The sequence below is a fragment of the Triturus cristatus genome, chromosome 8, assembly GCF_964204655.1.
Source record: "Triturus cristatus chromosome 8, aTriCri1.1, whole genome shotgun sequence".
Classification (NCBI taxonomy): domain Eukaryota; kingdom Metazoa; phylum Chordata; class Amphibia; order Caudata; family Salamandridae; genus Triturus; species Triturus cristatus.
The window spans coordinates 703,417,510-703,561,688 of NC_140591.1; positions in this window are offsets into that span (position 1 = coordinate 703,417,510).

A 144,179-nucleotide genomic window follows, 5' to 3' on the forward strand; every position below is an offset into this window, starting at 1 on the left:
TTTCTGCACCTCTCTTATTTCTTTTTGAACCCCTCTTGACTCTTCCTGCCCCCTCTTCCCTTTTTCTGCACAGTTCTTGCCTGTTTCTGCAACTCTCTTGCCTCTTTCTCCAGTTCTCTTGCCTCCTTCTGTACCTCTGTATCTTCTTTCTGCTGTTTTCTTGCCTCTGTATGCACCATGTTAGATTTGGGGGTCTCTAGTTGGCATAGGTAGGTACCTGTGACAAATAGGGACGTTTCGTCTCATATGGGTAAGGGGTACACTCCTAAAATGACCCCTGCTCACCCCCTTGGTAGCTCGGCACGAGCAGACAGGCTTATCTCAGAGGCAGTGTCTAAAGCATTTGTGAACACATACAGTAATCAAGTGACAACACTATATAGACTTATAACAAGACCACAAACAACACAAATCCACAATACTGTTACTTTAAAATGGTAGAAATTGGCTTAACACGCTTCTCGGAGATGCGGCGGCGTCTGCTGCAACGTCGATCCTCTTCTCCTGGCAATGCGAGGCACTTTGGTGGACCTGCGATGACTCAACAATACTTCTGCGACACGCTTCCGGTGATGCGGCGGTGTCTGCTGCGACATCGATCCTCTTCTCCGGAGATGCAAGGCACTTCGTGTTGTGAAGTGGCAGTGGCAGCGGCAGCTCGGAGACACACTTCCTGTTCTTGAGTTGCGCTTCCAGCTCCTTATGACACGCAAGTCCTCAAAAAGTCCAGCACAATTGCAGGCACTTCAAAATAACTCTTGGGGAGCTGGTGGGTGAAGTGTGTTGGCCCTGAGACTTCAGCAGGAGGCAAGCTCTTTTCCAAGCCCTTGGAGATCCTTCACAAGTTGAATAAAGTGCACACAAAGTCCTTTCTCCTTTCTTATGCAGTCAGGCAACCACTGCAGGCAAATCCCTCAAGCAGCACTTCAGCTTAGGGATAGTCTCTCCTCAGTTTCTTCCGGTTCCACTCCTCGGCAAAGGTTTCTTCTTGTTTCCCAAAGTGATCTAAAGTTCTGGGGTCTAGGTCACCTTTTTATGCACAGTTTCTCTTTGTTCTCTGAAGGCAGAGCGGACTTTGCCTAGTCCAAACCAGTTCTGGTCAGTCCTGGAGCACTTTGTTGACATGACTCCTTCTTTCCTTTCACAGTGCAGGGCACAGACATCAGACGCACCACAGGAGGTGGAGCCAGCATTGTGGAGGGAAAGCACAGCCTGATTCAGGTCCCAGGTGTAACTCCTCCTACCCATCTACATGGAGATCTCTCTATTCAGCCCTGTGCTGACACCCTGTCTCCAGGAATTCCCCAACCCCCTGGAATTCCCCAGTCCCTGTCACTCAAACTCCAGACAAGGAATACACAACCTAGCAGAGGCAGGCCTGGATGGTTAGACAAGAAAATACCTACTTTCTAAAAGTGGTATTTTCAAACACAGAATGTTAAAACCAACTCCACTAAAAGATGTAGTTTATCATTCTGAGTTCAGGCATACTAAACTCGAATTTCTACCATGTTCCCTGAGTCAGTTAGGATTATAAGATATAATAATCAAACTGCCCATTCTGGCCTATGGGGAACAGGTAGCCTTGCAATAGTTGTGAGAAGTTGGCCTGATATATGCTGTCCACTAGTTCTAGTGGGCACCTTGTATCAGTACAAACAACCCCTTATGGGTTATAAGTTAAAGACAACCTTTATTGAAAGCTATCCTAGTGGTAGCTATGGAGAGCAGCCTTCAGGCCAAGTCTTGAAGGAATGTAAAGCAGCTTGTTTTACCAGTCTATAATCTCATGAGTCACTAAATGAAAGATATCCACACCAGGTATATATATAAAATATATGTATGTATTACTAAACACACCCTCCTAGTCTCTTTATGAGACTAGAGGTCAAAACACATAAGTTATACTTTAATAATCACAGTAAAATAGCACAAATACATGTCAGGCCCTGGGGGCGAGCCAAACCATATACTAAAATAGTGGTATAAGAACCACGACTTAACTAGAAACATGCCTAGAGCCTGTAGAATTGCTGGGACCTAAAGGAACCACCCAAGGTAGTGACACAGGGGACCCACGAGGGCCGTGTGCAGTGTGTGAACACAGCAGTGAGCTCCCGTTAGCTTCTATGGGGAAAGTCGCGGTTAGATTTTTAAAGATTAGGGACACTTAGATATGAGTCAGGACCAAACCCTTTTGGACTTAGGAAGTTCTAGGGCTAGCACCCACGGGAGCACTGGAGTACTCGTGTTACCTCACCCAGGGAAGCCGGGTGCATAGGTGTCTTTTGGTGTTGGGTCGCGTTGTCGATTTCAATGGGAGCTGGCGAAGAAGTGCTGCTGCCGTGAAGATGCGAAGAGTCCGAAGAGATCCAAACCTGGATCGAAGATGAGAAGAACCTGAAAGCAGAGGGGGCAGAGTCTGGGTCACTTGCCAGTGACCAGAAAGGGGATGAGCAGATGCCCACCGGGGTCGGGTGATTTCAGATGAAGGCGGTGAAGCTTGACTCTTCAGCCACAAGGACCAGGAGGCGTCGAGGATGACCAGGAGCTGGATTCGAGATGTCCAATGAAGGTGGTCAAGTGCTGCAGTGTCGGTGCCCAGATTGGACACAACAATCCTTGGCAACAGCAACCCATGCAGAAACAAGAAAGATGCCTTGGTGCAGACCAGCAAGGTCTGGGGGACTCACCACTTCGATGGGAGTCAGGGCACATCTGAAGCAACCAGAAAAGCCCAAGGAAGTGCAAAGTTACCCACTCAGGGACCCACCAGTCAACGGACCAGGGATCGCGAAGGGACCTCAAGACGAAACACAAAATGGCAGCCCACAGGTCACTCGGAATGCCCAGGCCAACAATCTTTGGTGGATTCATTGCTCGAGGTAGGGGCTACAAGGCAGCCCAAGCACGACTTCAAGAGACGTCGAGAAGTCGATGCACTTGCAGAAATGCAGGGTGAACAGGAGTTCCGGTTCCACACTACTCACGAGGGTTGAAGGTCTCAGCTTTGCTGGGGACTTGGCTCAGCCTCTGAGATGTCTGAAAATCCTCTTCCTGGGCTGCAAATACTTCAGAGTCCGGCGGGAGCTTTGATGATGCAGACCAGCAAATTGCTTTGTTGGTGCCTGCCAAGCAGGGGAGTCACCCCTTGACCCCAAGGGAGATTTCTTCAGTCCTCTGGTCTTGAGCAGAGCGTCAAAGGTCCAGGATTCAGTGTCAGAGTTTCGTCCAGGGTAATCTAAAGTCCTAAGGACAGGGGTCCCATACTAATAATAAGGTAGGGGGTTGGACATACTCTGGGGACCCACCTATGAGAGGGTTCGGAAAGAGGGGTGGCTACACCCATTTCCCTTTCCAGTTTTGCGCCAGAGCGGGGGCTGGAAGCCCCTGAGCTGGTTTGAGCTGGACTATGCACAGGGACACCAAATGTGCCCCCAGTGCAGGACTTCAAAGCACTCAGTGAGTGCTCCCACCCAGCCTCAATACACACCAGCCTGTTTGGGAGGTGGTTACACCTCCCTGTGACAGGAAACCTATTATCCAGGCCTCCCCTGCCGGAGATTCGGTCAGCAGCAGGAGGCCAGACCCATGCCTGTGGCTGCAGTATCCATTTTGTGATGCCAAGGCTCCATTAGGTTTCTACCGGGTATACCAGTGCTGTCATGTTTCTCCCTCTAGAAGGGTGGGATCATACTCCCACACCAGTTACTGGTGTGGTGGTATGATTCCAAGGTGTTTGACACCAAATACGACATGTTTCCGTGCAGCCAGTCTAAAGTTAGCATTTACAGTTTGGTTATAATGCACTTAAGAGTATATGGTCAGGCTGCACTACAAACAGCATCAGAGAAGGGTCTCTGAACGCTGCAGAGGGGCTCTGTTCATGCAGGGGCACCCTCTCACATAAGAACCAAGCACTCTGCCTTCACGATTGATAAGGCCTGCCACAGGAGTGACTTATAGGTTTATATGTGGGTATATGGTGAGATATAGTGAACCTATATCTCAGTAAGGGGTGCATGCACCACCTTACCCAGGCTGCAGTAGCAGACCTGTGGTGTCATTTTGGGTGTCTTTCCAGGGGTGGCATAATACATGCTTCAGCCCCTGGTAGGCCTCTGGGGTACCTATGCCCTGGGTACATAGTATACCATATACTAGGGGCTTACAAGGGCACCTCAGATCCAATCTGAACCGTACCTAAGGTACATAGAATCATTTTAGAGAGGAAGCAGCTAGGCTGGGGGCCTGAACAGCAGGGTCCCAGCCAGACTAAAGTAAAAAAACAGTGAAACACCAGCAACAAGTGGGGATAAACATGTGAAACAGATCCTACTCTCCTACACAACCCCCCCAAATGCAGGGACATTAAACTAACCTTGACCAGTTGAGTCTTCATGTTCTTAATGGAAATATCTGGAGAGTCCATCTGCATTGGCATGGTTACTCCCAGGTCTATGTTCCACTGTATAGTCCATGCCCTGTAGGGAAATGGACCACCTAAGCAATATGGGATTCTCACCCTTCATCTGTTTTAGCCATAGGAGGGGCTTATGGTCTGTCTGAACAATGAAGTGAGTACAAAATAAGTATGGCCTCAACTTCTTCAGAGCCCAAACCACAGCAAAGGCCTCCCTCTCAATGGCTGACCAAGGTTTCTCTCTGAGGGTCAACCTTCTGCTTATGAAAGCTACTGGTTGATCCTGACCTTCATCATTCAACTGTGACAGTACAGCCCCTACCCCTAACTCAGATGCATCTGTTTGGACAATGAACTTTTGGAGTAGTCAGGACTTTGCAGAATGGGAGCAGTGCACATGGCCTGCTTCAGGTCATCAAATGCCTTTTGACAGCTAGCTGTCCACTGAACCTTTTTGGGCATTTTCTTAGCGGTTAAGTCTTTCAGGGGTGTCACTATTGATCCATACCCCTTGACAAACCTTTTATAGTACCCAGTCAGGCCTAAGAAGGCTCTCACCTGAGTCTGGGTAGTTGGAGCAATCCAGTCAATTATGGTCTGGATTTTGCTCTGCAATGGTTGAACCTGGCCTCCACCTACAAGGTGGCCCAGGTACACAACCTGACTCTGCCCTATCTGCCACTTAGTAGCCTTGATAGCTAGGCCTGCTTTTTGCAGGGCCTCCAAAACGTCCCACAGGTGGACCATGTGATCCTCCCAGGTGGAGCTAAAGACAGCAATATCATCTAGATATGCTTCACTATAGTCTTCCAGGCCTGTAAGGACTTGATTCACCAACCTTTGGAAAGTGGCAGGTGCATTCTTCAAATCAAAGGGCATTACCACAAATTGATAGTGCCCACTAGGGGTAGAAAATGCTGTCTTGGGCTTTGCATCATCAGCTAGTCTGATCTGCCAGTAGCCAGCTGTCAGGTCAAATGTGCTTAGAAACTTGGCTGAGGCCAAAGTATCTATTAGCTCATTTACCCTGGGGATGGGATGGGCATCAGTCCTAGTGACTGCATTGAGACCCCTGTAGTCTACACAAAACCTCATCTCTCTCTTGCCATCTTTGGTGTGAGGTTTAGGTACCAGGACTACTGGACTAGCCCAAGGGCGAACTGAGGGTTCAATAACTCCCAAATCCAACATCTTTTGGACTTCTGTCCCTATACAGTCCCTGACATGGTCAGGTTGCCTGTAGATCTTATTCTTCACAGGCAGACTGTCCCCAGTGTCCACTTCATGAGTGCACCAGTTGATCTGACTTGCACTCAGAGAAAACATATGTCTGAACTGGCTGAGAAGTTTTCTGCAGTCAGTTTGCTGCTGGGCAGTGAGGCTGCCTGCCAAGGCTACACCATCAACTGACCCATCATCAGGGTTCTGAGAAAGAAGGTCAGGGAGTGGGTCACTCTCTACTTCCTGTCCTTCATCAGTAGCCATGAGCAAGCCCATGTCTGCCCTGTCAACATATGGTTTTAGTCTGTTGACATGAAGTTCCCTGTGGGGACTCCTAGGGGTTCCAAGGTCTACCAAGTAAGTAACCTCCCCTTTCTGTTCAACAATTGTATGGGGGCCACTCCATTTGTCCTGGAGGGCTGCTGCGGCCACAGGCTCCAACACCCACACTTTCTGTCCTGGCTGGTAGACAGTCAGTACAGCCTTTTGGTCATGCCAGGTTTTTTGCAGTTCCTGGCTAGCCTCAAGGTTTTTGGTGGCCTTTTTCATATACTCAGCCATCCTGGAGCGGAGACCAAGTACATAATCCACTATGTCCTGTTTGGGGGGTTTGAGAGATAACTTCCATCCTTCCTTAACCAGACACAATGGACCCCTGACAGGGTGACCAAACAAAAGTTCAAAAGGGCTGTAACAAACCCCCTTTTGAGGCACCTCCCTGTATGCAAATAAAAGGCAGGTCAAGAGTATGTCCCATCTTCGCCTAATCTTTTCTGTGAGTCCTTCAATCATGCCCTTTAAGGTTTTGTTTAACCTTTCAACTAAACCATTGCATGGTGGTTGATAGGGTGTGGTGAACTTGTAGTTCACTCCACACTCCTTCCACATAGCAGTCAAGTAACTAGACATGAAGTTTGCTTCCCTGTCAGATACTACCTCCTTAGGAAAGCCTACTCTTGAGAACACACCCAAGAGAGCTCTTGCCACCACAGGTGCTGTAGTGGTCCTTAGGGGAAATGCTTCTGGGTACCTGGTGGCATGATCTACCACCACCAGTATGAATCTGTGCCCAGATGCTGTTTGAGGATCCATGGGACCAACAATGTCAATCCCAACCCTCTCAAAGGGAACCCCTACCACAGGTAGTGGTATCAGGGGGGCCTTTGTGGTTCCACCTGCCTTGCCACTGGCTTGGCAGGTCACACAGAAGTGACAAAACTCCTTAGTGTCTTCAGACATGTGGGGCCAGTGAAAGTGATGGACAATTCTGTCCCAAGTCTTGTTCTGGCCCAGGCGTCCTGCTAGGGGAATATCATGGGCTAGTGTCAATAGGAAGCCCCTAAACTTCAGAGGTATAACCAACCTCCTGGATGCACCAGGATTGGGGTCTCTACCCTCTGAATAAAGGAGTCCATCATCCCAATAAACGTTATGGGAGCCACTAACATTCCCAGCAGCCTCATCAGCAGCTTGCTTTCTGAGGGGATCAAGAGAGGGGCAGGTTTTCTGCTCCTGGCTCAGATCAGACCTGGAGGGGCTCCCTCTCCCCAAGAACTCAACCTGGTCAGGTTCAAGCTCCTCTGGGACAGTTCCTTCTTCAGGCTCAAGATCATCTCCCTGAGGAGACTGATCAATATGCTGAGTCAGATGGGAAGGCACTGCCTTAACCCTCCTGCTCCTCCTCTTGGGAGGCACCTGGCCCATTATTCCAGAATACAGGGCCTGTCGAGTTTTATACATTTTGGCCTGTGACCTAGTCACAGCAAAGACATGAGCAGGGATCCCTAACATTTCTACATGTGTCCTGAGCTCAACTTCAGCCCAAGCTGAAGTCTCTAGATCATTGCCAAACAAGTACTGTACTGGTAGGTCTGCACTTACCACAACCTTCTTAAGGCCAGTTACCCCTCCCCAGGAGAAGATAACAACTGCCAGAGAATGGTCTGTTCTGACATTGCTAGCATTGGTCACTTGGTACATTTCACCAAGTATAATCTGTCCAGGATCCACAAGATCTTTTGTCACCATGGTGACACTTGCTCCTGTGTCCCTGAATGCCCAAACCTCTACTCCATTTATTAAAGGCTGTTGTCTGTATTTGCCAAGATTACTGGGACTCACAAAGGGGGACATATCCATGCCCCATCACAGACAAGCACAGCCTGAGTTGGAACTCTGACTAGGCCAGAGTCCATCTCAGAACCCAGGGTCAACCCTACTACACCCTTATTCTGAACATTGCCACCACCTATTGTCGCTGTACTAGGGGGAACAGTTGCCTTAGGGGCAATGGTGGCTCGAGTAGATTATTTGGACTTGGTGCAGTCACTGGTCCAGTGAGTTTTCTGTTTACAGATTTTGCACCGAGGTTTCTTTTGGCCTTTTCCTTGTTAGACTGTGAATCTCCACCTGAAGAACCTTTTGGGGGGCCTTGTGAAGACTTCTGGTCTTTACCCTTCTCCCCACCCTTATCAGAGTTTTTAGGATCTTGCTTCTTGGGTTCACCATTTTGGTTCTGTACCTTCTGCCTCACCCTGGTTCTGACCCACTTGTCTGCCTTCTTTCCCAATTCTTGGGGAGAGGTCAGATCTGAGTCTACCAGGTACTGGTGCAACAGCCGATTTTGACAGTTATTAAGGATCTGCTCCCTCATAATCAAATTGTACAATCCCTGATAGTCATGCACTTTACTGCCAAGTAACCAACCTTTCAGAGCCTTAGTAGCACAATCTACAAAGTCTACCCAATCCTGAGTCTGTGCTTTTTGGGTATCCCTGAACTTTAACCTGTATTGTTCAGTGGTTAGGCCAAACCCATCAATTAAGGCACTCTTCAGACTGTTGTAATCATCTGACTCCTCCCCTCTAACAGTGAGGAGTGTATCTCTACCTTTGTCTGCAAAGGAGAGCCATAAGATTGCTGCCCACTGCTCCTGGGGGACCCTTTGTACTTTACAGAGCCCTTTCCAGTGCAGTTATACATTTGTGGACGTCATCCCCACTCTGGAAGGGAGGGACAATCTTATTCAGGTTCCTATGGTTATGAGACCTCTCCTATCTCTAGGGATGTTGCTGCCACCATGGGACTCTAGGCCCAACTTTTTTCTAGCTCTGTAGAGCTCTAGGGCCTCCTTATCTAGGGCTACCTGCTTTCTTCTGATTTCAAGCTTAGCTTCCTCATATTTGAGCAGTCTCTCCCTTCTCTCCTGAGAGGTTTCCCTCCTATGAAAGGAGATTGAGGTCCCTATAGATGAGTTAGAATGGTTAGACTCCACTGAGGGAGATCTTGACCTTCTTGGCCCACCACCAACTCTCCCAGGAGGGACAAAGAGGGGTCCATTTTGGTCCTCTCCATCACTGTCTAGGGGAACTGGATTTTCCAGGTCCAGATCATTGTTATCTGCCTGGCCAGCCTCAGAGATCAGGTCATGGGGAATTTCACCCCTAGGCCTTTCCTCAGGTGCTGTCCCACCCACTCTGCCTAGCCCTTCAGATCCTAAAGATCTGCTAAGGTCATCCAGCCTGAGTACCTCTATGAAATGCTGGGTGGTTGGACTTTTGCCTGTCCTCAGTTTCCTAGTTGTACATAATGCTCTCAGTTCCATGAATGGGAGTCTATCATACTGGGAATCTTGAAGCCCATTGGCTTCTGGCAAGGACCTACTGGTTCCTGGCCTTGAAGACATTACTAGTGTGGTGTATTGCACTTCCTACTCTAGCGTGGCCTACTAAACTCTCTTGAGTTGTAGAAAGGGTGTGCTATCCCTTAAAACACAACTCTAAGTTCAGTAGAACTTACTGTATTCTAAAGCTTGTATTATAAGTACCTAGGGTACCTTTAGTGGTTTTCAGTTAGTTAATCAATTGAGATTATCTGGTAAAACAATAGCAATCTGGAAACCCACACGCTGCACACCAATGTGAGAAGTTGGCCTGATATATGCTGTCCACTAATTCTAGTCGGCACCTTGTATCAGTCCAAACAACCCCTTATTGGCTATAGGTTAATGACAACCTTTATTGAAAGCTATCCTAGTGGTATCTATGGAGAGCAGCCTTCAGGCTAAGCCTTGAAGGAATGTAAAGCAGCTTGTTTTACCAGTCTATAATCTCTTGAGTCACTAAATGAAAGATATCCACACCAGTTATATATATAAAATATATGTATTTATTACTAAACACACCCTCCTAGTCTCTTTATGAGACTAGAGGTCAAAACACATAAGTTACACTTCCATAATCACAGTAAAATAGCACAAATACACGTCAGGGCCTAGGGGCGTGCCAAACCATATACTAAAATAGTGGTATAAGAACCACAACTTAACTAGACACAAGGCCTAGAGCCTGTAGAATCGCTGGGACCCCAAGAAACACCCCAAGGTAGTGACACAGGGGACCCACGGGGGCCGTGTGCAGTGTGTGAACACAGCCATGAGCTCCCGTTAGCTTCTATGGGGAAAGTCGCGGTTAGATTTTTAAAGATTAGGGACACTTAGAAATGAGTCAGGACCAAACCCTTTTGGACTTAGGAAGTTCTAGGGCTAGCACCCACGGGAGCACCGGAGTACTCGTGTTACCTCACCCAGGGAAGCTGGGTGCATAGGTGTCTTTTGGTGGCGGCGAAGAAGTGCTGCTGCCGTGAAGATGCGAAGTGTCAGAAGAGATCCAAGCCTGGATTGAAGATGAGAAGAACCTGAAAGCAGAGGGGACAGAGTCTGGGTCACTTGCCAGTGACCAGGAAGGCGATGAGCATATGCCCACCAATGTCGGGTGATTTCAGGTGAAGGAGGTGAAGCTTGACTCTTCAGCCACGATGACCAGGAGGCGTCGAGGATGACCAGGAGCTGGATTCGAGCTGCCCAATGAAGGATGTCGAGTGCTGCAGCATCGGTGCCCGGATTGGACACAACAAGCCTTGGCAACAGCAACCCACGCAGAAACAAGAAAGATGCTTCGGTGCAGACCAGCAAGATCTGGGGGACTCACCACTTGGATGGGAGTCAGGGCACAGCTGGAGCAACCAGGTAAGCCCAAGGAAATGCAAAGTTACCCCCTCAGGGACCCACGGACCAGGGATTGCGAAGGGACCTCGAGACGAAACACAAAATGGTGGCCCATGGGCCACTCGGAATGACCAGGCCAACAATCTTCAGGGGATTCAGTGCTCGAGGTAGTTTCTACAAGTCAGCCCAAGCACAACTTCAAGAGACGTCGAGAAGTCAATGTACTTGCAGAAATGCACGGTGACCAGGAGTTCCAGTTCCACGCTACTCACAAGGGCTGCGGGTCTCAGCTTTACTGGGGACTCGGATCGGCCTCTGAGATGTCTGAAAATCCTCTTCCTGAGCAGCAAATACTTCAGAGTCGGGTGGGAGCTTCGATGATGCAGACTGGCAAATTGCTTTGTTGGTCACTCCTTGACCCCAAGGGAGATTTCTTCAGTCCTCTGGTCTTGAGCAGAGCGTCGAAGGTCCAGGATTCAGTGTCAGAGTTTCGTCCAGGGTAATCTAAAGTCCTAAGGACAGGGGTCCCATACTTCTACTAAGGTAGGGGGTTGGACATACTCTGTGAACCCACCTATGGGAGGGTTTGGAAAGAGGGGTGGCTACACCCATTTCCTTTGTCCAGTTTTGCACTACAGCAGGGGCTGGGAGCCCCTGAACCGGTTTGAGTTGACTATGCACAATGACACCAAATGTGCCCCCAGTGCAGGACTTCAAAGCACTCAGTGAGTGCTCCCAACTAGCCCCAATACACATCAGCCTGTCTGGGAGGTGGTTACACCTCCCTGTGACATGAAACCTATTGTCCAGGTCTCCCCTGCCGGAGTTTCGGTCAGCAGCAGGAGGCCAGACCCGTGTCTGTGGCTGCAGTATCCATTTTGTGATGCCAGGGCTCTATTAAGTTTCTACCGGGTATACCAGTGCTGTTATGTCTCTCCCTCTAGAAGGGTGGGATCATACTCCCACACCAGCTACTGGTGTGGGGGTATGATTCCAGGGTGTTTGACACCAAACACAACATGTTTCCGTGCAGCCAGTCCAAAGTTAGCATTTACCGTTTGTTTATAATGCACTTAAGAGTATATGGTCAGGCTGCACTACCAACAGCATCAGAGAAGGGTCTCCGAACGCTGCAGAGGGGCTCTGCTCATGCAGGGGCACCCTCTCACATAGGAACCAAGCACTCTGCCTTCAGGATTGATAAGGCCTGCCATAGGAGTGACTTATAGGTGTATATGTGGGTATATGGTGAGATATAGTGAACCTATATCTCAGTAAGGGGTGCATGCACCACCTTACCCAGGCTGCAGTAGCAGACCTGTGGTGTCATTTTGGGTGGCTTTCCAGGGGTGGCATAATACATGCTTCAGCCCCTGGTAGGCCTCTGTGGTACCTATGCCCTGGGTACATAGTATACCATATACTAGGGGCTTACAAGGGCACCACAGTTCCAATCTGAACTGTACCTAAGGTACATAGAATAATTTTAGAGAGGAAGCAGCTAGGCTGGGGCCCTGAACAGCAGGGTCCCAGCCAGATTAAAGTCGAAAAATAGTGAAACACCAGCGAAAAGTGGGGGTAAACATGTGAAGCAGATCTTACTCTCCTACAATAGTGAAAAACAAAAATGGTTGTAATTCACTATTAGGACATGCCACACACACCAGGGCTTGTCCTACCTTATACTTAAAATGCACCCTGCCCTTGGGCCTACCATAGGGGTGTCTGATATGAAGAAAAGGGAAGGCTTAGGGACTGGCAAGTGGATGCACTTGCCCAGTCAACATGGCCGTACCAGACTGCACAGTCTCAGCAATGGCAGGCCTTAGACACACTTTTACAGGCTGCTTCTGCGGGTGGCACAACCAGTGCTGCAAGCCCACCAGCAGCATTTGGATTACCAGCCCTGGGCACTCCCGGTGCACTGTATTTGGGTCTGACAGGCAAACCAAACCAGCCAATCATGGAATCACTAATTCATACATCAATTTACAATAGGGAAAGCATATGCACTTTAGCACTAATCAGTAGTGGTAAAGTGCCCAGAGTCATAAAACAGCCAACAACAGGTCAGAAAAAATATAGAAGGAAGGCAAAAAGTTCAGGGATGACCCTGCAAAAAGGGCCAAGTCCAACACAACCCCCATCCAGACAAAATGCAGGGTAGACCAATCACTACCTTGATGGGCTCCCATGCTTTGGGAGATAGAACCTGGACCTGGCCCGCAACTGCAGGGGCAGACTCCAGTTCTACCCCAATCGGAACCTATTGAAATCCCTCTGTCCATACTGTCAGGGCCCACCAAGCTAACCCATGAGGAAACCTTCTCCTCACCTGTGGACACCACCTGTGCAGCACCTAACCTTAACTTGCTCACAGGTGTGTCCCAACAGATAGACAGCAAGCCACTGTGGCCACTAACAGTAGTCAGTGATGAGACCCAGGCCTTATGCCTCTCAGGTCTCTCAAACCTCTGTGGCGCCAGAGAGCGGGGGGCAGTAGCCCCAGGTGCTTGGCACCCTTTGTCCATTCTCCCTCCTGTCATGTCAAGTATGACATGCTGGCACTGACCCACAAGTCCCAGGCTTGTACCCGGCGGCTGAACAGGAGACTGGGGTGGGCTCTCCCACACTCGGTCCTCCTCTTCCTTGTTGGGGCTCTGTACCCTCCTACCTGGAGTGGTACCCCCTTCCAGAATTGCCAGGACACCTGTGGCAGGTGTCCTGCGCAATTCGCCCACCAGTTCAGGGGTTATATCCTGCAACTGGGCACCCAGGTCAGCGGGGACATCCCAAAGCTGGTCCTCCAATCTAGGGTCTAAACCCTCTAGTTGAACTGGGGTCAGAGGTGAGGACTCCCTCCCTCTGTACCCCCTTCCAGAATGCTGTACCCTCCCACCTGGAGTGGTACACCTATAAGACCAACCGGTCAGGACACTGTTTACAGTTGTCCCTGACTCCAGGTCAGACAACACCTGAACCTGGCTCTCAAACCTAGGGTCTAAACCCTCAGGCTGCACCGGGGTCAGAGGTGAGGACTCCCTCCCTCTGCACCCCCTTCCAGAGTGCTGTACCCTCCCATCTGGAGTGGTACCCTTAGAAGCTACATCGGTCAGGACACTGATTACAGTGCTCCCTCCCGCCAGGTCAGACAACACCTGAACCTGGCTCTCCAACCCAGGGACCATCCTATGCAGTTCAACACTCGCCCGGCGCACCAGGACTTCCTGGGGAGAATGCATGCCTCCCGAGGGTAACACATAACTCATGTGTTGTGTGATAGACTCCCTGGCACAGATCTCCCGGCCCCTGTCTATCTGACAGTACGCGAAGATCCCCAGGACAGAAGTGGTGTCACCATGGTCATTCACTGGGGACGCAGCCCTTCTGGCTGGCCCCTGACCCACTGGTTCTTCCACTGGGGGCTCTTCCCCCCTCTCACCCCTCAGTCTGGACTTCTGCACCCTCCTCTTAGGAGTGGCACTGCCAGACACCAGAATGGATGGAGGCCTGCTTACAGACACTCCCAGTTCACCAGACACTAGAGGATCCCGCACAACGAGCAGCCCCTCAGGACAGACTAGGTTCCCCACCTGGTGTTCCCTTAAAGAACCATCCAGGCACTGAGACTGAGGTTCGGGCACCTTGGAACATGCAGCCCCACACTCACCTCTTCTCCACTGAGACAGGATGTGAGTCCCTACACCCCTCCCACTACACTAGGACCTAGATGGGCACCTCTGCACCCCTTCCCCTACTCTGGGTTGTAAGATACCTGAACTACTCTTCTTGGGATCACTCCCCAATGCCTCTCCAGACCCTCGGGAATCCACCAAAAGGTCTGCCTCCAACGTGAGCTTCCTGCAGTCAGAGTCACTCTCCAACATGTGTTAGAAAAGCTCTGGAAAACAGGGACTTACAATATGCTCTCCCACAATTGGATCACACAGCCCCCTACAAGGCTTTACCAAACTATCCTTCACCTCACCATCCAGTGCCTTGCACCCATACTCCACACCACTCTCCTGAGATTGGCAAGACAGCATCTGACTGTCTCTGTCACTCAACCCACACTCTTCTGGGCGTTCTTCACACTCACACACAAGGACTTCAACAATGGGGGAAACCCTCTCCCTACACCTCTCATCTAGAGTCAGTAGAGTGTCCCTCCCACTACTAGGACTATGAACCCCTGTGCCAGTTCCCCAATCCATCCCAGGGACACTGCGTACCACTGGAGCTACCTCATATCCTTGAACCTCCTGGTGTAAATTAACCCCCTCCTTCAAGTCAGGTACCCCATCTCTGGGTGTGTGTACTACTCTCTTAGCACTAGATAACTCTATATTGCTGCCACCATCTGAGTTGGATTCCACCTCCAACTCAGCAAAGCTCACCCTCTGAGCTACACATATTTTTTGTTGCTGGGCTGAGACACTCATGGCCTCAAGCCTCTCGAGCTCTCACTCAAGCTCCCTCATTCTTAACTCATGCTCACCTGTATTCTCTTTTCCTCTAGGTCTAATTTCCTAATTTTCAATTCCAATTTCAACTGCCCATTTAACTTGAGCTTGGTCGCTCCATCTCATGCATCCTACTCTCTTCCCTGTTCTTCAACTCCTCTGGAGACAGGCCTTTGGCAGAAACACTGCTACCTATTGGGGAAGTTACTCTCCTCCCCTCTGGACCCACTGGCCCACCCAGCTGTTCCTCAGCATTCTCAACCTCTTCCTCATCGTCAGAGGTATTTTTAGCTGTGACCCAGTGCTCAGCGCCTTCTGGTACTCCTCCCTCTTGGAGAGACCGGTCATTGCAACTTTGAATTTCCTGCAAAAGTGCTTCAGCTGTCTGACAGTGTAGCATTCCAGTTTCTCCTCTTCCCAATCCAGATCAACAGATGCTATGGATGCTGATTTCTCCATGGTGGTTAAACTTGGCAGTCCTTTGCAAAAATAGAAAGTCCCAGAAAAACAATCTACCAAAAGTATGTGGTCGCGTTTAGGTCTGCACTCACTAGTAGTGTTCACCGATCACTCTACATGAGTCACAAATGCATGTCCAGAATCCTCACCGCTGACCACCAATGTTAGATTTGGGGGTCTCTAGTTGGCATAGGTAGGTACCTGTGACAAATAGGGGCCCTTGCATCTCGTCAGGGTAAGGGGGTACACTCCTAAAATAACCCCTGCTCACCCCCTTGGTAGCGTGGCACAAGCAGACAGGCTTATCTCAGAGGCAGTGTGTAAAGCATTTGTGAACACATACAGTAATCAAGTGACAACACTACTGATGGACACCACACCAGTTTTATATAAAAAATAAGTATTCTTTATATAAACTTATGACAAGACCACAAACGACACAAATCCACAATACTGTTACTTTAAAATGGTAGAATTTAGCTTAGTTCTCTTAAGATGGTAAATGCGACACTCAGAGTTCAATGTACCTTGAGATGCGACACGCAGGGCAACTAAAGTGTTGCAAGGACGGTGATGCGTTGAATATCCGGTGCAAAGAAACAAAGATGACGCTTTCTTCTTAATGCGACACGATTCCTGGTGATGCGGCGGCGTCTGCTGCGACATCGATCCTCTTCTCCGGCGATGCGAGATGCTTTACACGATGCGAGCCGCAACAGGCCCTGCAGCACGCTTCCCAGTGAAGCGGCGGCGTCTGCTGCGACGTCGATCCTCTTCTCCGGCGATGAGCCGCGACAGGCCCTGCGACACGCTTCTTGGAGATGCAGCGGCGTCGATCCTCTTCTGGCAACACGAGGCACTTCGTTGGACCTGCGATGACTCAACTATTCTTCTGCGACATGCTTCTCGGTGATGCGGCAGTGTCAGCTGCGACATCGATCCTCTTCTCCGGTGATGCGAGGCGCTTCGTGTTATGAAGCGGCAGCGGCAGTCCGGCGACACACTTCCGGTTCTGGAGTCGCGCTTCCAGCTCCTTGCGACACGCAAGTCCTCAAAAAGTCCAACACAACTGCAGGCACTTCAAAAGAAATCTTGGGAGCTGGTGGGTGAAGTCTGTTGGCTCTGAGACTTCAGCAGAAGGCAAGCTCTTTTCCAAGCCCTTGGAGATCCTTCACAAGTTGAATAAAGTGCACACAAAGTCCTTTCTCCTTTCTTTGGCAGTCAGGTAACCACTGCAGGACAATCCCCCAAGCAGCACTTCAGCTTAGGGATAGTCTCTCCTCAGTTTCTTCTGGTTCCACTCCTCAGCAAAGGTTTCTTCTTGTTTCCCAAAGTGATCTAAAGTTCTGGGGTCTGGGTCCCCTTTTTATACACAGTTTCTCTTTGTCCTCTGAAGGCAGAGAGGCCTTTGCGTAGTCCAAACCAGTTCTGGTCAGTCCTGGAGCACTTTGTTGACATGACTCCTTCTTTCCTTTCACAGTGCAGGGCAGAGACATCAGACAAACCACAGGAGGTGTAGCCAGCATTGTGGAGGGAAAGCACAGCCCTATTCAGGTCCCAGGTGCAACTCCTCCCACCCATCTACTTGGAGATCTCTCTATTCAGCCCAGTGCTGGCTCACCCTGTCTCTGGGAATTCCCCAGCCCCCTGGAATTCCCCAGTCCCTGTCACTCAAACTCCAGACAAGGAATACACAACCTATCAGAGGCAGGCCTGGATGGTTAGACAAGAAAATACCTACTTTCTAAAAGTAGTACTTTCAAACACAGATTGTTAAAACCAACTTCACTAAAAGATGTATTTTTTCATTCTGAATTTAGGCATACTAAACTCGAATTTCTACCATGTTCCCTGAGTCAGTTAGGATTATAAGATGTAATAATCAAACTGCCCATTCCAGCCAATGGGAAACAGGTAGCCTTGCAATAGTGAAAAACAAAAATGGCTGTAATTCAATACTAGGACATGCCACACACACCAGGGCTTGTCCTACCTTATACTTACAATGCACCCTGCCCTTGGGCCTACCATAGGGGTGTCTGATATGAAGAAAAGGGAAGGTTTAGGGACTGGCAAGTGGATGCACTTGCCCAGTCAGCATGGCAGTACCAGACTGCACATAGGCTCTGCAATGGCAGACCTTAAACACACTTTTACAGGCTGCTTTTGTGGGTGGCACAACCAGTGCTGCAAGCCCACCAGCAGCATTTGGATTACCAGCCCTGGGCATTCCCGGTGCACTGTACTAGGGTCTGACAGGTAAACCAAACAAGCCAATCATGGAATCACTAATTCATACATCAATTTACAAAAAGGAGAGCATATGCACTTTAGCACTGATCAGCAGTGGTAAAGTGCCCAGAGTCATAAAACAGCCAACAACAGGTCAGAAAAAATATAGGAGGAGGGCAAAAAGTTCAGAGATGACCCTGCAAAAAGGGCCAATTCTAACACACCCCTCTTGCCTGTTTCTCTATTTTACTTGCCTCTTTCTGCACCTCTCTTGCCTCTTTCTGCACCCCTCTTGCCTCTTTCTGCATATCATTTGCATCTTTCTGCACTTCTCTTGCTTTTTTCTGCATGTCTGTTGTTTCTATCTACAACACTCTTGTCTCTTTCATCACTTCTCCTGCTTCTTTCTACACCTCTGTTGCTTCTTTCAGCACTTCTCTTGCCTCTTTCTACACTTCTCCTGCTTCTTTCTGCACCTCTGTTGCTGCTTTCTGCACCTTACTTCCTTCTTTCTACATCCTGCATGCCTTTTTATGTAACCCTCTTCCCTATTTCTATACCTCTTCTACCTTTTTCTGCACCCCTGTTCCCGCTTTCTGTACCTCTCTTGCCAGTTTCTGCACCTCTCTTGCCTCTTTCTGTACTTCTCTTGCTTCTTTCTGCATTTCTGTTGCTTCTTTCTGCACTTCTCTTGCCTCTTTCTACATTCCTGTTGCTTCTTTCTGCTCTTCTTTTGCTTATTTCTGAACCTCTCTTGCTATTTTATGCACCTCTCTTGTTTCTTTCTGTAACTCTCTTGTCTCTATCATCACTTCTCTTGCTTCTTTCTGCACCAATGTTGCATCTTTCAGCACTTCTCTTGCCGCTTTCTGCAATCCTCTTGTCTCTTTTGCCTCCTCTGTTAGTTCTTTCTGCACTTCTCTTGCTTCTTTCTTTACCTCTCTTGCTTCCTTTTGCACTTCTCTTCCTGTTTCTGCACCCCTCTTGTCTGTTTCACCGCCTCTGTCTGCTCTTTCGGCACTTATCTTGCTTCTTTCTGTACCTCTCTTGCTTCTTTCTGCACTTCTCTTGCCTCTTTCTGCATCCCTCTTGCCTGTTTCTGTACCTCACTCACCTCTTTCTGCACCTCTGTTGCCTTTTTCTGCACCTCTGTTGCCTCTTTCTGTACCTCTCTTGACTCTTTCTGCATTTCTCATGCTTGTTTGCACCTCTCTAGTTTCTTCGTGGAACTCTCTTGTCTCTTTAATCACTTCTTTTGCTTCTTTCTGCTTCTCTGTTGCTTCTTTCTGCACCTCTGTTGCTTCTATCTGCACTTGGCTTGCCTCTTTATACATTTCTGTTCCTTCTTTCTCCACTTGCCTTGCCTCTTTCCGCACCTCTGTTGCTTCTTTCCGCACTTCTCTTGCCTCTTTCCGCAACCCTCTTGCCTGTTTCTGTACCTCTCTTGCCTCTTTTTGCACACCTGTTGCCCCTTTTTGCACCTCACATGCTTCTTTCTGCACCATTCCTACCTCTTTCTGCACACATCTTCATTCTTTCTGCACCTCTCTTGCTCTTTCATAAACCCTGTTCCATCTTTCTGCACCCCTCATGCCTGTTTCTGCACCTCTCTTGCCTCTTTCTATACTTCTCTTTCCTCTTTCTATATTTCTGTTGCTTCTTTCTGCACTTCTCTTGCCTCTTTCTGCAACCCTCTTGTTTCTTTTTGCACCTCTTGCTTCTTTCTGCACTGTTTTCACTCCTTTCTGCACCTCTCTTGCTTCTTTCTGCACCGATCTTGCCTCTTTCTGCACCCCTTCCCTTTTTCTGCACCTCTCTTGCCTTTTTCTGCACCTCAATTGTCTCTTTCTGCACCTCTGTTGCTTCTTTCTGTACTTCCTTTGCCTCTTTCGGTACCCCTCTTGTCATTTGTGTACTTCTGTTGGTTCTTTCTGCATTTCTCCTGCTCTTTCGGCACATATTTTGTTTCTTTCTTCACCCCTCTTGCCTCTTACTGTACCCCTCTTCCCTCTTTCTGTACCTCTCTTTCTTCTTTCTGCACCTCTCTTGCCTCATTCTGTACTTCTCTTGCCTATTTCTGCACCTCTGTTGCTTCTTTCTGCACTTCTCTAGCCTCTTTCTACATTTCTGTTCCTTCTTTCTGCACTTGCCTTGCCTCTTTCTGCACCTCTGTTGCTTCTTTCAGCACTTAATTTGTCTCTTTCTGCAACCCTCTTGCTTCTTTCTAGACCTCTAAAGGTTCGTTTTGCACTTCTCTTGCTTCTTTCCGTACCTCACTTGCTTCTTTCTGCACTTCTCTTGCCTCTTTCTGCCTGTTTCTGTACCTCACTCGCCTCTTTCTGCACCTAAGTTGTCTTTTTCTGCACCACTCATGCCTCTTTCTGTACCTCTCTTGCCTCGTTCTGCACTTCTCTTGCTTCTTTCTCCACCCCTGTTGCTTCTTTCAGCACATGTCTTGCCTCTTTCTGCACTTGTCTTGCCTGTTTCTGCACTTGTCTAGCCAGTTTCAGCACCTCTCTTGCCTCTTTCTGCACCCCTCTTGCCTCTGGCTGCACCCCTCTTCCCTCTTTAAACACCTCTCTTGCCTCTTTCCTGAACCCCTGTTACATCTTTCTGCACCTCTTATGCCTGTTTCTGCACCTCTCTTGCCTCTTTCTGCACTTCTCTTGCCTCTTTCCACATTTATGTTGCTTCTTTCTGCACTTCTCTTGCCTCTTTCTGCGTCCTTTTCTCTATTACTGTACCCTTGTTGCTTCTTTCTGCACCCCTCTTCCTTCTTTCTGTACCTCTCTTGCCTTTTTCTGTACCTCTCTTACCTCTTTCTGCAGTTCTCTTGCCTCTTTTTGCACCTCTGTTGCTTCTTTCTGCACTTCCGTTGCCTCTTTCTGTACCCCTCTTGTCTATTTGTATACCTCTGTAGGTCCTGTCTGTACTTCTCCTGCTTCTTTGGCACTTCTTTTGCTTTTTTCACCCCTCTTGCCTCTTACTATACCCCTCTTCCCTCTTTCTGCACCTCTCTTGTCTCTTTCTGCACCTCTGTTCCTTCATTCTGAACTTCTCTTGCCTCTTTCTATGCCATTCTTGCTTCTTTCTGCACCTCTGTTGCATCTTTCTGCACCTCTCATGCTCATTTATGCATCTTTCTGTACCTCTTTTGCCTCTTTCTGCACTTTTTTAGCCTCCTCCTGTATCTCTGTTGCTTCTTTCTGCACTTCTTTGCATTTTTCTGTATTTCTCTTGCCTCTTTCAGTACTCAAATGGGACTTGCAAGCTGTCAAGTTTAAAGGTCTGCGTGCTCTTGTGATTGAGGTATATGTCTACTTGTACATGTATTCTCACATGTATTATGCATCTGAATATGGTATCTCAAAAAGTGGGTAGCTTCTCCTATAGTTGGTCAAATCTTCTCAGTTCTGCTGTGTTATTCGGTTGCACAGGTAGACATTTCTTATCTATATAGGTGTTATAGAGCCCCTCAAATATACTATTGAATACCCATGACCCTGTATTTTGAGCAGAAAGAAATACATACACCTTCTTGTACCCACATTTACAGAGTATGCTTTTTGAAACATGTGTATTCAAGTATTTGTATGTTTAGTTTTATGTAACATGTCACTAGGTAAAAGCACAGACACATGCATGCATGCTGTCACAAACTTGGTGAGACTCACAACAGTGATATGGTTAGGATTGCTGTTTTACATTTGGTAGGCCTAAAATGAGTCTGTGCAAAGGTACTGTCGAAGCAGGCCTCTTCCTGCACCCCTGTTGCTTCTTTCTGCACTTCTCTTGCTTCTTTCTGCACCTTTCTTCCTCTTTCTGGACTTCAGTTGTCTCTTTCTGCATTTCTCTTGCTTCTTTCTGCACCTTTCAATCCTCTTTCTGCACCAATCTTGCCTCTTTCTGCAATTCTCTTGCTTCTTTCTATGCTTTTCTTTCTCTTTATGCACTTTCCCTACCTATATAGGCATAGTTAGAAATTAGCACTTACAAAACCTTAGAAATTCACTGAAAAAAGCAGAGGTTTCTGGGATGTTATAGTTAGTAATTAGCATTTAAAAACCTTAGAAAATCACTGAAAAAAACACAGGTTTCAGGGATGTTATAGCTAGGAATTAGCCTTTAAAGAACCTTAGATGCTCACTGAAAAAAACACAGGTTTCAGCTACATTATAGTTGACATTTCACTCGAACAAAAACCAGAGAAATTCAGCTGTTATAGTTAGCTGAGCTATCTATAACTCACGCCCTGCAATGTACTGCTGATGACGTCACATACTACATCACTCATGACATGGTCAGCAACATCACTCATGACATCACTGATTACATAATCCACGTAACATCTGTTGCACCTCCTCACACTCTAATATAACCTTTCATACACCCACTCTAAAATACAGACTGACATTTTCAAAAGCATAGACACACCAATATCAGTTAGTATATACCTACGTACTGGTTCATAGGTCTACACACATCCACTCACTCAACCATACAATCCCTCTTACACGCAGGCACTCATCAATAAAGCCACTGATATATGCACTCATACACCCATTCAGACACTCTCATACTGCCACTCAACCACAGAGTTATACACACACCTAGTCAGTCACCCAAATAATCAATCACACTCTCATTTACTCACCTATGCAGTTCTACACACACCACCTCACTTACTCATACAAATACTAACACATACTTACTCTCTTATACAATCACTGACACAAGCGCATACTCATCCATGCAGCCACCCTCACAATTACTCATTCTCACATATAGAAACATATATACTAAAACACTCACATATACTGCCTTTCACGTATGTAGTTACTCACACATATACCACTGAGATATCCATTCACTCACCAACATAGCCATACACACACTCACTCACTCATACAGCCCTTCGCAGATGCATTCATGAATCCATACATCCAGTGAATCACCCACTCACATGTCCATGCAGGGAACCACACACAACACAGACATTCAGGCACCCACACAGGTACTTAGACAACCAATCATTAACCCACATAGACACTCATGTAGCTACTCACCAACCCATGCAGCCTATTACACACCAACGGACAGACTGATACAGACATTCACACAGATTAGTAATTCACCCATGCATTCACTAGGACACGTTCAATCACTCACTTATACTGTCAATCAGTCATGCACCCAATAAATCATCCATTCAGACACTCATGCACCCACTCATTCTTCATTAAACCTTGGCGTATATATATATATATATATATATATATATATATATATATATATATATATATATATATATATATATATATATATATATATATATTACCTACTGGCGGTCGCCAGTAGGTAGTTATAGTTAGGACCACGTTTCCATAGGAAATCCGCAACATTCTATTTTGAATAACTTTGGCGCCGGTCGACGAATCCTCGCGAATTTTTCAAAATAGGTGGGGCGCTACGCTCCGCTCCTACCCTGAAAGTCTCGGGGGGATTCGTCAAGCGGGGGCTGAGATAAAAGGGGGGTCCCAAAACGCGTTTTTCCCATGCATTTTTCCATAGGACCTTTAGACACAGCTACAGCCCGAACGGCTGAACAGAATTACTTGAAATTTGGCAGAGAGGTAGTCCTCAGGTCAAGGAAGTGCCTTTTGTAGGTTTGGTGTAAATCTGTTCAGTAGATTCAGAGAAAATAGCCTTTAAATCAATATATATATCTGAGCCAGCTTACGGTGCGCTTACGGTGCGCTTACCGTACGCGTACGGTGGCGTGCGCGAGCGCGATTTTGATTGGCTGTTAGATCTTAGTAAACATTCGAATCGGTCGAAACCAGGAAGCAGCGGCCGCCATTTTCTCTCTCGCTCTCTGAGTTGGGCAGCAAAAACGATGCCAAAAAATGTCCAAAGAGGCAGTTTCTTGAGATCCTAACCACCCAGCATTGATATAGGGGTCCCCAAACAACCCCCAAGCCCCAAAAAAAAAATTTTTTTTTTTCGGAAAATCGTCGATTACGCTTACCGTACGCGTACGGTAAAAAATTTTTATAAAAAAAATTATCCACACCCTCCCCACCCCGTGTGCAAATGGTGCCCGAAGGGCACCATTTGTGCATGGCTTATTACAGGTAAGAAATAAACAAAGAATAAATTTCACAAAGATGCGCATAATATGTCCCCCATGTGCGCACGGTGCGCGAAGCGCATCGTGCGTACATGGCCCATCCCGCATAACGTGGGCACGCGGTGCGCGCAGCGCACCGCGTGACCACCGTGCGTGCACGGCACTAACTGCGTAAAGTGGGCGCGCGGAACGAACTGCGTTAACTGGGCGCGCACGCCACAAATGGCGTAAAGTAACGTAGCATTTAAAAAACCGTACAAATTCACTGAAAAAACCATAGGTTTCACACACGTTATAGTTAGGAATTAGCATTTAAAAAACCTTGCAAATTCACTGAAAAAACCATAGGTTTCACACATGTTATAGTTAGCTGGACATTTTATTGATAAAAAACCAATGAAATTCCCCCGTTATAGTTAGTGCAGGCAACTATAACTCACGCGACCGCAATCTTCTGCTGATGACATATGTGTCTTTATGAAAAAAAAATATTTGTAATATATGTATAGCTAAAATTTAATGGAAGAAGACATGGGCAAATAAGTGTCTAAATACAGTATTAGCATCAGCAGAGGATTGCGGTCGCGTGAGTTATAGTTGCCTGCACTAACTATAACGGGGGAATTTCATTGGTTTTTTATCAATAAAATGTCCAGCTAACTATAACATGTGTGAAACCTATGGTTTTTTCAGTGAATATATATTATAGTTAGGACTTATTTTCCATTGGAAAAGCGTTTTCTTTATGAACCTTCGCAAAATTTTCAAAACTAGTGGCCTGTTCCGGTCAACTTCAGTCTTGAAAATGTCGGGGTGATTCGCCAAGCGGGGGCCGAGAAAAAAGGGAGGTCCCAAAACTTGTTTTCTCCATGTTAATTTCCATAGGAAACTTTATACATGACTACAGTGCGAACTGCTGAACGGAATTACACCAAATTTGGCAAAAAGGTAGCCCTTAGTTTAGAAAGAGCCCTTTGTTTAAAATGGTGTAAATACGTTCAGTAGTTCCTGAGAAATTTGAAAAAGAAAAAGTTTCGATATCTAGGGACGCGGTGGAGTCGCGACCCCTCCCGAGCATGAGCTTCACTGTGATTGGCTGCCAACACTCCAAACCAGGAAGTGTTGGGAGCCATCTTGTGACTCGGTAGAACCGAGTCACAAGAAAACAGGGAAACAAAGGTGAAAAAGGAGAAAAGGGGCAGGGTAGAAACCCCCTGACCACCTAGGCCTGCTCAGGGGGGCCCAAAAAAGCATTTTTTTAAAATAAGTTTGGCAGAATTTGCGATGGGGTCGCGAATCCTGCTGAAATTATTTTTAAAAAATGAAGCACGGTCATCCCCGGGGCATCCTTTATAATGTGTGTGGGGGCCTCCAAGGCCCCCCATGTCCCGGGGACCGCCACCCCCCAGGGCTTCTCTAAAATATTTGTGGGGGCACACGGCCCCCCCACAGCCCCGGGGACCACCACCCCCAGGGCTTGTATTTTTTAAAATAAAATAAACCTGTGTGTGGGCTCGAGCCCCCCACATGCCCCGGTAAATGCCACCTCCCGGGGCTTTGCACTCGTAGGGAAGGGGGCCGTGTTGTTAAAGATTGCAGGAATCTGTTAGCGTGAGCTGAAAGCCATTTTGTACCTGGCAGCCATTTTAGTTAGCTTTCTTTTGCTTTCATTTGCTTTCTCCCTCTTCCAGAACCTCATTACTCCTCCTACTTGTTGACTGTGCATTTTCTGTATGACCATCTATGTGTGTAACTCTTCTCATATGTACTTGTCCCGACTTCTTTTGAGCCCCTGGGTGGGTATATAAGGCCCCTGTTCTCTGTACTCCTTAGAATGCCTCCTACAGTGACTTGAGGGTACTGTGTGATGCAATCTCCCTCATGTGAGGTTTAATAAATGCATTGTTTTTATATTACAACTTCTGTGCCAATCTCTAAATTGTTGGTTTAAAAGGACCAGGTGTATCAGTGAAATCCTTGAGAAGGCTTTGATTTCTTCAGCGCGGTCCACCTCCTGGAGCCCTTGGTGGCCCTGGGGTCCAACACCCCCCAGGGCCGGCTCCTGCAGTGTCCCAGGGTTCCCACCTCCGGGACACTGCTGTTTACTATGGCAGGGCGGGAGCACGGCTCCCACCCTGTCATAGAAAACTTGCTTTGGATTTTGGAAGCGAGAGCAGGTAACCTGCTCTCTCTTCCAAAATCCAAAGCAGGATTGCTTTTCCACACAGGGAGCTGCATGTCAGCAGCTCCCCATGTGGAAAATGCAATGCTGGCTCCCGCAGGAAGCGGGGAGCCGGCGGGACCGTGGGGGAATTGGGATCCCCCATGCTCCCCAACAGATAGGGCCGGCCCCTGGGTATGGGGTCCCTGGGGCCAGATGTGGTCTGGGGGGCCACAAGGCCCCCCTCATCTAAAACAAATAAAATAAAAGGCAGGGCAGTCCCGGAGGATGAGGTCCCCGGCGCTATTTTTGGCCCGAGGAGGGGGGCCACGCGGCCCTCTCCCAAAAATAAAAAAAATTATGGCCAGGCCCCGGGGGATGGGGTCCCCAGGGCCATAATGGCCTTAGAAGGGGGGCCACGCGGCCCCCACCAAATATAAAAATAAAAAATAAACATACTGGCCATCACCCGGGGAGCCCACCAGGTACCTCCAGTAAGTGCCACAGAGCTGCGTTGCAGAGAGGTATAAAAAGGGGCGTGGCCTTGGACCACCTCTCTGCAATGCAGCTCTGTGGCACTTACTGGAGGTACCTGGCGGGCTAGTTGGCCCCCAGGGACCCTCAGGATTCAAGGGAAATTAATCCCCTAACTTAAAACCTGCCAGGCGGCGCGTTTGCACAGTGGTGAAGGGAAGGGCTGGGCCTGATGTGACATGTGTGTACTTATCCAATTACTCCGCCAAAACCCAAGCACTTATAAATTCACCATGCACTCTCCTTCCAGTATTCTAATCATCCAGTCAGTACCCATGCACTCGTGCAATGACCCATGCACTAACTCAATCACTGCTACAATACCCTGAGCACTACCCATGCAGTCCAGCCATCAGCCTGTTACTACCCATGAACTCCTCCAACCACCCAGCAAGCACTATGTACTTATCCAACCACTCTGCCAAAACCCAAGCACTTATAAATTCAACATGCACTCTCCTTGCAGTACTCTAATCATCCAGTCACTACCCATGTACTCATGCAATGACCCAGGCACTAACTCATGGCAAATACAGAGGAGGTCATGCTAATCATAGGGGTACCCCAATGCATAGTGTTCCCTAGTGTATGTAGGTGTTTTCACTGTATTCTAAGTGTCTTTTAGCATAACACTGGCTCTAGGTCTGGTTAGTCAGAGTCAGTTACCACCAGTACCCGTCAGCAAAAAGTTGGGGGCACTGGAGGACTTTCTGCTCCTCTGTTGGTTCTTTCTGTACTTCTCTTGCTTCTTCCTGCACTTGTCTTCGTCATTCTGGACTTCTATTGTCTCTTTCTGCATTTGTCTTGCTTCTTTCTTTGCTTTTCTTCCCCTTTCTTCACATGTCCTACCTTTGTAGGCATAGTTAGAAATTAACATTTAGAAAACCTTTGATCTTCACTGAAAAAACCATAGGTTTCAGGGACGTTATAGTTAGAAATTAGCATTTAAAAAACCTTAGAAATTCACTGAAAAACCCACAGGTTTCAGAGACGTTATAGTTATTGGACATTTTACTCGTACAAAACCAGAGAAATTCGGCTGTTATAGTTAGTTCAGCTAACTATAACTCGCACCCCCGCAATGCACTGCTGATGTTGTCACATATTACATCATTCATGACATGGTCAGTGATATCACTGATGATGTCACTGATGACATCTCAAATTGCATCACTGATGACATTACTGAAGGAATGTGACTCACAGAGTTCCCGGGTTCTCGCTGCTTTGCTGACGTGTTCCGGCTGCCCCGGCTGTTTCTGGGGGCGTGGCCTGCTGGTGGCTGCGCGCGACGTGCTAGTGACAACCAGATGGTTGCGGCAGCGGTAGTGGTGAGAGTGCTGTTGCTGCCCTGAGGCCAGCGCCGTCCTGTTGGGTGGTGAGGTGAACTTTTGCCGGCTGTTTTTGGTACCGGTGCTTGGCGAACTTGGCGAACTTGTGGCGTCCTGCTGAGGTGAGGAGGTTGTCTTCGCCCGCTGCTTCTCTATTAAAGCCCCGCCTCTATTGTTGTACCACTGCCACTGCCTGTGACGTGTTCTGCTGGGTTGAGGAGGTCCTTTTTGCCTGCTGCTACTTTCTAGGTGCTCCACTGCCTGTGACATCCTATTGGGGTGAGTGGAACCCGGCCGCTCGCTGTCTCTGCATCCCTGCAATTGTGTTCGAGATCGACTCGAAACCTACTCACGCTACCGGCTGAACGTGTGATCAGCACCAAGCCAGCGCTCTGCTAAATCGGACGCTACTCGGCCCTCAATGCATGGCGGCGCCGATTCTGTCATTAAGGTTTTCCTAAAAGCAACCTTGACTTTTCACTTAGAACGCTCATTACAGAGGTTCTCAAACCACGTGGATTCCATTTTCGCTTCCTCATTTTACTTCCCCAAGCTCACTGAACCTCCACGCTCCCGATCCAGGTCAGTTTCATTCTGTGAGCACTCACTGCTTTGCGCTTTGCTTTTCCACTCCAGCAACCCTTGTGTGTGGCGACCTTGCTTTTGTGGACTGCACTTTCTGCACCCTTTCAGCCCGTCACCCTGCGCCATACCTCGTTGGACCTGCATCATCAGGGAAAAGTTCAGTGCATCGGACTGGAGGACTGCTAGTAGCAGGGCTGCGAGCGCTGCTGCAGGGGCTCCATTTCCCAGGAGTCCCTGCCTGGCCAGCTTGGCTCTGCTTGCGCCGCCCCCTGTGCACATTGAGCACACGGGAGGATCCCAGGCCAAGGACGGGACCGTCTGTGGCCGCCTGCGGTCATTTTATTTGGCCATTTTATTTGGCAAAATATTGGTAAAATAGTCGTAAGACATTATTGTAGATTTTGTGGGTGGTATTGAATAGGGAAGGTATTATATTTGTTAATTAGCTGTAAAGGGTAGGGTGGGTATGTTATGATGGCCTTACGCTCAGGGAAAACTAGAGTAGTTGCCATTAAAACAAACGCTGGGGTAGTGACGGGCACCATTGATGACTTTTTCACACGAACCACAAAAATCATAGAGAAAGACATAGCACTTGCAGAAAAACGCCTCTCACTAGATATTGTTACGGGGAAGCGATCCTCTTTAGGGACAATTAGAGCTGCTGTAACCCCAGCTGAACGTATTGAGTTGGCCCCCTTAATAATCGCAAGCCCGATTCCCTGTGCGCTAGACGCAGTGGTGGATGACCGTCTTGTGGATAATGCACCAAATTTAATTGCTTCTAGTCCGTCTTTGGATCTAGTAAGTTTTGTAACCAAATCACCTAATCTATCCTCAACCCCCAAACATGCTTCTCAACTACAAGAAGATTCAGAGCTAGATCTGGTAGAGCAGACTGAAACTAGTTCAGTAAGCCCTAAACAGGTGAGAAAGAAGGGAAGGGGGGGGTCAAAGAAAGGGCGGGAATGCTAGGAGAATGAGGGCAAATAGACGGGCAAAAAAGCATATGTCTCGGGCTCTTTCAGAGCCACCAACTGAAGATGGAAACCAGACTAACCTAGTGGATAATACAATAGTTTCCCAGACTCAAGAACCCTTAACTGAGGGCATTTTTCCAAAAATGGAAATATTAGTTAAATCCCTATTAATGCCTGTGGTTAACCGATTGAAGTTAATCATGGGAAAGTTAGATAAATTAGAGGACATCGCTAAAGGGAATATGTTGAAAATAGATTCATTGATTGAAAGTGGGAAGCAAAATAAGGGTATACTTGGGACTGTGAAACAAGCTCCTAACATCTCCAAAGCGGTAACCCCAGTACTTACTGCTATGCCGAATGCCTTGCCAGCTTTAAAATCTAAAGGCACAGCCCAGGGGTTAACTGTTGTACCAAACGTAACTCGGTTGGTCCCCGTAGAAAAATCTCCTATCTTGAAACAAGGGTTGACTACAACTCATACTGCCGCCCCAATGGGTACTCAGCACATTAAGAAGAAGTCATTGTGTGTAAACCTCCCTCCAGATTCAATTCCTTTTGTGGTTATTTTAACAGGGGTTCCTGAACTTGGTCCAAATGCTAAAGAATCTGATGGGGATTTAAAAAATAAGTGTTTTATACTGGCTCAGGAGAAATAGAAGGCTACCCCCAGGGACAAATACGGAGATTATAGGTGTAAGGAGAGTACATTGGATAGGGCATAGCACCAAGGATCTCGAGGGTGATTGTGTAATTGTTAACCTCAGAGATACTTGGGCTGTTAAATATATATGCAGGAAACCCAGATTTGGCCGCCTGGGGGATATCCAGTCTATTGATCTACACTATTTTTATCCTCATTCGAATAATGACCATCCCCATGGGCCAAAGACCCCTGCCTGGGGACCAGCGTTTGGGTCATATAGACCAGGGGGGGTACCTCATGCTGCTCATTTTCCACATTTCTTACCGTTAATGAACCGGTTTGAGCCACTCAAGGGCTTAGAGGGGGTGGATTGACTTCCTATGATGATTTCCACTCCTAGAGGGGTGGAGGATGATCATATAGACAATGTTAATGTTAACTTATTAAGTTTAGATAGGTTTGATCTGGTGAATGTTGTGACCCCTTGGGAAATGTCGGATAGAAACGTAATTATGCCTTTAAATGGGTTAATTGTTAAATTACTATCCAACAGTGAATATTTGTATGACGGTGAACAACCTAATAAGGGGTTTGTTGGCAAGTTAAACCTCAACTTCACTTTAGATCCACCAGGAGGGGAAAACCCAATTAATTGCAAAGGCATTGTGGTATCCTGCATTGAAGAAACTAGCCTTGTAAAGGAGACAATAACGAGTGAGTCTGATGTAATCAAACTGTCTGGAAAAGGGCAACAGGGTGGAGAGGGGATCCTGGCGATGGAAGATAATTTTCGCATGATATCCAGGAATGTAGCTGGTCTTTCCCGGAGATTGGATGACCCAGTTTGGCTGCAATATATCAAAACTTTTGATATGGTATGCTTCCAGGAGACCTGGAATACTGGAGATCCAACCCTGGATGGTTTTCAAATGTGGAATGTTCATGCAGAACCCTCACAAGCAGGGAGAGCAAAGGGGGGGCTTCTCACAGCTATCTCTGTAAAATGTAGCCAAATTCAGGTGGTTGGGCTGGTTGAATCTGTTTGGTACCAGTTACTTATGATTAGGGGCTTGTTTTCTGTTCCCTTACTTTTGATAAACTGGTATTATAACATATTTGACCAACATAACATTTTGGTTATAGAAAAATTACAGGAGGAAATTGTTGAGATAACAAATAAGGTTTTCCCCTTTTTATTGTATGGATGGGTGATTTTAATTGCTCATTGTGCAAATTTAGTGGCAATAAAGTTTGTGGCTTGGTGGATAGTAAAGACCAGCCCATGGCCCACTTTACCCATTCAAAGCAGGGGGATGCCTTGAATAGCATTATTATTAACAATGACCTATGTATTATGGAGATGTTGAGTTTTTCTGATCAGTTGGCCATCCCTACTTTCCATGGCTCAGGGGGTCGAGTAAGTACAATAGATTTTGTTATACTATCCATGGGTTATGCCCATTTTGTAAAGGATTTTAGTATCGTTGCCAACCCTGCCAGCGACCATAATCCTTTAATTGTGAACTTTTGCTCCCCCATTCGGAAAACCCCGCCAGCAGAACATGTGATAAAATATAATAAAAATAGGGGGGTTAGGGTTAGGTGGGATAAGGTAAATGTGGGGCAATTGGAGGCAGATATTTTTAAGGAAAATAAGATAGGGATTGAAATATGTTTAATGCCCATGTCTGATCCTTTCCTCATTATTGATAATTTTAAGGCTCTTTTGGGTAACATTGCTTCTCACCTGATAAAAACAATAGGTGGGGGCCAAAAAAGGGGCCTCAAATGGTTTGATGCAGAATGCTCTGCTGCCCAAACAAGCTTAACTAAGGCCTTACAACAAGTGCTGCTTGATAGAGATCTGGTTAGAGCGGCCAGGACGAAATATAAAGTTGCAATCAAGAAGCGGAAAAACGAATTAAAGACCAAGGCTTGGGAGGATCTTTTTAGAGCTGTGGAGTTGAGGGATACTAGCCTTTTTTGGAAGGTTATAAACCGACCTTTTTTAAAATCTGATGATAAGGAGGTAATACAAGTGCAAATAACTGAAGACTCCTGGGTAGTACACTATAGCAAAATCTTTAATCCAAGGGAGGTAAAATTATCTGATATGGTGGATGTTGGTAGTTTTAATAAGAAGACAGCCAAAGAGCTTAGTGCCTCACTGACTCTTGATGAGGTAAGGAGTGCTCTATGCAAGGGTTCCGCTTTAAAGGCCCCAGGGCCAGATGCAGTGCCCTTGGACTTCTTTAAATACAATTTGGATGTATGGGTGCCACTCATACTAAATGTATTTAGAGCAATAGTGGTTGGATTTATCCCAGCCTCTTGGAAAGATGCTTTAGTGGTTCCGATTTTTGAAAAGGGCAATAAATCGGACCCGTGCTGCTACAGGCCGATTTCACTATTAGATACGACCTGTAAATTTATGGGCAGGGTGATATTGGCACGTATTGAAACCTGGGCGGATACAGCTGGTCTCATTGTAGACTCCCAATATGGGTTTAGAAGGGGCAAGGGAACTACCGAACAGTGCCTAAACTTGGCGCTAATTATGGGCAAGTACATGGGTGCCAAGCATAGTTCCATCCACTTGGCATTCATGGACTTGTCTAGCGCCTTTGACACGGTATGTAGGGCCAAGTTGTGGCAGATGATGGAGACTATGGGATTTGAAGAGGCATTGGTGTCTCTGCTCCATAGACTACACACTGCTACTACAGTTAGTATTCGTTATGGCCCGGGTGGGGAAAAAACTAAACCCATCCATCGACTGAAGGTGTGCGCCAGGGATGTATCTTGGCTCCCTTTTTATTCCTGGTCTATACTAACGGGCTGGAAAGTTTTTTGCTGGACTCTGGTGCTGATTTTCCACAGGCCAATGGTAAAAGGTTACCAATGCTGTCATATGCAGATGACACGGTTTTAATGACACTGACTGCTAATGGCATGCAGCTTTGCTTGGATGCCTTTGAGAAGTTTATGGGGAGTTTAGACCTGAAAGTCAACTTTACTAAATCCTTCGCCATGACCTGCAGTTTGAAAAGTGTCAAAACACGTAGATACAGGGTGAGGGACTCTATTATATTGAAGGTTGTCAATTTTAATTATTTGGGCAATTTATTTAATAAGAAATTGAATTGGGATACTCTGATAATAGCTCGGGCCCAAAAACTTTGACAATCTGCTGAAGCCCTTTTTCGATTTGCCAACAAATTAGGACAAAAACCAGTACCTACCCTTATATCCTTATATAAAGCCAAGTGTGTCTCTGTTGCAACCTACGGTGCTGGAGTGTGGGGTTCTCATAATATTGGAAAGTTACAGGTTATGGAGAATACTTTTATTAAGCGTCTCCTAGCCGTTCCATCGGGAACCTCGAATAATTTCTGTCATGGGGAGGTGGGCATTGAGTATCTCAGCGACATCATACATGTGTCTCCCCTATTGTTATGGGCTAAAGTTTGGCAGTCTGAAGATTTAAAACTATCACAGGAAATTTTGCAGGACTGTCTTAAACTTGACCATTGTATGAAGATCCCTTGGCTCTTGTATGTTAGGGATACTTTTTATAAGATTGGGTTAAATAATATATTTGATAGCCCAGACCAGATTGGTAAGGTCTTTAAGCCCCTGATAAAAAATGCCTATCGTTATAACCTTGGTACCTTACATTCTAGCATGTATCAATTGTACCTGAGGGGTAAGCTGTCTTGCCCATTTTATTTATTTTATATTACTCAATCGCAATGGCGTTTCTATCTGACAAGGTTTCGCATTAGCACCTTACATTTTTTACTTGCATTTCCAAAGCAAGGGGGGTGGTTCAAGAGTTTGCCTCTGTGTCCTTGTAATAACAGAGTTTCGCAAAGCACCATCCATTGTATTTTATTCTGTGCACTGTATAAAGCTCCAAGAAATAGATTTCTTAAACCAGTCTTGGTATCTTCTGGTTCCAGTTTTTACAGAGAGGCTTATGAACATTTATTATCCTTGTCCACCCCAAGTATTTGTAATGCTGTATTGAGCCTTATTAGATCGGCCCTTGCCATTAGAAACCGTTACTGAAGTCAGCGAGTGATAATATTTTATAATGGATTTACCTGTCAAATGTTATTTTTAATGCACTGCTAAAAATTTTGGATTTTTTGGGCGTCTCTTTTAATATGTGTGTACTATTTTTATTATATGTGTATACTTTTATGATTCCTTTTTGGATTCGAAATAAAGTTATTTTGAATTGACTTGACTTGACTTGACAACACTGATGACATCTTCCACGTGATAATCTGATGCACTTCCTCATACCCTAATATAACCTTTGATACACCCACTCTAAAATACAGACTACCATTTTTGAAACCATAGACACACCAATACCAGTTAGTACATACCCACTCACTAATTCCTCGGTCTACACACACATCCACTCATTCACCCATACAGTCACTCATACATACAGTCAACCATCAATACGACATTATCATATGCACTCACATATCTATACAGACACTCACACACCGCCACTCATCCATAGAGTTACTCACACACCTAGTCAGTCATGCAAACAATCAATCACACTTCCATTTACTCACCTATACAGTTATACACACTCCACCTCACTTATTCAAACATATACTAACACATACTTACACTCTTATATAATAACTAGTACAAGCACACACTGATCCATACAGCCACTCTCACAATCACTCAGTCTCACATATAGTCATGTATACACTCCAACTCTCACATATAATGCCTTTCACATATGCAGTTATTCACACATGTACCACTGAGGCATCCATTCACTCACCAACACACCCATACACACACTCACCCACCAATACAGCCCTTCACAGATGCACTCTTTAACCCATACACCCAGTGAATCATCCACTCACACATCCATGCACACCCCCCACCCACCCACACAGACACTCAGGCACCCATACAGATACTCAGACAACCAATCAATAACACATATAGATCCTCATTAAGCTACTCACCAACCCATGCAACCGCTTACACAACAACTGACAAATTAAACTGTGTGAATGTTTGTATCACTTACAAACCCATGCATTCAGTAAGATACATTGAATCACTTAATTATACTGTCAGTCATGCACCTACTAAATCATCCATCCAGACACTTATACACCCATTCATTCTTCAATACACCTTGGCATATATATAAAATATATTTAAACTTTATAGAAACACACAGTCACTAGATGATGTTATCAATGATGTCATCAGTAATGTCATTTGAGATGTCATCAGTGACATCATCAGTGATGTCACTGACCATGTCATGAGTGATGTAATATGTGAAATCATCAGCAGTGCATTGTGGGGGCACGTGTTATAGTTAGCTCAGCTATAGCCACTCTCACATTCATGATTCATGACATGTTCCTTGACATAATTTATGACAGCACTGATGACATCTCAAATTACATCACTGATGAAATCACTTTTTTTGTAAACAGATTGTATTGGTTTTATGCAGTCTGCATTGCATCATTATCACGGCCAGGGGTGGCTCTATAGTTCTCTGACCGCATCTGTATAGAATCTAATCATTGCAATAATACAATCTTAACATCAATCCAAAAACTATTTTCCCCTCCCCCTATGAGTGAGTACTGTATAGCATGTGTGGGCTTACTTTGTGCTAGATGCAGTATTTCTACATTATACCCAGGTAAAGGTTGGGGCAGTCATATGTCAATCTAACATCACTGTGGTCTTTTTAAAGGTCTACCTAACAGGCCTAATGAGTAAGGTGGTGCACTCTCCAGGGGTCACTCATGTGGAACTTGTAGGTGCTCTCTCAGGCATGCTCCAGTCGGGATAGGACAAGTTGTTTGTCGGGGCTTCCCAGGCTCTGGCCCCCTTTACGTTCCCTATCACCCTCCTTGCTTCTCTCAAGAATAGCCGTCCCTGGCATCCTGCCAACTTCAGCAGTTCCCCACCTCCATGTGTGTGGCCTAGGGCACCCAATGCCTTCCAATTCCTCTCTATCTCATTTTCAGCATGTATAAACGCCAGATCATTAGTCTTCGATGTGTGGAGTTACCATTGTAATTGGCATCAGACCGGGCTATGTGGGACTTCTCTCTTGATAGTCTCCTCCACTACATGTAAGACCCCTGCCCAAAACTTATGCAATCCCGGGCAGGCCTAAAACATGCGGCACATATGTGCCCTTTCCTCTCCACAGGAAGGACAGGCCGCATCGGCTGTCTGAAATTATCGACTTATGCTCTCTGGGGTCATGTAGGATATATGTAGGAAACAATAATTAATTAGCTTAAAGTGCGTATTTCTGGAGACTTTGGGTATCCTAGCTCACTTAGCCAAACCCCACAGCTAAGCCAGGTCAGGCAGAACTGACTCTGCCAGAATTTTTAAAATTGTAAATTGTTTCACTGCTCACCTGTGTTCTTCGTGTCCCCCTGGTCCGTCACGGCTTGTGCCGATTGCACGGAGGGGCCAAGCACCATCTTAGGTTTTTAAAACTCACTTCCCCCTGACGCCAGGTCAGCGCTCCACTCACGCTGCTGCGGTCCAGCCCACTTCCTGCCTTAAAAGCAAGTGCGCCGAGTGGACGCGCGCAGCGGATCTCACTTAGCCAAACGCCACAGCTAAGCCAGGTCAGGCAAAACTGACTCTGCCAGAATTTTTAAAATTGTAAATTGTTTCACTGCTCACCTGTGTACTTCGTGCCCCCCTGGCCCGTCACGGCTTGTGCCGATTGCACAGAGGGGGCAAGCACCATCTTAGGTTTTTGAAACTCACTTCCCCCTGACGCCAGGTCAGCGCTCCACTCACGCTGCTGCGGTCCCGCCCACTTCCTGCCTTAAAAGCAAGTGCTCCAAGCAGACGCGCACAGCGGCGCGCCAACGGCAAGCCCGTCTGCGACCGTCCGCGCCTGACCTTGAGGTTCCGTGAGAATCGTAATGACATTTTGGGTGTGTTCGAATATGGACGAGTTTGGTATCTACGAACCGCAAATGACGAGTTTAGTGGGTGTACGCGTTTTCGCTACGCTACTATGTATGGTTCGTCTCATTCGTGGGTATGTCTATCTGAACCTTCGGGTTCCATTTTAGATACGGCATCCATTTTGTCTCTTGCCCTCAAGTAGCCAGTGAACGGACACTGTCCGCTTCGTGACCCTGGGATTCCCAAACCTTTGCGGAGAACACGTGTTCCTTTGAGGTTGTCTTTATGATGAGGGGGCTGACACTGCAAAGGCAAATGGCTCCGCTCAAGGCTCATCTTGCCGTGCTAGTCTATTGTTTCAGTCGTGCATGCATTAGGCATGGATCCTTTGATCCTGCAATCGTGCTTCCGATATTGATCCCTACACTTTATTTCAAGCTGTTGTTCATCCTTGTTCTTCCTTTGCATCTGTTTCTGTCCCTTCTCCTAATTCGTTTACAGTCAGAATGGAATGTGCTTAATGTGGGGATAATGTGTTTTTACAGTTGGGAACCGGCAATGTAACTGTAATTATGTTCCGGGTTTCCGAAAATAATGAATGCGACCCTTTGAAGTTTACTGTGGGAACTGAGTTGTAACCTTTTGTTCGCCATGTTGTTCAATGGCGAAAATGTGTATAAAAGGAGCGACCCACTTTTGCAATTTGAAGCAGTCTCCCAGGACCTACACGTTGTGTACTTCTTGTGATTTCTGTATCCCTGCAGTAAATAAATGCTGACCTTTGACGCCGCCGGAAGTGTCCCGTGTCTCTGTGTTTGTACGCCGGAACAGGTAACCCACGAAGGTTTCAGGTGTTGTCCCCTGGCACCACTGGGTCTTAGAATTGCCCAGTCCTTCAGTTGGCGCCCAACGTGGGGCGACATCAGCGGTACCGGTCCAAAGCCCGACGATCGTGAGGAACTTCGTGTGAAATCTCCGAGGGAAGGTGCACCCCGCTTCATCGATCCAGTTGTCGAAATAAGTGGTCCGAAGACTTTTCCCGCGAAGATTCCCGCCTCCTGACGGCTGCGACGGACTGATGCCCTGACTGTCGACCTGTTTTTGGCGCCTGGCGTAGTCCTTTGTACGGCGAGACGATAGACGGGCCTTCCTGGTGACGCCATTGCTCTTTCAGTTAAGTATTTGTGGGTCGCTCCCAGAGTCCATGGTTTTGTAGTTCCCTTTTGGGATGGTTACTTTGTATTTTTTTGTAACTTGGTTAAACTTGGTTGTTTGCATGGTTCCATTGCATTTGTGGATCTTAGTTGTTGGTTCTTAGTTGTTGGGTTTTATTTGACAATTGCAATTGCCAAAAACCAAGGGTTTTTTTCGATAGCCCTTGAAGTTTGTAAACTCGGTTAGTGTGCACGATGCCTGGCCGTAGTACTTTGTTTGGTTTCCTTAAATGTTGCAGCACGGATTCCCGGCTGGAGGATTCCTGTCCGATACCTCCAGTTGGAACTCCAATTTATGAGCTCTATAGTCGCCACGGAGTAGGTCCTATTGTATATAATGAATATTGGATTCGTTACACTAAAATAATGGTGTTCTTAGTTGGCCACCACATGGTAGTTTCGAAGCCGCAATATTAGATAATCTTGAAGCTAAATTGTTTAAAAAGAAGGCTAGGCCGGCCATGTTTGATTCCTTTTGGTTATGGCGTAAAGAGGCCAAGCAGAAAGAAATCAAACAGATTAAGAAAAATAAGAGAGAAGGTATTGTTACGGTAATGCAACATGCAGAACAGTATCAGCGAGACAAAGACGAGAAGGAACAGGAAGTTTTTGCTAGATTGCATCATATGGCGGTGGATAAATGTTATCTGGTTCTACCGTCTAGTTCTGATAAGAAGGGAGAAGAAGCGGTAGAGGATCCATTGTTGTCTTATCTATTGAAATCACCTCCTCCCTATGCACAGGATACTGTGGTTCCTGTGTTTCCTCCAGCTCCTCAACCTGTTGTTCTGGCGGCTGCTGGTCAGCCTGTCGTTCCTCCTGTTCTTCCGAATCCCCTTGTGCCCCCAATTGCCCCTACTCCTTTACCTGCTCTTCTTCCTACTGCTCCTTTGCCTGTATCTCATCAGCCTATTGTTACTACTACTCCTACTATCTCGACTACGGCTACTGTTTCTACGTTTACTCCTAATGTTGTTGCTCCTGTACTCCTTTCTTCTTCCCCTTCTGTTCGTAGTCGTATACCTAATGCTGTTGCTAATCTCTATTCTCCACTCTCTGGACCAATATTTGGGTCCGATCTTTCCGATGTCTCTCAGAGGCGCAGTCAAATTCCTGGTGGTAGAGAATGTGAGATGTTAGTGAAAATGACGCGTAAATGGATTAGGCATCCTGCTAAGTACACTTCGCGTATAGTTTTCGATACGTTTTCTCAGTTTAATGAGCCCACACAAAGATTCGTGTTCGAGGAAATGTGTAAATCCTTGAGAGAAGAGTGGGATAATGATGAGGTAGACAATGTACCGCCCGAGATGACTGAACTTCAGAATCAGTTTTCGAATGGTATGATTGTGGGTGGTAATGTCCGACGCGCTTTAGAGCGTTTGTTATCTTTTCTATCTACAGTACAACCTCGAGCATTGTTTAAGGACGAAACTGAGAAAAGGTTGGCACAACCTGGTCAGTATCCTATGCGGGAAGTTCCCCCAGTGTGGATGCCAGGTGATCCTGCTGCTAATCCTGCTGTTCTACCACACTTTCAGAGAGTTTGGATACACCTCCCATGGAAGCGATCGGAAGTTTTGCAGGTGAAGCAGACTTTGCCTGACCCCCGCAAAAATCCGGCAGGTTATTATAAGGAGTTATCCCAATTAGTGGATGCTACTGTTATGAACCTCGCCGATATCGACATGTTGTTCGGTAATGTAGTACCTCAACCGATTTGGGCGAAAATCCGTCAACAGAATCATGTAGCAGAGTTAGGCGGTGATTGGGTTGCTCTTGCGGCGGCTGACGGACGACAAGTTGGTGGGTCTAAACCTGAACAGCTCATTGAGAATCTTCCCCAGAGGATAATTACACTTATGAAGACGCTTATGCCAGCGGTAAGAGTTAACTGGGATAAACTGTCCGCGTGCAGACAAAAGAAGGGCGAGAGTGTCTCCGATTTCTTTACGAAATTTGAGGAGGCATTCATCGATCATAGTGGTCAGGTTATGAGTACTGAGGGAGGTCAGCGACTGTTTGTTGATAAATTTGTATCGAATTTGTTGCCTGAACTAAGCAACAAATTGAAGAATTCTGAAAGTTCGTGGGCCGTTTCTACCACTGCTCAAATATTAGCCACGGCCCAATATTACGAAAATAGAGAGAAAGAAGAGAGTGAACGAGCAGATAAGAAAACGAAGGATCTCAAAACTAAGGTCTTATTGCAGCAAGCGTATCCTCCGCGCTTGAATCAAAATGATTTGCAACAGCAACATCGATTGCAATCACAGTCTTCTAGGTCGCACTCGCGTACTGACTCCTCTACACCACGATCTATGCTGGGGTATAATCAATGCGCATATTGTAGGGGTGAGGGCCATCTGAAGTTTAATTGTCCAGTTTTGCGTGACCGAAACAATGGTGTTTCGGCTCGAGGAGGTCGTAGTGGTCCTCAACAAGCATCACGTGGTCGAGGTTGCGGTGTTACTCGGAATCAAACTGAGCGTTTTGCCACTTCATCAGACTCGCCAAATTGTTTTGATCGGCGCGATTCATCGTCTGGTAGATCTGCACAGTATCATGTGGACGACTATTATGTCGAGCATGATGTTGATGTTGACGGTCATTACTAGGACAGCTATAGACGAAGAGAGGGAGTAGTATCGGTTCCGGTTGATCAGAGAGGGCCTTATGTCGCAGTTGCTACATTGGGCGTAGTTGAGCCTTTTCTGTTGGACACTGGTGCAGCGAAAAGTTCCATCATGCATTCAAAACTCCCTGGCGCGCCTTTGTCTGGCTTAACGAATGTTTCCGTTGGATTCTCTGGCGCCCCCGTTAGCAATCCAGTTTCTAGCCCTTTGCCCCTTACAATTGGATCTCGTGAGTTGGAAGCTCCTTTGATTTTGACTACTGGTTGTGGGGAGAATCTTTTAGGCCTGGATTTGTTGAAACGATTATATGCGACTTTGTACTGTTCTCCTGCGGGAGTGGAGCTTACGTTGGGTCAGAGAGTGATCTCTCCTATATATTTGTCAACTGATAAGCTCCCACCGGAATTGAGTTCTCTTCCTGAGTCTTTGTGGGCAACAGGTCCCAATGATGTGGGCCTGCTGGAGATACCACCTTATGTTGTTCAATTGAAATCGAATGTGAAATTGCCACGCATTCCCCAGTATCGTATCTCTCTTGATGGAGAACGAGCACTATTAGCGATCATTTACGATTTGATCGATAAAGATGTTATCGAAGAAACTCGGGGTAACGTGTGTAATAGTCCTGTGTTACCTATTTTGAAATGAACTCATCCATCTAAGCCTCCTGTGTATCGTTTTGTTATTGATTTAAGAGAGGTAAATAAAATTGTAATTCCACAGTTTCCCGTGGTGCCTGACATTACAGCTTTGCTGACTCTGATTCCAGCTTCTGCATCATGGTTCTCGGTAATTGATCTGAAGAATGCTTTCTTTAGCATTCCGATTGCTGAGGAAAGCAGAGATCTATTCGGTTTCTCATTAGGTGGTCGCAGCTTCAGGTTCAAACGCGCACCTCAGGGCTACTGTGAGAGTCCATCGATCTACAGCCAAGCTCTTAAGAGTCAACTTGATGCGTTTGTGTTACCGGCTGGTGCGGCCTTGATTCAGTACGTTGATGATCTGTTGGTAGCTGCTGACACTGAACAGATTTGCAAAACTGCTACGGTATCACTGTTACAGCATTTATGCGACTTACATCACAAAGTGTCACCTTCTAAACTACAATATTGTTGTCAAGAAGTAACCTATCTAGGTCACTTATTGTCAAAGGAGGGAAGAAGGTTGACTCCAGAAAGAATTGCAGCGATCGCCCGAATGACTGTGCCAACAACTCAGAGAGATGTGCGTGCCTTTCTAGGTATCACGTCATACTGTAGACAGTGGATCCCAAACTTTTCACTGTTAGCGAAGCCATTGATAGCTCTCACGTGCAAGGATGTTTCGACTCCTTTGCCATGGACGGAAGAATGTCAGAAAAGTTTTTCTGAACTGCGTGATGCGTTGTGTTCGGCTCCTGTGTTAGGTACTCCTGATCACAGTAAACCGTTTACACTATACGTTCACGAGAGAGAAGGTTGTGCGTTGAGTGTTTTGACGCAACAATTTGGTGGTAAGCAGCATCCATGTGCATATTTTTCATCGACCTTAGACCCGGTAGCTAGAGCGTTGCCGAGTTGCTTGAGAGCGACAGCGGCAGCTGCGGTGTCTATTCGACAATCCGCAGGTCTGGTCATGGATAATATGCTCACAGTGATGGTTCCGCATGCAGTTGACACTCTCCTGAATCGTACAAAGACTCAACATCTGACGAGTGCAAGGTTGTCCGGTTACGAGTTGACACTTTTGGCAAGTCATATACAGATCAAGCGTTGTAATGTGCTGAATCCGGCGACCTTGTTGCCGACTAATATGGAATCAAATGATGTACCACCACATGATTGTTATTTACGAACTGAGGAAGAAACGAAGGGTCGTGTTGACCTGAAAAACACTCCATTGATAGACCCCGATGGTACTTTGTATGTTGATGGTTCATGTTTTAAGTTGCCGAATGGTGATGTGACGACTGCATATGCTGTAGTGACGTTGAGTACGGTTGTGGAAACTGCGAGATTGAGTCAGAATTCAGCGCAAGCGGCAGAGTTGATTGCGTTGACAAGAGCGTGTGTTTTGTCTAAGGGAAAGCGAGTGAATGTGTTTACCGATAGTCAGTACGCGTTTGGCGTTGCACATAGCTTTGGTCGACTATGGAGAGAAAGAGGATTCATGACATCACATGGTACGAAGATCCAACACGGACAGCTCGTGAACGATCTTTTGGATGCACTTACACTGCCTAAACAGGTGGCAATCATTAAATGTAGTGCGCATCGAAAGGTTACGGATGATGTAGGTCGTGGTAATGCATTTGCGGATGAGATTGCTAAGGAAACGGCTAAGAATCTTGCGACCCGAATGTATGTTACGAGTTCAGTGAGGTGGCCGACAGAGACTGGTATGTGTGAAGACACTGTTGAGAGCGTGAAAGCAATTCAGGAGGAGGCCACTGAAACTGAAAAGACCAAGTGGAAAGAAAGCACGGGAAAGTTAGACACGCATGGATGTTGGGTTGACTTGTCGGAATGTCAGAGGTGGATGTTACCGGATGCATATGTGCTAGCCGTTGTGACTATGGCTCACGGCTTGTCACATATTAGCGCTAAAGGTATATGTAAGTTGTTGTCCCCTGTATGGAAGAATGATGGTATTGCTAAATGTGCTGAGAGAGTGGTTAAGAATTGTATGGTATGTTTGATGTATAATCCTGGCAAGGGCACACCCACTCCACCCGGCCATTTTGCTCCTCCTACATGTCCCTTTGAAGTTATCCAACTGGACTTCATCCATATGGAGAGATGCAATAATTTGAAGTACGTTTTAGTCGTGGTTTGTGCGTTCTCCAGATGGATCGAGGCCTATCCTCTTAAGGATAATACCGCCCTGTCCACAGCGAAAGTCTTACTGAAGGAATACTTTCCTCGGTATGGAATGCCATGGATTGTGTGGTCGGATAATGGAAGTGAGTTTGTGGGAAGTGTGATGCAGAGTGTGTGTAAGGGCCTTGGAATTCGACAAAAATTCCATAGCGCCAATCATCCCCAGGCAGCGGGTTTGGTTGAAGGGTACAATGGTACTCTGAAACTGAAACTTGCGAAGATACAAGCTACGACTGGTCTGTCATGGCCTGATGCCTTGCCTCTGGCTCTCTTATCGACCAGGGTGACTGTGCACTCTCGAGTGGGGCTTAGCCCGTATGAGATTGTGTTTGGCCGCCCTGCAAACATTTGGGGAGTCCCAAGGCCTAAGGCCTTTGATAGTCTTGAGTATCCAATGTTAATTGATTATCTTCATGATTTGACTGCTAAACTGAGGTTAATTCATCAACAGGTCTTTGAAGCTTTACCGGCACAGACAGAGGGTCCTGGACATCGGCTCCAACCGGGTGACTGGGTTGTCACACGCAATTTCGGCAGAAAGCGCAATTTGGAGCCGAGATTTGTGGGTCCCTTCCAAGTATTGCTGGCTACAAGGACTGCAGTTCGGCTGGAAGGCAGAAAGAACTGGGTACATGCCACCCATACCAAAAAGGTTCCGATCCCTCCACCAGTAGATAATTGGGTGAGAACTGGTATCGCGGCAACGGAAACCGAGGCCCCTCTATATTTTGTGCCGTTTAGTGATGCTCAACCTGTAGGAAGCAATACATTGCAGCCGGACATATCTGTTGAGTCGTCAGTCTTGGAGAACTCAAGGTCTGAATTGTCATCTGATCGATCGAACACTGTTCGGACAATTATTTGAAGAGCAGACTCGACCTGGAAGAAGTCGATATTTTCTTCGATCACGTGACTTAGACTGATAACATTTTTTTGAACTAATATTGTCCTTCACTGTTGCCACGAACATTGAGAACAATTGCATCCTTTACTGATTTTTTTTCTTTCCATGTGTACTTTTTACAGCTAAGAGATTTTTTTGTTTATTTAGGAAAAACCTATCATCCGGGTTGACCGTAGGGCCGTACGAGTACTTCCTTCTGCTTAGCAGGTTCCTGATACTAGGTCGGTTACTTTTTGTCGATTCCTGGGAACTCCTGGGAATTAATAATCGCTTCTCAGAACGGAGTGCGTCAAGAACGTTACGGACGGTTTTTAGAGGATGGCGTTCTCTGAGCTGTTGGAAGTAGAAGGGATGTTGGCGGAAAGATCAAAATTGCATAAGATTGTACGAACAAAATGTTTTTTGTTTCAGGTATTCTTGTTGTTTCTGACTGTTTCTATGTTATTGGTGGGTGGAGTATAATTTGGAATACAGTCGTTATTGCCTTCCATTTCACCTACTTTTTCTCCTAAACTAAGTTCTATTACCACTGCTTCTCCACATTCTTTTCATCCTCTGCCCCAACATGAACAGGTTAGGCGTGCGGAATTCATGAATAACTCCTTCGTTCAACTCCTACATCAGCATCAGTTGGTGATGAACACTACCAACTGTTGGGTGTGTGGGTTAATGCCACATACCATGGATAGGGGTATTCCGTATTTGGTTCTTCCTTACAGCTCCCAGGGGTCAGCTCGAGCATTCCAAACTATGTTCCGTAGTGCACTAGATTCCTACCCCAGTCGAGAGCCACGTTCTGCAGACTTTGGTCCTGGTCCGTACCACAAGCCTTTGGCGATAGCGATTGCTGATTTAGATAGAGATATTTTTGATGCATCGCTCATTCCAGATGAAGAGGTGCAAGCCTATAAAGATCTGAGTGAGGCTGAATATCGTATGTCAGTGGGTGATAGACAGCTTAAGAGCTCGTCTCCAATATGGATCGTACCCCACCTCGGTAATTTCTGCTTGAAAGGTCTTGGTCGAAATCCGAGAGCCCAGTTTGGGAAGAGTGCTTGTACCGAGACGTATGTTCTACCGATGCTCTCTTCCCCTGTTTTCCTGACTGCCAAGGGTACCTATTTCATATGTTATGAACGTGCCTATACCTGGTTGCCCCGTGACTTCTCGGGTACCTGTTATATTGCGAATCTCTTGCCACCGACTTTTACGGTTGCCTCAGACTATCACAAGACTAGAGTTGTGAGAGGCGTTATTAGCGAAGAGGATACTGCCGGTCAAGAAGCAGGAGATTTCTTTAAGGGTTTCCTGCCATTTTGGGGACCTATGGTTAATAGTAGGAACGTGAGACAGTTGACCCGTGTGGTAGAATCGACTGCTAACATAACTGCAAGTGCCCTTGGTAATTTAACAGCAGAACTTCAGGCGGATAGACTTATGACGTTGCAGAACCGTATGGTTTTAGATGTTGTTCTTGCAGATAGAGGTGGTGTGTGCAAGGTGATCCATTCGAGCTGTTGCATTTTCATTCCTGACAACGCTCCAACTGTTTACCAAGCCATCTCGAAGTTACATAAGATCTCCGAGTCCATACACGTGGACGAAGGTGGTTGGACGCTTCTAGGATGGTTTTGGGGTCTGATATCAACTTGGGGTTGGAAGATTCTGATGATCATAGGGGTTGTTGTAACGTTTCTGTTCACGTGTTGTCTTTGTGTGCAGTGTGGTCCTGCCTTATGTGGCCTCTGTGCTACAACGTGTATAAGACGGCCATCTGTTACCAAAGAGACATTGATGGATAGAATGATGTTCCAGCAACAACTGAATGATCTGATGAATATCGAAATCGATTCTGATCTCGACTAGTGCTTGCCTACGTGAGGGCAAAAGGAGCGTCTGAGGTTCCGTGAGAATCGTAATGACATTTTGGGTGTGTTCGAATATGGACGAGTTTGGTATCTACGAACCGCAAATGACGAGTTTAGTGGGTGTACGCGTTTTCGCTACGCTACTATGTATGGTTCGTCTCATTCGTGGGTATGTCTATCTGAACCTTCGGGTTCCATTTTAGATACGGCATCCATTTTGTCTCTTGCCCTCAAGTAGCCAGTGAACGGACACTGTCCGCTTCGTGACCCTGGGATTCCCAAACCTTTGCGGAGAACACGTGTTCCTTTGAGGTTGTCTTTATGATGAGGGGGCTGACACTGCAAAGGCAAATGGCTCCGCTCAAGGCTCATCTTGCCGTGCTAGTCTATTGTTTCAGTCGTGCATGCATTAGGCATGGATCCTTTGATCCTGCAATCGTGCTTCCGATATTGATCCCTACACTTTATTTCAAGCTGTTGTTCATCCTTGTTCTTCCTTTGCATCTGTTTCTGTCCCTTCTCCTAATTCGTTTACAGTCAGAATGGAATGTGCTTAATGTGGGGATAATGTGTTTTTACAGTTGGGAACCGGCAATGTAACTGTAATTATGTTCCGGGTTTCCGAAAATAATGAATGCGACCCTTTGAAGTTTACTGTGGGAACTGAGTTGTAACCTTTTGTTCGCCATGTTGTTCAATGGCGAAAATGTGTATAAAAGGAGCGACCCACTTTTGCAATTTGAAGCAGTCTCCCAGAACCTACACGTTGTGTACTTCTTGTGATTTCTGTATTCCTGCAGTAAATAAATGCTGACCTTTGACGCCGCCGGAAGTGTCCCGTGTCTCTGTGTTTTGTACGCCGGAACAGGTAACCCACGAAGGTTTCAGGTGTTGTCCCCTGGCACCGCTGGGTCTTAGAATTGCCCAGTCCTTTACCGTCGCCAGACGCCAGACATCCTGCCCTTTTCTCCACGCAGTCCCCCCCACTGGCCCCTAATGGCCATTCTTCAATACACTAGTCAGGAACTCCGCTCCTTAAACAGAGCACTTCAAAGCCAACCTGGCAATGCTCCCACCCCACTCATCACGGACCATACAGTCCATGAGCACCGTCTACTCAGTAGGCAACGCAAGATAGCCCATGGCAGTACCAAATGTTCCCAAACAAATCTCACAACATCAAACCCTAAATACCTGCCTTGCTTAAACTGTAATGCACGCTCCCTCACTAAACATGCATTAGATATCTGGTCCCTACTGGACTCAGAAAAAATGGACTTATTCTTTATTGCAGAAACATGGCTCCAAGATTCGTCACTACCAGACATCGCTGTAGCCCTCCCCTCTGGCTACCAGCTAACTAGATTAGACAGGAAAGGCAGAAGAGGAGGGGGAGTATCAATAGCTTTTAGGTCAAATACTAAAATACACACTACAGAATCCCATCAAGCAGAATGGGGCGAAATCTGTATTTTTACAATAGAGCTCGCCAGTAAGGAGTCCTGGAAAGATGCTCTCCTCTACAGGCCCCCCGGAAACAAAGCAAATTTCACCAACAAACTAACCGAGACGTTCGCACCAAACGTCCTGACCACGGGTAACTTTCTCCTACTAGGGGATTTTAACTATCACGCAGATCTACTATCGGATCCCCACACAAACGACCTTATCACCAGCCTAAACACATTAGGCCTAAAGCAACTGGTGATAGGTCCTACCCATATCGCTGGTCACTCCTTAGACCTCTTATTCACAAATTCGCCCAATGTAGAGATCGACCAGTTACTTCCAGTCCTATGGTCCAATCACCATGTGATCAGGTTTCTCATACACGGGAAACCGACCCAACCTCAACCCAGGAAAGAACCTAAACTGAGCAGACCTTGGAACAAGATAAACTTAGAATCTTTTTCTACCCACTTCATTCCCCTCTCCCCTACGGAGATAACTCAGCAACACAAGGCAGCAATAGATCTGGAAATTGCAATCAATACGACCCTAGACACAATCGCCCCCAGGAAGACAACAAGATGCCCAAATAAACTCTCCCCCTGGTTCACCCCAGACTTAAAAATTACCAAACTCGCAGTCAGGAAAGCTGAATGCAAATGGCGACACAGAAAAAGCGTAACAGACAGACAGCACTACAAAACAATGCATTGGCTCTATATGGACCATATAGTCACAGCCACAAAAGTCTATTTGGGAAATAGAATAAACCTGGCCTCAAATTCACACAAAGAGCTGTATAAAATAGTGAAGGAATTCACCAATCCCCCTTCAAGCCAGCAACCACTCACTGCGACCCAAGAGTGGTTTGATTCCCTCTCATCCTTTTTTGTAAACAAGATAAACAACATTCATAAACTGTTTGCCCAACCAACCAACACACCATCTAAACAGACCGCTAATAAGTTTCTTCCCTTGCACATCACTGCCCTGAATGAATTCCACTCCTTCACAGAGGAAGAAGTAGCCCTCATTCTAAGCAAGATTAAATCGGGATCACCAGCCGACACGGCCTCCTCTTAGACTCTATCCAAAATCGTACCCGCCCTTCTCCCAAATCTGACCAAGATTTTTAATCTCTCACTATCACAATCCACCGTACCTTCCCACTGGAAGGAGGCCATAATCAGACCAATACTACAGCCGACCCTAGACAATTTGCTAACTACCGACCAATCTCTCTCCTGCCCCTGTTTGGCAAAGTAATGGAATCAATAGTCAACAATCCACTATATAAACATCTAGAAAACAACAACCTGTTAGACCCATCCCAATCAGGGTTCCGGGCCTTTCATAGCACTGAAACAGCCTTACTCGAGATAGTTGACAACATCCGGCTTTCTCTTGACGCAAGACAATCCGCCATCCTGATTTTACTGGACCTGTCCGCTGTCTTCGCCACCATCTCACATGGCATCCTCATGGAGCGCCTAGCAGAGTTTGGTGTCGAGGGCCCAGCATTAAACTGGATCAAGAGCTACTTGAAAGATCGGACCTCCAAGGTCCACATAGGAAATGTTTTATCTAAGAGCCAGAAAATTGACAAGGGAGTCCCCCAGGGATCCATATTAAGCCCCACACTTTTCAACCTATATGTGTCCCCTTTGGCAAAAATAATCAAAGCACATTGGTTCAACATAGTGTCACACGCTGATTACATGCAGTTGTTAATCACCCTTGGACCTGATCCCACTGATACCAATCTTAGGTTCAAACAGTGCATGATGGCAATAAACGATTGGATGACAAACAACCACCAATTACTCAATGCAAGCAAAACAGAAATCATGCTTTTCGGGAATGCTCAGAAACTGTGGACTGATGACTGGTGGCCACCTGACTTGGGACCCTGCCCCCGCCTAAGTCAGCAGCATGAAATCAGGGCATAATAATAGACAATAAACTTGCCTTGGTGGACCACATTAACAATGTAGCACATACCAGCTACGGGCTAATGCGTAATCTCAGGAAAATCTTTAAATGGATACCTCTCTGCTCACGCATGCCCCTAGTACAGGGACTAATCATCAGCCGTCTAGATTAGGTAAATGCTCTATTTGCCTCCTTAAATTAAGAATATCTGACAAAACTCCAGGTCTTGCAGAACACTGAGGCCAGGATGGTTCTCAACCTCCCCCCGCACTCCCTCCTTGCCCAGTTTAAAGTCCCTACATTGGCTCCCCATCAAAAAGAGAATCAAATTCAAACTATGCTGTCTAGTCCATCAGACGCTTAACGGCAAAGGGCCAAAATATCTTTGCTAATAAATTGATAAAATAGCAACCAGCTAGAACCCATCGCTCTACAAGTAAACAACTCCTAACTGTACCAAAAGTTCGTACAGTAAGGAATGGGGACAGATCTTTCTCAAAAATCGCCCCTGAAACATGGAACACTTTGCCTCTATAAATCCTTAAAACCTGGATTTTCTAGCTCTGCTGAATCACCTTTTTTTTGGCTTCTCCAAGTATCTGCTGGCGCTGTGAGACCTATGGGTGATATACGCGCCTAATAAATACCAAAATGCAATACAAAATACAATATGTTATAGCAGTCCTTTGCTGTAATCTGGATGTCTAATTCCACTTACTACTGAGAGCATAATTTTTCCAGCAAGCACTTACTGATCTGCATGTAGTGCTCTGTACAGGCAAGACACTGCCTGTTGGACTTGGCCCTTTTTTTTTGCAGGGTCATCCCTGAACTTCTTGCCTTCGTCCTATATTTTCTCTGACCTGTTTTTGTTGGTTTTATGACTCCGGGCACTTTACCACTGCTGATCAGTACTAAAGTGCATATGCTCTCTTGTGTAAATTGATGTATTGATTAGTGACTCCATGATTGGGTTATTTGATTTACGTGTCAGACCCTTGTACAGTGTACCATGTGTGCCCAGGGCTTGTAAATCAAATGCTGCTGGTGGGCTTGCAGCACTGGTTGTGCCACCCACAGAAGCAGTTTGTAAAAGTGTGTCTCAGGCCTGCCACTGCAGAGCCTGTGTGCAGTCTCTGACTGCCATGTTGACTTGCCAAGTGCACCCACTTGCCAGACCCTAAACCTTCCTTTTTCTTCATATCCTGTGGTGCGTCTGATGTCCCTGGCCTACCCTGTGAAAGGAAAGAAGGAGTCTTGTCAACAAAGTGCTCCAGGACTGACCAGAACTGGTTTGGACTAGACAAAGGCCTCTCTGCCTTCAGCGAGCAAAGAGAATAGTAGTATAAATATGGGGACCCAGATGCCAAAACTTTAGATCACTTCTGGAACAACAAGACAAACCTCTGCCAAGAAGAAGAACCAAAGGAAGCTGTATGAGTTGTACGGCCCCCCTGCCAGTGTACTGTGTTGCTGGGTTGGCCTACAGTGGTGTCTTCAGTGCCAAGGAGAGGAGAAGGAACTTTCAAAGGACTTGCATCATCTTGCAGAATATTACTCCAAGGGCTTGAACTTGTGCTTGCCTCCTGCTTAAGTCTCAGGGACAAAAGACTTCACCACCAGTTCCCCTCTGAATTTCCTTGCTGGGAATTCTATCTGCTGAAGCCTGCATGTCACTGGGAGCTGGAAGCGCGACGCAACAAGAAGAAGCATGCCACCGCCGCATCTCCCAAGAAGCGTGTCTATGTCGCAGCTGTCTGCCGTCGCATCACCGGAGAAGCTTGTCACCACCGTGAGGGTCGCCGTCGCATCACCGGAGAAGCATGTCGCAGGGCCTGTCGCGGCTCCAAAGTACAGAGTTCGCCGCACGGCTGCCAGGGCTTGCACGCATCATCTTCACGTCGTCGCTTCAAGGGCGCCATCTTATCGCATTGCATCGAGGCGCCATCTTGCCGCATCGCAACTGGGCCACAGTACGAGAATCTATGCATCACCTCCTCTCCAGTAAGGATCAAGAAACATCCCTTACTCTGCGCAAGCATTCAGGCGCGACGCATCGTCTCCCTGAAGCAAGGAACCAACACAGCTCCAACGCTGCGAGCTTTTTGTTTATTTTGCGTTACGGATCCAGGTACTTTTGTGAGAACTCTGTAACATTTGAAATCAACTTGAACTAAGTTAATTCCACCATCTTTAAGTCACATTTGAGTACAGTATTGTGGATTTTTGCCGTTTGTGGTCTTGTGTTAAGTCTATATAAACAATACTTATTTTTATAAAACCTGTGTGGTGTCCATCTGTTGTGTTTTCACTGTATTACTGTATGTGTTCACAAATGCTTAACACACTGCCGATGAGATAAGCCTGTCTGCTCGTGCCAAGCTACCAAGGGGGTGAGCAGGGGTTATCTAGTAGTGTAATCCCCTTTCCCTGACTTAGAAGCAAGGGTCCCTATTTGGTCAAAGGTACTTACCTCTGCCAACTAGAGACCCCCAGTTCTAACACTGCCTTTACGGTGCCTTCAGAAAGAGCCATGTAATAACTGCTCTGCTGCGACAGACATTTGGTAGTTTCAGTACACCAATGTTTACATATTGCTGCAGTGAGTGCTCTCTGCAGAAAGAAATGTCCGTGAGGTAGATCAAACTCCCCGTGGAATTCCGCTAAGGACCATAACCCAGCATCTCTATAAAGATCTCCCATCCTCCTCAGCCCAGCCTCAACCCAAACATCTAGGTCCCATCAATTACCCCATGCTGAAGCGCTCTCAGCATGTCTCGAGGGAATTCAGGGGAATATGGAACCTTACCCTGCATTTTCTGTAATCCTCGCCGCCAGCACTTTTCCTGTACTTTGAATTCATATGAATCTTTCCCAGTCGGTCCAGCCACTCCAAGGAACACTCGCAGGAGATCAAGTAACAGTGGCTTCTGTCTCTGGCCATCTCCCTAACCAGCCACTGCAACTGGGCCGCTATGTAATAGATCTCAAAGTTAGGAACCGCCAGTCTGCCCAGAGACACTGGTCTCTGCATTGTTGTCAGTGCCACTGTGTTGTCCTGACCCCCAGATTAATGTACCCATTAGAGAGTCTAATTCTCTGAAAAAAAGCTTTAGGAATCCAAAGTGGAGCATGCTAAAGTAATATAAAAGCAATGGGAGTGCAACCATTTTGCGGAGTGCCATCCTACCAGCTACCAAAAGCGGTAGGGTCTGCCAGAAGGCTACATATGTTCTCATCACCAAGCCAGTCAGAGGGCATCCAGTCTGCACTACAGGAAAGAGCCTCAACTTCTGCCAACTTACTTTCAAGCTAGAGAAGGAGCTGAACTCCTCTAGCAGGGATCGGGCTCCTCTCAGATCTCCCTCCCCATCCCTCAAGTAGCAGATCGTCAGCATAAACCACAATTTTCTGATTAGTGCACTCCACACTTAGTCCTTTGTAAAATTGTCCATATCTGGCCGCAACCGCCAATGGCTCCATAGCAATAGCGAAAACCAGGGGGGGAGAGTGGGCATCCCTGTTAGGCGCCATGCTCCACTGGCCACCCCCTTGAGATAGTCCTCCCCGTGTACCCTGTAGAAGTATGTCTAGTATATAATAGCTGAGTCCAGTCAATGAAGTCCCCTCCCTGTCCCATGCGTGCCATAACTTCATACAGATATCCCCACTCTAGGCTATCAAGTGCTTTTGCTATATCTACTGTGAAGATTGATGCATCCCCTTGGTAAGCTTTGTTTGTCTCCATATTGGTCAATAATAATCGAATTTTCCCTGCCATGCCACGGCCCAGGATAAACCCTTCTTGATCTGCATGTATAGGTTTAGTCATGAAGTGCAAAAGTCAGGTGGCCAAAATCCTGCTCAGAATTTTGTGGTCGATGTTAAGCATTGACAGCGGGTAGTATGCCGACTCGTCATGGGCAAGTATATTTGGTTTCAAAATGGGGATTATCACTGCCTCTCTGGTAGTATCTGGTAGGGAGCTGACTTCTTTACCCACCTCATAGAGGTCCACCACTGTAGGTGACAGCTCTGTAGAATAATCAGCATAGAATTCCACCGGGAGCCCGTCTGTGCCTTGGGTTTTGTTGCACAGCATATGTTTGATGGCAGGGGTGATTGCCTGCGGTGTGATGTCTCCTCTGAGGTTCCTCACTTCCTCCTCCATGATCCGCAGCAGCGGTGGAGTCGTCAACTTTAGAGACAGCAGTTACAGTGATTGGCAAGAAAGTTTTGAAAATGTTGTGAAGATTCATCAAATGGTGCCAAAGTTACATAAATATGAATATGTAGACGTTTTTGTAAAAAACTGAAACTTTGCACAAAGGTTCTTCATAAACCAACATCATGCAACAGTATCCTCCATGCAAATCATGGCCACACCAAAAACCTTAAGTGGAGCATTCCATATGGAGAAATTTTAAGAGTTGAAAGGAATTGCTCAGAAACAACTGATATGGAAGAACAGCTAGAAGAAATGAGCCGTCTTTTCCTGGCAAGAGGTTACCCTATGGAGTTGATAGTAACTGCAAAGGAGAGAGTCCAAAAATGGCCATGAGAGGAATTGTTATCTATCCATGGAGTAAGCTCAAAAAAAGAAGAAAACTTTTGTTTGATTATGGATTTAAAAAATGGGAATAAAGAACTGAGAGAAATCCTTCAGCAAAATTGGAGAATTCTTAAATTGGATGAGACATTGAAGGCTATACTAACCAATCATGTATAACCTATAGAAAAGTTGCCCCCTTCGGGGACATACTCACACAAAGTCATCCGTCTGTAAAGAAACTGTCCACTTCGACTTGGCTAAGTAGACCAGGATTCTGGAGATGTTCCAAATGCTGAGCATGTGAACATAGAAAAAACACATCATCTTATAAAGTCCGAAATGGAAAATTTGAAAAGATCAAGGAACACATTTCTTGAAAATCAAAATCTGTAGTATATGTGTTAGAGTGTCCCTGTGGGAAGCAGTATGTAGGAAGTATGATCAACAAATTATAGCTGAGAATCCTACAACACTTACGTGCAATAAAGAATTGTGACTTTTCCTACTGATTGCGAAATACTTCTCAGAACATCATGAGAGCAATAACCAACAGCTCAGATACTCTGTGATAAAACACCCCAAAGTAGTGGATTGAGGGGGTGACAGAACTTTATCTTTAAGGTGATTGTAATCACATCTAATCAGAAAACTAGAAATTGAAATCCCTCATGGACATAATCTTGACGCTGAGCTACACAGTTAGGATAATAAGAACAGTACTTGATGTAACTATTAAGGCCTTTTCTATAAGTGAGCAGTAATTTGATATGTTTTTAGCAATTAAGATCTCTCATTTTTATTCTCTGTCATGTTTCCTCTTTTCCTTTCTATGTTTCCAGGAGTCTTTCCACCCTTCCCACAGCTCCTCTTAGGACATCTATTGAGGAGAATAGAAAGAAAACATTCAGATTTTAGAGTAGCAGGAAAGAGAAGGAACCCTAGGTTTAAACAGATGGGTTTTGTCAGGATCGCCTTGATATGAAATTGTACTAGATTCTAGACGTTTTATAGATTTAAAAAAAACGTGATTTGTAGTAGGGCACTTGCACTTTTAAGAAAGTTTTGTTGAGTAATAAGCACTTTAGACATGTCAGATGTAATTTAAAACAATAACAAAAATCTGAGGAGAAGTTTCATTATTGATGGACTAGGGGCCTCATGTAGGAAGCCAAATACCGGTCGGTAACGGCCGAAATTCGGTAAATATCCCGTTACCGACCGGTATTTAGTCAATTGAGATGTAGGAGGCCAAAAAGAAGTTTTCGGTAAATATGAATCGGTAAATACCGATTCATAATTACCGAATTCAAAATTACCGATTCATATTTACCGAATACATATTTTCCGAATCGGTAAATATGAAGTGGTAAAAAGAGAAAAGAGATGTAGGTAAACTCGGTATTTAAGAGATCCATGAAATTTGGTAATTAAGAGTCGGTAATTAACACAGATTGAAAGCAGGTGGTAAGCATCAACAGTGCATATAAGCAATCCCAAAATGCAACAGCGTGGACACCATGGCCGCTCTGTATGTGAATGCAAGGCGCCTACATCTACAGGCAGCAGGTCTGAGGATTTGGAGACGTGAGGAACGCATTTACAGACAGCGCTCTTTCAACAGACTGAGGCTGAGATACATGAAAGGTACAGGCTACACCCACAAACCATCATGGACATGATAAGGGACCTGCACCCACTCCTGGACCAGCCAACAAGAAGGGCGCATGCCATACCACCACATGTGCAGGTGCTCTGCAGCCTACATCTACTTGCATCTGGCAGTTACCAGGGGTGATAGCTGCGGTGGGCGGTGTATCCCAGAGTTGCCTGTCCCGTTTCTTCAGGAAGTTCCTGGATGCCATGATGCAGAGAATGCACCACTATATCAGCTTCCCAAACACACAGGCTGAACTGCAGAAGACCAAGACAGACTTTTACCACATGGCACAGTTCCCACATGTCATAGGCTGTATTGATGGCACACACATTCCAATCTGCCCACCAGCAGCCACTGAGCACATCTACAGGAACAGAAGGTCCACCCACTCCATCAATGTGCAGGTAATCTGCGATGCAGGGAACATCATCACTGATATCGTAGCGAAGTTTCCTGGGAGCACCCACGACTCCTTCATCTTCCAGAACAGTGGGATCTACACACGACTGCTTGCCGGAGAATTTGGAGAAGGATACCTGCTAGGTAAGTAACAGTGACGTTCCCTAATACTAAGTGCAACTTATAGTGTATTGAGGCATGTGACTGATGGTTCCCTCTTACTCACCTAGACGACAGTGCATATGCCGTGCGGTCATTCATCCTCACTCCCTACCTACACCCATCAACCCTGAGTGAGAGACGATATAATGTGGCACACAAATCTACACGCAATGTGGTGGAGCGCACGTTTGGACTATTGAAAAGCAGGTTCCGCTGCCTCCATAAAAGCGGAGGTGCACGCCAGTACACACCCATCATCTGCTGCAAGATTATTGCCACTTGTGCAATGCTGCACAACCTTGCCACGAAGAGAGGTACAGAGGTCGAAATGACATATTTTGAGGACAATGATGAGGATTCTGCACAGCCAGAGGCCAACGCAGCAGGAGTGGCAACAGCAACAGATGGGAGAGTGAGACGGGCAGAGATCACATGCAACTATTTCTGAGTGAGTAAGGGGACACAGCCAGTAGTGGAATGCCATAACGTAGTTTAATCATGCGGCACTACGCCACAACACAAAGGAAAACCTGTCCCATCAATATTGTGTAATAAACATTTGTGAGTCAAGGGTTACTTCACCCAATAGTGTCATGGTATTTCGTGACGCATTAGTGTTTGCGCCCACGCGCTCCAGTGCGGGATGGCATTGAGTGAGCGTCCTCACTGGCTGTGGGACCAGTGGTAGCACCTTGCCGCCTGCTGCTCCTCCTTCTGTCTGGGACAGGGGGGGTTATGCTGCTCCTGCTGGTCGTATCTTCGCTGTCCCCAGCATCCACAGCGTCAGTTGTGGCAGACTGGCTGGTGAGCAGCACTTCGAGTGCACTGGTGACCCTCACCATCCCCCTTGACACGTCTGTGCTGCAGTGCGCAAGGCCCTCCTGCATTGCCACCGAGCGCCTGCAGAGCAGCGAAGTGGCAGTTGCCAGCCAGTTCACTGCCCTTGTGTTCTCGTCTTTCCTCTGATGTCCCCGGCGCCGTGCTGCCCTGTCCTCATCAAACTTCGAGCACAGCAGCATGACGGACTGGGACATGTCCTGCATGCCCGCAGACATCTCAACCATTCCCTCTGCCATGGCACTGATGCCCCTGTCAATGTTAACATATGTGTCATTGAGGCCACGCATTTGGCGCTGTACGGACATCATTGCCCTTGCCTGTATGCGTTGAATTTTTACCATGGTGGCCTCAAGCCCTGAGGAGACTCCATGGCCCACCCCTTGGGGAGGTGGACTTTGCAGCCGAGCCCTGCGGCGCCGTCTGCCACCTGTGTGTGCTCCCTCAGAGGCAGAGGGCACACTGGCATGGGTAACATCCAGGGGCACAGTGGACGTTTCCGCCCCCCTCGAGTCTTCAGATGATGACTCTGATACATACAACCTGGCAGCAGCACGCCTCCTCGACCTGTGCAATGCAGGTGGTGATGATGGTGGTGACTCCAGCAGGAGTGGCGATGCTGGCTGGGGTGGCGATGCTGGCTGTGTTGGTGAGGCTGCCTGTGGTGCTGTTCCCTGGCCAGAACTGGTGGTGGCCTTCTCCGAGCTGTCCTTATGGTGTGCCCTCTCTCCCTTCTCATGTGCAGTTCTGTGCGCAGTAGTGCCTGTGGACAGAAATGCAACATCAGCTAAGTGTACCTGAAGCATAGAATTGCAGGCTTCACAATACATTTCTGAAACAGTATCTCATTGTCCTCTGCCTGCTTCTCGCTACTGTGTGTAACATGCCTTGTTATTCTGTGCTATTCGTATCATGTTTGGGGTTTCAGGGACTACATCTCCCATGATGCATTGCTAGTATGCACTAACACCTGTACTGAAGTGGGATTCTCAGTGACCATTTGGGGAGTTGGGATAGGGGTAGGGGGGGCCACATTGCTGTGCAAGCGTCTTACCTTGTTTGGTGGCGGCTCTGCCGGAGCTGTCAGCATCCCCAATCCCCACGATGCTTTCTGGCTCAATTGTGGTCTCCACAAGCTCCTCCAGTTCTGTCAGGGCTGGTGCCCTGTTGCGTCCACCTCCTGTCCGGCTGGCCTCTTTTTTCAATTCTGCCATCTTCCTCTTTGTGATGATACGGATGTCGTACCACCGCTTCTTGAGGACATCAATGTCCCGGGGGGTCACTCCCATGGAATTCACCTGCGCCTGGATTCCCAGCCAGATTTTCCGTTTCTCTGATTCAGGCACTTGCAGTGACTGTTTCCCAAAAAGCTTCTGGTGCTGCTTTACCACCTCCTCCACCAGTACCTGCAGTTCCTTTTGGCTGAATTTCAGCTTTCTCTTCCTCTCCCCTCCATCCCTCTCTGTGTCCTGGCTGGCCATTGTTGCAGTTTCCTGTGCTGAATCAGGCAGTTGCTCTGTTCCTCTCCTCTGCACTCCCAGCCTCTCCAGAGTCTGTTGATTGTGTGCACCTGCCTGGGTGTGGCCACTTCCTGGGTGGGTGGGGTTTAGTTTGCACAGGATTGGCTGATTCATCAAGTCATGTGTATTTGAATTTCCGATTCGGTAAATACCGATTCGGTATTTACCGATTCGGTAAATACCACTTCGGTATTTACCGGTTCGGTAAATTGCGATTCATGATTACCGAATATTACCGAATCGGTAATGATTACCAAATGTTTACCTACATATAACTTACCGATTCATAAATACCGATTCGGTAAAATTCGGTATTTATGAATCGGTAAATAAAATTTACCTACATATGGCCCTAAGTAACATGCACATTGTACTTTCTATACATTTATGCTAACTTGATATGTGAACTGATTGAATGCGCATGGTTGGGGCATATTCTGATAAACATAACTTTTCATGTTGCTAGATCACATTAGAAGGCTAAGGTGTATAAAAGGAATAGAAATAAGAAATGATGTTGATTTATAATCTTCTCATTATTAATGTGAGAGGATAAGATAGAAAAATAATGCGCAATATACTTTAAATGAAAACTTGTGACCAAATTGTAAGCCTAGACGGGGAAGTGCAAGAAAAGAATTCACATGCTACACGGAGCTCTGTAAGCATTTATTCAGATAAATGCCGTTCACGGTGATTTTCAGTGCCAGGTGCTTGTCCGCACTGTGCAATCATCGTGAATGGTACCATGCACAGCGCAAGGGGGCGCTGCTTCCTTTCTGCCATACGAGTAGATTTTTACTCGAGCAGCAGCTTTCTCAATGTGAACGGATGGTTTCTCAACGTGAGCAGTCCCGAGCATACGCAGTCACTCGCATTGAGAAATCTGATGGCACGCATTGGGAAATCTTGCTAGGAGGTTAATTTTCCACACTTGCGCTCACCAACTTGATGTTGACGATCGCAAACGAGGAGAAATCTCGCTCCACGTAATGCAGAGTGCAGAAAACTCTGCAAACTCTGCCAGCGGAGCGGAGTTCACCGCCCAGACTTACAAAATTGCACTTTAAACTACATGAAGATGTGAGGAGATTTTAACACATACACTTGGAGTAGCTGATTCTTAACTCAAGAAATGGAAAATATTTATAGGATGTTAGAAATACTTTCTTTAGTTGTCCAGGCTAGCTTTCTTCTTATTCTTTCTGTTTTCCTGGCCCTCTTAACCCCACTAGTACATCATACACCATCGACTTTTGGTTTTCTTTAAAAGAGACTAATATCTTAATCATACAAAATAGGATATATCTACCAGCACATGTGATATTATATTATATATGGAATATATATACTTTTTGGTATATTCTGTGAAGCACTCACACTTTAATGCTTAATTGAGGTTCTGCCTTCTTTGAAAATTGAATATACTGACAAAATATTTTTATATTCAAAAAAGGTATTTACTGTGATATGGTCAGGATGTAATTTTGCTTATAAAGGGGTAGTTTTGTACTTTACAGGAATGAAAAATGGCGATTATGATTTGGCAATAAGCAAAATGAAGAATCACAGTCTTGTTAGTTTTGTATAATTAACAACAGTGCAGGGTTACAGCAAAAGAGCATGTTAAAAGACCATCTAGACAACAGGACTCTATCACTCTTTGGTCCAGTGGAAGGCTGGGGACCTTAGCTGACATGTGCAAAAACGCCCTATGGCTGTTTTAATTTGGGGAATAAAGTCCCCTTGAATCCTGAGTGTCCCTTGGGTACAACTAGCCCATCAGGTATCTCTAGTTAGCACCACAGAGCTGCCTTGTAGAGAAAATGGGCACGGCCTGGACCACCTCTCTGCAATGCAGCACAGTGCTGCTTACTGGAAGCACCTGGTGGACTAGTTGGCCCCCATGGGCCCTCAGGATTGGATGGATAATAGGTCCTAACTATAACTACCTACTGGCGACCACCAGTAGGTAATATATATATATATGATTTATAATGTAACTAAAGTCTTAAAACCTTCTATTAACTGCAATGCTTTTTAATGAGGTGCTATCATGTGTATCGATCCCAAGATGGCTGCCAACACTTCTTGGATGAAGTGCTGACAGCCAATCAGATCTCACGATGAGATGTGTGGTTAGGCTCCGCCCAGATATATATGTGACTTTACTTTTGATATATATATTACCTACTGGCGGTCGCCAGTAGGTATTTATAGTTAGGACCTATTATCCATAGGAAATCCGCAACATTCTATTTAGAATAACTTTGGCGCCGGTTGACGAATCTTCGCGAAATTTTCAAAACTCGTGGCCCGCTGCGGTCCGCTCCTATCCTGAAAGTCTCAGGGTGATTCGTCAAGCGGGGACCGAGAAAAAAGGGGGGTCCCAAAACGTGTTTTCCCCATGCATTTTTCAATAGGGACCTTTAGTCGCAGCTACAGCCCGAACTGCTGAACGGAATTACACCAAATTTGGCAGAAAGGTAGACCTTGGTCCAGAGTCGTGCCCTTTGCTTAAATGGTGTAAATCCATTCAGTAGTTGCTGAGAAAATCAAAAGTAAAATCACATATATATCTGGGCGGAGCCTAACCCCGTGACACACGGGGACCCGGTTGGATTTTGAGACACCGACAGAGGTGAGTGACTCTGTGGACGGTTGAGTGGGATTACAATGATAAAGTCTAGAGCCCTTTGACCATCAACTAAAGAGGATTGACAAGATTGGTCAAGTATAGTGGCTGTAATAATGAAAATTTCATATAATAATTTGCACCTTTTTGTTAGCAGAGTGACTTAGGTCCATAGGTCCTGAAGAAAGCCCAGAACTTAGTTGTCAATATGGCTGCAACATGTCGACCTAACTAGAACAAGGGTATATACATTTAACCCTTTTTCACTTGCTTTTTAAATACTACCACTTTTTGGGAGGAAGAATAAAAGTTGGTGCCCCTGAGTAGGTAGTTTTTAAATCACCGTTTAATTTCTGCACTCTGCCCCTCCTTACCTTAGAGTTTGGAGATCCAACACGTGCTTTGCACTCCAGCTCCTTCCCATTAGGGGTTAAGTTGTAGCCCACATGGGGTACCTTGCGGTTCCCATGTGTTGGAGGAACCCAATGATGAAGCATGTCACCCTCGGGTGAGTGAGGGTTTTCGTCCAAAACTAGTTTGTGCCCTATCCTTACCTTCTTTACAGTCATGCTACCCTATACATGGTGTGATTGATGATTACTTGGTAGAAGTATTTGGTGGCATTATTCTACCTTTGACCCTGGTGTGTGGGATACATCACCTGCATCTCCTCACACATCTGAGGATGAATTTTTGGAGGAGGCACCACACAAAAAACATTTTTCTTTAGTGGTGTGGAAATTTTTTACTTTTCCCGAGGGGCAGAATAAGACCAATGCCACCTTGGTCACATGCAAGATTTGCAAAAGAGTACTGTCGCGAGGGGATCCTAACAAGAAATACTCGTGCGGCACGGCTAGTATGATGAAGCACCTAAGGACCCTTAATCCAAACAATCTTGTACGAGAAGAGTGTAAACGGATGAGAAACACTCCTGCGCCTTCCACCTCATCGCAGCCGAGCACTTCAAGAGTGCATCCATCAGCCCAAAATTTGGACATCCGTCCTCAATTTCAATTTTTAAAAGTGCTCTGCACTAAGTGCAATGCGACTTTGTGCCACGGTGAGCAGTCGATCGATCTGATCTGCCGCCGGCAAGAAAGTCACATTTGCTAGTTTTTTTTTTTTTTATTTTTTATTGTTCTCTGAAGTTCATTGTTTGGTTCCTCCTGTTTTGTTTTTTGGTTTCTTTTCCAAAAAATCCCCCAAAATCACAAACTTGTTGGAAAACCCCCCAAAAAAATGTAAAAAAAAAGAAGAAAAAAAAAAGTTCTTGGAAGAACTAACTTTCCTAGTTTAAAAAAGAGCTAAATTTCTTTGTTAGTGTGTGAAAGTTTAGATGAATGTATGTGTAGTATGTAATTGACTGAATGAATGCATTAGTAGTTATGGTGAATGTATAAGTGCACAACTATGAGGAAGTGCTGCAGCATCACACAGTAACCTCTTTAACTGCAGTGTGCTGTAGTACTTCCAAAGCACAGGGATGCAACATATGTACATAAATATGTTGCAAATCTATGCTTCTCTCTGCACAGCTGCTTAAACTGCAGCCATGTGGTGACACAGGCACCCTTGCACCATAGTTCAAGGATATCTGTGTCATGTGCCGTTTGTTTTTGTGCATGAAGACACACCTTCCTGCACAAAAACAATCAGTAAAGGCATTTTTCTCCTTCAATGTATGCTGAGCATTGTAGCATGCATTGAAAATATAAAAATGTGGAGAAATGAAAACAATTCTCCTTGTTGTGCGTTCCTACACCAATTTTAGAATGGTGCAGCATTCACACACATATCGAGATTTATGATTTCTGATAAATCTAGACATGTGTCTTGTTCTATGAGTATTCAGTGCAATCATGCACACCAACACTTATAGAACACCCTTTCAACGCAAAGTGGTGTGCATAATGAGGTTGTATTTACATGGAGTATAAAAATGCGCAGAGTGCCTTTTCCTCTCTTTGTAAATATGAAAGAGTGTCTTGCACAATAACTATGTTACAAAAAGTGACATATTTCCGGTTTTAAAATTCCTTGTGAATGATAGAAGGTAAGCACAGAGTATTGTCTCCAAAGATGTTCAAAGAAGAATGATTGAAATGATTGTGGTCCTTCAATAGGTACAATGGGAAATATTATGAACCCCTCAAATCTCTTTTTTTGCAGGTCACTTGATATCTGATTATGGTCAGATTTCAAAACTACATAGGTATAAACAGAGTGTTTTTAGAAACGTGTTTCAACTTTGTAGCTTCTTGCAGACCTCCTCATTCTGCATATTGAGACTTAGTTAAACTTACCTTCAGAGTAATAGAAGTAAAAAATGGTATACATTTTTTTCAGATTTTCATTGCAATCTAAATTCATATAAATCGCTTATTTTAAAATTTGGATCTGTGAAAGAAAAGGAAAAAAAAATTATAACATGTAATAATACATTTTTTACAAGACAGCATAATTTCCACAAAGTCATTTGTTTGCCTTTTTTGCTGCTCTCAGAATATATTGAATTTCACTAAAAATAGTGATTTCAATTGTACTCATCACTTAACAGCGGGCAAAAAAAAAACAATCAGAAAGATTGTTAAAAAAAAACAACATGCTATTCTCAGCAAAATACCACAAGATACAAATCACAGATATATAAAATGCTTACGGCTAACAAAATTTTATAAGTTTAACTTACAAAAACTGTAAATGTTGCCGCTTTAAAATATTCACTGAATCTGAGGATACATTTTTGGAGAAGGCACCATGCCCACAATGTTTTTCTTCAGTGGTGTGGAAATTTTTTACTTTTCCTGAGGGGCAAACAAAGACCAATGCCACCTTGGTCACGTGCAAGATTTGCAAAAGAGTTCTGTTGCGAGGGGATCCTAACAAGAAATACTCGTACGGCACGGCAAGTATGATGAAACACCTAAGGACCCTTCATCCGAACAATCTTGCATGAGAAGAGTGCAAACGGATGAGAAACACTCCTGCTCCTGTGCCTTTCTGAGTTTCTTTTCTTTTTCTTTTTTTTATGGCATGATTTCTCTATTTTATCGTTGAAAAACAGTATCTGTAAAAAAGAATCACAAATAAATGTATATTAATAACTTTCAAATTTATACTATTCCGTTACTGTACAAACACATTTTATGAAAAAAATGGACTAAGAAACTATAGCCCTGAACCACAAGTGTGAGGATGGTTAAATCACTACATGCATAGTGCATAGTACTTTGAAGCAGTTCATGCCCTAAAGCCTACCTCACTAAAAGACTACATGCTAACTGACTGAATGATTACAGTACTATAAGGAGACACACTGGGTGAGTGACAGGGTGTTTGCTAGAAGTGTATGAATACTGATTGGGGAATTGAAGGTGTGAAAGACAACTGTGTAGGTGATTAGAGGACTGCATCCATAGTGAATAGGCATTTGAAGCAGTCTATGTGCTAAGGCCTGGCTCACTGCATGAGTACTTGGGTGCTGACAGAATGATTAGAGTACAGCAAGGAGAGTGCCTGGGTGAATTTATAAGTGGTTTGCTTTTGACACAGTGAATGGATTAGTACTTGATACTGAATGGGTCACTAGAGGAGTGCAAAGGGAGTGACAGGATGTTTGCTGGACTGTATGGATACTGACTAGGGAATTGAAGGTGTGAAAGACAAGTGTATAGTATGTTAGAAGACTTGCATGCATACTGCATAGACATTTGAAGCAGTCTATGTGGTAATGTATGGTTCACAACATGAGTACTTGGAAACTGAATAAATCATCAGACTACTGCTAGGACAGTGCCTGGGAAAAACTTTTACATTTTCAGTTCTGGCACAGTGAAGAGAATAGTACATGGTACTGCACTTTAGTGTCAAAGCCTGGCTCATTTTATCAATGCATAAGCAAAGAATAGTTTCTAAAGCTACTAAAACTTGACAACATGACCGGTTTTTAAACAGTTATCTGTGAGCAAATACACGATGTTACCAAATGCTTCTATCACAATCCTTACCCAGATGCACACAGACTCACAGTGTGATTTTAGACAAGCAACACTATCCTAGGAGTTTACCAAAACTCATTCACTAGTCTAGAAGAGGTAAGGGTACTGCACACAATCTATATATTTAAGTACAGCACATTAGTGTCAAAGCATGACTCATTTAATCAACGCATAAGCAAAGACTGGCTTCTAATACTACTAAAACTTGACAACATGACAGGTTTTAAAAGAGTTATCTGCCAGAAAATACACAATGTTACCAAATGCTTCTCTCACAGTGGTTTCCAAATGCACACAGACTCACAGTGTGATTCTAGACAACAACCACTATACCTAGGAGTTTACCAAAAATCATTCACTACTGTGGAAGTGGTAAGGGAACTGCACACAATCTACATATTTCAGGACTGCACTTTTGTGTCAAAGCCTAACTCATTTAATCAACGCATAAGCAAAGACTGGCTTCTAATGCTACTAAATCTTGACAACATGACAGGTTTTCAAAAAGTTATCTGTCAGAAAATACACGATGTTACCAAATGCTTCTCTCACAGTGGTTCCCAAATGCACACAGACTCACAGTGTGATTCTAGACAAGCAACACTATCACTAGCAGCTTACACAAACTCATTCACTACTGTGCAAGGGGTAAGGAGACTACACACAATCTACATATTAAAGTACAGCACATTAGTGTCAAAGCATGACTTATTTTATCAATGCATAAGCAAAGACTGGCTTCTAATGCTACTAAAACTTGACAACATGACAGGTTTTAAAACAGTTATCTGTCAGCAAATACACAATACCAAATGCTTCTCTCACAGTGGTTCCCAAATTCACACTTACTCACTGTGTGATTCTAGACAAACAACACTATCCCTTGCACTATACCAAAACACATTTCTTCATCTAGAAGGAGTACTACATTTTAGTATAGAAACATAACTCATTTCACAAATTCAAAAACAATGACTGGTTTTTAATTCTACCAAAATATAAAAACAGCACAGTTATCTGTCTGCAAACACATGAAAAACACAAATGCTTATCACAGAATGGTTTCTACATGCACACACACTGTGAATAAGATTGTAGAGAAAAAAAAGTACTCCCTACACTTTAGCAGGAGAAATACATTAGTCTGATTAAAATCAAAATAGTCTACATACATCCCCTCACAATTAAATAACTCACCTTTCAAGTTGTTTTGTAGATTAAGAAGTATATCAGTCACACAACAGATATCAGTCACACACCAGATTTTCTTATACAGAATCTCTGCACTGTGCACCTCTCAGCAAAAACAAAGAATGGCAAAGTTTCCCTTTCATTTTCCACACATATACATGTAAACATCAAATCACAATCCTTCACATATAAATTCAAAAGCAAACACACATTTCTATTGGTTAAACATTTCAACCCTTTCCAAATGAAATACATTTCAACCCTTCCCCCAATCTGCCTTCTGCCTGTTACCATAGAAACAGGTCATGGAACACTGTACTGAGCACACAGGTCACAAGTTCAGCACACAATGTTTCTAAACAAGACAACAAGTGTGCTTGACTTTTCAACATATCAGCTTATCATATATAATGTTCCTTACAATCAGTTTTTGTTAACCAATAAGAAACATGTGTTTAAAAAACAGAAATATACACCCTACCTTTCAGTGTAGAAAGTTGTCATACAACCAATGATTTCTTGTCTTTTTTCAATGTTTTTTTCCTTGGATCCGCGCACCCAACGTGAGAGGATCCGTGCACCAAACGCGATAGGATGCGCGCACCCTGCGCGCATTTCGCAGTTTTTTTTTATTTTTAAAAATGGGGCTCCAGGGGGTCCTTCTGGGACCCCCTAAGCACCTCTAGAGGGTCAGAGTATTTCCACTCTGCCCCCTTTATATGTTTTACACACTTATTCCCCTTGCTTCTTCAGCCTCGCTTCTACCGAGGCAGAAAATGGCCGCCAACAGTTCCTGGTTTCGAATGTAGACAGACAGCCAATTAGCATTCAACACGCGATCGGAAGGGTGTGTGCTCGATTCGGGGAGGGTGCGCTTAAGGTGCGGGTAGGGTCCGCGGATCCTCCCCGGCCATAGATATCACTAACTTTTTTAACCTAATTTTCTCAGGAACTAATGAACAGATTCACACCATTTATGCAAAAGGCACGAGTCTGAACTGAGGACTACCTCTTTACCAAATTTGGTGTCATTCCGTTCAGCGGTTGGGGCTGTAGCTGCGACAACAGATCCTATGGGAAATTGCATGGGGAAAACGCATTTTGGGACCCCCTTTTTTCTCGGCCCCCACTTTACGAATAACCACAAAACGTTCAGGGTAGGAGCGGAGCGGAGCTGGCCAAAAATTTGGAAAATTTCGCGAGGATTCATCAACCGGCGCCAGACTTATTGGGAATAGAATGTTGCGGAGTTCCTATGGAAAATAGGTCCTAACTATAACTATCTACTGGCAACCGCCAGTAGATAATACACATACATATATATAAATGCATATGCATATATATGCATATATATATGTGCATATGTGTGCGTGTAGAGAGAGGAAGAGGTGTAGAGGTAGAGAGGTAGAGGTAGAGAGTAGTAGAGAGAGAGGTAGAGAGAGGTAGAGAGTATAGGATGAGTAATAGAGAGTAGTAGAGAGTAGTAGAGAGAGTAGCAGAGAGTGAATAGTAGAGAGTAATAGAGTGAGTAGTAGAGAGAGAGTAGTAGAGAGTAGTAGAGAGTGAGTAGTAGAGAGAGAGTAGTAGAGAGTAGTAGAGAGTGAGTAGTAGAGTAGTAGAGAGTAGTCAGTCAGTGTCAGTCAGTCAGTGTCAGTCAGTCAGTGTCAGTGTCAGTCAGTCAGTGTCAGTCAGTCAGTCAGTGTCAGTCAATCAGTGTTAGTCAGTGTCAGTCAATCAGTGTCAGTCAGTGTCAGTCAGTCAGTGTCAGTCAATTAGTGTCAGTCAGTGTCAGTCAGTCAGTCAGTGTCAGTCAATCAGTGTCAGTCATTGTCAGTCAGTCAGTTTCAGTCAATCAGTGTCAGTCAGTGTCAGTCAGCGTCAGTGTCAGTCAATCAGCGTCAGTCAGTGTCAATCAGTCAGTGTTAGTCAGTCAGTGTCAGTCAGTCAGTGTCAGCTAGAGCATCTGCTGACCTGGTTCTCTGGCTCTAAAGCAGCTCTGCTGACCTGGTTCTCTCCCTCCAAAGTAGCTCTGCTGACCTGGTTTCTCTGGCTCTACAGCAGGTCTGCTGACCTGGTTCTCTGGCTCTAGAGCAGCTCTGCTGACCTAGTTCTTAGGCTACAGAGCAGCTCTGCTGATCTGGTTCTCTGGTTCTACAACAGCTCTGCTGACCTGGTTCTCTGGCTCTAAAGCAGCTCTGCTGACCTGGTTCTATGGCTCTAAAGCAGTTCTGCTGACATGGTTCTCTGGCTCTAGAGCAGCTCTGCTGACCTGGTTCTCTCCCTCTAGAGCAGCTATGCTGACCTGGTTCTCTCCCTCTAAAGCAGCTCTACTGACTTGGTTTCTTTGGCTCTAGAGCAGCTCTGCTGACCTGGTTCTCTGGCTCTAGAGCAGCTCTGCTGACCTGGTTCTTAGGCTCTAGAGCAGCTCTGCTGACCTGATTCTGTGGCTCTAAAGCAGCTCTGCTGACTTGGTTCTCTGGCTCTATAGCAGGTCTGCTGACCTGGTTCTCTGGCTCTAAAGCAGCTCTGCTGACTTTTTTCTCTCCCTCTAAAGCAGCTCTGCTAACCTGGTTTCTCTGGCTCTACAGCAGCTCTGCTGACCTGGTTCTCTGGCTCTAGAGCAGCTCTGCTGACCTAGTTCTTAGGCTCTAGAGCAGCTCTGCTGACCTGGTTCTCTGGCTCTACAACAGCTCTGCTGACCTGGTTCTCTGGCTCTAAAGCAGCTCTGCTAACCCAGTTCTATGGCTCTAAAGCAGTTCTACTGACCTCATTCTCTAGCTCTAGAGCAGCTCTGCTGACCTGTTCCCTTGGCTCTAAAGCAGCTCCGCTGACTTGGTTCTCTCCCTCTAAAGCTGCTCTGCTGACCTGGTTCTCTCGCTCTAAAGCAGCTCTACTGACCTGGTTTCTGTGGCTCTACAGCAGCTCTGCTGACCTGGTTCTCAAGCTCTAGAGCAGCTCTGCTGACCCGGTTCTTAGACTCTAGAGCAGCTCTGCTGACCTGGTTCTCTGGCTCTAAAGCAGCTCTGATGACCTGGTTCTATGGCTCTAAAGCAGCTCTGCTGACCTGGTTCTCTGGCTCTAGAGCAGCTCTGCTGACCTGGTTCTCTGGCTCTAAAGCAGCTCTGCTGACCTGGGTCTCTGGCTCTAGAGCAGCTCTGCTGACCTGGGTCTCTGGTTCTAGAGCAGCTCTGCTGACCTGTTTCTTAGGTTCTAGAGCAGCTCTGCTGACCTGGTTCTCTGGCTCTACTACGGCTCTGCTGAGCTGGTTTTCTCCCTCTAAAGCAGCTCTGCTGACCTTGTTTCTCTGGCTCTACAGCAGCTCTGCTGACCTGGTTCTCTGGCTCTAGAGCAGCTCTGCTGACCTAGTTCTTAGGCTCTAGAGCAGCTCTGCTGGCCTGGTTCTCTGGCTCTACAACAGCTCTGCTGACCTGGTTCTCTGGCTCTAAAGCAGCTCTGCTAACCCGGTTCTATGGCTCTAAAGCAGTTCTACTGACCTGGTTCTCTGGCTCTAGAGCAGCTCTGCTGGCCTGGTCCCTTGGCTCTAAAGCAGCTCTGCTGACCTGGTTCTCTCCCTCTAAAGCTGCTCTGCTGACCTGGTTCTCTCGCTCTAAAGCAGCTCTCCTGACCTAGTTTCTGTGGCTCTACAGCAGCTCTGCTGACCTGGTTCTCTAGCTCTGGAGCAGCTCTGCTGACCTGGTTCTTAGACTCTAGAGCAGCTCTGCTGACCTGGTTCTCTGGCTCTAAAGCAGCTCTGCTGACCTGGTTCTATGGCTCTAAAGCAGCTCTGCTGACCTGGTTCTCTGGCTCTAGAGCAGCTCTGCTGACCTGGTTCTCTGGCTCTAAAGCAGCTCTGCTGACCTGGTTCTCTCCCTCTAAAGCTGCTCTGCTGACCTGGTTCTCTCGCTCTAAAGCAGCTCTCCTGACCTAGTTTCTGTGGCTCTACAACAGCTCTGCTGACCTGGTTCTCTAGCTCTAGAGCAGCTCTGCTGACCTGGTTCTTAGACTCTAGAGCAGCTCTGCTGACCTGGTTCTCTGGCTCTAAAGCAGCTCTGCTGACCTGGTTCTATGGCTCTAAAGCAGCTCTGCTGACCTGGTTCTCTGGCTCTAGAGCAGCTCTGCTGACCTGGTTCTCTGGCTCTAAAGCAGCTATGCTGACCTGGTTCTCTCCCTCTAAATCAGCTCTACTGACCTGGTTCTCTGCCTCTAGAGCAGCTCTACTGTCCTGGTTCAATGGCTCTAAAGCAGCTATGCTGACCTGCTTCTCTGGCTCTAGAGCAGCTCTGCTGGCCTGTTTCTCTGGCTCTAACGCAGCTCTGCTGACCTGGTTCTCTCCCTCTAAAGCAGCTCTGCTGACCTGGGTCTCTGGCTCTAGAGCAGCTCTACTGACCTGGTTCAATGGCTCTAAAGCAGCTATGCTGACCTGCTTCTCTGGCTCTAGAGCAGCTCTGCTAACCTGTTTCTCTGGCTCTAACGCAGCTCTGCTGACCTGGTTCTCTCCCTCTAAAGCAGCTCTGCTGACCTGGGTCTCTGGCTCTAGAGCAGCTCTGCTGACCTGGTTCTCTGGCTCTAGAGCAGCTCTGCTGACCTAGTTCTTAGGCTCTAGAGCAGCTCTGCTGACCTGGTTCTCTGGCTCTACAACAGCTCTGCTGACCTGGTTCTCTGGCTCTAAAGCAGCTCTGCTAACCCAGTTCTATGGCTCTAAAGCAGTTCTACTGACCTCATTCTCTAGCTCTAGAGCAGCTCTGCTGACCTGTTCCCTTGGCTCTAAAGCAGCTCTGCTGACCTGGTTCTCTCCCTCTAAAGCTGCTCTGCTGACCTGGTTCTCTCGCTCTAAAGCAGCTCTGCTGACCTGGTTTCTGTGGCTCTACAGCAGCTCTGCTGACCTGGTTCTCAAGCTCTAGAGCAGCTCTGCTGACCCGGTTCTTAGACTCTAGAGCAGCTCTGCTGACCTGGTTCTCTGGCTCTAAAGCAGCTCTGATGACCTGGTTCTATGGCTCTAAAGCAGCTCTGCTGACCTGGTTCTTTGGCTCTAGAGCAGCTCTGCTGACCTGGTTCTCTGGCTCTAAAGCAGCTCTGCTGACCTGGGTCTCTGGCTCTAGAGCAGCTCTGCTGACCTGGGTCTCTGGTTCTAGAGCAGCTCTGCTGACCTGTTTCCTAGGTTCTAGAGCAGCTCTGCTGACCTGGTTCTCTGGCTCTACTACGGCTCTGCTGAGCTGGTTCTCTCCCTCTAAAGCAGCTCTGCTGACCTTGTTTCTCTGGCTCTACAGCAGCTCTGCTGACCTGGTTCTCTGGCTCTAGAGCAGCTCTGCTGACCTAGTTCTTAGGCTCTACAACAGCTCTGCTGACCTGGTTCTCTGGCTCTAAAGCAGCTCTGCTAACCCGGTTCTATGGCTCTAAAGCAGTTCTACTGACCTGGTTCTCTGGCTCTAGAGCAGCTCTGCTGACCTGGTCCCTTTGCTCTAAAGCAGCTCTGCTGACCTGGTTCTCTCCCTCTAAAGCTGCTCTGCTGACCTGGTTCTCTCGCTCTAAAGCAGCTCTCCTGACCTAGTTTCTGTGGCTCTACAGCAGCTCTGCTGACCTGGTTCTCTAACTCTAGAGCAGCTCTGCTGACCTGGTTCTTAGACTCTAGAGCAGCTCTGCTGACCTAGTTCTCTGGCTCTAAAGCAGCTCTGCTGACCTGGTTCTATGGCTCTAAAGCAGCTCTGCTGACCTGGTTCTCTGGCTCTAGAGCAGCTCTGCTGACCTGGTTCTCTGGCTCTAGAGCAGCTCTGCTGACCTGGTTCTCTCCCTCTAAATCATCTCTACTGACCTGGTTCTCTGCCTCTAGAGCAGCTCTACTGTCCTGGTTCAATGGCTCTAAAGCAGCTATGCTGACCTGCTTCTCTGGCTCTAGAGCAGCTCTGCTGACCTGTTTCTCTGGCTCTAACGCAGCTCTGCTGACCTGGTTCTCTCCCTCTAAAGCAGCTCTGCTGACCTGGGTCTCTGGCTCTAGAGCAGCTCTGCTGACCTGGGTCTCAGGTTCTAGAGCAGCTCTGCTGACCTGTTTCTTAGGTTCTAGAGCAGCCCTGCTGACCTGGTTGTCTGGCTCTACTACGGCTCTGCTGACCTGGTTTCTCTGGCTCTATAGCAGCTCTGCTGACCTGGTTCTCTGCACTCACGATGCACGCACCTGACTTCGCGAAAATATATTAAAAAATAATCTAAGTTTATTATAAGTACAAATATATTATTTTTATGAATATCTTAGATAATCTCTTGCCCTAATATGTAAATTAAAGACACATACATATCATTTTGGAACAAAAAACCTTTTGCAGGAGTCGCGCACCCAGCACGCCCCAGCACGTATATGACGTCAATCGGGACCCGCAACCGCGCAAGCATCTCGTACCGTTATGCGCGTGTGGCGGGAATGCGCGGGAGCAGGAGTCGCGGACTGGTCGCATACCAATCACGCACATCACGTAATATTAAATGTATATGATGTAACTGAAAAACACGCAGCCGTCGCACACCGTACGCTGATCCTTCACGACTTTTCTAAAATGGCAGCTAGAATGCGCGCACCCACCATGATGTGTAAGCTTTGAGTGCGCTACTTTTTTAAAAGAAAATAATATAAATATATGAAAATAAAAGATGAAAACAAGAAAATGAATCAATATTTCAGTTTGAATTTTTTTGTTAATTTTTTTTGTGCTATTTTCAGAAAAATATATAATGTTATTTTTTTTATAAACAAGTTTATTAGATTTTAAAGAGAACAAGAAATATATTGGTAGTATATCAGACACATTATTCACGCACATTGCAATCACTAAGGAATGACAGACTCATAAAACATTCATGGGGTGGGTATACCACCAGCTTATAAATAACCATATACAAGAAGGACACAAAATCCACAGACCCGCAATAAGTTGAACCAAGAGCCTCACATTTTGCCAAAGAGTTCATGGCATCACTGGGCTTCGAAAAGAGGCTCCTCCTGGGTGCCGCACCAGTCTACTCCCCTTCTCCATCTCCGTATTGTGGGGGATTTAGCTTGAGACCAGAGTGTCGCAATGTTGCGTTTTGCCACCGCCAATGCCGTTCCCAAGAAGCGCTTATCAGCCCAGGATCCATCAAGGCTGTCGAACACCCCCAGGAGCAGGCGCAACGGTTCATTGGGTACCTCCTAACCAAGGGACTGTGTGAGCTTCAGCTCCACCCCTGCCCAGAATGGTGCGAGGGCGGGTCATTGCCACAACATGTGATAAAAATCAGCTGAAGCCTGATGGCAGCGCGTGCAGGATGGGGAGGGACACAGGTGGGTGCTGTACAGACACGTGGGGGTGAGGTATGCCGCATGGAGATAATAGAGTTGGACTAGACGCAGCTTGGAGGGGGTCGTCAGCATTTTGGGGGCCATAAGGGCGACCCTCCAATCCGCGTCTTCCAGGGGACCCAGGCACCCCTCGTAGCGAGAGCGAAGTAGATCTAGGACCACGGGGCCGTTGTTCATGAGGGAGCAATAGATCCGCAACACCCCCCCTCTACCCAGGTTCCCCATCATCACTTGGGCCTCCAGGGGACTGAATTCTGGGAAGGATGTGGGGGAAGGGACGTGGACATGAAGGGCATGCCTCAGTTGTAAATACTTGTAGAATTGGAAGGAGTGGAGGAAGTAACGGTGTTGTAGGTCTGCAAATGATCTGACATGGTCCCCCACCCACACATCTCCCAATAGCGAAATCCCTATGAGGTCCCACCTGCGAAAGTCCTGGAGAGAGGAGACCTCCGCCAGCCGCGTCCCATTCCACAGAGGCATCTGTCTGGTAAGTTTCCAGTTCCACTTTACATGTCTTAGCACAGCACGCCAGGCCACAAGCACCGCCCTGGTGACGGGGGGAAGAGCCTGCGGCACTGGGCTCCCATAAAGGTAGGCTTGGAGCTGCAAAAAATCGAATGCCCTGAGTTCCACTCTGTACACCGACCGGACCAGCCGCCCACAAACCAATCGTGGATCACGATAAGCCATGTGGCCAGGTAATAGAGGTGAAGATTAGTCACCCCCATGCCCCCGTCATAAGGGGGTATGCGGCAGTGCGCCAGGGACATTCGCGGCCTCTTTCCTCCCCACAGAAAGTGGGTAAGGACCCCATCCAGTTCCCTGAACTAACTCCCCTGGAGATACAAGGTAACATTTTGTAATATGTATAGGAAGCGGGAGAGGACCATCATTTTGAAGAGGGCACTTCGACCAAGGGGGTTGAGAGGGAGAGATTGCCAATTCTTAAGGTCCGCCTTTGCCCTGGTAACTAGAGGGGTGATGTTCAAGGCCCACTCAAGCTCCGGATGTAGAGCAATCCACACCCCCAGGTACTTAAATGATTGCCTATGCAGGGGGATGGATGTTTGCCAATCGAAGCACACCCGTGAGGGGTGCAGGGGGACCAGCGTGGATTTCGCCGAGTAGAACCTGAGCCCAGAAATCTGCTCAAAGGCCAAGAGAGCATCCAGACATCTCGGGCCAGAGCACTCGGGATCTGCCAGAAAGAGGAAAATGTCATCCGCATACAAGGCTATTTTGTCAATCTGGGTCAGATCCCAGGCCCAACCCCGGATGAGGGGGTCTTGGCGGATGAGGCAAGCCAGGGGTTCCATCGCTAGGGCAAATAGAAGCAGAGAGAGCGGGCAGCCCTGGCGAGTGCCCCTCTGGATAGGAAATGGTTCAGAGAACACGCCGTTGATAAGGACCCTAGCCCTAGGAGAAGAGTATAGGACCCGGATGAGACGTTGGAACGGGGGACCGAGACCCATCCACTCCAACACGTCCTCAAGGTAACCCCAGTCCACCGTATCAAAGGCTTTCTCGAAGTCTAAGAAGAGTAGGGCCAGATACGGGGTGAGGCGGTGACGGTGTGCCAGAGTGAGATGGAGGCGGCATATGCAATGCCTAGTACCCCGGGCCGGCATAAAGCCGCATTGGTCAGGGTGGACCAGCGTTTGCAAGTGGGGGCGAAGTCTCTGGGCCGCCACAGTGGCCAAGAGTTTGATCTCCATATTAATAAGGGAGATAGGGCGATAATCCCGTGCAGGCAAGGGAGGGCGTCTGCGTCTTCGGAAGGACTATAATTGTGGCCACGTCCGTCTCAGGTGGGAAAGACCCCACCTCTATTACATGGTTGAACAACTCCACCAAGTGTGGAACCAATGTATCCCGGTAGGTCGCATAATACTCTTGGGGGTAACCGTCGGGTCCGGGCGTTTTGCCAAAGCTCAACAGTGAAATAGCCCCGTGTATCTCTTCTGCTGTGAGAGGGTGGTCCAGAGTTTCGGAATCCGTCCGGGAAAGGCAGGGCAACTGGGTCCCGGTGTCGGCCAATAGGGCTGCCAAGGAAGACTGGGGGGTTCGGGCTGCGTAGAGTGTCGCGTAGTAGCCGGCGTAAATGTTCGAGCGATGGCCTGGGAGATGACGTGATGAGCCCCTCCTTCACCCCGGATCTCGGGAATGATGAAGTTGGCCCTGGGATAGGACACTAGGTTATGCAACAGTTTGCCATGTTTGTTGCCCCAACCATACACGCGTGCGACCGAGGAGCGCCAGAGCATTTTGGCGGATTCCAGTGAGTCAGCATCATCATGTTCAGTTTGGGCGCCTTCCAGCCGTGCCGCCTGGGCCTCCAGCTGTGCAAGCCTGGCGGATTGTTCCTTACGCTTCACGTGGACCAGACCTCTACCCACCCCCCGCATCACAGCCTTGCCGGCCTCCCACAAGGTCCCCGGCGAGGAGACTGAGCCCACATTGGTGGAGAAGTAATGTTTCAATTCCTGCCCGAGGGATTCGACAAAGTCCGCATCCTGCAGAAACCAGGCGTTCATCCGCCATGCCGTGTGGGTGCCATTAAGAGGGTTTCCGAAACAGAGGGAGACAGGGGAATGATCAGAGATGCCGCTGGGTAAAATCGCGGCCCCGGAAATTAATTGACAGTCTGTGGCAGGTAACAGGAGCAGGTCAATACGAGAGTGCGTGTGGTGGGCTGCTGAAGTGTGTGTGTACTGTTCCTTACAGGGATTCCACACTCTCCAGGCGTCACAGAGGCCCAGGGCGGAGGACCAGTCAGATAGTCACTTTGCAGAAGACAAACGGGAAGCCGGTGGGGTGCCTGTCGTGTAACACGAGAGATGCAGGACCGCATTAAAGTCACCCCCAACAACCGGCAGACCCTGTGGAAGGGAGGCAAAAACCAGCGTTAGTTGGTGAAGGGTAGAGGCCAGGTTGGCGGGAGGAATGTAGGTACACAGAAGATTGAGGGAAAGCCCCTCGATGATGCCCGTCAGGGCCACATACCGGCCCTGTAAATCTGTTTCGGCCTGTGTCAGGGTGAAGGGAAGCACTTTCCAGAGCAGTATGGCCACCCCCCGGGAACCCCACGTGAAACCAGAATGCCAAACCCTATCAAACCCATATCGGGCGAGAAAGTTACATTGGAAGCTCAGGAGGTGTGTTTCCTGCAGGAGCAGGATATCTGGTGCATGTTGCTGGGCGCTGCGAAGAACCCCTGTACGTTTGATCTGGTCCAGTAGACCGTTAACGTTCCAGGAGAGAATGTGTAGGGCCCTATGTAGAGTTGACGCCATCCTGATGGGTAGTGTGTGGAAGGGGACACAACTGCGCAGGCAATCCCGGGACCCAAGGGAGACAATGATCCGTGCCCAAGGCCTCTGCGCAAAGGTCGCGCGGGTTGGTGAGTCTCAGGTCGTCGTCAAAGGCATTTGTGCGTGTGTGTCTACCAATGAAAACAAAGAACAGCACCCCGTGGGCGGCTAAAAACAACAAACATTCGGAAGACAATGTTCCTCCCCCCTCCCACTCCCCCCAACTCCCCCCCTACACTTCTGAAAAGGAAGCATCTGTCGCCCTGAAAGGAAAACAGTTCAAAACAACAACCCTGCAATCAAACTAGGTGCTAAGCTAAAACGGTTAGCAAAACAGGAACATGGCAGAGATGGACCCCCCTCCTTGTGTACGGATAAAGATTCAACTTCTGCTGCCATTACACATATGACTACATACATTAGGAACTGCAAGTAAGTCCGGGAAATGAAGTGAGTCATATATCATGGGAGAGCCCCGAGGTCAGGGCACTCCCCCCCTCGGACCAGTACAATTGGGACTATTGTGCATCGATAACTGCCAGCGGGTCCAGAGACTAATTCAGAGAACTGATCCCAACACCGACAGCAAACCTGAGGCCGTGTTGCCTCTGCCTTAGGGATTGAAAGAGTGGTTTTGCACAAGAGTTTGAGAGTTGACTCAGGAAGTGTTCGATGCCAGTCTCTTTCAAGCAACTTCATCGTCACCGGATCCATGGAGCGCCAGGCTCCTAGACAATTCGGAGTCAGACACGGCCATACGTAAGGCCTGGCTTACCGCTCAAGTCTATCAGTGGGGTAGGTGGGCCGGTGGAACCGGAGCCCCGAGTCGAAGCCTGAGAGGGAGGGCACCCGGATCACATACCTGACGATGGGGATGCCCCCCGATGGTCGTTTTTCTTACAGGACCTGGTCCGGCGTCTCTGAGGCTTAGGCGCAGTCGGGAGCGGCTGTGAAGGGACCCGATGCACATGGAGAAGGACGACCGATCCATGAGGGGACGCTCCTCCGTGAGCCAGGTCCAGGCTGCCTGAGGGGTATCAAAGAAGATCGTTTGATTTTGGAAGCGGACCTTGAGCCAGGCCGGGAAGAGAAGGCCATAGCGGGCACCCATGTTCCGGAGTTTCTGTTTTACCTTGTCGTAGGTTCGCCTCTGAGCCTGCACCTCCCTGGTGTAATCCGGGAAGACCATGATTCTGGCGTTCTGAAACTGCAACAGGCCCTTTGCCCTGGCCTCTCCAAGGATAGCGTCTCTGTCCCGGAAGTTAAGGACCCTCAGGATTATGGGTCGGGCAGGGGCTCCAGGCGGAGGCTTGGGAGCCAAGTAGCGGTGAGCCCACTCGATGGTGAACCAGGGCGAGAGGGAGTCCCCAGGCATCCAGGAGCGCACTCAGGTTTCCACAAATGTGTCAACCCGACCCTGTTCCACTCCCTCGAGAAACCCCACAAGGCGCAGGTTGTTGCGCCATAACCTATTTTGGCATCCTCAGCCCTGCGGTGGAGCTCTGAGGTCTGGGTCTGAAGACGCGCCACCTGGGTCTTAAGTTGGCCAATGTCGTCCTCCGCTGTAGAGATATGGGCCTCCACCTCCGTGACTCGAGCCGTCGCGTAGCGCAGATCCTGACGAATTAGAGCCATGTCGACCCTTACTTCTCCGATCTTATTCTCGACTGATGTCTGCGATGCGCCTATCGCTTGCAGGATGGTGGTGAGGTCGCCCCTGTGGGTGCCTGACCCACAGGGCGCCCCACCACCAGGGTCCCTGTCCAACGTGGTGAATTGGTCCATTTTCATTTGGGTTTGAGGGGCCGGAGCCTGCAGGGTGCGGCTTTTACCCATGGCCACTAGGGCCGGATCCTATCGGCACAGGCTGGGCAAGCGAACGGCCCGCATAGGAGGAGGGGGAACCGTCAACACCCGGACCGTCTATACTCAGGTGCGGGTGCCCCAAAGATCCCCCCCGGGCCCAAGGAAGGCAGGCTCAGCTCGATGAATCAATCCCAGTGGTAGACCCTGTGCAATGCTCCAGCGGAGGACGGCCCCCCCTTCTGGTGACCGATACGGCAGCAATTTCCAAGACCGGTCCCCCCATCCAGTTGAAGCGGCCTCACCCCCAGGGGGTCAGATCAGAGGGCTGAAACGGACAGGCAGCCCAAGGGGGGCTGAGGCCCAAGATTCGGTGTGAAAGTGAATCCTCAAACTCCTACCATCCGGTCCGAGGACGCACCCCTCGTCAGGGAACGCGGTGTGGAAGGGAGCGAGGCCCGTGAGTCCAACAAGGGGGGGCAAGAGGCCCCATCTCGCCGCCACACGACACGGTGGCTGAGTCCCACCCCAACTCCTCTCCCTGGAGGCTTCCACCAGCCGAGGGTCAAAGGAAACACCCCCAACCCCGGGCCCCTGATGACCCGGGAGCGTCGGAAGCACCGGTTTGCCTACAGGATGTCCCACAGCACAGGGAAGCGGGCTCAGGCGGCCCAGTTGATCGCAACCGGGGAGGCTACGTATTGGCAAGGAAGCAAGCCAGTGGCCGGCCCTGATGGTGGGTGGAAGGATCCGGTCTCGGGCTGTAGGGAGAGCGGAAGCGTAGGGTGACAATGGAGGGAGGGGGGGCGAGGGCACCAAATCACCCTTCCGCCCCACCACCCGACGTAGTGGCTGAACCCCAACCCCCAGCCCCACTCAACGTGATCAGCAGGCTTCTGGACTCTCCCCCACAGCCACCAGCGCCCCCGGGAGCCCGATCAGGCCCTCAGCCAGATGCAGGGCCCGCCCTCCGCTACCCGCTCTGGTAGCCAAAATCAGTGCACCTACCCGCAGCAGGCGGGAAGGGGCGCCGAAAGAACAGGCCAGGGGGCCAGCAGCGAAGGCTGAGCCGCGACCCACCGCCCCCTCACAGGCCAAAAGTCCTCCACAGGCCCAGAGCAGTCCCGGCGTCCCTGGTGCCAATTTGCAAAGATCGGTGGGCGAGGCCCTCAGGGCAGCAGTGAAAGGCCGGCGCACGTTTCAGCCGGTGGCAACGGGCCCCCACTGTCTGTGTTTCAAGTCTGGGCCGAGGGGGGGAAAGGAGGGCACCAAGGGAAACAAGGTGGAAAGGCCACCGCGAGGGCCGGACCAAGGCCCACAGCCCCCGGCCGTCCAGGATTCCCCAGTCCTCCGAAGAAGGGGTCAATGTCCCTGGGGCTTGGCAATGACACACATGGGGGGTAACACCCCTCTGGGCAGTAGCAACAGTGCCGGTCAGGTCCGCAGCGGGCCCGTTGACTGCACTCCCCCGCAGCTCAGGCATCACTGCGAGGGAGGGAATTGATGCAGAACACCCTGGCTGCGCTCGTGGGGCCCTCAGGGCAGGCGGGCCTCGGGTGCGGCCTGCCACAGATCAGTGCTCCCCCAGCATCGCTGCCTGACAACGGCAACCAAGCTCCCGCTCGCCCCAGGCTCCGCACTCACCGCATCCAGGCAGGCTGATCCAGACAGATACAAGCTCCCGCGCTCCAGCGCCAGGGACAGCCTCTCCCCGCGGCTCGTAGTCGCAGCGGGTCAGGATCCCTCCGTGAGTGCCCACCAGCAATCGGCGCTGTCCCGGCTGCCGGACGAGCCCCGTCAGGGAAGGGTCAATGGCGTCCGAGCTCTGCAGCGCTGGAGCGGGACGCCGGCAGGGCCGCCACTTTGTGTCTGCAGCGGCCAGCCGGGCAGGCAGAAACCAGCCGATGGAGGCACCAATCTCGGGCCCAAACACTCTGAAGCTGAGCAAAGGGTGCAAGGAGTATTCTGCAGCAAGGAACGAAGGCAGACGGCAGTGGATGGTGGCGGATAGAAGGCAGATGAGGGAGCGGTTCCGGAGCACTCTCAAGTGCGACCGCCATCTTGACGCCTTCGGCCACGCCCCCATATAATGTTATTTAATGAATAAAATATTTATAAATAAACAGTTAAAAAAACTGTAGAAAATCAGTACAAAAAAATAGGTATAACTACTATCAGGCTTAAAATTTAGCATTTTAAAAACGTTTGAAATTCACTGAAAAAACCACAGGTTTCAGAGACGTTATAGTTAGAAATTAGCATTTAAAAAACCTTAGAAATTCACAGAAAAAACACAGGTTTCAGGGGTGTTATAGTTAGCTGGCCATTTCACTCGTACAAAACCATAGAAATTCCTCCGTTATAGTTAGTTCTGCTAACTATAACTCACGCGCCTGCAATGCACTGCTAATGATGTCACATATTGCATCATTCATGACATGGTCAGTGACATCACTGATGACATCACTCATGACATCTCAAATGACATCACTGATGACATCATCCATGTGACAATCTGATACACCTCATCATACACTAGTATAACCTTTCATCACTCACAGTAAAATACAGAGTACCATATTTGAAACCATTGACACACCAATACCAGTTACTACATACCCACTCACTGATTCCTAAGTCTACACACACAACTACCCATTCAACAACAGAATCATTTATGCATGCAGTCACTAATTAATAGAACACTATCAAATGCACTTATAAACATATTTAGACATTGACACATCAGCAGTCATCTTAGTCGGTTATGCAGTCATCCTACTCACTCATGAAAAAAATTAATCCCACTTACATTTACTCACTTACACAATTATCCAACAACACCTCATTGATTCAAACACATAGTAACTCATAGTTAATATGTTTAAAAATCACCATTACAATTATACACTCATTCATATAGTTACTCTCACAATCACTGACTCTTACATATACTTATTTATATACACCAACTCTCACATACAATACCTTTTATTTTTTTACTTTGTTGAAGATGTACAACTAAAACATATATTCGCTCACCAACACACAAATAAATACACTCAGTCACCCAAACAACTGTTGCCACATGTACTCTTACACCTATACACCTATTCAATCAACCATTCACACATCTATGTATACAGTTACACACACCCCATCCAACCACACACAAACTCAGTGCCCCATACAAATACTCACCCAACTAATCAATAACTAATATACACACTCATGTAGTTAGTGACCAACTGATGCAGCATGTTATACAACAACAGAGACAGTGATGCACACATTCACATAGTTTAGTTACTAATCCATGTATTAAGTGAGACACTTTTATTTAATCACTTAAACAGACAGTCAGACAGCTACTAAATCCTCCATCCAGACAGTTATATATCCACTCAATCTTCAATACAGATTGGTATATATATAATACATATTTAAATTCAAACTAAACCACATTCACTGGATGATGTTATCAGTGATGTCATCAGTGATGTCATTTGAGATGTCATCAGTGATGTCACTGACCATGTCATGAATGATGTAATATGTGACATCATCAGCAGGGCATTGCGGGCGCGCGAGTTATAGTTAGCAGAACTAACTATGACGGAGGAATTTCTATGGTTTTGTACGAGTGAAATGTTCAGCTAACTATAACACCCCTGAAACCTATGTTTTTTTCTGTGAATTTCTAAGGTTTTTTAAATGCTAACTTCTAACTGTAACGTTTCTGAAACCTATTTTTTTTCAGTGAATATATATATATAAACAATATAAACTGGCCTCTGTTCTGCCTCAGATAAAAAAGGACAACCTGAATGCACTGGACCCTAATAACTTTCACCCTATATCAAGACTCCCTTTCGTCGCCAGAGTGGCGGAGAAGGTGATGAACGTACAACTTTCAGAGTACTTAGAAGAAAACGCTCTTCTGGATGATACACAGCACAGGTTCAGGAAAAACCGGAGTACAGAATCCGCCTTGATAATAGCCACAGATGAAATCTGAGAAAAGTTGGATAGTGAAGGGATGGCGGCCCTGATCCTGGTGGACCTCTCAGTGGCATTCAAAACGGTCATTCATGAGATTCTGGTTGCCCATATGCAGAGCCTAGGGATCAGGGATACTGCCCTAGATCTCCTTCAATCCTTTCTCACCAACAGACAACAAGTGTGGTGATGGGTAACATCTTATCAAGGTCTTTCTCTTTGCCATAAAGAGTCCCTCATGGCTCGGCCTTGAGCCCTACACTCTTCAATCTTTATGTGACCAACTGGTGACACTCATCAAAAATTCTGGTCTCTCCTTTGCGTCATGCACAGATACCACTCAAATTGTGGTGTTTATAACAAAACCAGAAACAAACTCAAGCCCTGCATTTAAGACCTGCATGAGTAAAGTTAGCAATTGGATGGACAATAATTGTCTGAAGCTGAACTCCACAAAGATGGAGGTTGTCATTTTTGGCAATAACCCTTTTTTTTGGACACAGACCTGGTGGCTGCCTGAGCTGGGCCCACTCCCAGAACCCACAAATAAAATAAAGATTCTCGGTTTCATGTTAGATAACGAACTGAAGCTTAAATATCAGGTGAACAGAATTACATCCGCCTCCTTTGGCTCTCTGAAGCTGGTAAAAAAGATCGAAAAAATACTACCCCCAGAGATTTTAAAAACTTAGATCATTGCCCTGATACTTTCAAGGACTGACTTTTGCAGTAGTCTCTACCTTAACCTTGCAATAGGTCCCCTGAAAAGGCTCCAGACTCTACAAAATGAGGCCGCCCCCTTCCTCTTCAAAATTCCAAAATATGAATCTGCTAGAGGAGCCATTAGAAAACTCCTCTGGCAACCAGTTAGACAAAGCTACAGGTTCAAAGCCTTACGCCTGGCCTATAAAGCATTGCACGGCCAGGGACCTTTACGCTTCAAGGAGAAGCTAAGGTGGTATATTCCAGGAAGGACTATTCGCTCTGGCTCTGACATGAACTTGACGGTCCCCTCATTTAAGAGGACCACTTTGGGTGGCAAAAGCTTTTTCAGGACCACTGCAGTGCTCTGGTACAGCCTACCTTTGACACTAAAAGTCTCTTCCTCCCTTCTCGCCTTAAGAAAGGCTTTTAAGACTTGGATCTTCTCGCAAGACTAGCAGACACCGAAGTCCAGAAAGTAGCCTCATTTTCCAACTGATCTATACCAGACCCCCCTCTGACAGTGCCAAGACACTCTTGGACATGAGTTTGTGCTCTACATGTCACATTTACATACATAAAAACAAAAAATGGCAGTCACCAGTAGATAGTTGTTTTTTGTTTTTCCAATAACTTTAGCAAAGCTTGATAAATCATCACAGAATTTTCAAAACGTATACTTTAGTGAGTCCAGCAAATGTGTTGAAAGTTTTGAGGTGATTCATCGAGCGGGCATCAAGAAAAATTGGGGGTCTCAAAACTTGTCTTCCCCGTGTTAATTTCATGGAACATTTGAACACAGTTACTGCCCGAACCGCTGGGCAGAATTACACCAAATTTGGAAGAAAGTTAGATTTGGTTATGCAGATCACACTTTTTGTAATTTGATGTAAATTTATTCAGTAGTTTCAGAGCTATTAAAGAGCAAAGAATATAGATATCTAGGGAAGCGGATTCCTGCAGAGAATTCATGGATCCATGCTGAAATCTGTTTGGCTGCCAGCACTTCAACCAGGAAGTGTTGGCAGCCCCCTTGGGACTTGGCTTGAGGAGAAAGATGATTTATTATCCTTGCATGTAGATTCCTAAAATGGATAAGTTCAGGGTGACATCTGCATTAGTAGGTACAATAATTAGTAATTGCACCCTAGTCCCTCGAAACCTGGGGAGGGGCCCAAATCAATTTATATCACATGAGGCAAAAATCATGTGATAAATAGACTACTGATCAAGGTGGCAGTGTTATTCTAACACCTTAACAGATGATTGTTCAACCTCACCAGTGACACATGATCCGAACATGGTATCGTCAGCCATGATCATTGGTCATCTGCATATATAAAAATGCATTTAATTTACATTTGCACAATAAGGGTGAGGCACACTGCAATAAAGCAACTGATCCTGGCCCTATTTCACTGATTACAAGGATAATTTCAAAATAACAGGAATCCTGCAGTTGTGCAATATAATTCAATTTTTTTATCGAAGTATAAAGGTAATTGTTAAATTTGGGGGTCTCTAGTTGGCATAGGTAGGTACCTGTGACAAATAGGGACCCTTGCATCTTGTCAGGGTAAGGGGGTACAAGTAATAATGAAGATATACAATAAATCAGGTAAGCTTTATTAATCTCTTCAGTTGAAATCCATTGCCCGAAAATGACAGTTGGGCAAAGGCGCTTACGATAGAATGCTTGTAGCATTCTAAGGACTACAGAACAAGGAAATGAGGATGGGGGGGACGGAATAAACCAAGGTGAAAACTAAAACAAGTGATTACAACACATCTCCATCCCTAAAGGGAAATAAGAAAAGACAATTAACTATAATGAGGAACAAGCATTACGTCATTGTATAGTCTTTGTGCCACAAAGGTTTTTTACATTGGTTCCTTAAATATTTTTTCTCCAGCATAGTATTGGATCTTCCACTAGTTTCCAGTTCCTGTTCAGCAACAGGATCCATTACATTCATGCTGTTATCCTTAACAATCCTGTCCTGACTCCACATTTGACCATCATTAAGACGTACTACATTTTTAAAAACTTTGCATATTTTTTTTCTTTCAGAAAACTTTGAAAAACCTGAATGTACAGATCTAGGCAATTTTACTCTTACCTAATCCCCTTCTTCAAATTTTTTATTTCTCTCTGACACTTTTGCTGTTGTACTTTTCAACATATCTCTTTTGATGTTTCTCAATTCTTTCCATTATCTCACCTCTGTTAACTTCATCCCCATCATTGCCTACTAGCCACGAAAAACTCAATTTGGTACCAGGTTCTCTACCCTTAAGAGCTTTAAAAGGTGACTCTTTGGTAATGGAGTGAGGTGTCACTAAGTAAGACCAAATCATATTGTCTAATTCTTTCTTGATGTTCGTGCCTTTATTGGCATTCAATTGAATACAATCCTTAATCATCCTGTTCACCCTCTCAACTAGGCTATTTGCCCTAGGACAATACAAAGCAAATTGCTGATGTGTCACCGAGTACGTCTGTAAGAACTCTTTCATTAGAGAAGAGGTAAATTGGACTCCATTGTCCGTTAATAAGACCTGTGGTTAGCCTTCATTTCTGAAAACGTCCTGAAGAAAGGTAATAACCGTGCTGGTAATTACACTCTCCACAACCTTTATAATTACCCAATTAGAGTGGTAGTCAACCAATGTGAGGATGAATTTACCACTTAAACCCTTAACATCAATAGGGCCTATGATATCAAGCGCCAATTTGTTCCAAGGAGCTTTAGGCACCTCAACAGCAGAAATCTTTCCTTTTTGTACATATTTGCTTTTGTCACTGTATGCACAACTTACACATTGTCTAATGGTCCTTTCAACCATGGAATCCATGCTTGGCCACCAATAATGTAATCTAATCTTACTTTTAGTTAGGCTACAACCTAAATGGCCTTCATGCGCTAACATCACTATTTTTTCTCGCAACATCTCCGGAGGAACCAGTTTTTTACCTCTATACACATTTCCATGTTGTATGAACAGTTCATTTCTCACTTCCCAAAATCCTCTAATGTTGCTGTCTAGATCAGAACACCTATTAGGCCATCTTTTAATTAAGAGTTCTTTCACTAACTTAAGTGTAGAGTCACTACTTACACTATCTTTCCACCCTTCCATAATTGTTGCTACCACATATTCATCAACATCATTCATTCCCTCTTCAATCGCTTGCAAGGGTAACCTGGATAGGAAGTCAGCAGCATAGTTACTACGACCAGGAATATACACGATCTTAAAATTGTACCGTTCCAAACCAAGAAACCATTTAGAAATTCTGGGTGTTGTCCTTTCAATGTTTTTAACTGAAAATATATTCATCAGAGGTTTGTGGTCTGTTTTTATGACAAAAGGAATTCCCCAAAGGAACACTCTGAAATGCTTGACAGGCCAAAAACAAGCTAACGCTTCTTTTTCTACCACTGAATATCGTGCTTCAGCTTCAGACAATGCCCTGGACGCAAAAGCCACTATTCTCTCCTCCCCATTCACAATTTGACTAAGGGTAGCTCCTATACCTTTCGTGCTTGCATCCGTAGTTAGTATAGTTGGTTTGCATGTGTCGAAATGTCCTAAGAAAGGTGCATTAATGATACACATCTTCAATTCATTAAATGCTTTGTTACATTCCTTATCCCATTCAAATTTTACATTTTTATTAACAGATTCCGTAAAGGATACGTGATGTCAGCAACATTTTTTACAAACTTGGAATAGTATTCCGACAATCCAAGGAAAGACTTCACCTCATCTTTTGCAGTGGGTACAGGTGCTGATTTGATCGCCTCAGTTAAATCTAATTTTGGTTTGATCCCTTCTCTAGAAATTACATGTCCTAAGTAAGTGACGGATTTTACACCAATTTGGCATTTTTCCTTCTTCAAAGTTAATCCTGCATCTCTTAATTTGTTCAACACTTTCCTAAAAATCTCGTTATGTTCCTTTTCATCCTTTCCAAACATAAGTAAATCATCCTGAAAACACAGTACCTGATTCATTCCTTCTAAGAGTTTTTGCATTGCCCTCTGGAATACCGCGGCTGCAGACGCAAGACCGAACAGCATTCTACAAAATATGAACGCTCCAAATGGCGTGATAAATGATGTTAATGGTTTGCTAGTAGGGTGAAGTTCCACCTGATGATATGCAGATGATAGATCAATAACTGAAAAAAACTCAGCTTCACCTATTTGGCTCAACATTTCGTTTATATTAGGTAAAGGATGCCTATCAATCTATATATTATTATTTAACTCTCTCAAATCAATACATAATATGATGGCTTTATTGTTGGGTTTGGATGTAATAACAATGGGAGCCACCCATTCCGCACTTTCTATGGGTTCGATAACCTTCTAATTGACCAGTTTTTCTAATTCCTGTTTAAGGGGTTCCTTCAACATTATGGGTACATTCCTACACTTGTGTGCAACTGGTTTAGCATTGTCTTTTAATACTATTTTATGTTGAAAATGTTTTAAACTTCCCAACTTATCTGTGAACACTTCTGGAAATTCATTAACTAACTCTTTACCACATACAGATCTGTCTACCAACAAAACCGGTACTTCTGCGCTGGGATCAAGCTTGATTCCTAAATCTTTTTGATGCGCCCATCCCAAAACATTAGAACCATGTTTGGCTACGTAAACTTTACCCACTGTGCTTCTATCCTTAAATACAATCTTCATTATAGCCATCCCTTCCAAAGGAATGGGGTCTTTATTGTATCCCACTGGTACTATGTCTGGTTCCATAAGTGCTACAACATTCTCTTCAAACATTGAGTGAAATGTTTCGCTATTGACAAAAGTAAAAGGAAAACATGAATCTGTGAAAACTTCTACTTTTTGTCCATCTATCTCTATTTCGCATTTAGGTAGATCAACCATATTTACATTTCCAGTCCCTCCCACATCCACTTGTAAGACAAATTTGTTTTTACCATCCTCACCCATAGCAATAGCATTGACAGTTTTTCCAGAAAAGTCCTTACAGATGCGTGCAAAGTGTCTTTTACGATTACATTTCCTACACGTGGCTGTTCTTGCCCAACAAACAATGTTGTTTGCCAGGTGTCCTGTACTACCACACTGGAAACATCTCATTCTATTCTCAGAAATCGGTCCCCCTTTATGTTTTTCATTTAAATTTTCATATTTCTTTGACAGCACACACCACCTTTAAATCATCACTTATATCATTCACTTCCTTGTCACTTGTGGTTGACATTTCCTTTATGCATACTGCTGTGTGTTCTATACTCTTGGCTATTTCATTAGGATTGCCAATTAATAACTTTTCTTGTATCTTTTTATTATTGGTACAGCGTACTAGTTGGTCTCTGATAAGTGAATCCGTCAATTCATTGAATTCGCAAGCATTCGCTAATCCTCTCAGTATCGCAATGTAATTGCTTACACTTTCATTCTTTCCTTGAACTCTTCCATAGAATTTGTGTCATTCCAAAACCACATTTATTTCATCAGCAAATTGTAATTCTAATTTATTTTCTAAGTGTTATAGTATAAACATCTCTTTCCTCCAATTCAGCATCATCTTCTTCAATTTCAGGGAGGCTATCATATATCTTCCTCCCCTCTGCTCCTAAATTATGCAACAAAATGTGCTGCCTATGTAGAGCTGAAAACCCATTAGCACCTATGGCTATTAAATATGTCTCAAACCCCTTTATCCAGTTCTTCCATGTCATGCTGGGTTCTCCTGCTTCAGATAGAAATGGTGGTGGTTGGCTCATGCTTGCCGCTGCCATATTTAATTTTCAATAACATTTTCCAACCAATTAACTTTCTTCTAGAAATACTTCTTTAAAGTTCCTCTATTAACTATGTCTTTCCTAACAACAGGTAGTCCACCACAATGTAAATTATCTAATCTTTACTCTTTTCCTTTCTTTACGTACAATGAATTTAGCTTAACACAGTCATTTATCTTTCCTTCCTACGTGGCTATGGTAGTATTACCTTTTTACACAATTTTACCTCAGAATACTTTTTATACAGCAGTAGTTACATTATTTTCAATTTGTTCAGCTTTCTTCCGCAAAATAATTCTCATCCGTCAGTCAGACTTCCGTTCTACTTCCCAATATTCATCACATCATAAGTTTACCACACCTAAGTACTTTTAGAATAATACCCTTCCTCCGTTGGAAACACAATGTATAATTCTCTTCTCTTTCCGCTTGCTGCGCTCCTTTCCATATGCAAATACTTAACTCTGTGATAATAAATCAGTTACACTCACCACGGCAGTAAATAAACACCTCTCTCAGATCCTTCAATAATTTTATTTACCACACGGGTGTTATCATGCGCTTAAACCCCTCCTACGGGCAGTCCTTGCATCGAGCATAGGAATTTCCGCTATATTTCAGCGAGATGCTCCTCCCCACCTCGACGATGCCGGCTGACCCGGATGGGTTACTTTATTTTCCTCATTCCTCCTCGGCTCCACCTACATCAACGAAATTACATTGTGCGCTGCCTTCAGGAGTGTACTTTAAATTTCTTCCTTTTTGCCAGATGTGTATCTTCCGGGTTACATACGGAGGGGATTTCAACAGTTGCCCTCCACGCAACTCCTCGTCGCCAGTGTAATAATGAAGATATACAATAAATCAGGTAAGAAGCTTTATTAATCTCTTCAGCTGAAATCCATTGCCCGAAAATGACAGTTGGGCAAAGGCGCTACCGATAGAATGCTCGTAGCATTATAAGGATTACAGAACAAGGAAATGAGGATAGGGGGGGACAGAATAAACCAAGGTGAAAACTAAAACAAGTGATTACAACAGTACACTCCTAAAATAACCCCTGCTCAGCCCCTTGGTACCTTGGCACGAGCAGACAGGCTCAGGCAGTGTGTAAAGCATTTGTGAACACATACAGTAACCAAGTGACAACACTACAGATGGACACCACACATGTTTTATATAAAAAATGCGTTTGCTTTATATAGACTTATCACAAGACCATAAATGACACAAATCGACAATACCGTTACTTTAAAATGGTAGGATTTGGCTTAGTTCTCTAAAGATGGTAAATGTGACACTCAGAGTTCAATGTACCTTAAAATGCGACACTCAGGGCAACAAAAGTGTTGCAAGGACGGTGATACGTTGAAGATCCGGTGCAAAGAAACAAAGATGGCGCTTCTTTCTTGATGCGACACGCTTCCCAGTGATGTGGCGGCGCCAGATGTGACGTCGATCCTCTTCTCCGGCGATGCGAGATGTTTCCTCACGATGCGAGCCGTGACAGGCCCTGCGACACGCTTCCCAGTGATGCGGCAGCGTCTGATGCGATGTCGATCCTCTCCCCTGGCGATGCGAGTTGCATCCACAACAATGCGAGCGGCGACAGGCCCTGCGACATGCTTTGCAGTGATGCGGCGGCATCTGATGCGACGTCGATCCCCTTCTCCGGCGATGCAAGGCGCTTCGGTGGACCTGCGATGACTCAACGATTCTTCTGCGACACGCTTCCCGGTGATGCGGCGGCATCTGATGCGACATTGATCCTCTTCACCGGCGATGCGAGGCGCTTCGTGTTGTGAAGCAGCAGCGGCAGTTCGGCGACACGCTTCCTGTTATTGAGTCGCGCTTCCAGCTCCTTGCAACATGCAAGTCCTCAAAAAGTCCAGCAACACTGCAGGCACTTCAAAAGACCTCTTGGGGAGCTGGTGATTGAAGTCTGTTGGCCCTGAGACTTCAGCAGGAGGCAAGCTCCTTTCCAAGCCCTTGGAGATCCTTTACAAGTTGACTAAAGTGCACACAAAGTCCTTTCTCCTTTCTTTGGCAGTCAGGCAACCACTGCAGGCCAATCCCCCAAGCAGCACTTCAGCTTAGGGATAGTCTCTTCTCAGTTTCTTCTGGTAATTTAAAACTTGATAGTAGGCCCGCTGGCCTACTAGGCCAGCAGAGGCATGATCTCTGCTCCCCTGACAGAGGACCATCTGCCAGATTTCATATCCCTTCCAGGCAAGTGGGGATCTCTAAGCCTTTAGTGGGGCCACTGATATGATGGTTCCACTGAGAGTACTGAAATGTGCTGAGCTGGCACAATGTTTGTGTGCCTGCTTAGCAAAGATTTTTGGCTTTCAAGAAAGAAACTCCCAAGCAGGGTACAGACATTTTGTAACAGCTGGTGGCATGCCCGTCACTATGAACTGGTGAAGGTTTACACTGGTGGAGCCATATGAGCCTCCTCAAGTATTAACCTGGCACTCCCCCACTTATAAATTAGCAGGGGAACCCTGCATTTGGTGGAGTGAGAGGCCTGCAAGTTTACAGAGAGGTTACCATTCTTCCTAACTCTAAATGATGCCCCATAACCTTTGCCTACAACAGGAAAAGTCACTGTATACCAAGGACTCTGCAGGTTAAGCATTCTATACACTCAAAGCATAACTTTTGCATTCTGGTTGTGTGAGTGGAGGCCTGGAAATCTTGATAAACTGAACTGATTATTCCTATCAAGTTCTTAAATATTCCAGCATCTAATATTAAAAAAGTTGAAATTAACAAAAAAGGTTTACAGAAACTGAAACTTAAAGTAGACACTTTAAACCAGCCAATGGTCATTTTTTTTATCTCTACCATAGTGCTCGTTCTGATGATATTGACAGTCTAGTTTGCTCCTACATAGCAATATACCATGAAAACACATTGGGGATTATTTACAAGCGCCTTGCATCACCAATGCATCACTTTTTTTGACACAAAGAGGTGATTTCCTCTTTCTATGTGTACTGCAGAATGCAGCACCCATAGAAAGAGGAAAAAACGAGGAGAAATGAAAAATTTCTCCTTGTTGCACCTCCATATGCCTTCCCTGGGGAGGCGTAGCATTCTGACGCATTCCTAGGTTTAGTAAAGGTTGTAAATCTGGGAATGTGGCAGAAAACCATGGGTGTGACTTGGGAACACCCACAGCAACACCCATGGCACGCCCCTTTCACACAAAGTGCTGTGTGCAAAATGGGCGCATTTACAAGGACAAGAAAAGACATGCAGAGTGGCTTTACATGTCCTTGTAAATATGGGGCAGCAAAATGTGACGCCGGTAGTCACAAAAACAGATGTAGCTGTGGCACAAGGGGCTTGTAAATAAGCCCCTTCATGCATAGTATATTATGCAACACTATTCCTTTGATCTGCTTTATGATAGCTGTTATTCCCGGCCCTTTTGGCAGGTTTATACCCAAACATTATGCATTTGCCTCCTATTTTTCTGACCCTGTTTCCATTCGCTATAGGATTCTGGGCACTTTACCACTGCTGATCAGTGCTAAAGTGCATGTGCTCTCTGTATTAATTGTGACGTATAAATTGTGATATGATTGGTTATCCATGATTGACATATTTGATTTACTGGTAAGTCCCTAGTAAAGTGCAGAGTGTGTACCAGGGCCTGTAAATCAAATGCTACTAGTGGGTTTGCAGCACTGGTTGTGCCACCCACGTTAGTAGGACTGTAAATGTATCTCAGACCTACCACTGCAGTGTCTGCGCGTGCAGTTGTGAACTGCCATGTTGTCCTGGCAACTGCACCCACTTGCCTGGCCCAAACCTTCCCTTTCCTTACATTTGAGGCACCCCTAAGATAGGCCCAAAGGACCCCCATGGGCAGGCTGCAGTGTCTGTGAAAGGCAGGATATGTACTGGTGTGTGTGACATGTCCCGTTAGCGAAATACTGTGTATATCATTTTGCACTGTTGAAAGGCTATCTGTCCCACAGGCTTATCATTGAGGTTGCACTGTACCATTTTTACATGTTTAACTTTCCATAAGAACAAGATAGAACAATGGAGTTTGGACTCTCTGAACTCAGAATGTATGAACACACCTTTTAGTAAAGGTGTTTTCTAAATCCTGTGCTTGAAAATGCCACTTTTAGAAAGTGAGCATTTTTTTACTTTACCATTCTGAGTGCCTGGACTGGGTTCAGAGACCCTTGCCACAAGGAGAATAAAGATAATTTGGGATGTAAGTATTACACCTACAACCCCAGGACTTTGGATTACTTCAAGGAACAAGATTTCCCTGCCAAGGAAAAGAGCAGAAGGACTGTGTGAGGAGGGCTACTTTTTCTGAGTGAGGGGGGTGGCCTGCAGTTGCTGCTTCTGTCTATGGTGGAGGAAAAGGACTGACTCTTTTGGCCCTGCTGTGGCATTCCGCTTGTGAGGGGAATCTCCAAAGGCCTGTATATGCTGGCCTCCTGTTGGAAGTCTCAGGGATACAAAAGGCTTTAAGAGAAGGAGAAGGACTGGACTGTTCTTTACCATTTTTTGTTGTTTCCTCTAAAGAACGAAAGTCTGCAGAAGCGCTATGATTCCCCAGCCTAGCACTTGGTTCCTGAGGGACAGGTCGAGGAGAGAGCTTCCCTCCTTCAATTACTCTGTCTAAAGAACTAAGCATGTGGTGAGTGCTAGGTTCTTGGCCTTAGTTGATTATTTCAACAAAAGTGAATGAGGAGCGCCTCTTGCCACAAGTCTAGCGCATGGTGAGCGCTGATAATTGCTATACAGTGCAGCAAGAGCACTATTAACCAGTCCTAGTGGTGGCTCACCCAAGTGCGAGCAGTGCTGCCCCTTCCTTGTGCTTCCAGCCAGGGGAGGGGAGAGCTGGTAATGAAGAAAAGGCTCACCCCCTTCCGTGCAGCCGGTGTGTGGAGTTTGTCCGGTGAGGTGCAGGCCAGGTGCGGGAGATTGCCACAAGAGAAGAGAGCTGGAACATGGACGTGCTCTCCCCTCGCTAACCTCCTGTGCATTTGCCCGTTGGGGAGGAGTGCAGCCCCCTCCCAATTCCCGGGGAGCAGGGAAGGAGGCCGCAGCCGGAAGGTAAGACCTGAGCATTGCGAGGGCTCAGGACCAGCAAACGCAGCCACAACTGGGGCGGGGCTGCCCAACTTCATTCTGGCTGCGCCATGGTCTTACTGGCAGCTGTGTGGGGACTGGAAGCAAAGAGGAAAGGGACCAGAGAGGCCTCCCCAGTGGCATACCCTGGAGGGGAATTAAGCCCCGGCAATTCCTTGCGGCTGCGCAGCACGTCCGTGGGCAGCTACTAGAATGCATACCTTGGGGGCACTTGTTTAGTGTGGGAACATGGCAATTGGAGTCTTGATGGGGACCCCCCCTAGACACTGCCTGCATTCCATGAAGATGACCAGAGCGAGTGTGATATAAGTGCATACCTCATTGTGGGGAGCACAAGGTTTTCTCCCTGTACCTTCAAACTGCTGTGTGTGGTTACCACAGTACAATAGAAATTGTCATGGGGTGCAGAGAAGCTGCACCCTAAATGTTCATGGGGACGTTGGGTGAGTTAGGTATGACTGACTCATTCACTCTATGCCTAATGCTTTCATGACATGTGCAACTGAGAAGTATTTGCTATTTGCTATTGCATGACATGTAATATTGTGACTATCACTTAGATGACTTAGGGCCAGATGTAGGTAACTTCAATTTAGCGAGTCCTTAATAGCGATTTTTACCGAATCGCTATTAAGGACTAGCTAAATGGAATGTAGGTAGGAATTGCTAAAATATTAGCGATTCCTTAACATTCCTTAATAACAAATCTGTAATTGAGATTCGTTATTAAGGAATACCTACCCATTCATTCCTATGGGCTAGGAGGCCCATAGGAATGAATGGGAAGATATTCACTATTAGCGATTCGGTATTACCGAATCGCTAATAGCGAGAGATATTTTAAGGGTGCCAGGGTGTCCAAAGGACACCCTGTTGCACCCCTGAAATGTGCATGTGTGAACATGTGGCGCACCTACATGCCCTAAGGGCATGGATTTGTGTCACATGAAACATTTAAAAAAGCAAAAGAGTGCTTTTTCAAAGGAAATCGCTACTTACCATCAACTTGAAGTTGGTGGTAATTAGGGATTCCTTAAGGCTGAAGTGCACTATTTTTAGTGCTACGTACATTGCATTTAAGGAATCGGTATTTCCGATTCCTTAAATGCAAGAGCAAAATAAGGAATCGCTATTTTGCGATTCCTTATTTTGCAAGTAGGTTTTAACTCACCTACATTGCACTCAGCCAAATACCGGTCGGTAGTGCAGAAATTCTGTGAATTTCTGCATTACTGCTCGGTATTTGGCCACTTACATCTGGCCCAAAGTGATTTATGATCTGTGTACTTATGACAACTGCCTAGTTAGCAAAGTGACTATTGATTTATGTGAATGTGGTCTATGTGTATTATATGCCTTCTTAGGATAAGCATCTTGTGGCGCAGTGATTATGTGATTGTGCTCTAATGTGTGTTTAAGTATAATACAAAGGATATTTTTGATATAATCTTGAGTGGAGTCTCTTTTTGTGGTGTGTCTAGTTGTCACTAATGTGTGTGTGTGTGTGTTGCGCAAACGCTTTACACATTGCCTCTGGGATAAGCCTGACTGCTCTGCCAAGCTTCCAAGGGGATGAGCAGGGGTTATCTTGCGTGTGCAACTCCCTTACCCTGGCTTGAGTGGTGGGTTCTGCCTTGCTTAGATGTATAGCCTAGCCAACCAGAAATCCAATTTCTAACATTAGCCAAATCGAACATGCAGTCAGACGCTGGGATCTAATGTGTGACTGCTAGACCTTCGCTACAATGCAATCAGACATACTTTAAACAGCTGTACAGAGTTTTTTGATTAAACGTGGGCACACTCAAGGGTGGAAAAGGAATTTGACTGATGTACTGTTCAGCCTATCTCCTGGTTCAGCCTGCGCAGTTAGAGGTGAGGGCGCCACTGGTTTGCTGCCTGCAGAGTTTTAGTTGGCTCCACCAGAGGAAAACGTTGACCCAAGGGCCAATCCACCTCAGGGCTATAGTGGTGAAGAATGAGTGGTGGTTCCCCTTCTCTACATAAAGGGTAACAACTGTCACTTGGGCCTTGGACCTCCACTAAAGACATGGGGGCAGATTTACAAGCCCCTTGCGCCACTTTTGCAACACTTTTCCCATGTTAAAATTGACGCATTAGTGGCGCAATGGGCTTGTAAATCTGCCCCTTGGTGTTCTTGAGTAAGGACATTGTACTTTGACCCCGCCCAAAGAGAAAGTTGTTTCAGCAACAGGCCATTGTTACTTTGAATTGCAAGAGAAAACGTCTAATTTTAGAGTTCTTGCAGATCAAAATACTTTGCCAAGTTAAAGACTCAAAGATGGTGCTGCTGGACTAAGGATCAGTACCTTCAACTGAGTGCCACAGCGGCAACTCCACTCCACACCCTGTAAGGCATCTGTCCCTGGAGAGTGGTACTGACGAGTGGTCCTCCACTTGGTCCATATCCTCCCCCAACCTTGAAGGCCACAATCAATTCACCAGAATTTAAACATAGATGGCAGTGCTCTGATCAGTCAGACCATGATGTTCGCACAACATAGGTATGATAACCTCTGGTTGAGATGCTTGACAAGAATAATGAAAAAACTTGGCTTAAGCAGCACCTGACAGGAAGTTGTAGTAGTCAGATGCATTTAAGTCTCTGGTTACAAGCAGTGTTAGCCAGTTTAGTGAAATCTGGGTGAACAGCAACAGGGAAAAGGGTCCATAAGTATTGAAGTTTTATGGGGAACTCAATGTACTGCAAAATCTCATTATATTTATAAGTAAAAAAACAGGGACTGATTTCTATCTCTTCTGACAAACTAACTCGGATTTTAAGTATTATATTTTTGATGAAATGTCCTGCTAGTGTGGTTACACACACTCGCTTCAAAATGCATCTCATCTATTATAATGTTATGAGGCTGTTTTGAAGGAACAAAGGGGAATATTTACAAAGAAGTGACGGATCACTCTGATAGCCTTTGTGACTTAATGCCACTCTCCGCCACTTCTGAAACACAGGGCTGCACCATATTTACAACAATATGGTGCAGCCCTGCATTTCCCCCTGCACTGGCAAGTTCCACTGCCTAGCCCCAATGCAGGCACCCTTGCACCATAGTGCAAGGCTGCCTGTTTTGGGGGAAACAATTGTTTATGTGAAGTAAGGTATCCCTTCTTGCACATCCACAATCTTAACTGGCGATTTGTAAATTCTAGTCTGCTGCTTGTGCAGCACACATAGAAGTTGCAACTCGTCATTTTGCACTGCCCCATATTTAAGCAACCATTGTAATTATGGGACAGCGTCAAAATCAATGGGTTTTGTGGCATCCTTGCGCACTCCTTTCACGCTTACTATTGCGTGAAAGGGTGCCTTATTTATAAGGGAGCGTTAAGACACGTTAAGTGGCTTATTACTGCCTTGTAAATAAAGCGAAGCCCGTATCGCCACCAAAATGTCAAAAAAGTGACAGTCTGGTAGGGGCTTTTAAATATGCTCTGAGTATCCTTCCAATTAATGTGCAAGAATGCTGATAAAGGTCGACCAGAACTGCCAACATATTTCTGTCCTGTCTCAATGTGTATTTTTAATCCATATGAATATCGGCAACAAAGAAAACAGCACAGCCATTTATTGGACAACATTCTTAGTTACAGCAAAAGCCTCTTCAAGAGAGTTTTCTTCTTTTAAATATGTGCTATTCAGAACACAATTATCCGTTACCCAGTCAACTTGCACTCTGTACTTATTGCTGCACTTCATGCACTGATGTTACTCCCTTGGACAAACGATTTAGCCCTCTTTGGGAGTGGCTCAAAGCAAGTAAAAAATAAATCACGTGTCATTAAAATACTCTTTGGCCGCTTATGCCTTTCTTTAATTCATCAGGTGATCAGAAAGTAGGCATTACACATAAAAGGAAATACATCTAAGAATACTTATACCAATAAAGTATGGGAAAGCAATATTGTAAGGATGTTTAAATCTGAGGCAGCACCAAAAACTAACGCCATGCAATAGCAGGCTTTAGAATGGCAATGCAAGGTTTCTCCTTTTTTTTGCTTTTTCTATGTGTGCTGCATTCTGCAGCACACATAGAAAAAGCAAAGCATCATTAATGATTGTTTATGTGCAGGAAGGTATCCCTTCCTGCACATAATCATTCATTCAATATTGATGATTTGCTACTTCTGTGTATGCTGCAGAAATCATTCACTGTAGTGTTGCAGGCACCCTTGCACTTTGGTGCAAGGGTGCCTGAGCTAGCGCTAGGCACCCAATTTTAGGGCCAGTGCTAGGGAAAACTCAAGGGGTGCACCATATTGCTGTAAATACAGCGCATCCCTGCGTTTTGGAGATGTTGAAGCGCTGTGCTGCTAAATGTGGCGCTGCCCCACGCTCCAACATTTTCTTGTTAATATGGCCCTAGGTTTGTTAATCTAAAATATAGACAGCAGGAATTTTACATTAAAGTTTATATATAGGAGCTTGGTTTTGTGTGACAATATATGATCCCTAAGTGTTAGACTTTGTGAACTCATACCAATGTTCAGTTGAAAGTTTCTTCTCACGAATCACTGTCTTTGTTTTAACCTCGTTGTAATTAAGCGTTTATAATGCAAGTTTGCTTATTTCCAGGGAGAAATATTAATTTGAGAAATAATAGATAAGACAGAACCCTTTTGGAGATAACTGCCACACCAGAAAATATGTGGGCAAACCGTGTTATTATTAATGAAGCCTGGTAATATTTCCTACGTTGCAGCATGTCTATTTGTTCCTTCATACATCTTTTTAATAGCAGTGTCTTATCATTAATTTGTAAAGAAACTGTGCATATGGGTTTCATGTGCGTTCCGATACGTGGAAATGCCACATCTGTATCGGGTTGTAAAACAGTACATTCTAAGATTTTTAGACGTTTGTTTAATTAAAAGGGGTTAGATTCATCTCTCGGGTATCAATCTGTGACAGTTTTATTTATTGCCCCTAGATGGCAGCACAACGCAAAGAATGTAGCTCAGGCAGTTCAGCTAGATACTACTGGCAAAAAGATCTCATAACAGTGGTAAATATACTCCAGATGAGCTTTGAAGTATGCTTAGCATGACATATGGCCACTCGCACGTACTGCAACTCAAGCCCATAAAAAAACATAACTGTGGTATGGACTTAATAATACACCCCATTGGAAATAATATTAAATATATTTAATTATTTTGACTTTTAAATTAAATTGATATAAATTTATTTTAGCATTAAAAACTTAAACTCAAATTCAAATGTTTTATAGTTTTAAAATGAACTTGTATTGTACAAATAATTTTAAACTTTTGAATTGTAAACAGATTTATGAGCCCTGTGCGTCACTTTTGCGCCGCCGTTGCGTCACTTTTGTGACGCAGCGGCGGCGCAAAGCTAGCGCCATGCTGCGGCAGATTTACAACGTGACGCATCTAGGGAGATGCGTCACGTTGTAAAGCTTGCGCCACATGTAGGCGTTCTGGCGCGGGGGGGGGCGTTCCGGCGCAGGAACGCCTCCTAAAAGTGGTTGAGTGAAATCTACAAGATTTCACTCAGTCACTTTTGAGCCCATGCTGCGTCAGAAACCTGTGCCTGCTTGAAGCAGGCGTAAGGATTGACGCAGCATTGTATTGATAGGGCACCCCCGAGCCTTGATGGAGCTGCGTCGCGCTTGCGACGCAACTCCAGCAATTTGCCGCCTTTCCGACTGGAGATGCGTCACGCATCTGCCCATCCGAGTGCCACGGTGTGCCGCATTGTAAATGCGGCGCATAAGTGGTGGCGCACGGGTGGGCAGATGCGTCGCAACTCTTCTGGCGCATCTCTGCTGATTAGCAAAAATACGCCAGAAGTCATAAATCTGCCCCTAAATTTTTAAAAAATACAAAAGCAAATAACTATTCATTAGATTTAATGCAAGTGTGATTTATAAATTATTTTAAATGTGTAATTATTTAATAAAGATTTCATTTGATTAGTTAATTTGGCGTGAAATGCTTTTGTATTACTCCTAGATTAATAATAAATATTTTAAATTAAATAACATATTCATTTTACATAAACATATTCCAAATATGCATTTACAGGAATTGATCATTTGAATTATTGAGGTTTTTTGGGCTTTTTTAGCCAACATCACTAAACATGCTGTGACTTGTGGTTTTCATTGTCTTCCTTTCCTTGCATCGGGTGAAGGTCGGGTGCCAGGTTGTGCTTTCTGGCAAATTGCTGTTTATTCTTTTTTTACATGGGGTTTGGTGTTTACAAACTCCTCACTTTGCAGTCAGAGAAAGAAAAATGTTTTCTTGTGAGACGATCTTGCTAGAGTGCGGAGGGGGAGACTGTTGAGTGTTGTTCCTTTGTGGCACATCACAGTATGTGGGTACCGATGGGCGAGCACTGCTCATTCGCATTCGGGGGTTGTCAGACTTGACGTCCTTTTGTTTTTGTTCTGCGGTCTCACAGAGATTTTGGTAGGATCAAGACAAAGAGGAGCTGGCAGGAGAACTAGTTGAAGGTGACTTCCATTTTAAGTACATGGCAATGCAGTTCTGTTGCCGCAGCCTTCGTGTGGGTCCTGACTCCTCACTGCAGGGTAGTTTCCAACCTGGAGCACCCACAACAGAGTCACAAAGAGATCTGAGCTATCTGCTCCTGGCTGTGAACAGCCAATAAGACAGTGATCAGGAAAAAGACAAAAGGGTGATTTGACCTAAAAGTCCCTTCTTACTCTGAACAACAGGCCGCAGCATCTCCCAAGTGACAGTGCTACAGGAACCACTTAACAGAAATTCTACAGGAGCCTTGTCACCTTTGTCCACGCTTCTCTGTGTAGTTCCCCTCCCACCTTCATTCTGATACACTTCCACTGTTTGGGAAAACAACTTCATCGCTAACTTGTGCACCGTAACAGGCCGGGGACGTCCACAATGGAGCTCACAGGTCTTCATCACTCTGTTTCGCTTATATCAATGTAATGTATATACTACCAAAGTCACATCTAGAAACACTCACAACATAAACTCGGACAGGATTAGGTAACAGAACAAGGTATAAATCTGATTGCATGTTGGCAGGCCACTCTCAGCCAGTGCCAAATAAATAAGTCATTTTTTAGGGCATGAGCGAAAAACTTTTGATCTACAGAATAGTGAGAGATCTTTAAATTAGATCTTTTCTTTTTTCTGCCCAGCTGTTTGTGCTGTATACAACAGGGGGTGGTCCCATTAGCCCTCTCAAGTCTTGGGCACATGCTCTACAATGATACAAACAACTTGCTTTTGAAGGGTAGATGTCTATTGATTTATGTCTAAAACAATACATCAATTATTATTGGACTTTGTCCATTTTTTTGACAACACATATTCTATTAAATCAAGTATTCTAAACACTTCTGTAATGTAGATATAAAACAAATTTTAATTCATTTTCTGAAACAATATCAATGATGAAGACGAATACAAATACAGGACGACAGACACTGTCCTCATATATAATCTTAATGGGGCCGATTCACAGAACTAATCTGAGATAAAATCCTGAACTTACTACTTTTGGTATTTACAGAAGGCATTTAGTAGTAGTAAAGTTAGGACTCCTAACTTTACTACTACTAAACTCGGATAAAATCCTAAACTTACCACTTTTGATATTCACAGAAGGCATTTAGTAGTAGAAGAGTTAGGACTCCTAACTTTACTACTATTAAACTCGGATAAAATCCCAAACTTACCACTTTTGGTATTCACAGAAGGCATTTAGTAGTAGTAAAGTTAGGAGTCCTAACTTTACAACTACTAAATGCCTTCTGTGAATACCAAAAGTAGTAAGTTTAGGATTTGATCTCATATTAGTTCTGTGAATCGGCTCAATAGTCTCTAGGCGCCTAAAAAGTATTCTTCTGTGTTGGGTCCGTCTTAAGGTAGTCTACTTCTAAATTATACCGATCCAATTGCCTAATGTCCCTGTGCTGCCCATATAGTGTGATTAAGCTGGTGATCCTTGTATTCAGAATTCTTTTCTTTTGGTGTGGACACCTTATTTACAAGTAGTCGACGTGTTTTGTGTAGTCAACTTCTGGCCTTCTCAGAAATAAATAAGGAATGTGAATCCTTTCACTCTATCGTTTGTCAAATGAAGGAAGGGCGGTCACAAGGATTCATCCTAAAGGTGATAAATCACCACTCACAATTGGAACCCATGGCTCTCTATTTGATTGTGCTTTCCTCAATGCACAAGTGAACGTCTCTTGTCTCACCCAGGCATACGATGTTTCCATCAGGTTGCCATTATGCAGACCCTATACTAAGGTTGGGATACTCCAGACTATGTTCAAAAAGGCTGTCCTAGGCTTAGGACACAAAAAGCTAGGGCTTTTAATGTTAAAATCATGTGTACACTCAAAATTACATGTTTAAGATGTCTGTCGTGCATATGTAGCACTACTATCGCTGATTGCTTGCTGATTCAGATAGTCTTCTCCCACTATTCTCCTAAAACCCTGCGTGAGCAATTGACCATGACTTACTCCTGTTTGTTTCTTCTCCTTTCCTTTTTCATAGTGACTCTCTTCTTACCTCCCATCCCTGACAAACCTTCTAGTTCTGCGAATAGCCTCCTTTCAATCTCATGCTTGCCTCAATTCTTCCTATTGCAATTCAGCAATTGGCTGATACCTCATTTCATAGATCATATTCACTCTTCTTTAATAACCTTATCCCTGTATGTAATCTAACAGTAACTATTTCTCTGCCAGCCTATCTAGCTCACCAACCATTCCCCTGAAACCACATAGCCCCCACTAATGATCATACCTACCTAGTAACTAGAGCACTTGCATGAAATCTTTTCATGCGTGCACAAGACTAATCGCAATAATCAACAATAACCACTAGATTAAACACTAACCTTGGACTCTGAAAACGCGTTCTTCTCATGCTAAAGTGTTTCAACACCTCGTCGGGGTACTAAGTGCTATATAAATCCAATTACAATTACGTTAAACGTGATTTTTTCCCCCTATATTTTACTCAATTGGGGGGCATCTCTGCTTACATGTGAAAAGTTACAAATGGTAACTTTCAATTTGTACATTGTGTCTTAGATTTTTCCACCCCATGAACTGATGGGTGGAGGCATATAAGTCTGCACTTAGGTGTAAATCTACACTTATGTAAGATTAATAGCAACACAGTGTATATTTACACCCTAGAGTAACTTTACATGTAAGTATCTTCCCATGGCAAGAAAAGTATCAACATAGGGCATTAAGGGTCCTTCAGCCAAAAGCAGTGAGTATTTTATTATCAGCTCTCCCGATGTTTTCAGGAGAGCTGTGCTGCTTGTAGGTAGCCTCACACCAAAGTTTCCTTTATCTGAAGGCAAGTGCCTGAGCTGTGATGGGGAGCCCTAAGACCCCTGTGACCCTGGATGGCTCCCTCATGCCCTGCTTCCTTACCCGCCCAGTTTGGGAGCCTGCCTTTTGTCTTTCTCTGCCTAGCTTCCTGCAGGCAGAAAGGCAGTCTTCTGTGACCCTCCACCCCCCAGACAAGGGTGGGGGCATGGAGGAAGCCCTCATTCTGGTGCTCATGGTCCCAGCTTAGGTTACAGTGGCCCTGTATTAGCTTTGCATCTGCCCCAGGAATGATTCTGTCTAAGGAGGCGCCACGCATGCTGTCTTCTTGGGTAGAATACTCTTTGCACTGAGCCCCGGTAATTATTGAAGATGCAGCAAGCCCCACTTAATCTAATACTAGAAAAGGGGTCAAAGGTCGTGAAGCATAAAAAACACTTAATTTGCGCCCCATTGGGCCGATTCGGACAATCCTGGGAACATTTTACTCCTGCTAATGAGCTCTAGCCACCAGGAGCAGTTTTAGCAGACCAGGAGCTGTTCCACTGACTCTCAGTTCAAGCTATCCTTCTGGTTGTTGTCTTTGTGTGCATATGTCTAGGGCTTTCCCTCAACTGGTCCTCAAGGGGTGTACGTGGTCCAGCCTCACTGGCCCTTGGAGGGACCCACTGGTCCTGGGGCCAACTGGGACAGAATCCTTCGTTCTTTTAGGCATCAGGGGGTTCCTACTTTCATTTGTCAATGGCTGTCGCAGTCCAGGTTCCAGCTGCAAAAACCACAAAATGCACCAATAGCACAAAAAAAACCTTCTCTTTCTTGTGCTACAGGTTTTGAAAGGAATGGGAAGTCCTAGAAGCCAGGCATCCCTAGCTAATCCTAGGGTGCCACATTATCTCTCCAATTCAATTTAATAACTTTATTTTGGTCAAAGACCTTAAAAAGAACATGAACCAACAATTTACATTATAATACACAAAACAAAACTTTTCCTAATCATACTTCATGGCAGCGAACTTGTACATATGTAAAAGGTTAAAGTGCTTAAAAATGCAAGAAATTCACTAACAGTATTACTTTCAATAAAAGTCACATTTTATGTGTGCATGATCAAGTGCTATTTTTTTAACAAGTTGAAAACAAATACTCAATTAAAAAAGATAGATGTTATAAGCGTTTTTTCTTGGCACATAGTTCAAATACTTCTGCCCCCTTAAACTAAAGTGCTTGAGGTGGTAAAGTGCATTATTGAGATGTTTAATTATGCTTATTTATTAGGCAAAACCCTACCACCATCACTGTAATCAATCAAGGAAAATACATTCAAATCAGTGAGGTACAGTTTTAGACCAAATCGGCCAAGCACTTTCAAGAAATTTTGCGATTGAGAAGACAATGTAATGTGTGTTATCTGATAATCTAAGTGCAACCCATGATTGAGAAATACCCAGTGTGCGACAAAGTGCAACAATTCAGTGTTTACGCTGCTTAATGTACTTTTGGCAAAAAAACTAAAAGATGTTCTTCTAATTTCTCCAATTTCAGACAGGCTGGGCATAGTATAAAACCCTCAAGGGGGCCCTTCCATTTAAATTGATACTGTAAATTGTTTACAGTATCATTAGTTGTAAATGTTGCAAGTGGAAGGCCACCTAGTCTGAATCCTATGTATAGGGCTTTAATGAAATGTGGATCTATCTCATCCACATGGGACTCAAAGCCAGAAGTTGGTTTTATTCCAAGAAATCTATTTGTCATTGAACCAAGATTGGATCAGAGTCCTCTCTTCCACCTCCTAAAAATAGTCTTCGTCATTTTAACAGACAAGGATGTAAAGGATGTTGAATTAGTCCAAAAAGTAGTCAAACCCACAGAAACTAACATCTTTGTCACAAACTTAAACCATGGGAGCAACACCACATCATTTTGCCTATCTAGAATATCTTTCAGACCAGCCCTACAGGGTTCAAGTTAGGTAATGAGCCAAATCATTTGCCAGTGTACAATTTGTTTGAGTCTCACTAAAGGAATAATAGCCTGCATATCCATATCAAGTTTAAAAACTAGTAGGGTGTTTTGAGGACGTGTGAGTGCCACCCTCAAAAATTCATTTTCAGCCAACCCAAGGCATTGATGTTACAACAACTTCACAGTTCTGCCCTATAAACTGTGGTGGCCACAGTTTGAGCTCTCAATATTTCTAGGAGGAGAGAAACAGGATGAAAAAAAGTATTTTAAGTGGATCTCAATGTGGCTGCCATCTTATAATTTAAAAGGAGCTTACTCTTCATGATCTGACTAGCCTAGGAATTAATACTACAAAGAAGAATTCTAGGATAATAAAAGTCTGAGACTTTTTTGAGATCCCCGGTCTTTAAGCTTACCACGCCTCTGAAATGCTTATGAGGTTGTATTGTCAAAAATGTGGTCTTGTTGGTGTTAATGGCCAGACCATGGATTGTGCTAAACAATTTGAACCTCACTAAAGAAGGTGCCAATACCCTTGGGTGTTTTAGACACTAACGAGGTATCGTCCAAAAACAGTAGGGCTGGAATATTTATACCTCCTAATGTGGAGGAAATGTTATTGCATTCCAGTAGAAAATCTACACACCCATTTAAAAAGAGAAGAAATAATGTTGGCGCTAGGACGCCTTTCTTGAAGAAACCCCCTTTTTCACCTTTATCTGAACTGTCATTTCACCATTTGCACCCCATCTGATTTGCACACAATTATCAGTATCTAAGCACATTATAACAACCAAAAGAGAGGCGGGAAGGCCTAACTGTCTTAGGACAGACCATAGTCTTTCCCTCTGGACCTAATTAAATGCCGCCTTTAAGTCATCGAATGCCAAATAGAGGCTGCCCCTGTTAAGATCAATCACCTTCTATCTTAAAAGCTGGAATCGAAACACTTGATCCACTAAGCTTGATTTAGAAAGAAACCTTACCTGAAACATCCACGACAGCTTCAACGTCACGACCGCCCCAACAACCACTGAGACCTCCGTCCTCACGGCCACCATCCGCACTGACCCCCTGCTCTCCTGGACCAACATAAAGGACAACAACACCATCAAAATCATGAATACCATCCACTCCGGATCTACGTCAGACCCATGCCCACGCCACATCTTCAACAAAACCAGCACCACCATCGCACCCCATCTCCGTAAAACCATCAACATCTCCTTTGAGACAGCAACCTTCCCGGAGAGCTGGAAGCACGCCAAGATCAACGCCTTACTCAAAAAACCCAAGGCTGACCCCAAGGACCTCAAGAACTTCCGGCCCATCTCCCTGCTCCCGTTCCCGGCGAAGGTCATCGAGAAGACCGTGAATAGACAACTGACCCGCTACCTCGAGGAGAACAGCATTCTGGACCCGTTCTGCAGCAACCACAGCCCCAAAACTGCCCTCATCGCCGCCAGCAATGACATCAGCGCCCTGCTGGAGAGCGGAGAAACCGCGGCCCTCATCCTCCTGGACCTGTCAGCCACCTTTGACACTGTCTGCCACCGCACCCTGCGCACACGCCTCCACGACGCTGGGATGCAAGACAAGGCTCTGGACTGGACCACCTCCTTCCTCTCCGGCAGAACCCAGAGCGTCCGCCTCCCCCCTTTCCGCTCCGAAGCCACCAAGATCATCTGCACCGTACCCCAGGGCTCATCACTCAGCCCAACATTGTTCAACATCTACATGGCACCGCTCGCCCACGTCGCCCGACTGCTCGACCTCAACATCATCTCCTACGCCGACGACACCCAGCTGATCCTCTCCTTCACCAAGGACCCCCTCACCGCCAAAATCAAACTCCACGAAGGAATGAAAGCCGTCGCAGAGTAGATGAAGAACAGTCGACTGAAGCTAAACTCGGACAAGACTGAAGTCCTCATCCTTGGCTCCACCCCCTCGGCCTGGGACGACTCCTGGTGGCCGTCCGCACTGGTAACAGCTCCAACACCCATCAACCACGCACGCAACCTAGGGTTCATCCTCGACTCTACTCTCTCCATGACAAAACAGGTCAACGCCGTCTCATCCTCCTGCTTCAACACCCTCCACATGGTCTGCAAGATCTACAGGTGGATCCCGACAGAAACCAGAAGAACGGTCACCCAGGCCCTCGTCAGCAGCAGGTTGGACTATGGAAACGCCCTCTACACAGGAGCCTTGGCCAAACTCCTGAAACAACTCCAACGCATTCAAAACGCCTCCACACGCCTGATCCTTAACATCCCTCGCCGCAGCCACATCACACCTCACCTGAGAGACCTGCCCTGGCTCCCCATCAACAAGAGGATCACCTTCAAGCTTCTCACCCACGCACACAAGGCTCTCCACAACACTGGACCAGCATACTTCAACTGAGACTCAGCTTCTACATCCCCAACCGCCAGCTCCGCTCCGCTGACCTCGCCCTCGCCACAGTCCCACGCATCCGAAGAGCGACCTCCAGTGGCAGATCATTCTCCCACCTCGCCGCCATGACCTGGAACACCCTCCCCATACCCCTACGGCAGACCCAGGACCTGCTAACCTTCAGAAGACTCCTCAAGACCTGGCTATTCGAGCAGTAGCAGCATCCCCCCCCCCCCTCCAGCGCCTTGAGACCCTCACGGGTAAGTAGTGCACCTTACAAATGTTCTGATTGATTGATTGATTGACAGTGCCCTCCTGTAATTGTGAGACTGTGATTGAATTCAACCAGCAGGCATCCCAGGGAATTATAATGTGAGATTTGAATGGAATTTGGGGTTATATGGCGTCTACTATCATTACTTCACCTGTGATTTTGGTTTTGGTGAATTTAAAGTGGTCCTGGGGCTCCTGCCATGTTTCAATACTGCGAGGGCTAGATTCGTCTTGAAGAGGAATGTTTTTCCTTTAGTTTTTGATAGGGTACAATTGTGTGATTGTCTATTTAACTATTTAACTGCTTCCTTACCAGGGAAAGGTATGTATTTTACAAAATGGCAGCCTGCTTTGTAAATAGATAGTTGTGAGTCTTTGGCCTTTTGATATAATGTGAGACACCCCAGACATTTAGTGAGATGATTTTGAATGGTTTAAGTCCGATTGTGAATGACCATATCTGTGCCGAGTAAGTCTACGATCCCAAGTTCAATTAAGATTACAGAGTAGGCAGCTGAACCACTGTTGTGGCCCTCAGAGTATGTGGTTCTGCTTTGATGTTTCAAAGCATAAACTATCCCTCTTTTTCTGGGGAAGGGTGATAAGGTAAGAAGGTAGGACATGTGGAAGGAATGTACTACAGTATGTTATGTGAAAAATCAACAAGATATGAACAATTACCACTCCTCTGTTGGTCAAAGTGTGGTTTGCGGTGCTACTGGGTTATGTGGTATGAATTAGTCCTTTTTGGATAGATGTAGGGGTCCCTATTCTTAAACCAGTGTCCTCTACTTCAGATTGAGGTCTGCCAGCATTAAGTCAGCATGCTGCCTAAGAATGAGGTCAGGGATGTGCCCCACAAAGGGACGTTTCAATGTAGAAATGTTGGATAAGGGACTATGTATACCATTTTAAGGTATAGTGGGTTCCTGTGTCATGTTTTGCATCAATTTTAGCCTATTTACCTAGTGAATAATATAGTAATGATAGGTATTGTTTGGTCCATCTTAACGTAGGGTTGCAAACTAATGATGTTGACTGAAGTGCTTGTAAACTGTATACTTAAATATGTTAATTGTTCTATTACCTTTCAATGTCTTTTCCTCTCTTTCCTAACATCTTCATCATGTGTATTATTCTAAATCGTAAGTACAGACTTACAAATTATTAGAATGCCCTTTAACTTGGGGGTGTCTTTTCAGGGGAGATCTAGATTGACCTCTGTCTCGGTTCAGAGTCTCACCACACAGGACTGAGCCTCTTTATCTGACTGTATATGTGTGATAAAATTGTTTTTCTGATGTGAGATAGAAGGGGATGAGCAGCTTTATCCACTCTAGGGGAGTTGGTGGATGCTATAGGGTCCATGTCTGGGGGTTCCAGTGTCTCTAAGAGTTGGTCCAACTCTTCTGGCTTAGTGAACTCCATGGTTTTACTGTCAATCATGATGAGCATTGAGACTCGATCTGGTAGCTGAGCGTATTGTTATTTTGTCACAAATGTAGTCTCAGGGTAAAAACGACATTCTTTTCAGGTTGATTTCAACCTTGCAAGCCTGCAGTTATCTAGATGATGTGTCTATCAAATGTACATGGGTCATGTTGCTTTGCTGCCATAATCACTTGTTTGGCTTGTTAGCGAAAAATAAATCAGGCAATGACAGGGTGAGTTTTGTTTTAACTGTCTGTTTGTCATGATCGTATTTGATAAGCTCTTTAGAATTCCTGTACCAGGAAAAATTCTAACCCCAGAAGTTGAGAAATATATGTAGCTAGGAACTATTCAATAGAACTCTTTTCCACCCCTTCAGGGATACTGTGGATATGTACATAATCTCATCCCACTCAGTCTTCAAGATCTGTTACTTTTGACAGAACTGCCAAATCTCTTGTTCCCCGTCTGGTATGTAACCAAAGAAGGCTTCCAGGGTGTCAATATCTTTTTCATTTGATCAAGGGAGCTTTGAAATTGTGCAATGTTAATCCGTGTGGCTCATATGTTCCTAGACAAGTCTCCCAATGTGTTCTCCAAAGGTATTCATTGCGGCTTCTACTGCTTTGATCTGTATACTTGCTACCCTGAGTGATTTCTCAGACTCCGCTGGTTTATTCTTCTGGTCGACGATTACTGCTTCATTGAAAAGCAGTTGTCTGAATGTGCAGTTATTGGCCATGTCTTGGGGAATGAGATTCAGAATCCAGTGGCACCTGAAATGTACCCTTTCAGCGAGGAGATGATATGTGTAATAGGGTCTCTAACTTGCTCAGGTCATTAAGTCATTTGATTATTTCTTTATGAGCAATTGTTTCTGTCATGGATTCTGGAAGAGCAGTTAGCCACTAAAGATGCAGCCTCCTCCGGCTTTTCTACTGTGATTTAATAGGGATTCTGCTTCTTCTACCATGTCTTACATCATGTTGAAGATCTAAGTCATCACAGAGATAATTGTTTCTGTTTTGTATGGCTTCCCCAACTGCTTCACCTTTTCTAGGAGGTAGTAGGGAGTACACTCTGTGCTTCTCTGACAATTCTTCTCCCAACTGTGACACTCAAGTCTACCTCCATGTGTTGAGTGACGCAGTTCCCATTCCATCTTTCTGGGAGTCTTAGAATTATATGTGGTGCTGGCAACAGTGTATGTCGAAGCCCTTCAATACACCTTTGTCTCCAGTGGACATTGGTGTGCTTATACTCCCTGATTCAGGTCCCAGGCACTAGAAAGCAGCTTAAATGGGTTGGACTGTTCAAAGACTCAAAGGGAAGCAGCCAACTTCTTTTTAAGTATTTAAAACAAAATATTTTATTATTATTTTTAAATTAAATAATAGAGTTGATTTTCTTTTAAAGTAAGACCCCTTCTCTATTATTTTCCATGGAAGGGTGTTGCCATACCATTGGTAGGTCATGTTTAGTGCTGGATTCAATTAAAACGCGTAAATTGGTACAAAGGTGTAAGTTACTACAAAATGCAGTTTGTGAATACCGAAAAATAATACACTTACTCGAAAGTGTAAGGTTCCAAGTCTAAATTTACCACAAAATTGTTAATTACATGTCTACAACACCTGAGTATTGCAGTTGGCTTATTCTATTGAGGGTGGGTGACATCCCTCCCTGATCCCCTCTAAACCCATCTTACTCCTTCCTAATTCTATCACAATTTGTAGAACATCTGTCCTTTTTTCCACCCTCTCCCTCCAGTCACTCCCACATTTGCAACTAAAACATATACTAACATGTGCTGAGACTCTGCAGTTGTGACAGAGAACTCTGCACACTTAAGTATAGGTATCGCAGAGACATAAAACTCTGTATGGAATCTGTGAATTGAAATATGTAGTATGTTTTATAGTACTACAAAACATACTACAAAGTGCAGTTTGTGAATCAGGCCCTAGGTGTACCACTACACTTGGAAATGGTGACCAGTAAAAACGTCTAGAGCTACACGTATGTCTTGTAATAAAAATACACATGGGTAAACATAGAAGTGCATATTTACATTTGTGAATATGCCCCTCAAAGTTTGTAACTATGAAAGGGACAACCCCCCACACACACACACAACCCCCCCACACACACCCAACACACACACAACCCCCCCCCCACACACACACACAAATGCAATGATTATGATTTTGCGGTTACCTGTATGATATCATTATTCCTGTCAGTAAGAAATCTGTCAATAAACAATTCTCTTCAAGTATTGCTGTATAACGCCTATGCATTTTATGAATTTTAAACAAGGTAATATTACTTAATGTTTATTTATTTGTAGGTTTTGTACACCACGTCCTTCGCTGCTTAGCAGCGGGGGCAAAGGCGAGGTGAAGAGTGAAGGGAAGAGGGAGGTGCCATTGGGATAACACAGTGTTTACCAGGAAAGAATGGCGACTTTCCATACAAAGAGGGTGAGGGGTTGCTTGCTGTTCATGAACACAGCACGCAAATGTGAAATCACAGGCTTTACCCTTGAGCACAACCTTCTCTTTGGCGCACGCTGCGCACAGACAATATGCATAACATATGCATATATCTCAGTTGTAATCAAAATGCTTGTTAGTTAAACAATGCGTTCATCCCTGCGTTCACATGACAACAATGATAACCCGCCAATATCATCGAAAAGCTAAAGGGGACTAGACCAGAATGTAACTCTCAAGTACCCAGGCCTCTTGTGGCATTTGCAGTGCAGACTGAGAAAGAAAGGAAAAAAAGAGATAATAAAAACAGCGAGGAAAACATACTTCAAACCAATACCAAACCTGATAAAAACAAAAGATAAAGAATAACAGTCCAAATAACAACTCTGGTGACATTAAAAAGGGCAACTAGAGGAAGATGATTTAAACCTCAAAATCTGCAATTTATTCAATTACAAAAATATATTAATTTTGCTGGTAAACTACAAAAATCAGCTAAACTGGTGGCAACTGTACACCTCCCATAACTAAACATGGAGTCGTTCAATAATTCGTAGAAATTATTTATACTTGGTTGAGATGCTTCCATGCTGTATTTTCTTTGAAATTATAAATAAAGGTTACAAAAATAGAAATGATTTATACTTGGGTGGCATTTCCTTAGAGAACACGACCAGCAGAAGGAAGGAGGAAAGAAAACAACAGCCTAGGTAAAATTCTTTTTAGCACCGAAATGCACACGCGCGTTCATTTTGGACACAATAATGCATTTCGCAATAGAAAAATAGCACATAATAGTATGTGATGCAAACAGCCACTTGTAGTTTGTTCGTTTGATCTGTGCCTGTGCTCCTGCAATAGGATATTTACCATAGTAAAATCTCAATTGGAGGACATGGCATATTGGCGTAATCTCAGCATTTCGCATAGCAATTGTGTGAGAAATTGGGTTGTTGGTTGAATGGGGCATGAGCCCTCTACAAGTAACAACCGCAGTCATTGTCAGGGTTAGGTGCAAGCCAATCCTATATTAACCTGTGCTCAACCTTCTGGTAGCTTGGCACAGAGCAGGCAAGCTTAATTTAGAGGAAATTTATCAAGTAGTTCAATCTGTTCCTGTGCTCCAGTAAAAATATCTTTACCCTAATAAAACTCAACCCTCTGGTAGCTTGGCACAGAGCAGTGAGGCTTATTGTAGAGGCAATGCACGTGGAAAGTAGTTTGATCTGTTCCTGTGCTCCACAATATAATTGTTACCATAATAAAATCTCAATTATACGACATGGCATATTGGCGTAATCTCATCATTTTGGTTAAATTGTGTGCAAAATGTTGTTGTTGGTTGACTGGGATGTGAGCCTTGGTTGAGCCGCAACCACAATCCTTGTAAGATTGAGGCACACTTGATTTTGTCCTATATAAGTCCTAAATGTGCCCATCTCTGCATTTGTTAATTCCCACACGGATGAACCATATTTTGATGAGGTAGCCTCATTATTTTAGATAAGCAACATAATGATAGGGCTACGTGATACTGTTAACGGCATGAACAACAAGTTGAGAGCACAGTCTTTCAAAATCTGTGCATAATCCTTGAACAATGCTGTTTGTTCCCTCTCTTTTCATATACCCATTTACGGACATCAAGAAGGTGGTTTAGGTGTGCTTGACGTATGTATGGTAAATTCACCACTTACGTCAGCATTGTGGAATAGGTGTGGATTTTGTAGTATAATCGGCCATGATGAATGCCACGAGCATTTGGGAACATAAGTGGCAGAAACATGTTGACCCTAGAAGGAAGTAGGGGTAAATAGAGCCCTGGGACATCCTAACATTTTACGTTTTTAATCATGCCGGCTGGTGTCCTAAAAATGTTAAGGCTACCAGGAAGGTATTTCTAAAGAGTAACCCTACCGCGATCACAACCCTATTCTTTTTTCAACAATGTGCTCCTGTGCATCTCAAAGTATGTAGCACACCCTGTTCTGCAATGGAATGGCAAGGAACTTTATGATGAAGCATGCCACCAAGGGGTACCCCAGGTGGGTGAGAGTTCTTTAAAGCAAAATAATTATTTTACCCTTAGGTCGACTGGAAGGGTCTTAAATCGATCCAATTGAGTTGGGCTCTATAGTTGTGTAAAGCTCTGTGTCAGAGGAGGGTTAGCTCATGCTTTACAGCACCTCTTAATTTGTTTATGAAGGGTGAGGCACAAGCTAACCCTAAATTAATATGTGCTCAACCCTCTGGTAGCTTGGCACAGAGCAGTCAGCCTTAACTTTGAGGAAATATGCAACACTTCAAACACTAATAAAGTGAAAAACACTACATACAAAAGGATCCCACACCAAGTTAGAAAAAGAGTTATTTAAAAAAAAATAATGTTATTGATTTTTTCCAAAAGATCCTTTATGTTAGTTTGTCATAGTGAATTCATCTTCATGAACAGATCTAATATATACTTTAAACTTAAACACATTGTATTATCTTAACAGTTCATTGTTTAGGAATCAAGTAGGACATCTTATTCTTAGGTATCAAGGAGAAGAAGAAAAAAACAAATTCAATTGATACAGTATGAATACATGATTCACACTGCCTACCCAGAAAGAAAGATCAAAGGAGAGAAATATTATGAGAGAGAGACGAAAATGGATGATGAAAGATGTCTTAACGTACTAAGCAGTCTTCTCTAACCATCTAGTAAAAGGCGACCAAACTTTTTTTACCCCATTAAAACCTCCTTCGCCCTCGCATTCGATAAACAGAAGATTCAATAATATATAATGCTAATATCCTGGACCGCCAGTTAATAAATGTTGGGGCATCCAAACTAATCCACTGAGATGTTATACATAATCTTAAAACAGCCATAGCGATAAATACAAATCTCATCTCAGAGCCTCTATGGGAGTGTCCCTCCTCATTTTGTTCTACCCCTAGAATAATCAAATCTGATGTGAGTGTTACAGGAGTATCAAGGACAGAATTCAGAAAGAATCCCATGTCGCTTAAGACATGTGCTAAGCCGGGACAAGCATAAAACATGTGTACAGTATCTGCAGCCCATAACTCACATCTACTACATAAACTACCCCGTGAGCAAGCCCACTTAGATGTCTTTGCAGGGGTATAGTATAGGTCAAAAACTGACATAAAGGGCTGAGTCTTCAGGCTGCCAGATAAAAGCACCTAATTAGCTAGTTCCAATGATCCTACCAAATGTATCCCTTCCTTTCCTAGCTTTCTCTCCCAACTAGCGTTTTGGGCAATTAAATCATCAGGGAACACAACCAGTAATGCCCGATATATTTTTCTGATCCGTGATTGTGTCCTCATCAGTTCTATCAAGCCAATTTTTCTCAGATTAGCATTCACCCCTTGCACGATTGTGCCTAAGAAACTCAGAATCTGTAAAAACTTAAAGAAATCTCTCCTAGAGAGGCCAAACTTTTCTTGCAAAGACATAAATGAGGCTATTTGGCCGTCAGCACATACATCCCCCAAAACCTTGATCCCTGTATTGCCCCATCTAAAAGTGATTTTATCCTGAAATATAGTTGGTAAGAGACCACACGCCAAAAAAGGGGTATATGCATTGATAGTACTTGTTCTGAGTAGTGGTATTTTTAATAGGTGATAGGCGCTTATGGTTTATTCACCTGGTATCTAGTGAAAATTGTGTTATTCACGGTGCTAAAGGGTTGGGGAGAACCACCAGCCTCCCTAAATTATTGTGGCAAAGCAACAAAACAGTCATCAAAAGGTATACCCAAGCACATGCAAAGTATCAGTTAGCAGAAATGCAAGATCATTAACGGTATGAAACAAAATAAGTTAGTCTTTTACTTCTTTCTTTGTGGTTTCTTTTCTTTAATATTCCTCTTTAACAGTAGTTCATCAAGCCAACACGTGTTTCGTCGCCTCCGTAAGCTAGTACATGCGACTTGTTCACGGCTGAATACTGTTCTCAATAACGGTATAAAGTGTGACGATAATTCCAGGTCACACTATCCTGTGACGTAAGGAGGTACCCTGTTGAGGGTTTGGCACGTTGTTCAGTTAAGCTTCGGTTTCCAAGTTTAGACCGTTATAATCTTCTTTTAACTTTCGTCGTAATCTTGACTGGGGGGGTTTCTGTATCGCTACCTCGTCGCACCGGACTCCATATACGAGTGTAATCTTAACCCTCAAATAAGTGGCTTCTGACACGATTGGAATGTCTGCCGAGGGTAGACTATCGGAGTGTAAACATTGAGTCTTATCTACATTTAATTTATATCCCGAAACAGTACCAAATTGTTCCGCCAAGTCTTTCACTGCTGGGAGAGCTAACCTTAGATTACTTGTAAGGATCGCAATGTCATCAGCGTACGCCAATGATTTATAACTAGTATTGCTGACCTTGACAGATTCAATGTTCAAACCGGCTTCCAGTTTATGGTTTATTAAGGAAGGGATCAATGTATAGTGAAAATAGCAGTGGAGAGCAGGGGCACCCCTGCCTTGTGCCCCTGCTAATACTAAGTACTTTCGATTCTTGTCCAGATATGCGGATATGAGCTTCTGGTGATATATAAAGTGCTTGTACTGCTTGAACAAATTCAGTACAAATCCCTTCCATTGTAAGACTGACAACAGAAACCGCCAGGAGACCCTGTCAAATGCTTTCTCTGCATCTAACAGGATCATCCAGAGCGGTGACTTAGTGGCCTGCGCCCAATCGAAAAAGGCAATAGCTCGCTTGACATGATCCGTTGTATCCCGACCAGGGATAAACCCATGTTGGCGGATTGATACCAATGGAGTTTTAATTTCCCCCAGCCTGGAGGCGATTATTTTTGAGTAAATCTTACTATCTGCGCTAATAAGTGAAATGGGTCTGTATGATGCCAGATTAAGTTCAGGTTTACCTTTTTAAAAAAAACTACAATAGAAGTCTTCTGCCATGATTTAAGCGTCTGACCCGATTGAGCAAGCTGAAATAAAGACAGAAGCTCGGGTCTAAGTGTTTGCCGGAACGTTCTAAGAAATTCTAAGGGGATCCCATCCTGCCCCACAGCTTTACCAGCGTCTAAGGAGAATATTACTTCTCGGTCTCCTCCCATGAGATCGAGGCAGCAAGAATCTCATTTTGTTCTGATGTGACTTTCGCCGTACATTGATCACTTAAAAATTCTGAAATTCTCTCCTGAGTCACCTCACCTTCTAATGTGTATAATTGTTGATAGGAGTTTTGGAATACATCCAGAATTTCAGTCGGAGAGTCCTGTATCTGATCAGATTGGTCTAGGATTCTACTTATTCTATTCGCAACCCCCCTCTGTTGTATGCGTTTGGCCAATAACTTTCCAGTGTTTTCCCCAAGTTCATAAATGTCAGCTCTATGCTGTACGTATTTAACGGCTAGCTCTTCCCCAAAATATTGATGTATTTTAGCTTTAATGACCGCAATAAGCTGTTGACAGTCATCTATTTTTTTGAGCATCCCTAATTTTGCTTATAAGTTCCATCTCAGCAAGCCATAAATCATCCATCCATCCACTAATTTTTGCCTTCACCATCTGCTGACGATACAGAGAAAAACTGAGGGTCTCGCCCCGCAGGGCAGCTTTAAACGCGTTCCACACTATAGTTTCAGGAGCTGTGCCTTTGTTTATATTAAAAAATTCCATGATCCATTTGGCCATATGTACACAATATGCAATAGCAGCTTCCTATCAAAGGTCCATGTCGGCTGAGCTCTAGAAAATCTGCTTAATGGTAGCTCCACGATTAACAGATTATGATCTGATATCATTCTTGGGGGCTGTTCAATACTGACTTTTTCAGTTATATGATATGAGATAAAAAAAATAGTCCAGGCGGACTAATTTATTATGGGGAGCCGAAAACAAAGTGAAGCCAGGATCCCCCGGTCTGTGTCTATGCCACACATCAGCAAGTCCGTATTCCCTAACTAGCCCCTGTAGCGCTCTGAAAGTCCTACCCTTTCTTCCTTGATATGGAAGATTACCAACAAGATTAAAACTTCTCTCTAAATGAATGTTAAAGTTGCCACAAAGAATTAGCGGAGATGACCAAGCAGCTAGTTCTTTACTCAAATAGTTCAGTACTTCAGGGTTGTCCATGTTTGAGCCATATAAAGAACAAATTGAAAATGAAGTACCATTGATAGCCGCTTCCAGAATCACCCATCGCCCCAGTTTATCCTCCTTCATACATTTACATATTATGGATCCGTGCTTTGCTAAAATAGCTACCCCCATGTAGTGGGACCCTGACGTGTAATTGCCAATAGGACTAGGCCCAGATCTTTAAGCCAATCTTGTTTACTCCAAGGTATGTGAGTTTCTTGTTCACACAGCACCTCTATTTGCATATGCCGTATCAGTTTAGCAAATACGTTTCTTTTTTTCCAGTCATTAAGACCACAGACATTTAGAGAGCAGATACGTATTTTGTCCCTTCTATCCATTTTCCTTATAAAATGTTGATTTTTTTCCAGAATTCACAAAATAATACAGACAGTTCAAATACACTTTAACAAATGCACTATTAGATATTTTCATTTTAAAATGAAGATGTTCACAATAACTATACAAGTTAAACAGCAATTGTGCTCCCCCCAACAACCCCGACCCCTGATGTCCCCCCTACCACCACCCCTCAAACCTGGAACCTCCCGTGGATCCCCCCCCCACCCCACCACTTGAGGCTTAAGGACCGTCGGTCCCCGGTAATGCTGAGCTGGACCGTCCCCCCTTCCCAAGATCCAACCACCCCCTCCCATAAGATATACCCAGGTAGAAATAGACCAGAAAAAAAAGAAAAGAAAAAGCAAAACAAGGAGAAAAGAAAAAGAGAATTACTGTAAAGACCATGTTTGTTAGCTGTACATCCCACAAAGAGAGCCCACCCTCTAAGGGGGAATATCTAAGTCAGCCAAACCCATACCCTTCAATACACTACATTGATATCATAAATTCTTTTGCCTGAACTTCAGAAAGAAAGAAATGTGTTTCCCCCTGAGAAACCACCTTCAGCCTAGCTGGATTGAGTAAAAAGACCTGAGCTCCTTTAGCCTGAAACTGAGGAATTAGCTGATGCAGTTGCCATCTTTTTTTGACTATCGCCTGATAGAAATCTTGTCTTACAAAAAAATCACACCCCTTCCCCATCCTTTTCTTGTCAGGCCTAGCCAAATTATATAGTGCTTCTCGGGCCCAAAAATTATTTAAACATACGAGAATCGCTCTGGGATGATTATCCACTTGTCCCCCTTCTTTGCGTTGATAAAAAGGAAATCGGTGGGCTCTTTGTAACTCAGTTCTACAATCCCATTGCTTAAGTTCTGGGAATGCCTCTTCAAAAAGTTCGATCACGAACTGCTGGGCATCTGCCCCCTCCTTTCCCTCCATAATACACAGAATTCGCAAGTTGTTTCTCCGGGAGCGATTTTCAAGATCAGTCAGTTTCCAGAAGGTTCCCTCTTTTGTCTTTTTCATAGACTCAGTCATGATCTTTTGTACAGCCAACTCGTCTTCCAACAGGGATATCCTGGCTTCTGCCTCACTTATTCTTACTGAAAAATCAGAACAAGTCTTAGCCACCCTGCAAATAGAGTTTTGCAATTTGCTGCATGCACCATGAGCGCGAGAACTCTCCGCCTGGTTCTCCTCCCGATGTGCCATGATGCTCTGATATATAGTTGATAGTGTGATTTCTGCGGGTTCTACAGGCTCGTTTGAACATGCTCCATTATTTACTGGGGGCACTTCTCCATCCGGTACCACCCTCCCATCTATTTTGGGCGAAAAAGAATATTCCCAGATCATAGAGACAACCGATCCTAAGCCATTTTCAGAAGCAGCAACTTGATTTTTCTGCTTACGAACCATTCCAGGCATAAGCAAAGTCTTTTCTCCATTGTCTTCCCAACGCAAACTGCTGCCATCACTATCGTCCTCAGCCCAGTCCTTGCCAAGACTATAGTCTCCTGAGTGGTCAGACAAAGAGTAGAATTTATCCCCTGAATCAGACTCTTTCACAGTTTTTAATTATTCTTCTTGCAATGCCTGTTGACTAGGCATCTCCTTATCAGACACCGTATTAATATTATTCAGGTCTGTGGAGTCTGTAGCATTTTTAACCAGGGGAATATTTAACTGGACATCTACACCCATAATGCAGCTATCTTGCGGTTTTGCAACTTTTTCACTGACTTTTGAGAGGCACCCGATGGATACCAAGAGACTTACATTCTCGTTTTGCCCTTCAATCCCAGTGTGGCTTCCCCCCTCCAAAAGTTGTTCACCCCCTTGAGCGGGCATTTTTTGTCACCAAATCTTCAATTACAGGCTCGACCGGTGGTAGTACAGTACCTTGAGTTGGATCTTCTGCTGTTATTGTCTGTGATATTTTGACCTGAGGGGATACCTTAATCTCTATGGCAGATTCGCGCTGTGTCTTGCTCTTACCGCTCTGCGCTCTAAAGATAGCAGGGAACGTCTGCTGTCCCCGTAGAGAGACGTCACCTCGATCTTGAACTCCAACTCCAGGCAATCCTGTCACAGTTCCCATGATAGGTCGGCGTCCTCCAGAACCGGCACTGGAAGACCCACCATCTCAATCAGGAATAGCCTTCCCAGGGCTGCCGGAACCTGCATGCAATGCGCGGGTCTTAGAACCCCTGGAGGGCGCTTTCGGCGGCATCAGAAAAACCGCACAGACAAGCGGAGCAAAGTTCCCAATGAATTGGGCAGTCCTCGTGCACGCCAATCTCAAAGGGGGAGGAAGCCCCCATCCAAAACCTTGAACGCCAAATCATCCCCAATGTGGTAAGACGCTAATTTCTTCATCGGGCAGTATTATTGCGGTCACAGGTGGGAGGGAAAGGTTAAGAGGGAAGGAGTGATTTAGCCAGCTCACTCGGCCGATGCTACAGCCGCCATCTTGCCTTGAGTCACTGAAAATAATGTTATTTTTAATAAATAAAACAAGAACAAAACAACAAAAATCTTATTAGTAGAACAGGAGATATACAATTTAAAAGATTTCTGTGAAAATAGCACCAAAAAGCAACAGTGCCAACTGTGGATATCTGGTTGTGTCAAACCTGGACAAAGTCACAAGTGCAGGACGATTGCAATGGGGTGTGGGCCAGCTACAGGGACCCAATTAGACATACTGCACACAGTACCTTAAATCCTGGTTTGCAGAGAGTTGCAAGGATCTGTGTCGCAAAATGCATTGCTCAGCCTAGGTAATGCAAATGAGAAATGTAAGGGCGTGTGAAGTACCGGGAATTTTAAGCCCAGCGGTGCAGGGGAACACACCCTATGACTTCGGGTTCTTCCTGTTTCAGACCTACAGAAACACAGAGTCTTCTGGGTGAAGTCAAAGATCAGTTTATTGGCTGCAGACCAATTACAGGTATCCAAGAAGTACAACAGCGTGTATGTTCTTAGGAGACTGCTAAAAATCACAGAAACGGGCTTCTCCTTAAATACAAAATATCATGCTTCAGGCACACATTCCTTGGTTTTACGATATGGCCATATACATGTATACATTTCAAACGAAAAGGCAGAGTCATGATGACCATCCCACATTCCAGTTAAGCCAGCCCGTAATTATTTACCCAGCAAGGCTCAGATCCCACATCAGATAACGATAGGCCCCAATAAACATGAGCATCTCCTGTTTGGAAAACAAGCCATAAAGCAGGAACAGTCAGGTGCGAAAGAGATTAGCTGGAGGCTCGTGTAGGATGGAAAGACTTTATGGTGTGTCAAGCCCTGATGCTAATCACAGGTGGCCAGAGGACGGGGAGCTCGTGAGACCGGACTGACCTGGGGCAACGGAGCCAAGCTGCCCAGGTCACAGAAAAGTCAAAGAAAGGCACATGTGCTCTAAAAGGCCCGTATTTGCTTCATGATATGTAGCCTTTGTGAGGGCAACCATAAGATGGCCACCGCTCCAAGATGGAACCCACGTAGTGATGTATAATAACGAATACACAGTGCATTCATAGCTAAAACGTTATACAAAGCACTTGTACATACCGCATTAACCATTCGCGGTTTGCTAATAACGGGATGGACAGGGGTAGGGCCCTGCCTCCTACGCGGTCCCAAATTTCAAAGTACGACAGACCCTCCTTTTGCCCTTACATAGGCAATAACTATACTTATTTCAATCCGAGTCCAGGTCAATATTCACGAAGTCATGGAGATGTTGCTGTAGCATCATCCTATTACTTAGCTCGTCCCTCGATACAGGTTTCCTTACACATAATGTAGCACAGAGGCCACATATCGCAGGAGCACACTGTATGCACAGACAGAACAGGAAAAGGATGGCTAAGATCATTCCAATGACCATCAGAACTTTCCAACCCCAGGCAGATATCAGTTCCCAGAACCACCCCACCAGTGACCAATCTCCTTTATCCACGTGTATGGACTCAGATATTTTATGCAGTTTGGAGATGGCTTGATAAACTGTTGGAGCGTTGTCTGGTATGAAAATGCAACAACTAGATTGGATAACCTTACATACCCCACCGCGGTCTGCAAGTATGACGTCTAGAACCATGCGGTTCTGCAAAGTCATGAGGCGATCCGCTTGGAGCTCAGCTGTCAAATTACCAAGGGCACCAGCCGTTACATTAACAGTGGAGTCAACCACACGAGTCAGTTGTCTCAGGTTCCTACTATTGACCATAGGTCCCCAAAACGGCAGGAAACCCAAAAAGAAGTCTCCTGCTTCCTGACCGGCAGTATCCTCCTTACTAATCACGCCTCTCACAACTCTGGTCTTGTGATAGTCAGAGGCGGCAGTAAATGTTGGCGGTAGCAAATTTGCAATATAACATGTGCCCGAGAAATCAGGGGGCAACCATGTATATGCTCGGTCATTACAGATAAAATATGTACCCTTGGCAGACAAAAACGCAGGGGAAAACTGTGACGGAAAAGTGTATGTTTCAGTACAGTCACTTCTTCCCAGTTGAGCTCTAGGATTCTGACCATTACCTTGCAAACAGAACCAACCTATGTGGGGTACGACCCAGATTGGGGATCAGATTTTTCGCTGTCTTTCACCCAGACTAATACTATACCCCGTCGCGTTCCACCCTACATAAGCTCTCAATTCCTCCTTGGGTATAGATGAGTATGCGTCGATATCTCTGCTCATATCGGCAACTCCTTTCATTAAGGCTTTATTATTGGTGCTAGGTCTGATGGAACGCGGTTGTCGCGGGGAGTAGGCATCTAGAGCAAAGAGAAACATGGTCTGGAATGCCCATGACGATCCATTGTAACTAAACAGCAGCACTAGATAGGGAATACCCTTATTAATGGTATGTGGCATTAAACCACACACCCAGCAATTGGTTGTATTCATCACTAGTTGGTGCTGGTGCAGGAGCTGAATAAACGAGTTGTTTACAAATTCAGACTGTCTAGCTTGTTCATGTTCAGGCAGAGGGTGAAAAGAGTGTGAGGAGACAGTAGGAGGAGGTATAGGCTGTACAGTGGGTGCAATGGGCTCTTGAGAGGAGAAGAATACAAATCCTACAGTAAACACTACCATACTACATAATATAAACAGGCATAAAAATACAAAACGTTTGCTCTTCATTATTTCACACATTCTTGCTTTAAAGTTCATTTCCTCAGCGAGTCTCTCCATCTTACAAAACTCCATCCTCTAATCGTGCAGCTCGCGGCGGGTGAGTATCTTCTGCTAAGGAGTACGCCTGTCAGTCCAGGGAACGCCCTAGACCAACCAGAACTGTTGACCTAACGTCTTCGGCCTGTACCCCAAAGTCTTCGCACCGCGACCCTGCGGCTGAACCCGGATGGTGGCTCGAAAAACAAAAATCAAGAAAGTCCTTCAGATGGGAGAGCTCTGGTTATCAAAAAAGAAAAAGAAAAAGAATATTTATTTGTCCATAGGCCTTGGTCTTAGATTATAGTGGAGACGGCCAGGTACTGTTTGATCTTGAAACAAAAGTTCAGGCTCTGTGGTGTCCAATCGAATTGACGGTGGCACAGCTTCTTGCAAAATATCGTCACTCTGTTGTGCTGAAGTTGTGCCTTTTATGCGTGCATCACTGAACGGCACAAAACGAGGTACAGTGTCTGTTTCAGAGTCTGCGATACCCTCCTGGACCCACTGGTCATACGGCAGAGGCAAAGGGATCCTTTTCACGTGGGCGCCGTGGATCCAGTTCTTCTTCCCCTTTACTCGAACAGCTGATCTTGTAGACAGAAGTACGAGATGAAGGCCGATCCAACGAGGCTCATCGTTGCTTTTGCGCTGAGATTTTTTTACCAAAACCCACGTGCCAGGGTCGATAGGGTGTCCTGGAGCCTCAGAGGCCTGGGGAAGAGTATCGTGCACCTGTTGGTGTAAAACACGTAATTTAGCCGTCAATTCATACAAATAATCAAGCAGTACTGGATGTTCGATTTCACTGAATTTTGTCGGTCTTGGCACACCCCATACATTGGCCGGGCGGCCAAAAACGACCTCGTAGGGACTAAGTCCCACTCGTGAATGCACAGTCATTCTGGTGGACAGGAGTGCTAGAGGCAGAGCGTCAGGCCATTTAAGACCTGAGCTCGCTTGGATTTTGGCCAGCTTGAGTTTTAGAGCGCCATTGTAGCGCTCTACTAATCCAGCTGATTGGGGGTGATTTGCAGCGTGGAATTTCTGCTTTATCCCTACTCCCTCACACACATTCTTCATCACTTGACCCACAAACTCACTCCCATTATCACTCCACACCATTCTTGGCATTCCAAACCTAGGGAAAAATTCCTTCACAAGGGCTTTGGCTGTGGATAGAGCAGTGTTATCTTTTAGGTGATAGGCCTTTATCCATTTTGAAAAAGCGCAGACAACCACCAATACATATTTCAGGTTGTTGCACCTATCCATGTGGATAAAATCTAACTGCAAAACTTCAAATGGATATGATGGAGGCGCAAAATGACCAGCTGGAGTTGGGGTTCCCCTACCAGGGTTGTACTTCAAGCATACCATACAATTCTTGACCACATTCTCTGCACACTTAGGAATTCCAGCATTCTGCCATACTGGAGCCAACAACTTACAGATTCCTTTCGTACTGATATGTGCCATTCCATGTGCCATAGTAACCACTGGAAGCACATATGCATCAGGTAACAACCATCGCCTATGTTCTGACAAATCAATCCAACAACCATTCTCCTCCAACTTACCCATACTTTCTCTCCACTTGCTCAACTCTTTCTTTGTGGCTTCAGCTTGAAGGGACTTTACACTCTCTATTGTGTTTTCACACATTCCAACATCACCAACCCATCTTGCAGGGCCTGCAACATACATTCGAGTCTTTACATCTTTTGCTGTTTCTTTCGCGGTTTCATCAGCAAACGCATTACCACGACCAACATCATCAGTGATTTTCTTGTGCGCACTGCATTTCATAATCACAACTTGTAATGGTAGGGTCAGTGACTCAAGGAGATCATTCACCAACTTGCCATTCTGAATCTTAGCTCCATGCGAAGTCAGGAACCCACGTTCCTTCCACAATCGCCCAAAACTATGAGCCACGCCAAAGGCGTACTGGCTATCCGTATATATGTTCACTTTCATTCCTTCAGACAACACGCATGCTCTCGTAAGGGCAATCAATTCTGCTGCTTGAGCCGAATTTTGTGGCACACGTGCAGTTTCCACAATCGTGTGCAAAGTCGTGATAGCATATGCAGCAGTCGTATCAACATTTGGAAGCTTAAAACACGAACCATCCACCCATAAAGTACCATCACACTCAGTCAGGGGAGTATCTTTAAGATCTACTCTTCCTTTCGTCTCTTCTTCTGTTCTGAACAGACAATCATGTTGCTCAATCTCATTTAGGTCTGCTGGAACTGGTAATAATGTAGCTGGATTCAACGTGTTGCATCTCTTTATGTGTATATGGTTTGCTAACAGTGTCAGCTCATAACCAGATAATCGCGCACTAGTTAAGTGTTGTGTCTTGGTCCTGTTTAACAATGTGTCCACAGCATGTGGAACCATAACAATCAATGTATTATCCATTACTAGGCCAGCAGACTGTCGAATAGACATAGCTGCAGCAGCTGTGGCTCTCAGACAACTTGGCAATGCCCTCGCTACCGGGTCCAAGGTTCACGAAAAATACGCGCATGGACGCGGTCTGTCGCCAAAAGGCTGTGTTAACACTGATAATGCGCAACCATCTTTCTCATGAACATACAATGTAAAAGGCTTGCTGTAGTCAGGGGTACCCAACACAGAAGCTGAACATAATGCATTACGCAATTCCAAAAAACTTTTCTGACACTCTTCAGACCATGGAATAGGATTCGGTGTGTCTTTGCATGTTAATGCTAACAAAGGTTTTGCCAACAAGGAAAAATTGGGAATCCAATGCCTACAGTATGAAGTAATGCCCAAGAAAGCACGCACTTCTCTCTGTGTTCTTGGCACACTCAACTGTGCAATGGCTTGAATTCTTTCTGGGGTCAGTTTCCTTCCCTCCTTCGATAAGAGATGACCTAAGTAGGTCACTTCTTGTCGACAATATTGCAGCTTTGAGAGAGACACTTTGTGATGAAAGGCAGACAAATGACGCAACAATGACAAGGTAGCGTTTTTGCAAATCTTTTCAGTATCCGCGGCGATCAGTAAATCGTGGACGTACTGAATGAGGATAGCGCCACTGGGTAAAACCAGTGCATCAAGCTGCGCTTTTAAAGCCTGACTGTATATTGATGGACTCTCACAGTAGCCTTGGGGAGCGCGTCTAAAGCGGAAGCTGCGACCTCCTAAACTAAAACCAAAAATGTCTCTGCTCTCCTCTGCAATTGGGATGCTAAAGAAGGCATTCTTCAGATCGATCACTGAGAACCATGCAGCGGATGCTGGAATCATGGTTAACAAGGCAGTTATATCAGGGACAACTGAAAACTGTGGTACAACAATCTTATTAACCTCTCTAAGATCAATCACAAATCTGTAAACAGGTGGCTGTGAACGGTCCGTTCGTTTTAAGACAGGTAAAACAGGACTATTGCAAACGTTGCCTCTTGTCTCTTCAATTACACCCTTTTTAATCAAATCACTGACAATTGCTAACAATGCTTTCTGACCTTCATTGGAGATCTTGTACTGGGGAATACGTGGCAGTCTGACATTGGCTTTTAAAGTGACCACATATGGCGGTATTTCCAGGAGACCCACATCATTGGGACCAGTAGCCCAAAGGACATCCGGAAGGGATGACAATTCAGGTGGCATTGCATTTTTAGACAAATACATCGGGGAAATCACTTTCTTGCCTAATGTAAGTTGTACTCCTGAGGGAGAACAATATAGCGTTGCATGCAATCTTTTTAGCAAATCTAAATGAAGGGTGCTTTTAGCTCACAAGGTCCAACAGAAAGTGACATAGGACTAGAAATCGGGTTCCTAACTGGGGCGCCAGAAAAACCTACTGAGACATTCATTTCGCCAGACAAAGGCGCGCCAGGGAGTTTTGAATGCATGATTGAACTCTTTGCAGCACCAGTATCCAGCAGAAAGGGCTCTGTTACATTTGCTGTAGTTACTTTAACATAAGGTCCACTCTGATCCACTGGCACTGAAACAGCTCCCTCTCTCTGTCTATGGCTGTCCTAGTAATCATTATCTTCTACATTGTCATCTTCCGCATAATAATCATTATTGTAGTACTGAGCTGTAATACCAGTCGCGTTGGCTTGCTGATCAAAGCTATTTATGGTATTTTGAGGCGGAATAGGACGCGCGTTCTGGGGAACATTTCCATGCCCTCTGCCTCTAGGAGCTTGCTGACCACCTCTACCTCTTGCGCCATAGGCATTACTGTTACGCTGCATTAATTTAGGGCAACTATATTTAAAATGACCTTCCTCTTTGCAATATGAACATTGGTTGGGACCTACAGGGATTCGTGGTTGATAATACCCATTCATTTGCTGATTATTCTGAAATTGTTGGGGCTGCTGATAGATACCTTGGGTTTGCCTATAATTATTCTGTCCTCCACGTGGTGGATAAGCCTGCTGCAAGAGGACCTTTGTTTTTAGTTCTTTCGTTTTCTTATCTGTTCTATCCTTCTCATCTTTGTCTCTATTCTCATAATACTGTGCAGTAGCCAGTATTTGCGCTGAAGAGGAAACAGCCCACGAACTTTCTGAGTCTTTTAATTTCTTACACAACTCGGGAAGTAGATTCTGCACAAATTTATCAACAAATAACCGTTGGCCACCTTCAGTGCTCATGTCTTGACCACTGTGGTCGATAAACGTTTCTTCAAACCTGGTAAAGAAATCAGACACTGTCTCATCTTTCTTCTGCTTACATGCGGATAGTTTATCCCAATTTACGCGCATCGCTGGCATTATAGTTTTCATGTAGGTGATAATTCTACCAGGGAGTTCTGCTACTAAAGGGTCAGGTTTCGCGCCACCAACTTGGCCAGCATCTGCAGCAATGATATTAGCCCACGTGTTACCCAATTCTGCAGCGTGATCTACATTACGAATGGATCCCCATAAAGGCTGTGGAACAACATTCCCAAACAACATATCTATGTCAGCCAAATTCATTACACATGATTCTGCAGTTTGTGATAACTCCTTATAATAACCGGTAGGGTTTTTACGGGGGTCAGGCAATGTCTGTTTAAGCGCTAACACTTCAGATCGCTTCCATGGAACATGTACCCAAACACGCTGAAAATGAGCTGGGACAGCTGGATTAGCATTTAAATCAGCAGGTCTCCACACTGGAGGAACCTCACGCATCGGATATTGGCGCGCTTTTACCTTTTTCCCCACATGGAGTTCCTGTTCGAACAATGATTGCTGACAATCGCCATTTCTGAAGGACTGTAAAGTCGCAACTGCTTTATCTACATTGGGACCCACAATTGTACCGTTTTCAAAATCAAATCGCACTCGACACAATTCCTGTGGGTTTGGGTTTGCACCATTATCCTCCAATTCCTCACAGAGGAATTCACACATTTTGTCAAAGACATACCTCTGTGTTGGGGCATCCCATTGATGAAAAACGGTAACAACTGATTCCACATCATAGAGTGAAGGGAAACCAATCCACCTACGCGCCAGCTGATCTAACACCTCTTTCTCGTCGGGACCAGGCAGCTGACTGCGCAATTGCTTACGCTGTAAGCCAGGAGTCGCACTAGATGACCCAAAGAGAGGCGACATTAAACTAGTAACTACATTAGCTAGTCGTTGTCATGCTGAAGGAGAAGTTGAGGCGAAAACGGGGGGATAGACAGAGGGAAGAAAAACAGATTCAGATACAGGTACCTGGGTAGTGTAAGAAGGAGCGCCAGGGGAAACCGCTGGCGTGCTAGGCAAAGTCGCAGGAAGCGCGGGGGTGACAGGTAACAAAACTGGCGACCCTTGAGAGGGCTGCACTGCAGGGATAGGAGCCAGCTGAAGAGGAGCTGGCGGCTGCAGGAAGGCTTGCGGCATATTTACTGGAGGCTGCACATTTACAAGCTGTGGAGGTGCGGTGGCATTTTGCGCATACGGGGTGGTGAACTTAACAAATGGGACATTAGGGAATCTTTCTCTTTCTCTTTTGTCTCATCTTGCACAAGGGGTGACAAAACAGGGTAACATTTATCAATCCCTAGTTTGCGCTGTCTGTGCAATTGCTCATTCATTTGTTCCTCCTCATTATCTTTAAATTGCACAGCTGCTTGCATCACTGACATACCTCTCTCTCTCTTATTTCTTTTCGCTAGCTTAATTTCCTTCTGTTTGGCTTCCTTTCGCCATAGGCGGAAAGAATCAAACATCGCCGGCCGGGCTTTCTTTTTAAACAATTTCACTTCCAAATTATCTAAGATATCTGTATCGAAACTACCATTTTGGGGCCATTTTAAAACACCGTCCTTTCTGGTGTATCAGATTCATACTTCATTATATGCAATGGGGCCCACGCCATGTTTTACATAAAGATCATAAGTTGGAGTTCCAATTGGAGGAACCGGACATGAATCCTCTAACTGGAAATCCCTTCCACAACTCAAACAAAACAATCTTCCAAATACACTAGCACCAGGCATCTTCGCTCACTAGTCTAGTTCCCAACTTCAAAGGATTATCGATTACGATAGTCTCGTGAATACACGAGTCCTCTGGCTTTGGGGTTTGCAAACTCCAAATCAAAATAATCCCGAAGGATACCAAATTCAAACTGGGAGACGCTCCACTTATACTTAACTGAATATCGATGATCAATGGCGTCACCAGAAGACTCTCTCGATTGTTTCGCTCTACCAAAATCGTCAAGGGTCCAAAACAGGGCGATTAATCAGGGCAGCAGTCCTTCGTAGCCGTCGGGACGCGGAGAACCTCTCAGAAAAGACTTTCAGACCACGTCGACATGCAGGGGTCGATGAAGTGGCGGCCTTCCTCCAGAATTTCCACACGAAGCTCCTCACGAACCTCTGGCTTGGACCGGTACCGCTGAAATCGCGCCGAGTTGGGCGCCAACTGAAGTACCGGGAATTTTAAGCCCAGCGGTGCAGGGGAACACACCCTATGACTTCGGGTTCTTCCTGTTTCATACCTACAGAAACACAGAGTCTTCTGGGTGAAGTCAAAGATCAGTTTATTGGCTGCAGACCAATTACAGGTATCCAAGAAGTACAACAGCGTGTATGTTCTTAGGAGACTGCTAAAAATCACAGAAACGGGCTTCTCCTTAAATACAAAATATCATGCTTCAGGCACACATTCCTTGGTTTTACGATATGGCCATATACATGTATACATTTCAAACGAAAAGGCAGAGTCATGATGACCATCCTACATTCCAGTTAAGCCAGCCCGTAATTATTTACCCAGCAAGGCTCAGATCCCACATCAGATAACGATAGGCCCCAATAAACATGAGCATCTCCTGTTTGGAAAACAAGCCATAAAGCAGGAACAGTCAGGTGCGAAAGAGATTAGCTGGAGGCTCGTGTAGGATGCAAAGACTTTATGGTGTGTCAAGCCCTGATGCTAATCACAGGTGGCCAGAGGACGGGGAGCTCGTGAGACCGGACTGACCTGGGGCAGCGGAGCCAAGCTGCCCAGGTCACAGAAAAGTCAAAGAAAGGCACATGTGCTCTAAAAGGCCCGTATTTGCTTCATGATATGTAGCCTATGTGAGGGCAACCATAAGATGGCCACCGCTCCAAGATGGAACCCACGTAGTGATGTATAATAACGAATACACAGTGCATTCATAGCTAAAACGTTATACAAAGCACTTGAACATACCGCATTAACCATTCGCGGTTCGCTAATACCGGGATGGACAGGGGTAGGGCCCTGCCTCCTACGCGGTCCCAAATTTCAAAGTACGACACGTGCTCCGAGGATGCATTGTGCAGTGGTGTTTCTGAAGGCGTTGTGGGCTGTGGTGGGGATGAAGGTCTCAGCGACAGGTCCAATCCACGCAGCAGCGAAGATGCGTCAGTTCTGCTACAGGTTCTGCCGCACAAAAGACGATATGCGTCAGTTCTGTGGGATCTACAGAGGCCGGCAGAGTACCTTAAACCCACATCCAAGGGCCCATGACTGAAGTGGCACCACTGGGCAGGGTAGACTCACCGAAGGCAAAGTCCATGTGCAAGTGCAAGACTATGGGAAGTCTGTTGTGTTCCGTAGGCTTCAGATCAGGAGGCCAGTCAACTAGCCCTTGGAGTCACTCTGAGATCTGGGATCAAGAGATGCAGGTCCAGTCTTTCACACCCAGGCAAGAGGGCAGAAGACAGCAGGGCAGCACAGCAGGACAGCAGCTCTTCAGAACAGTAATCCAGCAAAGTGGTAGTCCTTTTAGCAGCATAGATGTCTTACTTCGTGGAAGAGTTTCCCCAGGTCCAGAAGTGTACTGACGTGGTGGTTCCAGTATATAAACCCCGTTGTGGCTTTGACTTGGAGCAAAGCTTCTACATGAAGGCCTCTGAAGGGCACAGATGCCCTGCCTTCCCTGCCATGCCTCTAGATTAACTGCAGGTGGTATGCAGCCCTTTGTGTGGAGACAGCAAACAGCCTATTCAAGTGTATGTGGGGTTGGGCCCAGCTCCTACCTCCCATCCTGCCATCAATGACACACCCAGCCGTACCTAAGTTCCCCATTGTTTGTGGCTGTCTAGGAGGAATACACAAAGCCCAACTGTCAAATACACCCAGTCATGTAACCCAGAGGCAGACTGCAGGCCCCAAATATCTAAGGCAAAAACATTCCAACTTTCTAAAAGTGGTATTTTCAAAATTGTAATTTAAGATCCAACTTCAACATCAGTTAGGATTTTTTATTATATTTCCAGAGACACTAAACATAAACTGTTTAACTGTTCCTATTCACATATTACACATAAAATGTTATAAGGTGTCTCCAATGTTATCCCATGAGAGAGGCAGGTCTTGCAGAAATGAAAACCAACTTCAGGGGTATTTCACTACCAGGAAAAGCAACTTGCAAAGTACATGTCCAATGTTTTAAATACACTGCACCATACCCTCCGGGCTGTTCCAAACCTACCCTAGTGGTTACTCAAATATATTACACAGGGAGATTTTGGTCTTGCAAAAGGTTTACTTTGTCAGGGTGAAATGGCAGTTCAACACTGCACACACAAAGGATGCAATGGAAGGCGTGAAACATGTTTAAAGCTTTGCTAAAGTGAGTTGCACAATCAATGGTGCAGGCCCACTTGCAGCATTTAATTTACAGGCCCTGGGACAGGGAGTGCCACTTTACTAGAAATACACAAGAAAATAAAATTTGCCAATTGGGTATAAGTCAATCTTACTGTGTTTTATGGAAAGAACACAAGCAGTTTAGCACTGGTCAGCAGTGGTAACGTACACAGAGTCCTAAGGACAAAAAAATTTAATTCAGCAAAATAGAAGTGAAGTCAAAAAGTTTGGGCATGATACTGCAGAAAGACCCAAGTCCAGCAAAGTGTAGCACACATTTCTGTAAATCATGTGCAATTACACAGGCATGAATTAGATTTCAAAACAGCAGATCTAAAGGTACTAAAATGTACATGCCATGCAAGGTGTAAAACAGTAGTAGGCTGTTTGCAAATGTTATTTTGTGAGCTTTCAACTACTGAATGCTGTAAGGAGATGAAAATGTTTCATAGATAGGATTAATGTCCCTAATTAAGAAATTAGGAATGGGTATTTGCCTGCAGGATGAACCAAAACCACATTTTTTTAATTAATATCTAACACAGTGAAGGGGGGACGCTTTCCTTGCTTCCGTTAGGGTCCGGGACATTAATGCGAATATACTGGTGGTATACAAAATAGAAACAATGCACAATTTGCATTGCAGAATTTGCAGAAAAAAATGTTTACAATTACTAGTAAGTACAGTAATTCTGGAAAACTCACGAATCTAGAAAAAAGCAATTCTACAGTCTCAATATGCACGTATCTTAAACATATCCATTTTCCCCTTCGTATGTGGTGTATGTAATAACATGTGATTGTAACACTTCCTTGCTGGGGAATATACTCTGCTCGCCCACCCTGCCTCTGACCCACACCTCTCCTCCAGTGCAGCCTAAGAACAATGCCCCATAACCAGACATGAGCTGAACCTAATATTGTGTATAGGATGTTGTTTCCACTCTGTTGTTTAGCTGTCGCCTCTTTAGCTTTCCAAGTACTGGCTTCTAAGGCAGAGGACTGTCAGGTACTTGATGTTATTGCTGTGCTGGGAAACAATTCCGGGAAGCGGACTTTCTTAATTAAGAGCGGATGAATCATGAGGCACGAGACCATGCGGTGTTTAGAACTGGCTGGATGCAGAGCAGTGACGGAAGAGGGGATCGGGCCGCGCGGACAGGTGGGTCTCTGCGACTGGGAGGAGAAGAATGGCACGGCACGTCTCAAATAAGAGTTGGGTTCTAACCCAGACTTTGCCTCCCAAATATACCATTCATTATTTGTCGAAAAAGAATCATGTATTGCCATGAGGGTCGGCAGCTGCGGGCGTTGAGTGCCTGTGGGTTTTACCCCAGGGTCAGACTCCATATTTCTGAGGATTATACTTTGGACATGTAAGAAACATGTGACATGTTTTTACGTAGCCTATGCCAGCCTATTACGTGGCCTCTTAGTGTTCTTTTCATGCAGAGCATGTGACTGCATTGTGGGCTTGTCCATGCAAGTTGCTCCATAAGCGACCAACAGACCAGGCCTAACCTGGGAGAATGAACATGAAACGGGGTGGAGTTTTAGTTGCTAGGTTATAATAACTCCTAGAACTTTAACTCAAAGACAGTTCAGTTCTAGGTGGTTGTCAAAGGTGTCACCCACAGTGAGTGCCTTACAAATGAAATTTTTGAGGTCAATATAATGAGTACCTTTGACGTCAGTACTAAGGGTGGGCGACAATTTCTGTTCCCTCGCTGATCGCGGAAGTTTCAACATTTTCGCATTCCACGCGAAAATGTCGAATTTTCACAATTTCCGCGAGCGGAACGGAAATTGTCGCCCACCCTGAATATATAGTCAGAGGCAAGTTCTTCCATCTAGCAAGTAGTACTTTCACTTCCTTCGTTACCCTTTCCAGATTATACCGAGGTATTGATTCTATCGACTTTACAATAGTAATTCCAAGGTACCTGATCTCATCCTGTACTTCCCCCCTCCAATCTGTTATATTCCACCACATTACCCTGGACTTCAGATCGTTTACTAAATATCCGGACATTGCTCCATATATAGGTATGGTTTGGCCTGGGTCTGAAGTGAATATTATGAGATCATCAGCATACAATGCTAATTTATTTTTATAGTCACCCAAACTAAATGTAAAGACCTGCCAATCCCGCTGCAAAACCTGAGCAAGTGGCTCAATGTCAATATCAAACAGCAATTGGAAGAGAGGGCACCCCTGCTTAGTGACCGGAAAACTCCTTTTGAGAGAGCTGTTGAGGAGGATCCTAGCTATAGAATGCTCATAACGCCCTTTTAGTGTTCCAATTAAAAGAGGACTAAATCCAATAGCCATTAAGACTTCCCACATAAAAAAAACAACAGGCACGATCAAAAGCCTTGGATGCATCCACTGTGACAATGGCCAAGGGGGTCAACCAGGCCATGGGAAGATCTATACTACCTATTAACTGCTGGGTAAGCTCATGTACATGCCTCCCTGGGACAAATCTCTTCTGGTATGCATAAGCTGCAGTGCCAGTTTAGGAAATCTCCCTGCCAAGATACTAGCAAATACTTTATATTCTGTGTTTAGCAGGGATATTGGACGATATGAATCCACCTTCCTGTGATCTTTAGCTGGCCTTAAGATCAGGACTATAGTATCCTCATTCCATGACCCAGGCACCCGTGTCTCCCCCTTATGCACCAAATTAAACAAAGTCTCTCTGACTGGAACAATTTCCTCCGTTAGGAGTTTAAGCTCTTCCCTAGGAATAGCATTGAGCCCAGCAGCCTTCCCGTCCTTGATATTTGACAAGGCCCTTCTAATCTTCTCCTAAGTAATTGGGGCTTCCATACACTCCTTTCCTTCTCTTGTGAGCTGAGGTAGGCCAAGGTCACATAACCATTCTCTAAGGCTTCGAGGTTCTAGGTAAGTCACTCCTTATATAATGCAGAAAATAGGGAAACCATATGACTCTGCATGTCGTCCAATCGAGCTCCATTGTCAGCGGAGCCACGGGGAGGCCAGACACAGCGGGGCACTGACCCAGGACCAGTGAGTACGGCATAGCCGGGGACCCTCTTAGACGTGTAGTAAGTTTGGTAGAACGCCGAGGTGACTTTTTGAAGTAATACCTCTTCATTTAACGTCTTCCTTCCAGGTTGCAATTACAGGCACCCCTCCCACCCGTTACAGGCTCATGGGGCATTTTACCTTTTGAATACAAGTAAGTTGTTCTCTTCCCACCCATAATACTTTTTCCTACAAACTGTCATCAAAAAAACCCTTTTTTAAGGCAATGCAGAACCCTACCATATGGATCACTAGACCTGATCCTTTGACATAGTGTGTGTGCTTTATGTTTCATGTGCGTAAGTCTTTGTCCGTCTCTGTTCCTCCTATTTTTCCAGCAGGACACGCCACCATCCAAATGCACTATGAATAATAATAAGGAAATGCATGTTCACTCATCTCACTTCCTTTTGCAGGTTTAATATACTATCACGATGGCTGGCCATATTATATGTCGCGCATTATAATGCATGTACCTCTGTTCTTTCCTTTCAGATGAATTGAATTGTGATACCTAATATGGTATCTGATATGTGCATTGGGAATCGACATGCACTGAATTACTTGGGACTATTAGTGTAAATTTGCACTTCACATAATTTCGTGAGTGTAGGTCGTGATCTCACTGGTCCTGAAGAAGAAGCCTGGGGAGCTTCGAAACATGTTGATTGACCTAGGAGGCACAGCTCATTGAGGCAAATTTACCTCCGTCCCCCCCTTTTTTATAATACCAGCTCACAGGTGCATTAAAAATTATTTTCTAAACTGACGAGCCAGGTATTTTTTAACCTCTCCCACCCATCCACTCCTGACCCTCGCACTCACTCCCCTACAAAACACATAGTCGTTTTCCCAACAAAAAGGTGCTCCCACGTAATGGCAGGTTGTAGCACGCCCCGTCCCGTAGAGGGGCGGGAAGACCCCTATGATGAAGCATGACACCAAGGGTCCTTGTGGTGTGTGAGGGGTATTTTCAAATCACTGTGTGTTTTTCCCACCATTGTAGGAAACATACATTACCCGGGAGGACATGATAATAATAATTTCTTTGAAACTGTTCTGAGGGTGGGTGTTTATTGTTTGTAAACTACAGAAGGAGAAAGTATCCACCTCCACTACTTGTGATAAGTAGTACCTCTCCACTCCCCCGGCCTTGTTTTTTTCTGTCGTCCAATGTATCCATAGCCTCAACCTGGGAGCCCACTACTAATTCCTTTATTACATTCCTGGATCTATCGATCCTAGCCTTCCATGCCTGTATTGCTCCTGCTTTCTCATTATATTCAAACTGTCTCAAGTTTCCAGCCCACCACCTTTCCTTACATTTTGAGTCCAGCATGACTCTATAATTTAGCTGTACCTCTCCAAACTGTTTTAACAGTGTTTTTGTATCTTTTCCCCCACTCGACACCTGCAAAGAGGCTTCAAGGGCTTCAACAGTTTTTCCACACCAGCCATCTCTCTCCTGTCTTCCCTGCTCTTTGTGCACCCCAAACATTTCAGTACACTCTGAATATATGCTTTAAAAGCATCCCATACTGTTCCTGGGGAGGCCGTTCCTATATTATCCAAGAAATATTCAGATGTGGCCTTTTTTAATGCAAGCACCACCTAACTAGCTTAAAGAAGGGCATGCTTTAAAGTCCACCTTATATAAGGCTTAATTCTGGGGATTTGTAGTTCCATAGGGACAGCAGCATGGACTGAAATATGTGCTGGATGGTGTTTAACCTCTTTTATGTTCACTGCTAATCACCTTTTCACAAAAAGATAGTCCAATCTAGAATAGTGGTCATACTTTTGCTATGGAAGTTGTACCCCCTTGCCAGCCCTTTTAAATACCTCCATACATCCACCAACCCTAAGTCGTGCAACATTGTCCTGAGAGCCCTTCTAATCCTGTGCACCTACTCGTCTAGTTGATTGATCAAGCTTAGAGTCCAACAAGATATTCAAATCCCCACCCATGATCACCAGAGCTGAAACCTCCACCAGGTTAAATTCCAAATTAACAATATGCTGTGGATCATCCACTTTTGGGCCATAAAACCTAACACAGATAAATTCAAAATCTACACATTTCATTCCTGCTAAGACCCACCTACCGGTGCCATCCATTTTAGCATTTTTAACCCCTACCCCAGAACCTCTTTATCAGAATCACAACCCCCTTACAACAATGCTGTTGATCTGACACTGCATTTCTCTCAATTCATCTGTACCTAGAAAAAAGCTCTTTGCTCTCTCCTGCTACCAGATGGGTCTCCTGGACAATAATGATGTGGGCATGACATTCCTCCAGATATCTCACCACCACCCACTGCCTGGTGCGAGACCTAAGATTGTTCACATTATAGGTTAGGAAGCCTATGTCTTTGCCTGCACTAGCCATCCTTCCCTTGCACTATTTACCACCTCCTACCCCATTTCTTGTGAAGTTGACATAGCTGATTTGGTGATACTGAGGACACCTTTTATTGTTTTTTTACGCAACTGCTCCCCACCCATGTCCCACCACCACCCTGAACACTACCTCTCCCCAATGCCCTTCCCTAGGGAACCCTCCCTATCCTTGTAGGCATAAATATGCCTCTTGAGCTGCCTACTCGGGATTACAAAACTAAGCTCTAATAAACACTTTTTTTTGCCGCACTATAGAACATTTAGAGTTTGACTCCGTGCTATAATATTTTAGGATCATCCTCTGTTGTGTTTGTCTTTTTAAAGAGTCTATTAATGCATCCACATCCTCAACCATCCTGTAATTATACATTTGATTGTTCCACATTATGCAGAGCATTGCAGTGAATTTCAGTTTCTCCTTTGCCTCCAACTTTCTCAGGTCCTCCATCCTATTTTCAAGCTCGCATTGCCTCTGATCTGTTGCTTTGCTTATGTCAGATATTATAGTATTAGAGTACCCCGTAACCGCATACGGCCCACCCCTTAAGGCCCTACTAAGGATAGCCTCCTTGACCGAACACGAAAGAAAATTCACCAGGATCTTCCTTGTGTTAGTTCATTGAGGATTCCACCTGAAAGGGCCCCTGTGCTCTCTCTGAATCTCCTGCTCTAAGTTTATATCCTTTCTGTCCTTGAAAGCTGTGTCTCTCTGAAGGCCAATTAAATAGGCCTTTATATCGATTCCTTCCTCCATCTCCGGGATATTCCGAAATCTTAAATTATTCCTACGAGAGTGATTTTCCAATCTCTCGATATTCTCCCTTAAAGATTGGTTTTGTTTAACCAGCTACATTTTTTGCCATATCTAGCCTAATAGTTCCAACTTCTTCTTCCAGTGCTTTGGTTCGGGAGGCAAGCTTGTCAAGTTTCTACGCCAGCTCAGAGCATGAGGCTTGAATGCCAACCTGATTGGCCTCTGAGACTTCAAAATGGCTATTGGTTTCTTCTTTTAGCCCCCAAAAGGATAAGTGCCAGTGAGTCTTAAGCATTTCCCTTGGGGGCCTCTCCCAATGTTCCATTCTCCTTATTCCTTGCAGGTGGATCCACCATATTTTCCTGCCCTTCACCCATTGCCAGTGCTTCAAACCTGTTCCTGAGGGGAACAGGGTCTGCATTAATTTGGACTCTTCCTGAACCCGCCTATGCTTGTTAACCTCCATTTGGGGAGATACTCCTGTAGTTTGCGATTGATTAAGAATAGAGGCCTCAATAGGTGTTTCCACTCTAGCACTCTTCATTAGAGCTGCTCCAGCAGCGCGCTCCCCCCTCTGAAGTTCCGGTAACACTCAAAAAAAGGATTTAAGTGAGGGAGTTATTTTTATCAGCTGACCACTTGATTTTGTACCTCTCTCCCCGGAATTCTTAGTGGGGGATTTGCCCAAGGTTTTATTTTGCTGGGCACTGGCCACTCCTCCAACACCTCCGCCGTGCTTCCCAGACTTGCCCTTCCTAACGTCCTTTATATTTTGTGCAATACCTGAGGGAGTCTAAAAGGGGAAGTCAGGAACCTGTCCTGCCTTACCACCCCCAATAATCCTGGTGCGTAGTCTATATTTTGAGGGCTTAACCCAAGCCTTACCCTCAGTTTTTTCCCACAGTTAAAGTGCCTTCCTCCATATATTGGAAAGGTCTTACCCACGCTTCCTCTGGTCTGTGCTGCCACTCTTCCAGCCTCACATCCCCCAGTGAGGCAGACCAACCCCAGCTCGGAAGAAGTGAGCCCCAACCTCCAGCGTGACTTGTGCTGCCTCTGCCACCAGCTCTGACGTCAGCCGATCAACAGCACCGTAATTCCCTTGCTGCCTCATCCCAGCGTGCAGCCAACACTACACCGCTGCGGGCAGCCTGGGCTGCCTGCACCATGTCCCGGGGCCCTTTACAGCCCACTGGGAGATTTATTACTACCCCCGGAGGCCACTGACAACTTCTGTGTCACTTCCGGTAAGCTCAGCTCCCTGCTGGAAACCGGGAGATAGGGTTGCGCGTTGCAGCGTAATCAGCCTCCACAGGAGGCCCGCAGCTGCTTAGCATGCAGCCGCCATGTTACCCCTTGCAGCCTCTCTCAGAAATTACCATTAAATTGAGTGTAAACAGCATATCTCTCCCTGCTACCAATCTAAAGCTAGCAGTTATTAAATGTAATAAGGTAACCCAGTGTTATGCAATGGGAGATAGGCCTTATAAAATTGAAAAACAACTTTAGGAATTTTTTCACTGTCAGTACACATAAAAACCAGTGTCCTACTTTCTAAATACGATATACCTTGCAATATGAGCCTTTACCGCCTACCTTAGGAGTGACTTATGAGTATTAGAAAGGAAGGTTTATGTCTGGAAAAAAGTTAATTTTTTCAGGTCGACTTGGCAGTATAAACCTGCACTACTGGCTGCAGTGGCAAGCCTGAGACATGCTTTAAAAGGCTACTTTGGTGGATGGCACAATGAGTGATGCTGCCCACTAGAATCATTAATTTACAGGCCCAGCTTAGATATAGTACTGTATACAAGGCACATACAAGTAAATGTACCAATAAGGTGTAGGCCAATTTCACTATGTTTAAAGGAGAGAGTACAAGTGCTTTAATACTGGTAAAGTTCACAGAATACCAAAAGCCAAGCAAGAGGGGTGAAGGAAAAGAGTTTGGGGGAATACCACATCAATGATATCAGGACTAGCAAATGTCCCTCCAGCTGAGAGCAGGGAGAACTACTCACCCTCATGGGATGTCTCATTGCTGGGGAAAGAATCCTGGAAAGACCATCAGCACTTCTGTGGTATGCCCCAAGTTGATGTTCCACCATGAAGTCCATTTCCTGTAGAGAGATTGACCACCTCAACATTTTCAGATTCTCACCCCTCATCTGCACTAGCCACCTGTAAGGTCCAAACCCATACATGAGCCCCAAATAAATATGGTCTAAACTTCTTCAGTGCCTGGACCACTGCAAAGGCTTCCCTTTCTGTGGCACTCTACCTCTTTTCCCTGGAAAGCTACCTCCTACTAAAGAAGGCTAATGTTGGTCCAAACCATTGTCATTCAGCTGTGAGGAAACAAACACTATGCCATGTTCAGATGTGTCTGTTTGGATGATGACCTCTTTGGAGAAGTCAGGTGCTCTGAACACTGGTGCTGTGCACATGGCCTTCTTTAAGATGTCAAAAGAGTTCTGGAACGCCACTATCTAGATCACCTTTTTGGCTGTTTCTTGAAAGTCAGCTCTGTCAAGGGGGAAACAATGTTGCCTTCTCACTTGACAAATATCCTGTAGTAACTAGTGTGGCCCATGAAGGCTCTCTTCTCAGTCTGGGTCTTGGAGGGTGGTGGGGGGGTTCTAAAGGCAGGAGGATCTGAATCTTGGCCTGTCGGGGGTTGCACCCTTACTGGCTTGATGCACTAAGTAAACCACAGATTCCTGCCCTATCTGGCACTTACTGGCCTTGATAATCATGCCTGCCTTCTACAGGGCTGGAAGCACTACCTGGAGGTGGAACACGTGGTCCGCACAACTGGAGCTGAAGATAGCAATGTCATCTAGATAGGCAGCATTGAAATCTGCCAACCCAGCCAGGAACCTCTGGAAGGTGGCAGGGGCATTCGTTAACCCAAAGGGCAACACTCAAAACTAGAAGTGGCCCTCTGTGGTGGTGAATGCAGACCTCTCCTTGCTCCCTCAGTACCTGAATGGTATGTAAAATGTGCTCAGAATCTTGACAGCTCCTAAACGATCAATAAGTTCATCCGCTCGGGTGAGAGGTGAGCATTCATCTTACTGACTGATTTTAGCCTTCAGTAATCCACATAGAGCCTGACGTATGGTGTGGCACCTGGTGTGCCAGAACCATTGGATTGACCAAGGACTGTTGAAGTGATCAGTCACCCTTAACTAAAGCATTTAGGATATATCATCCGCAAACTTGCCCTCACTTTATCCGACAGCCTGTAAAAAAAAAGTGATAGTCCTGCTGGCCCCACTGTTCACCAAGTGGGGAGGCCTGGGGTAAGTGAGAATAGTGAGGAAAACTGCCTCAGCGAGCAGCAACAATCCCCCTGTTGCTCAGGGGTAAGGATAGGAGGGAGGGCAGTCCCTTCCTCTGACCCATTCTTCTCCTTGGAAGATAGGTCGGTAAGACGCTCACATTCATCACCTGGAGTGCAGTAACTTCATTCCTCTCAAAGTGGAGCTTGAGGAAATTAACTTGCAGAAACTTTAAAGAGTTGCTGGTGGTCTTGAGGTCACCAGGTAGGTGACCTCCGACCATCACTCCAACATCATATGTACCAATAAAGTATAGGCCAGTGTTACTGTGTTTGAATAAAAGAACCCAAACACTTTGGCACTGGTTAGCAGTGTTAAAGTGCAAAGAGAACTAAAGCCAGCAAAAAATGAATTCAGCAAACAGGAGGACTGAAGGAAAAATGTTTGGGAGAACGTAATGTCAAGGCTGTCACGTCTAATAACTTTACGATAGGGGGATCTTCACCCTAAAGACAGGGACCAATGAATACATGTACAAAGTTACTAGTAGTAGCTTCCCACTTGTAAATCGTTTTGTAACAGGCTCCATCCCGAGTTTTGAGTCGTTGACATATGTAAGTCTGACCTAGTGCTTGATTTACACTGCAGAAATGGTGAATAGCAAAGAAAATGTAATGTTGATACTAGGTGCAGTAATACGTTTACGCCTGAGTAAATCTACATGTGTACATTTACCTTTATAGATAGGCCCCAATGTGAGGACATGAAATAAAAATAGAAAATGAAGAGAAGTTTAGAACACATATGAGAAAAAATGTATTATCCTAAGTGTGTACACTTTGGCTGGTTTTGTGCTGTGTGTATCATTGCATAGTTGAAAGAAGCTATTTTACTTAGACAGTTAGAAAATACAGATTTTTGCCACAGTTTGGCCAGCCCTTCTCTTTTATTGATCCTTCACGCTGG